Below are 144,179 nucleotides of genomic sequence, written 5' to 3'. Positions count from 1 at the left end.
AATTCAATAATTACTAATAATAACGGCAAGTATAGTGATTTGGCAAAATTTACCTTTAGAGAATATGGAGAATAAAACCCTAACAATGCGCAAGGATTTTTTTTGCTTTTGCATGGGTGAGTCATGAGTGGGTGACAAAGGTGATGAATATAAAGAGGGAAAAATTACCAATTTTTTTATTTATTAATGAATTAATTTGGTTTTAAAGACGGCATACTATATCTTTTAAGAACCGGATACATCCCCTTGTAAATACTTAACTAAAAATTAATTTTGATGACGGGAAATTTTTTTGGTCATTATAAATGTATAATTGTGGGATTTATCTTCCTTTGTTAACAAATGGTCTTTAAAAGACAAGTTTCGTGTAGTGATACTTATAATGTCAAAAACAAATAAGTTATACATAATATAAAGAGATGTTACCTATATGTGATATAACAATGATAAAATGGACAATCAATAGATTAAAGGGGGGGGGGGGGGGGGTTGATTATTCTTCAAAGCTGAGAAGGGAGTTCGATTTTTTAAAGCAAAGTTGGGGTGAAAATGAGTTTCACCCATTATTTTAATAATTAACTTTTGTTATAAAAATATTGTAGGTTAACTAGCACACAATCACAAACAAAGAAAATAAAGAAGAAGAATAACACCTAACCCTGATCTTGACCTCGACCCCTCACCCTGACCTCGACTCCGCCCAAAAATTTGATCCTCAACCCGATTATTCCATAACCCAAAACCCGACCACCGACACCAACCATGACCCAAGATCCGACTGTAACGCCCCAGAAATTTTTTCGAACTAAGACTCGAACCGTTCATCGTAGTGAGTGAGATTTTGCCAAGGAATTAAAATTTCTTAAGTGTTAAGGTCACTAGATGTATCACCTTGAGTTCGAAAAAGAACTAAATTGGAAATAGCAAAATCTGAAATTTTGCAAGTTAAGCTAAGTATGAGTTTTGGGTGGACTTCAAATGACCATAACTCCTAGCACAGGATGAGTTAGGTGTGCTACAAAATACCGTAGGAAAGACCTTTGAATTATCTTTCCAATGCCACCGAGTTTGCTAAGTTTCGATTTTGGATAAGTGAGATATGACCTTTTGAAGTTAGGCTGTCCAGTTAAGGAAACTAAACCGGAAATAGTAAGGGGTATTTTGGCCTTTTCCTTACCCAATCAGATTTAATTCGTTTTTAGTAATATTTTAGGGGTCTAATCTGATTAGGTTCAGTTTTATAATCCTAATTTATGCCTAGGGTTTTAGTTGAGAGAAAAGAAGAGAAAAGAAGAAGAGAAAAGAGGAGAAAAGACGAGAGGATCAAGCGTTCGTCGAGATTTTTGCATCTTGTTGCGGATTTTCGCCATGGGTTTAATCCCTAAGAGGCATGTAAGCTTCCATAGTATTGGGTTTGTTCACCCACACGCCAAACATGTTATTTTCAGCGAAATTTAATTCTTGAAGTTGAAAGATTTGAGTTCTTGATAGGTGTTCTTGAAGTTCATTCTAAATCTTCTTGTGTTGGGTTTTGGATGATTTCTTGAGATCAAAGTGAGTGTTTTAAGGGATGTATTGAGTATATTAGAGTGTACTTATGTTAAATAATCAATTTTAAGTGATTGGGGAAGAAACCATTCGATTCTAGGCGAAATAGGGTGAGAAAACGAGAAAAGAAACTTGCTGAATTTTCTAGGTTGGGGCCTAGCGCGATGCGCCTGCCAGAGCGCCCCAAACCCACCTCTGAAGTTTAGGGGCTGGCACCCCGCGCCACCCATAGCGCCAAGGTCGCCTGCCCCATCCAGTTTGTCGTCGATTTCCCCGTTTGAGTTCGTTTAAAGTGCACCTTCACTCCTTTTTTATTCTAACTACTCTAAGCTACTTCTAAACACCTAGAAATCATTCATAACATGATCATAACCTTGAATTCATAATTCAAATTCAAGGTAGAGTTAAGAGTTAAGTTTTGAAAATTCATTCGAACATTCTAAGAAAGTCCCTTCGAGCCCTTTTGAGGAGTCTTCTACAATTTCTAGTAACTTGTTTCAAGACTTGAGCAAGTGAGTATGAGAATGATGAGAATGTATTCACGAGTCTACTTTGTCATCACGAGATCCTTAATATCATGACACATAACTCTTGAATTCATAATTCACATTCAAGAGAGAGTTAAGAGTAGAGTTCAAGAAAGCCTTTGAGTTCAATTGTGAATCCTTTGAGATCAACTATCAAGTTGAACTAACTTTTGAGGAAGTAAGTCAAAGAATAAGAAGAGTCGTATACATGAGTTCCATATAGTTATGTAGACCATTGAGTCGAGTTGTTTCATGCCCATAATTTCGCATGAACTTCGTAAGTTGAGCATCTTTCAGAGAAGAGGTCTATTCAAGTTTTAAGCCTTTAAGAGTTGAGTTCTTAATCCCTTTTTAGAAGTATCTTTGAGTCCTTGAGTTGAATATTTCATGCCCATAATTCCGCATGAACCCTATCAGTCGAGCAGTCAGGAGATGAGAAGTATCCTTGAGTCCTTGAGTTGAGTAGTTCATGCTCATAAATTCAGCATGAACCCTCTGAGTTGAGCATTCTTGAAGTGAGTAGTATTGTTAAAGTTCTTGAGTTCCAAGTATTGAGTTCTATCTTTGGTTATTGAAAACCTTGTATTGAGTCCTTCACGTCCATAATTCGGCATGAACCAAATCTAAGAAGTCTTTTACAAATGTTTTAACTTTGTTTTAAGACTTAAGTTTTGAGTTAAGCAAAGAGTAAAGAGTAAAAAGTAAAGAGTTGTGTTCATTTCTTCAAAAGAGTATACTGGGACTATGTATTCCCAAAGAGTAAATGCTTTCACATTTAAACAAGAAAGGAAACTGAGATTTCCAAAGAGCTTTCGGGCTAGTTTTTAGAAAAGAGTAGTCGCTTTCTAAATGAAGCAAGAGAGGAAACTGAGATTTTCAAGATAGCCTTTGAGCTAAGTTTTTGAGCAATTATCTCAAATCAGCAGAAAGAAGTATGTTTTTAAAACATAAGAGCTAGTATATTTTTGGGAGTAGTATTGAGCACCGATATGGGGGAGAGTTCAGACAACTCACAGCCCCCATAAACCATGTAGCCACTATGGGTAGAAAAATGTCATACTTTTTAGATGAATCCTTTTCACAATAAACTAGAGGATCCACTTAGTAGTTCTGGTCCTATACCTTTGGCCGGATATAGGATGTGCTGGCAGCGTGAGGAAGATCGATGTATCATCACAATAGCTCTTATGTGATGGTTGTCGGTTAGAGAAACTCCCACAGAAGTTATTGTATATTATATACATCAATTTATTTTGTATTTTTACATACATCTCAGAGTTCATATTGTATCATTGCATACATACAGAGTTATCATTGTAGTTATAAATACACAGAGTTGAAAAACCATGTTTTAAATAGTTTGTTTCTTTATATTGTACGTCTTTAAACTACTTTATATTGAAATGATTCCAGTTATGTTGAGCATTTCGAGTTGAGTACCTTAAGTTGAGTATCTTGAGTTGCTGTGTGCTTCATTGAGTCGAATATGATATCTTTGAAGTTGAGTATCTAATCCTTGAGTTGAGTATCTTATTCTTAAGTTCAGTTGAGTTGAGTTGAGTTGAGTGAGTTTGAAAAGAGGTAAGTATGTTTCCTTTTTATCAAGTTTCAAGCTTATGTTTATGTTTTAGAATTCCCCTTACATGCTCGTACATTCCACGTACTGAGCCATTTGGCCTGCATCTTCTCATGATGCAAACACAGGTATTCAGGATCATCAACAGGAGATTCGTTGATACATTCGGGAGTTCGAGTTAGCTATGGTGAGCCTCCTTGTTTTCAGAGGATTTCATTTACTTTTCAGTTTAGTCAGGATGTCGTGGGTCTTGTCCCGACTTCCATCTTTATCAGTTAGAGGCTTCATAGATAGTCAGTATAGTTGAGAAGTCTGTATTATTCATTTATTTTATTAAATGTTTTAAAGACTTAAGTTGCCTATTTTATGGCGAGTTGAATATATTATTTTTATTCTAAGTTGTTCATTTGAGTTAAAGTTTTGTAAAGTTGAGTTTATTGAATTTTATTCAGTTTTAAGCTTTTACATGCTTGAGTTAGTCTTCCGCTTGTAGTCAGCCAGGATGAGGGTTCGCTTGGCGGCCAACAATGGTCTTCGAGTGCCGGCCACGTCCAGGGTGTAGACTCGGGTCGTGACACCGATGTTGACTCGAGACCTAATTCAGACCCTAATCGCAAGCTGAGATTAAAGATAAAGATCCAAACCATGATCTGACCTTGACACTGACATATGATTGAGTCGGGTCCAGTTTGGATCTCGCTTCAGGAGTCATATAGTAAGATCACATCAAGGGTCAAGAATTGAGAATCAAGAGTCGAGTCTGAGTCTCGAGTCTCAAACTCATGTTTAAGATCGGGGATTCAGGGTCCCTAGGCGAGATTCGCGTTTAGGGTTGGAAGTTAGGTCCCTGGTCAGGATCAGGTTCCAAAGTCATGTCTCATATTGGGGAAGGTTGCATTTATAATAGCATTCCATAGTTGACCAGAAATAGTGGGGATATTTTTTTTAAAAAATCAATAAATTTGTGTAGATGAATTATATGTCATGTATTAAGGAAAGAATAAAATTATGATAATAAAAAATGAAAAAACTAAGAGACTAATATACTAAGAGAAATTTTAGTACCTCAGTTGATTGATTACCTGAATTTTTGCCTTGTTGGTAAGAGTTTGATTCCTCACTTTATAATCTCCTCCATAGTTTCCCTTTTCAAAAATAATTTTAAAAAAATGACATCAAAATAAATCATATAAACATGGAAACAAATCAATTGGCATTTAGATAAGAAATAGACATTGTTACCCCATTTTACTAGTATTTAAACAGTTATGTCCATATATTGTGATATTTTTATCTCCTTTTTTGGGACCAATTTATGACGAAAAGTCCTCTCATATCTTTGTTCTTTTATCCAAATCTTACAGTAAATGAATAAAGGAAGAAAAAGGTGAAAAAAGGGTTCGAAAGTGAAAAAAGGGTTCGAAAGTGAAAAAATAAACTATACAGATTCACATAGGGAGCTGGGCATTTGGTTCGATTTCGTTTTTTTTTTTCCGATTCTAGCAATAGTGATACTTAACACAGAATGGAATTATTTCGGTTCGGTTTGATTCGGATTTTGTTAATTTGGTATGGTTTTTGTTGATTCGGTTCGATTTCTGTTTGTACAACAAATTAATTTCACAATTCACACAAAAATCAGGAAAAAAAAATGGAAGAATGAAACAGAAGCATGTTGGGACAAATACCATGGATCGCGGTTGAAATTGATGGTCACTGACTCGTTGGTTGTTGGTCGGCAGTCCTGCTCGCGGCGCTGGTTGTTGCCCTGGTCGCTGGTCGCGGCGATCGCTGGTTGGCTGGTTTTACTTGAAAAATGGAAAGATGGAACCTGAAAAGTGCGGCGCAAAGTGGAAAAAAAGAAAGAAAAGTTGAAGCTCTAATACTAGTTGGCACTTGGTAGTTGTTAATTTGCTAAGGGTAAAAAGAAATAAAACTTAATAGGTAAACTAATATAATAGAAATATTAATAATAACATAATATATATTATAATATACTATATTTTGGTTAAACCGAAATGCCGAAAAATACAAAAACACATACCGGAAACCAAAAATACAAAAACACATACTGAAAATCGAAATATCGAAATTGAAATACCAAAAAATATCGATATGATTCGGTATTCTGATATTTATGCCCAGCCCTAGATTCACATATGATATAATCAGGGCTTGTAGGACTTATTGTTTGTAGGATGAAAGTGAGACAAAGAGAAGAGTTGGAGGTGACCGAAGGAATAGAAATGAATTAGGGTTTAGAAAATTGTGAGTGTTAAATAAATAGTGAAAGAGAGAAGTGTGGATCATCCGATTAAATTGATTGAACGGCGGAGATTAAAATGATCAAATGGGTCGGGTTCTGGGTTGTTTTGTTGGGTCATGAATTGAATCAATTTAATTAGGGGTTGTAATTGGTTTTGAATTTTGGCAAAAATTGACATAATTTGGATTGTTTTTTGAAAAATTTTTATAATATTATTAGAATTATTATTTAAATGTAATACTACAACAATACTATAAAATAATATTAATAAAATTTTAAAATAATTTGTAATAATAAATGTCATATAAAATAATACTTTATTTAAATGAGTTAAATTCATGATAATAAATGCATTTTATAGTTTTGTCATAACTAAAAGACACTTAAGATTTTCAAAAATAAGTATAATAATAATAATAATATAATATAGAGAATATTATTTTTTTTAAACAATATAAGTGGTAAAATGACACGTAAAATTATGAGTAAACTAACTATATGAAAGTAGGGAATTTACTACATTTTATTTTTGTTGCAATATATATTCAATGTTATTGGCTAAGAGTACTTTTAGCAACAAGAAAAAAGTTGGTGTAAATATTGTTAAAAAAAGTTTATGTAACAATAAAAAATATTGTTCTAAAAGCAAACTTATGCAACAAAAAAAAAAAGTTATTGTCACAAATCAATTTTGTTGGTATAAGGTCACATGGTTATATAGCTTATGCGATTATTTAGCAATAAAAAAAATTATTGCAAGAAATTTATATTTATAAGGTGAGTTAAATTAGAGCTCTAATACAAATTAATTGAATGTCTTATTTTCAATTGAATTGAATGTCAACTTGCTTACATGGAATTGGCTTTCTTAACTTGTTTAAATGAAATTTGTTTGACGTACGATATTTGGAAGTTAAATTACATTTTCATTTAAAATTCACTAAAAACCTGTGATTAATTTGAAATTGTAAGTAAAATTGATTCCGACTAAGATTTTCATTATGTATAGTTACGTAAGCATTGTTTGATAGGTTTTTTTAGGGGATAAGCCACAAATATCCTTTAGACTATGATCGAGATCTCATAGATACACCTTAACTAAACTAAGGTCTTATTACTCCCGAATTCATTTTTTTTTGTAATTTTGTACACCTTTTTAGCTTACGTGGCATCCGAACATCTTCACGTGCCTCAACTACGTAGAGTCACGAAGTGTGCCACGTAAGCTAAAGTATTGTCTTATTTTGATTATTTGATAAATACTATTTGCCACCAAAGTATTGTCACCCCTAACTCACAAGTCACGACCAAGAAAGAGTAAAACCAAACACGCACACACACACTCAACACAATAAATAAGACTCGAGATGTCAAATGGCCAGGGGCGGATTTAGGCATAGGGAAGGTGTGTCACGGGACACGGTTTTGTCGAATTTTTTTACGGAATATACCTATATTTAAAAAAAATAAAAAAGGTGAAATAATCAAAAAGGCATAATACATATATTGGACCCTAAACTTGGCTTCAAATTTTAACTTTGACCTCCAACTTGTATAGTGCACAAACAAGCACTTTAACTATCCAACTTTTTAATAAATAAACACACGATTCCTAGTTGGCAAAACGCGTGATGTGCACTTATTTTGTGCGCATTAGGAGTAATTTTCGAGGCCCACAACAGTAAAAAAAAATATTGAAATGACAACTATACCCTTAATGAATCCCTTTTATATATATCTTTATATTTCCAAATCAAAATCTCAATTTTTTCCTCCTCTTTCAAACCAAGATTTGTTCCTCTCTTTAGAATGATTTCTGCTCATATTTAGTGCAAATGGCTTCTATTTTTTTTTTGTCATTGTGGAAAAAGAGCTATAATGAAGATTTCTTGGTTTGCAAACATTCTAGGTCGTTGGTTTCTTGGATGTGAAGATGGTTGAGTATGGTTCCATTTAAGACATCTTTTTTTAATTTAAATTTTAGTTCTCAAGATTCAATTTCGATAGTGAATTTGTTCTTCTTAAACAGGTTGGATGCAAGTTTTTTAGGTGGTGTGAACTTGATTATACTGAACACGCTAGAATTGCTATTTCGGGATTACAAAAGAGGATTAAAAAACATGATGAAGAAAAGGAAAAGATTAGGAGGAATTAATTTTGATTTTCTTTAGTTCTAAAATCGACATGTAAAATATTTAATTAGTTGGCAGCCATTGAGTGGCTCACTAATACATGTTGGAGCATTTGCATTTCACGCTCTTTGGCTGCAAAAATCGCGTGTTTATTTATTTAAAAGTTGGATAGTTAAAGTGTCTTTCTGTGCACTATGAAAGTTGGAGGTCAAAGTTGAAATTTGAAGCTAAGTTTAGGGTCCAATATATGTATTAGAATACTATTAGCTCAAGTGGCAGAGGCGCCACATTTGATGCCTTACGTCCCGGGTTCGATTCCCAACAGACTACTTTTTTTCTACATTTTTTATTTTTATTTTTACCCCTTTTTTTCTCTTAAATTTTTATTTTAAATTCAAAACAGTAGGTCCCATTCATTTAAAATCTTATAGACCCACTTTAATTCATTCAAATCTAACTTATTTTTTTTTCTTTTAAGAATTAAAGTAAAACTCACAATCTTATCCATTAGAATTATAGTACATAAAAATAGTATTGACTCCTTAAATCCTTATATTTGTATATTTGTGACTTGTGAGTTTCTTCAATTTTCTTTTTGTTCTTGTTCATCCATTATTGTTATTTGGCATCTCAAATCTCTACGCATCATGTAAGTATTTTTTGCTATTCTATTTTAAATTATTACGTGCTTGAATTTATATTTTTGTTTGTTCATAATACTAATTTTATTTTTTTTCTATTGGCTTGTTACAGTGAAACAATGTAGAATTCGTTAAATTTATTACAATTGTCCGCAATTGTCTATTAGTTGATTCTCAATTACTAATTGTGCAGATCACATCATATTAGTCTAAATTTAATGCAGAGGTATTATTCTAAAAAAAATCATAAACGTTCAAAGTCGATCTTAACAACTCAAGCTTCAATCAACTTGGTAGAACGAGCCAATTAGTCAAAAAAAAATATCAATGAAGTAAAGGAATTGATTTAAGCTCATTGCCGATTGATGTTAATTTATTAAAAGATGTTAACCGTATTTATTTGCAATTAAATCTGTTGAATAATGTTAGTATAAAATTTTATTTAATAATATGAAGATGTGAGTGTTTAATTTAAAATTTTGAAATATTATCTAATTTAAAGAGTAGGTAATTTTTTTAAATTTAATCAAAATTTTATAATTTTAAGAAAAATATATTTCATAAAGTTCACTATTATTGGGCCCTCAAATTTTTGGAGGCCTAATGTCAAGACCCGAGTCTACACCGTGGACGTGGCCAACACTCAAAGACCATTGCTGGTTCCCAAGCGAACCCTCATCCTGGCTGACTACAAGTGGAAGACTACTTAAGCATTCAAAAGCTTAAAAACTGAATAAATATTCATGAAACTTAAATATAAAGCTTTAGCTCAAAAGAAAACTCCGAATAAAATAAATTATTCAACTCGCCATAAAATAGGCAACTTAAGTCTTTAAAACATTTAATAAAATAAATGATACAAACTTCTCAACTATACTGACTATCTATGAAGCCTCTAACTGATAAAGATGGAAGTTGGGACAAGACCCACGACATCCTAACAACTGATATACCTGAAAGGTAAATGAAATCCTCCGGAAACAAGGAGGCTCACCATAGCTAACTCGAACTCCCAAATTTATTAACGAATCTCCTGTTGATGATCTTGAATACCTGTGTCTGCATCATGAAAAGATGCAAGCCAAATAGCTCAGTACGTGGAATGTACGAGCATGTAAGAGGAATTCTAAAGCATAACATAAGCTTGAAAATTGATAAAAATGAAACATACTTACCTCTTCTCAAACTTACTCAACTTAAGGAATACTCAAGGATACTCAAAACTACTCAACTTACCCAACTCAGAAGTACTCAAGGATAAGATACTCTACTTAGAGATAAGATACTCAACTCAAAGATATGATATTCGACTCTGGGTACTCAACTCTGGATACTCAATCATATGACTGAACTCATTTCAATATAAAGAAATTTAAAACAAGTGCAATATAAAGAAACAAATTGTTTAAAAACATGTTGTCAACTCTGCGTGTATGCAAGAATACAACATAACTTTAAAATGTATGTAAAAATACAAATAACTTTGTATATAAGAATACAATAACTTATGTGGGAGTTTCTCTAATCGACAACCATCACATAAGAGTTATTGAGATGATACATCGACCTTCCTCACACTGCCAACACATCCTATACCCGGCCAAAGGTATAGGACCTAAACTACTAAGTGGATCCACTAGTCTATTATGAAAATGATTCATCTAAATAGTATGACCCTTTTCTACCCATGGTGGCTACATGGTTTATGAGGGTTGTGAGTTGTCTGAACTCTCCCCCATATCGGTGCTCAATACTACTCCCAAAAATATACTTGCTCTTATGTTTTAAAAACATACTTCTTTCTGCTGATTTGAGATAATTTCTCAAAAACTTAGCTCAAAGGCTATCTTGGAAATCTCAGTTTCCTCTCTTGCTTCATTTAGAAAGAGATTACTCTTCTCTGAAAACTAGCCCGAAGGCTCTTTGGAAATCTCAATTTCCGTTCTTATTTAAATGTGAAAACATTTTAAATCTTTTGAAGAAATGAACTTCAACTTTACTCTTTATTGAACTCAAAATTTAAGTCTTAAAACAAAGTTAAAACGTTTGTAAAAGACTTCTAAAAATATGGTTCATGCCAAATTATGGACATGAACTACTCAATGCAAGGTTTTCAATAACCATAGATAAAACTCAAATACTTGGAACTCAATAACTTCAATAATACTACTCATTTCAAGAATGCTCAACTCAGAGTTCATGCAAAATTATGAGCATGAACTACTCAACTCAATGACTCAAAGATACTATTCAAAAGGGATTAGGAACTCAACACTTAAAAGGCTTAGAACTTGAAGACACCACTTATCTGAAGGATGCTCAACTTACGACGTGCATGCAGAGTTTATGGACATGAACGACTCGACTCAAGGGTCAAAATATCAATAAGGAACTCATGTACAACTATTCACATTCTCATACTTACTTTCTCAAAATTTAACTCAAATCGATTATGGATCTCAAAGGAATCACAATTGAACTCAAAACTTTCTAGAACTCTACTATTGACTCTCTCTTGAATGGGAATTATGAATTCAAGAGTTATGGTTCATGCTATGAAGGATCTCATGATGACAAAGTAGACTTACATTCTTCTCACTCTCATACTCACTTTCTTGAGTCTTGAAACAAGTTATTTAGATTTATAGAAGGTTCTTCAAAGAAAACTCAAAGGGACTATCTCAAATGTTCGGAAAAACTCTCAAGGCTTAACTTTTAACTCTACCTTGAATTTGGATTTATGGATTCAAGGTTATGATTCATGTTCATGGATGATTTCTAGGTGTTTAGAATCCATTTAGAGAAGTTAGAATGAATGGGAAATGTTAGGACACTTTAGAATAACTTAGATAGGCTAAACGACCAAAATCTGGTGAAAAATGCCGATCCGGGCGCGTCCCTGGCGCGCCACGCCAGACCCCAATTTACTGGGGCTAATTTCTGACGCACTGCTGGCGCGTCACCCCAGCCTTCCTAGCGCACGGGGGCGCGTCGCACCAGCATTGCCCCAGGCAAAACTGACGAACTTTTCCTCTCATTTTCTGAACTTAAATCGCTTTCAATCGATTTCTTTTCTCAAGTTTTCCTTGATCCAATTACCCAACCTAGGTACACACTAATCCACTCAAAACAATCACTTTCATCTCAAGAAATCATCAAAACCCCAACAAAACAAGATTTAGAATGAACTTCAAGAACATCTATCAAGAACTTAAATCCTTCAACTTTTTGAGAATGAAACTTCGCTGAAAATAATATGCTTGGCGTGTGGGTGAACAAACACAACACTATGGAAGCTTACATACCTCTTAGGGATCAAACCCATGGCGACAATCTGAAACAACTCTCAAGAATTTCGACGAACGCTTCGTTTCTTTCTCTTTTCTCCTCTTCTCTCTTCTTCTTTTCTCTTCTTGAACTCTCAACTAAAACCCTAGGTGTAAACTAGGATTATAAAACTGAACCTAATCAGATTAGAGCCCTAAAATATTACTAAAAATGAATTAAATCTGATTGGATAAGGAATAGACCAAAATACCCCTCTAAAATCTGGTTTTGACTTTCCTTATCTAGATAGCCCAACTTCGAATGGACATAACTCCCTCATACGATATCAAAACTGAGCAAACTCGGTGGCGTTAGAAAGATAATTCAAAGATATTTCCTATGGTATCTGATAGAACACCTAACTAATCCTGATCTAGAAGTTATGATCGTTTGAAGTCGACCCAAAACTCATACTTAGCTTAACTTGCAAAATTTCAGATTTTGCTATTTCCAATTTAATTCTTTTTGGAACTCAAGGTGCTACATATAGTGACCTGACCTTAGTACTTAATAAATTTTAAATTCCTTGGTAAAATCTCACTCACTACGAAGAATGGTTCGAGTCTTAGCTCAAAATTTTTCTGGGGTATTACGCCTAAAGCAAAAAACTTCATTGATTTTGTTTTGAGTCATTCTTATCCTTTAAATGGTAACACCGCTTAGAAAAAATCCTGTGTACGTCACTGCAAATGGTGTGACTTGATTTTGAGGAGAGGCACAATAAACAAAAGGTGGGTAAGTCTCTATTATATTTTTGACATTATAGATGTATGAGGCCCCATTTGTCTAATCATACTAGGAAAGCAATGAACTCTAGAGCGATCAGCGCAAAAATGTTTCTCAGTTTCATTTTACAAGAATTTTTCCTTTACGTATAAAAAACTTGAAAATAACACAAGATGTCTTTACAAGGTCATTTGTTTCTATCCATATGGTCGCTTAAGCTCATATTATAATTATGTTCTTCTAATAGTTGTTTGTTTGAAAGAATGGGCAGGAAGAGTAAATGATAATAAGGATAAAGTGAAGGAATATAATTAGCTTTCTTTTGTTTGATGTAAATGGGAAGTTGTAAGCTTATGCCGCTTACTCGTCTAAATAATTGGGCCAAAAGGTAAGTGGTTTTTCTCATCTTGTATCTGTTTTCCTCTTTTTTAGGCACATAAAACAGAGAAGTGAATTTGAAATAATGTCGTTTACACCCTTAGAATATAGGTTGTTAATCTTGGGAAAGGTTTAAACTTGAATTGATGTTGGAAGGAACCCATACTAGGTATAATGATCATGGGGATGGCTTGGGGTTAGTATTTGGTTATAATCTTGGTAGTGCTTATATTATTGTTTAGACTAAGAACTAGCTGAAATTCGTAACAAAGGGAAAACTTCAGTTCTTTAGAGTTTTCAAGGCTTGATTCAAGGTAGGTGATGATTGTTGTTTTCCTGTTTATGATATATGTGTTTGTTAGCTATGTTGTTAGTAATGCATGCACGATATATGACTAGGGCCCTAAACTCTGTATTTGAGGATGATCAATATGTATGCTATGGCTTACCAAGATGGAGCACTAATCTAAATCATCTTGCTTATGCAGATGACACCATTATCTTTGCATCAGCTAATACATATTCATTGAAGAAAATAGTGTCAATATTGTAGGATTATAAGAGTCAATTTGGTCAGAAAGTGAATAAGGAAAAAAGTTCAGTTTATCTTCATCAGAATACTACAACTGAAGTTAAACAATTAGTGGAAGATTGTACAGGTATAAAATTAGGTCTTTTCCCTTTTAAAAACCTAGGTTGTCCTATTACTTATTCAAGGAAAAGAAAGGAGCACTATGTAGAGCTCATTCAGAGAGTGAAGGCCAAATTGCAAACATGGAAAGAAAATATACTAACATATGGAGGTAAGAGGTATTGATTATCAGTGTTTTACAAAGTATTCCCATTCATGTTCTTTTTGCTATTGTTCATCCTAATTGTGTCTTAAAGGAGCTTCATAGATTTTTTGCTAAATGCTTTAAGAGTAACAAAGCGTCAGGAAGGAATAAGTATTGGGCTTCCTCGGAGAAGGTTTGCTTGTCTAAATAAGAAGGTGGCTTAGGATTTAGGTCCATGTTTGATGTCTCAAAATCCATGTATGCAAAACTATGGTGGAGATTCAGATCACAAAACACCCTATGGGGAAATTTCATGTGGAACAAAAACTAGAACCATATTCCTACACTTGTTCAATGGAGAGGGGGCTTTCATGTGTGGAAGAATATGCTGCAAAATAGAGAATGTATTGAACAATACTTATGGTGGGAACCTAAGGGGAGAACTTCTTCAGTGTGGTATGATAATTGGACCATGCTAGGTCATTTATATCATTAGCATCCAGAAGTGTACACATGTCACCCAATGATTGATGTTGATAAATTCTTGAAGGAAACTGGTTGGGATTATGATAATATGAAACAACATTTACCTAAGAATGTGGTTAATTATGTTAGATTGCATATGGGACACATTAAGATGACTGATTAGGGGGACAAGCCTTGGTGGATAAAAACAAGCACTGGAAAGTTCAATGTGAAGAGTGCTTGGGAGTTGTTAAGACAAAAATAGGAGGTAAATGTGAACTATAAGCAGATTTGGGTGAAAGGTCTTCCTTTTAAGGTTGCATTCTTTCGGGGGGGGGGGGGGGGGGGGGGGAGTATGGTCAAACAAAGTTCCTGTAGCTACTGTAATGGCTAATTGGAATCCCAATATCTCCTAAGCACTCTCAATCATGCACATGTTATAGTGATCCTAGTAGAGAAACTTTAGAGCACTTATTCATAAAAGGGGAGATTGCCCACAGAGTGTGGAAATACTTCACAAGTGCAGCTGATATCATTGACCCATTTATTTAGATCAAGCAAACAATGAAGTTATGGTGGGATGCTAATGGGAATGCTAGGCAGAAAATAGTTTCCAGAATCCCTGTGATAATTTTATGGTTCTTATGGAAGAGGAGGAACATTGTGGTTCATGGTGGTTCTTATTCAGTCAACAAGGTTATTTGGGAGTCTAATTGCATGGTGCAAAATTTCATGACCTATAGATTTGGTTACATGGAAGTTCCTAATACTTGGCCTCTTATGGTGGCACTGCTATATGGTTTCAAGCCTTGCTTTTAAACCAGATGGATAAGGTGGAATCCTCCCATTGAAGGTTGATGGAAGGTGAACACTAATGGAGCTTCAAAAGGAAATCCAGGTCCTAGTGCTGCAGCATTTTGTATTAGAGATAGCAATGGTAACCTAATTGGTGCAAGAGGATTGAGAGTACCAAACACTACTAATCTAGTTGATGAGGCTGCAGCTATTAGAGAGGCTTTGCAATACTATTGAGAGAAGGGATATATTAGCATTATTGTAGAGTCTGATTCTTTGACATTGCTACATATGCTAAATAGTGATTGGGAGATACCATGGAGTGTGGCTTTGGAAGTCAACTCTATTAATAGGTTGTAGGATATGCTTTCAGTAAGAGTACAACACTCTTTAAGGGAGGGAAATACTTTTGCTGATTTTTTTTTCTAACCTGGGTTTTTGTTTTGTAGGAGACTTTGTATATACAAATTTCCAGGAGGTTCCAATCGCAGGCAGAAAGATAATCAACATGAACAAGTAAAATGTTCTAAATATGAGAATCAGACAATTCAATGCTACAATCTACTAAAAGTGTGAGTTAATCCACAAAGAGCCAAGGTGAAGTTTAAAGCTAGTTAGAATAACATTGTATGGTAGTGCCTATAGAGTCCAAAGGAACTTCTTTTGGTCAATATACCACGCACCTGGTGAGAACTTTGAGGTGTATCATGTGGTATAAAACCAGGTCTAAGAAGGTAATGGCATTCAAGTGTCTATCTAAGTTTGTTTTAACTTACACCATCTTTTGTAAGAGCCTCATAGGCAGTGCAAGACAAATCTTCATTAATGGGGTTAGAGATACAATCGCAGTCCAATAAAGAGCATGACAGTGCTACTGAAGACATAACTATTTATGCAGCCTATTGAGATAATTGATCGACAAAATCTCTCACAATCCACACAATCAGTGAAATTTACTCAAATTTAAGAACAGGTGGTGGTATTAATCCCTTGTTTGGATTCAACCCACTTAGACTTAAATTTAGATAAGGATTAACTGATTGTAGGTTGTGAAGGTACAAGTTGACTCAAAAAAAGATGATTACATACATTGATTTGGTACTCAAGAAAAGAGCAAATCTAAGCATCACAAAGTCAAAACATCAGTGGTCAAGATAAGAAGCATACCTATTTCTGGAAGATGACTAGATGAACTACAATAGCAGTTGAGAGATGTAGAAGGTTGGAGAAGTAGCCGGAGTTTAAACAGCAATAGAGCTCGTTGAAGAAGACCTGAATCGTTTCCTTCTTCTTCTTTTTATTTTCTCTGTCCGTCTTTCCAAAGACTGTACAGAGTATGATGTGGGCTATTTTGATTAAAAGACTGTACAAATCTAAATTTTTTTGGAAAATCCGGAAAATGAGTAATTGACTAATAAAAAATACGAAAAATATGAAAAAAAAATATAAAATTAACGCCAAAAATTCACAAATAAATATAGTAACCTTAAATTCAACAATTTCAATAATTTTTTATATTTTTTATTTTTTTCGATAAATCCCGAAAATAAGTAATTGATTAATAAAAAAATGAAAAAAAATATAAAATTAACGCCAAAAATTCACAAATAAATATAGTAACCTTAAATTCAACAATTTTTTTTTTTTGGCAAATCCTGAAAATGAGTTATTTATTAATAAAAAATAGGAAAAATATAGTAACCTTAAATTCAAAAATATTTTTTTCCTTTTTTTATTAATAAATTACTCATTTTCGGGATTTGCCGGAAAAAAAAATTAAAAAAAATTGTTGAAATTGTTGAATTTAAGGTTACTATATTTATTTGTGAATTTTTTGCGTTAATTTTATATTTTTTATTAATCAATTACTCACTTTCGGGATTTACCGAAAAAAATAAAAAAATTATTGAATTTAAGGTTACTATATTTATTTGTGAATTTTTGGCGTTAATTTTATATTTTTTTCATAGTTTTCCTATTTTTTATTAATCAATTACTCATTTTCGGGATTTACCCAAAAAAATAAAAATTAAACAAAATTGTTGAAAACGGGTCAGATAATTTATTTTAAAGGGGGGTTGATATAAGGTCGGATTAAGTGTTTATGGATCCGAAATTTTTAGGGGCATAATTGATCCCTTTCCATTTTCATATAAATGTCATGTGGTAAGGTCAAAATGACATGGCAATTCCATGTGGCATTTAAAGAAATGGAAAATGAGCTGGATATGTCCAGCAAACCAACTAACACCCATAAGTGCATATCTATGCGAAAAGTTGGACGGCGAGGGCACGAGTGAGCCAAACTTTAAACGGGGTATATCTAGACCTTTATGAATAGTTTAGGGGCATATTTGACCCTTTCCCTTATTTAAATGTAATACTACAACAATACTATAAAATAATATTAATAAAATTTTAAAATAATTTGTAATAATGAATGTCATATAAAATACTTTATTTAAATGAGTTAAATTTATGATGATAAATGCATTTTATAGTTTTGTGATATCTAAAATGCAATTAAAATTTTTGAAAATAGGTATAATAATAATATAATATAGATAATATTATTTTTTAAATACAATATAAGTGGTAAAATGCCACGTAAAATTATGAGTAAACTAACTGTATGAAAGTAGGGAATTTGCTACAATTTATTTTTGTTGCAATAAATAATAATAATATGATGAAGTAGGAAACCGAAATTGTATTTTGTATAAATAGGATTTGTATAATAAAAATAATATTATACGTAAATTTTCATTTAAAGTTGGTTTTGCACTATTATAAATAAAGTTTCTACCGCTTATTTGGACAACAAAATAATCCGATGGATACAAACCCTAACCCTAGCAACCATGATTCCAACCAAAACGTTCCTCATGATATCATAATTGATATACTCATACAACTTCCCGTGAAATCACTTATAAGGTTCAAAAGTGTTTGCAGATCATGGTATTTGTTAATTAAAGACAACAAATTCATCAAGCAACACTATGAAACTCACAAAAAATGTCAAAAGTACTTTATGACTTGTAGAAGACGCAACATGAAGAACCAATTCAATTACTACCACTACACCATGGACGTCCCCCAACTTGATTCTACTAGTAGTACAACCTCTCTTGTCGAGTCTCCGGTTCCAATTGATCAATACCGAATAATATTCGGTAATAACTTACAATATTTCTCATGTAATGGGATACTTCTTTTGACATACCCTAACAACATAATCGTGTTGTGGAACCCAGCCACTAAAGAATCAAGAAGAATCCCTTGTCCAATTCGGAGTAAGAGTGGTGGTCTTTATAATTTTTGTTACTTTTCGAGAATTGACAGCTACAAAATATTTAGACTAGGACCTAAAGTTTTTAATGGTGACCGCTATGGCATGGATGTTGATATATTTTCAACTAAAGATAACTCATGGAAATCTGTTGGCATGTTTCCTTCAAATTATGATTTCTTAGATAGTACCGATGTTGTTATGTCAGATGGGATTGTTTATATGATGGCGAAGAGAATTGGAAATTTAGTCAATAGTACAATATTACGTTTTTGTTTGGAGAAAGAACAATTTGAAGAGGAATTGTTATTTGTGGACACGATACCCGGGAGAATACATGAGTTGTTTTCTGTAGGAGAAAAACTTTGTTTGATTAGTTCATTTGGAGATAATCATGAGGTTCGTGAGATTTGGTTGTATATGATGACAACAAATTCATGGAATAAGATATTGACAATTCCCTTAACTTTGAGACCTTTGAGTTTTATGGAGGATGGAGGCATGTTGTTTCAAAAGTTCAATAGATCTGGGTTAGTGTTCGAGGCTTACAATTCAACAACACACAAATGTGAACAAGTTAATGTGAATTGAAGGACTTAACTTATTCAATAGGGCTGTACCCTACATCGAAACTTTATCCTCTCCTAATTCGTAAAGGTAATTAGACAAAACCTGATACGTGGACATTCACGGGAGAAAGCTGTTTATATAGTCTGTTCATATATCCCTTGCTTTCAGATCCCCTTTTTTTTTCCATCGAAGTCATTTCTTCATCATGTTTCTTATTGAACTCATTTAATTCATTTATCTCTTGTTCTGGCTTATTTATGTGTAGTAGCCTCATAAGACAAACCAACAACAACAATGTATCGTAACAATAACATAACTCTAGATAAGAAGATATGGAAGTTGAAAATTAAGGTAGAATGTTAGTAAGTAGTTGAGTATTGTCTAGTACCCCTATTAGTTTTGTTATTATTACTTCTCACTCAATCGATCTGTTAACGACCAATTGCTAACGAACTCAAAGGTGCAAATAGTCTGGAAACTAGAATGCACAAATCATGATAATTGAAGAATTAGATGTGAAGTTTTTTTGTTTTCATTGGTTAACAGAATTATATTTAATTGAATGAATACATAGTAATTGCAGGACAGAACACGCTAGTAAGTAGTGTTCAGTCGGAGGGGGTATTAATACCGTAACTATTACAATTACCCGATGTAGTGGTCTAGTTAGCCGAATAAAAAGAGTTCCTACTTCCAATTTCCTTGCCACAAACAAAGGTGGAACTGTCCAATGCACAAAATAGTTAGCTTCCGACATCCTAGACCCCTGCTTTGCTAGCGTGTCTGCCACTTGATTTGCGAGTAATTCCTTGCAATCAGACAACATATTAGTATAACATTGTGGAGAAAATGGACGAGTTCTTCGCAGTCCACATTGAGTTGTAGAGGCATCAGCTTGTTCCTCAAGGCAATCTTTAATCGTGTAGTAAGGCGTACAATTCTGCCTTATAAATTATATTATACTTATGTATATGCTATTTTTACTTACCGTCCATGGAAATACCTTTGGGACCCTTTCTCCGCCTAATTGCTTGGTTGAGTTCGAGACATCATTCCGAGCGGCATGAAGAACTACACTGCTGATGGTCTTTTGCTCTTTAGGATAGATGTTTATTCTTTCTATGATTTGTAGATCCATTTATAGGATGAACTTATCTATATTTCTGTAATTTTGATATTATACTGTACATATCTATATTTTATTGTATATATACAAACTTTCATTTCTGGTGTTTGATTTTTGGTTGTATATTTTTTTTGGGTATATTAGCATGACTTACAATGCTTTGTATGAATCAATTGTATAATTTCAACGGTTATATACAGTTAGTTTGTATACAATACAAATAATTGTATATACTAATATGTTACTTGTATAAATCCAATTTGTGTAATTTATAAGAAAAACAACAAAATATACAAACGAAAATTAGCATAGCAAATGAAACTATAACTATGGAGCGTAATTAGATAAATTGTAGCTAAGGAGAGTTGTTAAGTTTCATCTCTTAGCTATTTATGAAATTTCCTCCATTAATAATCGAGCTTTAGCACGTATTGTCTTTAAAGTTATGGGTAACTTATAGAAATCTCATTAGTTTAGTACATAATTACATCCCTTCACTTTTCATTGATATGAAATTTACAAATTTAATTACCTAAGTTTGGACTTCAAATACATGAGTAAAAATTAAGTTTAATTTGCCCAAGATACATTATATTCAAGTTGATTCACATGTATCTGACTCTCTCCTATCTCGTTTGTCGCACTCCTCTCTCACTCACCTCTCTCCCTTTATCTGGTATCCCAGTTACATGTATCTAGTCTGATATACACGTATCTAGGATATAGACTATCTCACTTGCCTAGCTCCCTCCTATCTTGCTCACCTCTCTCCTTCTCTACCTCGCCTCTCTCCCTATTTTAATGTATCTGGTAGCAAAATACTCATATCTAGGTGTACATGACTTGAAATTTGGTATGAAATTATTAACTAGTGAGACACTCTATAATTCTTTCAAACTATACGGAGAATTAGTAAATATAGTAGGAATGTTTGTCTAAATAAGTAGTTTTTCCTAAAGTTAATTGGTGTTTAATTTTGTCTCTCTCCTATACAAAGTGTTTAATTTTTGTTTGGGCGATTTATTAATAAAATTTTGTGGATCAAAATATCCTTATCTATTCAGATTTGCCTGACATAAATTATGTAGCATAAACTGTGTAGTATTTTTTGAATTTATTGTAGTGTTTCGAAATTGAAGTTGATGTTTTTAGGGCATGTGTGAGTTTCTTTTTAAAATGGGAAAATTACAAGAATATACTATTTAAGACTTTAGTTAACAATATATACATATATTCTTTTTTATTTACAAAACTAAGTTTTTAATTACAAACATAACAAAATATTTAATTTTTTATTTGTTAAAAATATATTTGGTATCCGTATCTATTACCATTTTTAGGGGAAGTTATGTGCTAATTTTATGGGATTGATAATTATTGTTTACTTTTTTTGACTTTTTCAATCACAGTTTTACTCTTTTACGTTACTTTGTTTTTCTATATATTGATTTTCTCTCTCTTAATTTTTTATTCAATCAAATCATATTATTAATGGACGCCTTCTCTCACATTTTTACCATTGTTTTCATCTAGGTAAAAAACATGTAGGTTTCATCAAATATGCATAGTGTTTTCACAATTATAACTGCATCGTAGTTTCACCAAATATGCAACCATGTAATATATAAACATACATACCAATTATATAACCATCATTTTACCAATAATTATTACTATATTATACCTTTTAAACATATCAATTATATAACCATCATTTTACCAATAATTATTTTACTACTATATATAAATATACTATTTTATACCAATAATTATTACTATTTTATACCTTTTAAATATACTACTATATATCAATAGATATTGCATAAATATTTTGAAAATCTTCATTACTGTAATAGGCTGAACAATAGTTTTCACCATGTTTGTTATTGTATCCGATAGCAACAATTGCATGACTATAAGGAATTTCATCATGTTGAAATCTATATATCAATAGATATTGCATAAATATTTTTAAAATCTTTATTCCTATAATAGGTTGAACAATAGTTTTCACCATGTTTGTTATTGTATCCGATAGCAACAATTGCATGACTATAAGGAATTTCATCATGTTGAAATTTTTCACAACTACATATGTCATAAATGTGTTAGCACGATCTGTAAATATATGAAGATATTATTAATATAATTACCACAAAAATTCATATACAAAGTTCAATTTAACCATTACAAAGTCTTATTCACCAATATATACTCAAATATACATAAAATACTTTGGTGTATCTAAAGTTGATTTTTTGGTGTATTTTTCAAAACTATGAATTTTCAATGGTGGGAACGGATCAGTCACAACATATTTGAGTTCCAACTTAAAAACGATCGTGTCCACACCTAATTGAGAAGTAGTAGTATTAATCAAGTCTTGGTAATTGGTGTCCACATCATATCACTCCTTCAATCTTGAAATTCAGATACTTTCCTGCAACATTACAAATATTTGTTAGTCAAAACTCAAAAAAATTTGGTGGCAAATAACAAAAATACTCATTAACAACATATGTCTAATACACCAATATAAATTGGACCAAAAAATACACCAACATATACATCAGGCTATTAGCTTGGTGTCAGTTCATAGCAACAGATATACCATCATATGTACTAGATCACATACCAATCCAATTTTTCAAATTGACACATACATCAGGCTATTAGTTTGGTGTCGGTTCGTAGCAACAAATATACCATCATATGTACCAGATCACATACCAATCCAAAATTTTCAATTTTATATTTTATTAGGATACCACCAATCAACATATGAACCTTTTTTCTAATTATTAAATTATATACACCAACTTAATAACTATAATACGGACAATAATGTAACGTACTTTCGAACCAAATCATATGAAACCTAAACTTTAATATAAAAAAAATTGGCACTTCAGTTTACAACCAAATCATATGTAGTTATTGTAATTAAACCAAAATTTCGAGGATCCAGAACATAAATCAAATTAGATGAATTCAATTTCACCAAAATAGACAAACTAAACCAAACAAATAACTCTCACAAAGTACAAAATAGATATTTGTGATAAATCATATATAACAACGTAATAAAACACCATATGAACTATTTTATACAATTACCTGATAGTCCCATTGTCCATAGTGTTGAATTAGAATTGAAAATTATTGGTATTCATTTTTCGATAGTTGTTCTTATCAGAGAAGGGGAGTTTTGTTTTGGTAGGAAACCTCTATTGGATGATAATATATAACAAATTTGAATAAATAAGGAAGGTAAAATAATTGGAGAAATTTATGGGAATAGTGATAAGCGTGGCTGATTTGGAAATCTTTTTTTTATTTATTTAAATTCTACTTTTGAAAAAAAAAAAAGTATTGCTATTTTGGTGTAAATACGGTTCTTAATTTGTATACTAAAAAAATCGGCCCTTTTAAAATACATTATGTCTTTTCAGCATACGACATAACTTGTTATGCCTTACAACATAATTTGTGTTGAGTGTGTGTGCATGTTTGTTTTTACTTTTCCTTTGAGCGTCAATTGTGATGTATGAGTGGCAATACTTTGGTGACAAATAATATTTATCAAATAATTCAAAATACAGTGATGAGCGATGATGAGTTTTGTAATTTACTGCATGAAAATCAATCAACTAACCACAATAGATAGTATTTAATCTTTCTTGATACATAATACTCTAGATATGTCAAACTTCTTCTTATAAGCTTTTCCTTTCATATGAAAATTTCACCTTTTTCTACAAATAATACGCAATACTTTTTTAAAAGACTATGCTACTCTATTGGATCGTTTGTTTGATAACAAGTTATTTCGGGATATAATTATCCCACAATAAGTTATCCTGGAATAAGTTATTCCACCATGTATATGAGATAACTTATTCATCACTAAGGTATAATTGGTGGAATCAGTAATTCCAGGACTGCCTACTATACCTTCAACCAAACGCAAGATAAAATATCTTGCAGTATATCCCTGGAACTATATATTATGCTTTATACCTTATTGCTAAAAGAATTGGGGCCCTCAAATTTGGGGGACTAAGACCCTTGCCTTTTTCCTTAAACCATGTAAAGCCAACACTAATTCCCTAATAACTTATACATATATTATTTATACCAGGTTCTAAATTAATTACAAATCAAACAATGTATTAAGGGGTCATTTGGTAGAGTGTATTAGGAAAAATAACGCATGCATTAGCACTGTGTATTACTAGTACCTTGTTTGGTACTCTTTTCCAACCTATGTATAACTAATGCTTGCATTAGTTATACACTCTATTGTGTATTAAAGTGTGTATTGCTAATACCATGGATTTCTAGGTATTAGCAATGCAATGGTTTTAATGCATGCATTAGATTAACTAATGACAAAACTACCCTCTATTAATAATAATAATAATAATAATAATAATAATTAATTATTATAATAATTATTATTATTATAATTATTATTATAGTTATTATTATTATATTATAATTATTAATAATTATTATTATTATTATTATTATTATTATTATTATTATTATTATTATTATTATTTTTGTAAAATAATGTGGGGGTGTTTTTGTAAACAAATATTTTTTTAATAGTCTTTATACAAGGCTTGTTATTTCCAATACATCAAACCAAACAATGTATAAGAAATAATGCAAGCATAACTAATGCAAGCATTACTAATGCTTGCATTACTAATACATCATATTCAACATTATTCTTATACACTCTACCAAACGACCCCTAAGTGTGTTGAATTTTATACATAGCAAAAGAATGCTACTAAACATGGTATATTATTTACACAGAATTTAATGAATAAATAACTTAGCTCCTAACCAACTTTCAATGACCCCGAAAATACTTATATGTAATGAAAAATCTTAATCACAATCATATTTTACTTGCCATTTTTATCATTCATACTTTTTTTTAGATTTTAAATATAACTGCAATTTAACTTTCATAAATATGTTATATCAAACAATTTTCATCTAAACAAATTAACAATGCAAATTTCATATAACCAAGTTAACATTCAATGCAATTGAAAAGATCACATTCGATGAATGAATAGGATAATGCATAAGTATCCACTCAAATTATATCTGAAATCCTAGCTACACACCTAAGCTTAACTAGAATCATACTACCCTTCTCAACTATATTAAAATAAAATAAATATACCATAAATGTTGGCGTGACACAGAGACAAATGTCATTTTCTAATGGGACATTAGTTAATTAATTGCATCTAATTCCTTCATCTTCTAAACCTGTAACGGCCAAACCCGCTAGTGATATTGTCTGCTCTGGGATGAGGCTTGCATGACTTTAAACACGTCACTAGTTAGTAAGACTTGATTACATTTCCAACATCTCTCCTGTGTTTTGCCGATGTAAAACTTTTTGTCTTAAGTTGGGGCATCACATACACCCGCTCTATGGACTTAGCGTTCTTGCTGAAGTTCGTCCCACTGTATGAGATTTGCCTAGACTTGGCACTGAGGTTTTCCCTGTCTTACCATGATTTGCCTAACCTTAGTTGAACTCTAGCCCACCATATCGGCAAGGCTAACACATGAGTAACTCTAATACCATTTATAACGTCCCATCCCTCTAGTGATATTGTCTGCTCTGGGCCTAGGCATGCACGACTTTAAAACACGTCACTAGTTGGTAAAGCCTGCTTACTTATATACCCAACATTTCTCCTGTGTTTTTACCAATGTGGTACTTCTTCTCTTAAGCTGAGGCGGCACAAAACCATTCCACTAAACAATTGAAACACTTAAAAAAATTCAAATCGCTCTCGCCAACGTCTTCTTTGGGGTCTTCTTCGGCTGATCATTTAATACTTCAAAATTTTCAAATCACTCTCTAGGACATCTTCTCCAGCAGTCACGCATCAATCAGAGTAAAAATTTAGCATTTCAACACAGTCTCACAGTTTAATTTTTACTTACCTTTGATTTTTTCTGTTCTTAAATCGGAGCCATTAATTTGTGGGTTGTCCAATTTGAACATAGGGATTTCAAAGCACAGGGAATGAGAAAGATTTTGATTTATTTTTTTTTACAGAGGAAGAAACTAATAATCAGAGAGGGTCGAGGAAGACCAATTTTCACAAGGGAACGCCACACAATTCATCGAGTTTCGTCGTCCTCTTCACTTTGAATCAGAAAGACATAGTTTTGTCCAACCCAAAGTACACCCCAAACGTGACATGACATATAATACCCAGAGAGGTCCTACACAAGCCACTTGACATACATACACACAATGTAATAGACAAAAATAGAGTATTTCATAAACTTTCAAAGTGGAAGTCTAACATAGTCTTGACAAGCCATCTATTACATCATAAGGAGTGGTCGAGACGTAACCCATACACCACGTACAACATCCGAAAGTAAATGACATAAGAAAGTAGTGAAAGGCAAGACGGTCCTCGGAGTATGAGGACTCACAAAGTCTTCAATTTCTAAGGTGATCGACTAGCCACTAATAAAGGGAGTAGGCCCCACATTAGTGAAACAATGCAGGCACAAATATGCATTAGTATATGGAACGTACTAAGTATGAGGGATATGCATAAAATATAAAATATGATCATAAGAGGACATAATCGAAAACATGAGGTGCATGACCAAGCTAAACATAGTAAATTCTTTAAAGAAGAATCATAATCATGAACATGGTCAATGCATCTAAAAACATGAGGAAAGCTTCATAAAATCTTTAAAAGTTACTTAGTTCGTTTTGTGGGATATTTAAAATTAATCGAGATAGACCACATGAGCTATAACGCGGAATTCAGTGTCTTGCTCCCACACCAAAAAAAGATGTCCTTACATTGCCAAGGCAAGGACCATTGTTTCTAGCTTAGGTGGATCCACTAGCTATGTAACTTAAGACAACCTACGGGGGAACACAGTTAGTGTAACATCTTGCAACTAGAAAGAACTAGAAAGAAGTTAAAAATCTGGAAATAGTCATTTTTGGAAAGTATAAGGAAAACTGGAAAATTTTAAGCAAGTTAAAGTTAGTTTTTGGTCAACTTCAAATGACCATAACTCCTAGCTCAGGATGAGTTAGGTGTAGTTTCAGATATGGTTGGAACTCTCTTGGAATGATCTTTCCAACGCCGCTAAGTTTGCGCAATTCCAAGTTCGTATGAGTGAGTTATGTACTTTGGAAGTTGGGTTGTTCGAATAAGGAAATGCCCAATCCGGATTTTGAAGGGTAGTTTGATCTTTTCCTTACCCAATTAATTAATTCCGTTTTTAATAAAATAGTTGGGGTCAAAAACTAAGTTAGTTCAGTTTTCACTTTTGAGAAATGGAGTTAGGGCTTTTGGAGAAAGAACGCAAGAGAAAGGAGAAGAGGAAAAGCAAGATTCGCCAAGATCGTCGAAGTTTGGCTTGTGGAATTCGTCGGGGGTGATTCCTACAAGGTATGTGAGATCACATAGCATCGGGTTAGTTCACCCATGCGCCAAACATATTTAATTCAGTGATTTTCGTTCTAAAAGAGTTGGAATTTGATGTTCTTGAGTAGTGTTCTTGAATTGTTTTCATTCTTGAACTTACATGTGATTGATGGGTTTCCTTGAGACGTTTTAGCAATTGTTAAGAGTTGTTTCGAGTTAGATTCTAGTGTACATGCATTGGGTATCTAAATCTAAGAAAGTATTGAGAAAAATAATTAGACTAAAACGATTTAGGATCAGAAAACGAGTTGAAAAACTCGTCAGATGCACCTAGGGAGGGCCAGGCGTGTCGCGCCCCCATAGCGCCATGAGGCTGGGGCGGCGCGCCTGCAGTGCACCCAAAACAAGCCCCAGTAAGTTGGGGCCTAGCGCGGCGTGCCAGGGATGCTCCAGATCGGCATTTTTCACCAGTTTTTCATCGTTTAGCCTATTTAAGTTATTCTAAAGTGTGCTAACACTTTCCATTTATTCTAACTACTCTAAATGAATTCTAAACACCTAGAAAGCATCCATAAACATGAATCATAACCTTGAATCCATAAATTCAAATTCAAGGAAAGTCAAGAGCCAAGTCTAGGAAGTTTTCAGAGTCTTTTCAAGAAGTCTTTTGCAAATGCTTTTAACCTTGTTCTAAGACTTAAAGTTCAAGTTGAGTAAAAAGTAAAGAGTATAGATTGAAGTTCTTTTCTTCAAAAAGTATATGGGGACTAAGTATTCCCAAAGAGATTTAACATGTTTTTCACATTTAAATAAGAACGGAAACTGAGATTTCCAAGGAGCCTTCGGTCTAGTTTTCAGAAAAGAGTAATAGCTTAATAATATAGAAAGAAGGGAAACTGAGATTTCCAAGATAGCCTTTGAGCTAAGTTTTTGAGCACTAATCTCAAATCAGAGAAGAAGTTTGTTTCTTTAAAAACATAAGAGCTAATATATTTTGGTAGTAGTATTGAGCACCGAATTGGGGGCGAGCATGAGTTCAGATAACTCACGTCTCCATAAAACCATGTAGCCACCATGGGTAGAAAAGAGTCATACTTTTTAGATGAACCCTTTTCACAATAGACTAGTGGATCCACTTAGTAGTTCAGGTCTTATACCTTTGGCCGGGTATAGGATGCGCTGGCAGCGTGAGGTAGATCACTGTATCATCACTATAGCTCTTATGTAATAGTTGTCGGTTAGAGAAACTCCCACAAAAGTTATTGTATTTTTTATATACACAGAGTTGACATCATGTTTTTAAATAGCTTTTCTTTATATTGCACTTGTTTTAAACTGTTTTATACTGAAATGATTTCAGTTAAGTATTCATAAGTTGAGAAGAGCCAAGGTAAGTGTTTCTTTCAAATTACCTTTCAAGCCTATGTTTGTTAGCATTCCAACTTGCATACTCGTACATTCAATGTACTGATGCCAGTTGGCCTGCATCTTATTATGATGCAGACACAGGTAACTAGGATCGGCATCCGGTGCATCGTTGATCCAGTGAGCAGTTCAGAGTCTGTTGGTGAGCCTCTTTGCATTCCAGATGACTCTTTTTCATTGCTTTCAGTTTTAGTATTAGCTTATTAGGATGTTGTGGGCCTGTCCCGACATGTCATGCCCCGGGCCTACACCATGGACGTGGCCGGCACTTGAAGACCATTGTTGGCCCCAAGCGAACCCTTGGCCTGGCTTACTTAACTCGGCAAAAGACTTAAACTCAACTCTTACAATACCAGTAACATGCATCACATCGAACACCTTTTTCAGTTCCTCAATGAAGTTCTCTGGATCCTCTGCAGTGCTCAAACCAGTGAAACTTGGGGGATTCATCCTCAAGAACTCACGAATCCTTGAAGTGTCAGCCTCTTCTTGTCGAGCTCTTCTTTGCTGCCCAGTTTGTTGGTCACAACTTGACTGAGCATCCTTATAGCCTCTCTGAACTCAGCATTAGTAACTTCTCATTGTGGTTGCACTTCAAGTGCATTGGGTAACTCTTGTTCCTCAATATTCCTCCTAGCTGGATGACCTCTGACTGATCTTCGTGGAGGCATAATTATCTGAAACACGCGCAGGCACGAATTAGAGGGAAAATTTTTAGAGATCAAACTCTAACGCACGAGATGAGTGTGAAAGAAGTGAGAAATTTTCCTAAATGTTGAAGCCTCCTAATTATAGATGTGGCGCACTTCACACTGATAAATAGGACTCTACAGACATGACTTCATAGACTCTCTTGGACTCTTGAACTTTGTGCTCTGATACCAAGTTTGTCACGCCCCGAGCCTACAACCTGGACGTGACCGACACTCGAAGACCATTATTGGCCCCAAGCGAACCCTTGGACTGACTTACTTAACTCAGCGGAAGACTTAAACTCAACAAAGATAAGTTCATATAATAAACTGGAATGTTATAAATGAACATTCAACTGGCCATTAAGGAAAACTCAAGTCTCAACATGGAATAATGACAATGAAAAGACTAAAGAACTAACATCTGACTGTCTATGAAGCCTCTAATAACAACTGAGATGGATGTTGGGACAAACCCCATAATATCCTAACGAACTAAACTAGAAAACAATGAAATGGATCCTCTGAAATGCAAGGAGGCTCACCAACAGACTCTGAACTGCTCACTGAATCAACGATGCGCCGGAATGTCGATCCTAGTTACCTGCGTCTGCATCATAAAATGATGCAGGCCAACTGGCATCAGTACATTGAATGTACGGGTATGCGAGTTGGAATGCTAAACATAACATAGGCTTGAAAATGATCTAAAAGAAACACTTATCTGGGCTCTTCTCAACTCATGAATACTTAACTGAATTCATTTCATTATAAAGCAATTTAAAACAAGTGCAATATAAAGAAAAATAAAACTGTGTAAAACATGTTGTCAACTCATAATCTTAAAATCATAAAAGACATATCATGATCCCTCTTAAAGTCTACTTGTGCAATGCATGAATGAAGTCTCATACCCTCATCCATACTAAGCAGAATCCCTTAAGGAACCATGCAATTACTGTTGTGGGAGTTTATCTAATCGACAACCATCACTTAAGAACTATAGTGATGATACAACGTTATTAACCCCACGCTGCCCGGGCCATCCTATACCTTGCCGTGGTATAGGACCTGAACTACTAAGTTGATCCACTAGTCTATGCGAAAAAGATTCATCTAAAAAGTATGACCCTTTCTTCCCATGATGGCTACATGGTTTATGGGGGCTGTGGGTTCTCTGAACGCTCCCCCATCTCGATGCTCAATACTACTCCCAAAAATATAATATTAGCTTTTATGTTTAAAAACATTCGTCTTCTATGATTTGAGATTAGTGCTCAAAACTTACCTCAAAGACTATCTTGGAAATCTCAGTTTCCCTGCTTGCTTCATTTAGAAAGCTATTACTCTTTTTTGAAAACTAGCCCGAAGGCCCTTTGGAAATCTCAGTTTTCGTCCTTATTTAAATGTGAAAAACATTTCTAAATCTCTTTGGGAAATACTTAGTCCCCATATGTTTCTTTGAAGAAAAGAATTTCGACTTTACTGAACTCAAAACTTAAGTCTTAAAACAAAGTTAAAACATTTGTGAAAGACTTTTTGAAAACTTTAAGAACTTATCTTAACTTGACTTTTGACTTCTCTTGACTTTGATCTTAACAACTCTTGAATTGACTCTTAACTGATCTTGACTTGACTCTTAACTGGTCCTTGAATTGAATTATGGATTCAAGGATTAAGATTTGTGATTGGAAAGATCTCATGATGTTTAGGAATGATTTTAGATAGCTAAACATGAGAAAAGACCAAAAATCAAGATTTGAAGGTGGGTCCGCGACGCGGAGGCATAATCAAATTTTGGTTCCAAAAATGTCTTTTGAGGCAGAACACCTCGTGTCAGCTCCGCGACGCGGAGCTGAATTTTTCAATTCTGGGAATAGGTAGCGCGACGTGCTCCCATACTCAAATTTCGTCGGACGAAATTTCTTCTTCGTTTTCCAGCCCCAAATCACCCAACCTCGGTTCTTTTTCTCAAATTACCTTTAGATATAGATACCCAGCAAATGTACCTAAGAACCTAACTCAAACCGACTCTATAATGCGACGTAATGAACTTAGAAACTTCTCAATTCAAGAACAACATTCAAATTCAAGAATTCATGTCAAGAACATTAACTTTCAAACTCTTTTAGGACGAATTTCGCTGAACTAAGCATGTTTGGCGCGTGGGTGAATGAACCCAACGCTATGAGAGACTCACATACCTTGTAGGGATCACCCCTGACCAAATCCACAAGCTAAACTCGACGAACTTGACGAATCCTTGCTTTTTCTACTCTTTTCTCCTCTTCTTTTCTCTTCTGTAAAAAACCCTAACTCTTTTATGAAAGCGTAAACTGAACCAAATCAGTTTAGACCCTAATTAATTCACTAAAAACGAATTAAACCAATTGGGTATGGAAAAGACCAAATTACCCTTTTAAAATCCGGATTAGGCATTTCCTTATACCAATAGCCCAACTCCCAAAGGGCATAACTCACTCATACAAACTCGGCATAGCGCAAACTTAGCGGCGTTGGAAAGATTATTCCACGAGTTTTCCAACCATATCTGAAAGTACACTAACTCGTCCTGAGCTAGGAGTTATGGTCGTTTGAAGTTGACCAAAAACTCACTTTAACACCTTTACCAAATTTCCAGATTTTTAAATTCTTCCCAAAAATGACTATTTCCATATTTTAAACTCCCTTATAGTTCTTTCTAGTTATGAGATGTCACAGGACATCCATCTCAGTTGTTTAGAGGCTTCATAGACAGACATACAGTCAGTTAGTTAATTCAGTTGTCTTTACTTTTCATTTCATATGTTAAAGACTTGAGTTTGCCTTAAAGGCCAGTTGAATGTTCCTTTATAACATTCTAGTTACTTCATAAATGTGTATGTGATGAGTTAAGTCTTACGCTGAGTTAGTAAGTCAGGCCAAGGGTTCACTTGAGGCCAGCAATGGTCTTCGAGTGCCAGTCCCACCCAGGGTGTAGGCTCGGGGCGTGACAGTTAGAGACAATGTGATTGCTACTAGAGACCCAACCTCTACTAACAGGAGAGCCTCCATCTCAATATCCTCTGGGTACTAAGTAAAATTTCATGGGAACTAGTCATAATCATAAACATAGCTTCATCCGTGGAAAAACACAATTAAGTTACTAATCCAAGCTAAAAATATCATAGAATAGCTCCTTAAATTTTGAATCATGCATGCCTATCCTGTAAACATCATTCATAACTTCATAACTTCTTTATAAATTCATGTTAATGCATAAGTTCATATGGAATTGATTGGAAAACATGTAACTGAGTCTAGACAATCATAATAAGATCAAAATCAAACAATTAAATCCATACAAATATAATCCATGAGGAATTCAATGAAAACCTAATCAACTTAGGAAAATTGAATTGGAGAATTTTGAGAAAACTTTGGGATTCAATGGGTGAATGGAACCCATTGATGAACTCCCTACATACCTTGATCTTGAAGCCTTAATAGATGATGGAGAAAGGAGACTTGAACTTGAAGAACTCTATAATCCTTCTTCTTCTTCCTTGAGTTTGAGAGGAAAATTGGGGAGGATGAATTTGGTTAGAATTTGGAAATTAGGGGAATGAGTTTAGAGTAGGTAGTTTTAGGACCTAAAAACCTTATATATAGATTAGAATTAGGGTCAGAACGGCATAGCTTGGGCATTAAGCACATAGGAAAAGACTCAAATATCTTTCTAAAAATAACTACCGGCTGACGCTATAGTTGTGACCTACGAACTGTAGAAATTCCTACAGACCGTACTAGTCAATCATATGTCAAGTGTCTAAGGCCTAACATCTTTGGCAAATCCTTCGAATCATTTCTACGGACTGTCAAACTTCCTACGGTCCATAGACTCCATCCGTGGACTTCAACTTTCAACCCAAATTTTCACTAAGTCTGGAGCTTTTCTACGGGTCCTACGGTCTGTAGTCCATTTGACGGACAATCCTGGTTGATCGTAGCATGAGTTACCATGACTTAATTTCCAAAATATTTTCCCACTTCCTACAAGACTGGTCTACGATCCATAGAACCTTCTACGAACCGTAGACTGGTCTTATGGACTTGAACTAATAGTCATCTTTTGACCTTCTTTCCCTTTTCCGAATTCCGAGGTGTTATAGTTCTGGTTCTTCTTTGTTTTCTCCCTTTAGAACCACCATAGTTCGCCACTAAATTGTCATGCCATAATCGGAAAACACCACCTCCATCTCTTCCATTCAAATATCACCGCCAATCTCGCTAATGGAAGATACTTTGCTTGCCATTAATAAAATGAAAAGTTCTAAAAAAAAATAGAAAAGAGAAAAAAAGATTCAAAATTACGAAAGAGAAAAATGAATTTAATAATAATAAAAAGAGTTAATGCTTAAAAAAAAGTGAAGCGCGTGTAATGCAAACTGAACATACTCATTTGGCTATCTATTAATTCCATGCCAACATTTAGGGTGATATTTATTTCATCTTAAAATAGTTTAGGGGGATAAATAGGACCCCAGTTAAATTTGAGTGTGTCACTAAGATTTCAGGTATAGTTTGAGGGGCTACTTATGCATTTTCCCATGAACCAATTAATTTGTATTTGAGCTTTAATTTTCTAGTTCACCTTATAAATATTAATTTCTTTCAACAATATTTTTTGTTGCTAAATAATCGCATAAGCCACAACCGAGTGACTTTTTATCAATAAAATTTGATTTATGATAATAATTTTTTTTGGTTGCGTATGTTAGCTTTTTAAAACAATAAATTTTTCCTAACAATGTTTACTCCAACAAAACAACTATTGTATTCTTGTTGCCAAAAGTACTCTTAGCAACAACATTGAATATATTTGCAGCAAGAAAAACAAAATTGTTGCAATTTTTATACTTCTTTATAGTTAATTTATCATAATTTTACATAGCATTTTATCACTAGAATTACATTTCAAAAATATTCCTATATTAAATTATTATTATATCTACTTTTGAAAATTTTCATTGCATTTTTAGTTCTCAGAAAACTACATGTACATTAATTATCATGTATTTAACTCATTTAATAAAGTACTTCATATGACATTTTTTATTACAAATTACTTTTATGATTTTATCGATATCATTTTATATTATCGTTATAGTATTTCTTTTGGTTTTAAAATGATAACCCTATAGACAATTACCATTTTTTTTCAAAATTTTTTTTGAGCAACTTTCACATATAACAAATACAAAATTCATATTTGTATGCTATAGCAAAGTTTGCATAATTGCGCTCCATAGCAAACATATATATGTATAATTCGCTATACATATACAAAAAAACAGTTGTATAATTCGCTATACATATACAAAGAAGGCAGTTGTATAATTTGTTATACATATACAAAAGATTAATTGTATAATTTGTATATGTATAAAACGAGAAAGAGAGAAAGGCAAAAGAAAACTGGGCAGGGAAATATTTGTATTGTATAATTATAAGTGTATAGGATGAATATATATGTATTTGCATGTGTATATATAATTTTCTCTCACTTTATACAAACAGAAGCAGTTGTATACAAAAGATCAATTGTATAATCTGTGTATCTATAAAACGAGAAAGAGAGAAAGGCAAAAGAAAACTGGGCAGGGAAATTTTTGTATTATATAATTATAAGTGTATAAGACGAAAATATATGTATTTGCATGTGTATATACAATTTTCTCTCGCTATATACAAACAAAAGCACAATTTATACATTTCATTTTTTGTTTGTATAAGCGAGAGAGGCGAGGGTGGCGAGAGAGGTGAGGGTGGCGAGCGAGATTTGGGAGAGTGGCGAGCGAGATCTGGGAGAGGGGAACGAAAATATATGTATATATACAATTTCTTCTTGCTTTATACAAAACACAAACACATTTTATACATTTCTGTTTGTATAAAAGTGAGAGAGGGCGAGCGAGACTGCCACCAAACGAGAGTGGCGAGCGAGTTCCACCAGGGAGAGTGGCAAAAATAGCAATAGTTTGCTATAGGGTACAATTAAATCAAAGTATATTTATAGCATTTAATGTGAATTAATAGTTTGCTATTATATACAATTTTCCCAAATTTTTTAGCTAAATTTTGTCAATTTTAGCCCAAATTCAACCCCTAAATTGATCCAATTTGTGGCCAACAAAACAATCCAAAACCCAACCCATTAGATCCTTTTAATCTCCACCGTCCATTCAATCTAACCAAACGAACCACACATCTCCCCTTCACTATTTGCTTAACCCTCACGATCACTTTCTAAACCCTAATTCATTTTTGTTCTCTTGGGTCGCCCCAACTCTTATCTTTCTCTCCCATTCATCCTACAAACCATTTGACAACATGCCAAAGAAATCATTTGAGTATTTGAATCTGGATCTTTAAGTGAAAAGGAAACTCATGAACGTCATAGTTCCACCCAAAGTGTTTTTAAGTTTTATTGACCATGATCTCAAGCTATCACTGACAAAGATGTGAACTCTATAAAATCGAGAACAACCTGAGACTGATCGCCAAGATGAAGATGCAAGATTGGCAGAATAGACTTAATTGGCTGGTGAGGCAGCGACTACTAATGATCCTGAAGAAATCATAATCTAAGGAACATGGGACATAATCCATAAGCTTTAAAATTTGATGATCAGGAAGAGGAGGATGATATTGAATTTGATGGAGTTGGTGCCACAGGTGCTATAGTCCCTCATCCATAGGCAGAGCTTTTGGAGGTTATCCAAACCACCATTCGATCAACTTTTTGGGGATATGCAAAGCCTACATGCAAGTCAGACATAATGTTATAAGGCTAATGGTGTTCCATTTCTCGTTAACTGATGAAGCAACATTTTGGCTTCTTTAACTTTAATATGACTCCGTTACAATTTGGGGAGAGCTAAACATTGTTTTTCTTGAGAGATTTTTTCCACCGTCTAGGATGTTGCAGTTGTATAATGATATAAATAATTTCAATAAACAAGGGGAGAAGCATTGCATGAAGTCTAGCTGAGATTCAACAAGAAGCTGAAACAGTACTGCCTGAACCATAAGCTAGGATGAAAACTAGTTGGTAATTTTCTATAGGTTTTTGAAATCTGCAACTAAGACAGATGTTGATACTATTGTTAGAGGTTCCCTGATGTCACATCCCTTTTGTGGAATCACTTGAGCAGATGCTAGGATATGCTAAATTTATGAATGATATGGTTACCAAGAAGAGAGCTGTAAGTTTTGAGTCGACTAATAACTTGCACCAATGCAGTACATGCAATAACATCTTGTTCTCTTGCCTAGAAAAAGGAAGATCTTGGGTCTTTCACTTTTCCATGCACTATTTTGGCGTTCAGCTTTGCTACGACATTAGGTGATAAGGGAGCAAATACAAACTTAATGTCACTTGTTGTGTTAAGATAGGTTGGCTTAAGATCCCCCAAACTAACTACAACACGACTACTTATGGTGGATCACACTGTGATGCGTATAATGTTCTTTGTATCATGTGCTAGTGAAGGTTGAGACCTAAATATCAGGCTATTGTTTTCTATGTTTGGTTAGAAAGAAGAAAATATTGTCTCAAGAGCATTTAGGTAGAATCAGACAAATACTTTAACATTAGACTCGTACCCTACCTTTTAACCCAAACCTAGACCCTGATACCTAACCTTGACCCTACCTATAAATAGATCCTCAAGACGATCATGCCCTAACACAAGATCCGACACTAACTCAAGACCTAATTTCTATCTTAATCCCGACTGAGATTAAAGACCCAAATTCGAACCAGGATCTGACTCGTCACTTACTTAGGATCCGGTCAAGGAGGTTGGATCTCGTGTTAGGAGTCAACTGCTCAAATCCCAAGTCAGGGTCAGTGGTCAAGAGTTGGGAATAAAGAGTCGAGTCTGAGGTCTCGAGTCTCAGGCTCAGGGTTAGGCTTGGGGAATCGGGATCCATAGTCGAGTTTAATTAAGGTTGGGAGTTGGTACCATGTCAAGATCAATTCTGAAGATAGGTCTTAGGTTGGGGAAGGCTGCATTTATAAAATCATTCCACACTTAACTAGGAATAAGGTTGAATTAACTAAAAGAAAATTTCACTAAATTTATTAAACTAGATGGATTCTATATCATATATCAAGGAAAGAATTCAAATCAAGACAATCAAAAATGGAAAAATAAATTAGGGTTACAAGTGTTTTTTGGGTGGTGAGATGGGGATGGAAAAATAGAGATTGCAGAAATTTTAAATTATGATTTTTAGAATTGAGATAAATAATAGAGCTTGTTAAAAATAAACAAGGAAATGAGGGCACCTAATATGAAACAGACTAAAATATATGGTATCAAGAGAAATTTTAGTAGCTTAGTTGGTTGACCATCCCGATTTTTGCCTTGTTGTAAGAGTTTGATTCCCCACTTTGTCATAATAATAATAATAATAATAATAATAATAATAATAATAATAATAATAATAATAATAATATAATAATAATAATAATAATAATAATAATAATAATAATAATAATAATAATAATAATAATAATAATAATAATAATAATAATAATAATAATAATAATAATAATATAATAATAATAATAATAATAATAATAATAATAAATAATAATAATAATAATAATAATAATAATAATAATAATAAATAATAATAATAATAATAATAATAATAATAATAATAATAATAATAATAATAATAATAATAATAATAATAATAATAATAATAAATAATAATAATAATAATAATAATAATAATAATAATAATAATAATAATAATAATAATAATAATAATAATAAATAATAATAATAATAATAATAATAATAATAATAATAATAATAATAATAATAATAATAATAATAATAATAATAATAATAATAATAATAATAATAATAATAATAATAATAATAATAATAAATAATAATAAAATAATAATAAAAAAAAAAAAAAAAAATAATAATAATAATAATAAAATAATAATAAAAAATAATAAATAAATAAAAAAAAATCATACAAACAAAAAAACAAATCAATTGATTGTCAAAGAGGAAATAGATAGTGTTACCCATTTAAATAGTTTCATCCATATTTTGTGATATCCTCATCTCTTTTCTTTTATTGGACCAATTTATGAGAAAAAGTCCTCTCAGATTTTCATGTTTTTATCCAAACTTTAGAGTAAGTAGGTAAAGGAGAAAAAAAAAAGGAAGTGAAAAAGTGGTTCAAATAACCCTTCAAGGTGGCCTAGTACTAGTGATTTGAGCTTGGGACTTCCATGTTGAAGGTCTCAAGTTCGAAACCCCTTGCCAACGAAAGCAAGGGGTTTGCCTTCTGGGTTGAGCTTGTCGCACCGGGCTTGCCTAGTGAGGGTTACCTCTCCTATCTGATTTGCAAACTATTGCATAGGAGTGGAGGTTTTACCCTGTGCGCACCCAAAGGATAACGACTGCGGGTTTCCCTTGTCATAAAAAAAGTGGTTCAAATATGAAAAGGATATAGTGATTCACATATGAAATAATAGGGCCTGAAGAAGGCTGCTAAGGTTTGTAGGATGAAAGAGATACAAAGAGGAGAGTTGGGGGCGATTGAAGGAAATAGAAATGGATAGGGTTTAGAAAATAGTTATGAGAATAAAAAAATAATGAAGCAGAGAAGTGTGGGCCATCCAGTTAAATTGAATGAACAACAGAGACTAAAAGGATCAAATGGGTTGCGGCCAAACAAAACAATCCAAAACCCAACTCATTTGATCTTTTTAATCTCCGCAGTTCATTTAATTTAACCAGACCACCCACACATTTCCATTTCGCTATATATTTAACCCTTAACCTATTTTCTAAACGCAAGTTCATTTCTATTTCCTTTGGTCGCCCTCAACTCTCCTTTTTCTTTCCCATTTATCCTACAAACCCTAACAACCTTCTTCAAGCTCTCATTATTTTGTATGTGATCGATATATTCTTTTCATTTTCAAACCTCCTTTTCCCTTTTTTTTCTCCTCTGTCCATTTATTGTAAATATTAGATTACAAACATGAAGAATTGAGAAGACTTTTCATCATAAATTGGTCCAAAAAAGGAAAAGAGATGAAGATATTGAGAAACTTGTGTAAAATTATCTAAATACTAGTAAAATTGTGTAACACTATTTATTTCCTCTTTAAATGTTGATTGGTATGTTTTCATGTTTATATGATTTATTTTAATTTATTTATTTTTACTTATTATTGATAAGGAAAATGATGAAGGGGATTACAATGTGGAGAATTGGACTCTCACAAACAAAACAAAATATTTAGATAGTCAATCAACTAATCTACTAAAATTTCCCTTAATACCGTCTATTTTAGTCTCTTCCATATTATGTATCCTCATTTCCTTGTTTAACTTTAATAGACTCTATGTTAAATCTCAATTCTAAAAATATTAATTAAAATTTTCTACAATTTGTATTTTCTAATACCCCCCCACCCCCCCACCACCACCACCAAAAAAAAAAAAACCTTGTTATCCTAATTTAGATTTCCATTTTTGGTTGTTCTAATTCCAATAGTTTTCTTGATAAGTGACTTAAAATTCATCTTGTTACAGAAACTTGGTGAAATGTTCTTTTAATTTACTTAAGTTTGGAATGTTATTATAAATGCAACCTTCCCTAATCTGAGTCCCACGTAATATAAATCTCATAATTCTCAAACCTTCCTTTATTGCAGTATTAATTATTTTATTTAAAAAAAATACACTATTTGATTCATGAGCTTTATGTAGTATGATAAGATGGATGTCCATATAGATTACAAGAGAGTTGTTACTTGATATTTATCATTTATCAAGTTGTCTTGGTATGACAATTTTCTTAATCTTCTTTATATTTTTCATTCTATTTAAAAGTTTGGTATGTTATTATGGTCAATCTTATCATGTATAGTAATAGTATTTTTGCTGATTGTTTTGTTGCATGGATAGGTCGCAGCTAAGACATAAGTAAAATATAGCTCAGTCTAATGAATTGCTTTTGTATTAAGGAGCTAGAAAATATCCAGTTGGAATATGAGTTTGAGTGCAAGGGTCAAACCTATGGATTTCTGGTCTACGTCTGTCAAGATTCACCCCACGGAGCCAGAAGCTCATGTTCAGAGTTCTTTAGCAGTTGCTTGGCGTCCATGTATGCTAATTTTAACTGAGTAGTTAGACATGTCCTTACTTGCATAATACCTTGTGAATTGTTGGTAGTTTGGGCGGACGAATGTGTGGATTGCGGATATTTAGGGTGGTAAGGTACTTAACTTGATGATATTGATCTTGCGATTGTTGCTAGGTGTTATTCTAAGGGTGGTAAGCGGTAGGTCGTGGGTGTTAAGTGGGAAAAATGTTCGTAAAGAGTCGTCCAAGAGTAGGTGATGGTTGTTGTTTTCCAAGTTATGTAATGTGTGCATATTAACTGTATCTATTGTAAAACTTGTACAATGCATGTTGGGAAAAACATAAGGGTTTGGATGTGAAATGATCAATTCTTGACAATCTCATACAATTAAGGTGTTTTACTTACTTGTATTTACTAGTGTGATTGTATATTGTTGTGATTGTGATTGTGTGACTATTCGTTGACTCGGGTACCACCCCTGGTGCGGCATATCCCAAGCTATTCTCACGATTATTTCACCCAAACTAGGGTTTTTTCCACAATTAAATCAACCAAAACCTTCCTCTAAGGTAGTTCCCACAAATTCTATGGCCTAAGAATTGAATTATCAAGCTAAGGGAGTAATTAACTTTCCTTTAACTATGATTACGATGAAAATAAGAGAAAATTCACCCTAGTTCACACTTGCTCTTCCCCAAAATGAAATTGCCTAACAATGGGTGGTTTTGGGAATTTCCTGCATTAAATGCGACTAACCTCGCTATATTTTTGGTAAGACAATTTTCTTAATCTTCTTTATATTTTTCCTTCTATTTAAAAGTTTGGTATGTTATTATGGTCAATATTATCATGTATAGTAATAGTATTTTTGCTGATTATTTTGTTGCACGGACAGGTCGCAGCTAAGACGCAAGTAAAATATAACTCACTATAATAGATTGTCGATCTATGTCCGTCGGGATTTGTCCCATGGAGTCAGAAGCTTGTGTTCAAAATTCTTTAGCAGTTGCTTGATGTCCAGGTATGATAGTTTTAACTGGGTAGTTAGACTTGTCTTTACTTGCATAATACCTTGTGTATTGTTGGGAGTTTGCATGTATAGGCATTTGGGCGTCTAGTTTGGATGAACGAATGTGTTGATGGTGTTGATCTTGTGAATGTTTCAGGTGTTATTCTAGGGGTGGTAACCGGTAGATCATGGGTCATAAGTGGGAAAAACTATTCTAAAAGAGTCGTCCAGGAGTAGGTGATGGTTGTTGTTTTCCAAATTATGTAATGTGTGCATATTAAGTCTCTATTGTAAAACTTGTACAATGCATGTTGGGGAAAACATAAGGGCTGGATGTGAAATGATAAACTGTTGACAATCTCATGCAATAAACATGTTTTGCTTAATGTATTCACTAGTCTAATTGTATTTTATTGTGGTTGTTATTGTGTTTGTGTGACTATTCGTTGACTCAAGTACCACACTTGGTGCGAGATATCCCAAGCCATTCTCATGATTATCCCACCCAAATTGGGGGTTTTCGACAATTAAATCAACCAAAACCTTCCCTAAAGGTAGTTCCCATAGATTCTATGGCCTAAGAATCTAATTACCAAGCTAAGAGAGTAATTAACTTACCTTTAACGATGATTACGATGAAAATAAGAGAAAATTCACTCAAGGTCACACTTGCTCTTCCCCAAAATGAAATTGCCAAACAATGGGTGGTTTTGGGAATTTCCTACATTAAATGCGACTAACCTCACTATAACGGCCCAATCCCGCTATAGAGGCGTCACTGTAGTGGGACCTTCATCTATAGCGGGAATTATGTCCACCTCTATAGCGTTTGTCACCCGCTATAGCCGTGTGCACATGATAGAAACTCAGAGATCTCCCAAAAAGAGCCCATTTGGTAACATACTTCGAACCTAGACGTTCTAAATTAACACTTTCATGCCAAGTTTGATATCAAGGAGCTTTACTTACCTTAATTCACTTTCGCAAAGCCGTATGGACTCCCATATACATCTTAACAACAAGAAATAATAAACTCCACTTAGACATTTCACTCAATCCATTTTCCAGATTGCCCCAGACCTCATCACACTCAAATTCCGTCCAAGCCTAGCCTAAAATTTTTAATTCACTATTCCAAAAGTTCTCTCCCTCATTTTCAGGAGAGTTCATATCAGTGGACAAGCCCTTCGTAACTTTATCCAATATTTGCTGCAAATACTTGCATGTACCTCTATTCTTATCTATAGTTTCTGGTGAATTTTGTCTTCTTTTAATCCATCCATCTAGGGTAATTATCCCCCAAGATGACCCCTACGTTGTGTATTAATAACAACTAATAGATACATTTGGAGGGGGACACAAACCAAAACCTCTAAGAACTCACAAACATACATGGATTAGGGAAAACTGGAGGAGTAACACCAAAAAAAAAACATAAGCTCCCTGTCTTGAGAAAGAAGCTCAATGTATATAGACATAATAAGGCTCTACAACTATAGTTTCTATAATTGCGCTTCATACCTATAGTTCAGTTTGTATATTTCTGAACGTTTGTATATTTAGCTTGCGAATATACAAATAGGGTAAGTATATACAAATTCTGCATTTATACATTTAGGAATTTTTTCAGAATTTTGTTTGTATATTTCGCTTTCCAATATACAAACAAGGTAATTTATTATGAATTTTTCATAACTCGTATACAAAAAGAATTTTGTATATGCTTACCCTAGCTATTTGTATACGATTTACGAAAAAATCATAATAACTTACCCTGTTTGTATATTGACAAACGAAATATACAAACAAAGTTCTGAAAAATTCCTAAATGTATAAATACAAAATTTGTATATACTTACCCTATTTGTACATTCGCAAGCTATATATACAAACGTGCAGAAATATACAAACTAAACTATAGGTATGGAGAGCAATTATCGAAACTATAACTATAGAGCCTTATTATGTCTATATATAATAGTTCCACCCGAAGTGTTTTTTATGTTTTATCAACCATGAGCTTAAGCTATCACTGGCAAGGATGAGTGCTCTGCAAAATCGAGAACAAGTTGAGACTGACTGTCAAGATGAAGATGCAAGATTGGCAAAATAGACTCAAGTGGCTGACGAGGCAGCGACTGCTAATGCTCCTGAAGGAAATCATAATCCAAGGCACATGGGACTTAATCCATAAGCTTTAAAATTTGATGATCAGGAAGAGGAGGATGATATTGATTTTGATAAAGTTGGTGCCACATATGCCATAGTCCCTCCTCCACTAACAGAGCTTATGGAGATTATCAAAACCACAATTTGATGCACTTTCTGGGGATATGCAAAGCCTACAGTCTTGTGTAAGTCAGACAGAATGTTATAAGGCTAATGTTGTTCTATTTCTCGCTAATTGATGAAGAAACATTTTGGCTTATTTAACTTCAAGATGACTCTGTTACAATTTGGGGAGAGCTAAAAACTGTTTTTCTTGAGAGATTCTTTCCACTGTCTATGATATTGCAGTTGTGTGATGCGATAAATAATTTCAATAAGCAAGGGGAGAAGAATTGTCTGAAGTCTGGCTGAGATTCAAGAAGAAGCTGAAATAGTGCCCAAACGATAAGCTAGGATGAAAACTAGTTGGAAATTTTCTATAGGTCCTTGACTCTACTGCTAAGACAGTTGTTACAATTGATAGAGGTTCCATGATGTCACATCCCATTTGTGGAATCACTTGAGCAGATGCGAGGATATGCTAAATTTATGAAAGATATGGTTACCAAGAAGAGAGCTGTAAGTTTTGAGCTGACTGACAACTTGCACCAATGCAGTGCACGCAATAGCATATTGTTCTCTTGCCTTGAAGAAGTAAGATCTTGAAGCTTTCACTATTCCATGCATTATTTGGGCATTAAACTTTGCTACAACATTATGTGATAAGGGAGAAAATACAAACTTAATGTCGCTTGTTGTTTTCAAATAAGTTGGCTTAAGATCCCCCCAAACCAACTAAAATGCGGCTACTTATGGCGGATCACATTTTGAAGCGTATAATAGGTATTTTGTATCATGTTCTAGTGAAGGTTGAGACCTAAATATCAGGTTATTGTTTTTTATTGTTTAGTTAGTAAGAAGAAAATATTGTCTCAAGATCATTTAGGTAGAATCAGGCAAATACTTTAACATTAGACCCGTACCCCACCCTTTAACCCAAACACATATCCGATCCCTAAACTTGACCCTACCCACAACTAGATCCTCAAAACGATCATGTTGTAATCCAAGATCCAACACTGACTCAAGACCTAATTTCGATCGTAATCCCAAACTGAGATTAAAGACCCAAATTTGAACCAGGATTTGACCTTGACACTCACTTAGGATCAGGTCAAGGTTGAGGTCGGATCTTGAGATAGGAGTCAAGTACTCAGATCCCAAGTCAGGGTCATTGTTCAAGAGATAAGTATCAAGAGTCGAGTCTAGGTGTCTCGAGTATCAAACTTGGGGTTATGATCGGGGAATCGGGATCCACAGTCGAGTTTAATTAGGGTTGGCAGTTGGTACCCTTGTCAAGATATATTCTGAAGTTATGTCTTATGTTTGGGAATGTTGCATTTATAAAATCATTTCAAAATTAACCAGGAATAGAGTTGAATTATCTAAAAGAAAATTTCACTAGATTTCTAAAACTAGATGGATTCTATAGCACATATCAAGGAAATAATTGAAATCAAGCCAATAAGAAATGGAAAAGTAAATTAGGGTTGCAAGTGTTTTGGGGGTGGGGATAAAAAACAGAGATTGCAGAAACTTTAAATTATGATTTTTAGAATTGAGATTAAATATAGAGCTTGTTAAAAATAAACAAGGAAATGAGGTCACACAATATGGAAGAGACTAAAATATACGATATCAAGGAGAATTTTAGCAGCTCTGTTGGTAGACTATCCAATTTTTTGCGTTGTTGGTAAGAGTTTGATTCCCCACTTTGTCAGCATTCCATCATTTCCCTTTTCAATAATAATAATAATAATAATAATAATAATAATAATAATAATAAATGGTATTAAAATAAATCATACAAACAAGGAGACATATCAATCAATATTCAAATAGGAAATAGATAGTGTTACCCATTTTACTAGTATATAAATAGTTTCATCCATATTTTGCGATATCCTCGTCTCCTTTCCTTTATAGGACCAGTTTATAGAAAAAATTCCTCTCAGATCTTCATGTTTTTATCCAAACTTCACAGTAAATAGATAAATGAGAAAAAAAGAAAGTGAAAAAGTTGTTCGAATATGAAAAGAATATACTGATTCACATACGAAATAATAGGGCTTAAATAAGGTTGTTAAGGTTTGTAGGATGAAAGAGATACAAAGAGGAGATGGGGGCGATTGAAGAAAATAGAAATGGATTAGGTTTTAGAAAATAGTTGTGAGAATTAAAAAAATAATGAAGGGGAGAAGTGTGGGTCGCCAAGTTAAATTGAATGAACAACAGAGACAAATGATCAAATGGATTGCGGCCAGACAAAACAACCCAGAACCCAACCTATTTGATCTTTTTAATCTCCGCACTTCATTCAATTTAACCAGACCACCCACACATCTCCCTTTCACTATATATTTAGCCCTCATCATAACTATTTTCTAAACTCTAATTCATTTCTATTTCCTTTGGTCTCCCCCAACTCTCCTCTTTCTTCCCCATTCATCCTACGAACCCTAACAAACTTCTTCAAGCTCTCATTATTTTGTATGCGAATTGGTATATTCTTTCCATTTTCGAACCCCTTTTCACTTTTTTTCTACTTTATCCATTCACTATAAATATTAGATTAAAACATGTAGAATTGAGAGGACTATTCATCATAAATTGGTACAAAAAAGGAAAAGATATGAAGATATCGGAGAACTTATATGAAATTATCTAAATACTAGTATAATGGGGTAACACTATTTATTTCCTCTTTGAATGTTGATTGATATGTTTTCATGTTTACATGATTTAATTTAATATCATTTTTAATTATTATTGATAAGGGAAACGATGGATGGGATTACACTGTGAAGAATCAAACTCTCACAAACAAGGAAAAATAGTTAGATAGTCAATCAACTGATCTACTAAAATTCCCCCTTAATACCGTCTATTTTAGTCTCTTCCATATTATGTGTCCTCATTTCCTTGTTTAACTTTAACAGACTCTATGTTTAATCTCAGCTCTAAAAATACTAATTTTATACTTCTACAATCTTTATTTTCATTTCCGTTTGTTCTAATTTCAATTGTTTTCTTGATAGGTGATATAGAATTTGTCTAGTTTAAGAAATTTGGTGAAATGTTCTTTTAATTTACTTAAGTTTGGAATGTTATTATAAATGAAACATTTCCCAACCTGAGACCCAAATTTTTGAACCTGATCGTGACCTGATCCCTAACCCTTGTGTAACATCCGACAATTTGAAATAACTTTGAAAAAGCTTGAAATTGGAAATAGCCATTTTTGGAGAAAAAAAATGTGAAAAATTTCAAATCTGAAAAATTTGGCTATGGAAAATAATGAGTTTTTGGCCAACTTTGAACAGTTATAAATCCTATCTCAGCATGATCTAGGTGTTGTTCCAGTTATGTTTGCAAAGTCCGTGGAATTATCTTTCCAACGCCATAAAGTTTTCTCGTTTCCGAGTTCGTATGAGCGAGTTATGCCCTTTGAAAGTTGGGCAGTTGGCAGGAAATCTGTCCGGAAATTTGTAAGGGTATTTTGGTCTTTTCCCTAGCATTTTCTTTTGGATATATATTAGTGTGTTAGACTGATTTTGATCAGTTTTCCTCATTTTTAAAGAGTGAAAGTAAGGATTTGAGAGTGAAGAAGAAAAGAAGAGGAGAGAAAGGAGAAGAAGAAGCAAGTTTTCGTCGAAGATCGTCGTGGATATCGTCGGGGGTGATCCCTTTTAGGTATGTGAGTTCATAGTGTTGGGTTGGTTCTTTCCCCCACATGCCAAGCTCGTTTAATTTCGAGAAAAGATTTGATTATGTTTGATTGAAGTTGTTGGTTGGAATTGTTGAAGTTGTAGTTGTGTTGTGTTGTAGTTCTTGTTGGTTTGGTGTGTGTTCTAGTGGTGTTTATGAGTTGAATCTATGTTATGTTGAGAGGTTTATGGTTTTAAGTGTTTGGGGATGGAAACTTTGAGGTGTAGAAGGTTTAGAGTTGGAGAAAACTAAGGAGGAAAGTCGAATTTCGGGGAAAAAGGGTGGGGCGTCGCGCCTGTCAGCGCGCCCCAAGAGGGGATCTGAACTTTCCCCCTTGGGGCGGCGCGCCCATCAGAGCGCCAGCAGGCCATCTCTGAAGTTTTTGGTCTGGCGCTCCGCGCCTCTCAGAGCGCCAAGTTTTCCCATTCTTTTCCCACTTTCTCATACATGTTTCAAGGTATTGTACCTATGTTCCCAAGTTGTTTCCAACACTCCAAGGTATGTCTAAACATCAAGAACTCATCCATATCATGTGATCAAACACCTTGAATTCATAATTCCGATTCAAGGAAAGTTAGGTTCCAAGTCAAGTGAAGTTAAGGGTTGAGTCTATAAGTTCAAGAAGGGAGTCAAGCAAGTTTTAAAGTTAAGTCATGAGTCTTTATTGAATGTTTAACTTCATTTTTAAGGCTCAAGTTTCAAGTCAAGTTAAGTCAAGAGTTTCAAGTTAAGTTAAGAGTTTCAAGTCAAGCTAAGAGTTTCAAGTTGAGTAAAGAGTTTAAAGTTGAGTTCATTTCTCAAAAGTATTAGGGAACTATGTATTCCCAAAGAAGTTTCTAAATGTTTTTACATTTGAGTAAGAAAGGAACTATGTTTCCAAAAGAGCCTTTGGGCTAGTTTTCAAGAAAGAGGAACATCGATTCCAAGTGAGCCTTCGGGCAAAGTTTTGAGTAATTATCTCAAATAAAGAAAGATGTGTTTAAAACACTTATGAGCTAAATATTTTTTTTTGGGAGTAGTCTTGAGCACTGAATTGGAGACACGAGTTCCTATAAACTCAACTCTCCATAAGAACCATGCGCCAACATGGGAGTTAACGGGTCATACTTTTTAGATGAACCCGTAAGATTAAGCTAGTGGATCCACTTGGTAAAGTTAGCTTCCTATATCACGGCAAGGTATAGGATGGTCCTTGGGCAACTTGAGGTAAAACATTGTATCATTAGCTTCCTATATCACGGCAAGGTATAGGATGGTCCTCGGGCAACGTGAGGTAAAACGTTGTATCATTAGCTTCTTATATCACGGCAAGGTGTAGGATGGTCCTCGGGAAACATGAGGTAAAACGTTGTATCACCACAAGGGCTCATAGTGGTGATTGGCGGTGAAAGAGTCTCCCACTAAAGTTATATTACTTTTATATAAGTAAAGTTGAGTTGTTATTGTTTTATCTTTAACAAAGCTAAGTTGTTTACACTGTTTTACAAGCTTTATATATTTGCTTGTGTCTTATTGCTTTATATATTGAGTTCAGTTATTCATGAGTTGAACAGAGTCAAGGTAAGAGTTCCTTTGTACTTTTTTCAAGCTTGGGCTGTGGTTTAGTTTGCCAGCTCACATACTCGTACATTCAATGTACTTATGCCAGTTGGCCTGCATCTTATTATGATGCAGACACAGGTACCCAGGGCCAGCATCCGGTTCGCCGTTAATCCAGTTGAGTACTTCAGAGTCAGGGGTGAGCCTCTTTGCATTCCGGAGGACTCGGTTATTTTGTTCTCTCAAGTTTTGTTTTATTAGGATGTCTTGGGGTCTGTCCCAACATCCATCTCAGTATTTTAGAGGCTTCATAGACAGTCAGTCAGTTAATTTGGAGTCTCTCATCTATGTATATATGTAAATATTCTATTTTGAGACTCGAGTTACCTTTGTGGCCAGATTTTATTTCAGTCAGGTTGTTTTAAAACCTTGCATTGCATTGAGTTTTCCGCTGAGTTAAGAAAGCCAGGCCAAGGGTTCGCTTGGGGGCCAACAATGGTCTTCGAGTGCCAGTCACGTCCAGGGTGTAGGCTCGGGGCGTGACACATTGGCCCTAACATGAACCTTCCTACAACTAGATCCTCAAACCGATTATGCCCCAACCCAGGATCCGACACTGACCCGAGACTTAATTTCAACTCTAGTCCTGATTTGAGATTAATGACCCAAATTAAAACAAGGATCTAACGTTGACACTGACTTAAAATTGGGTCAGGGTCGAGGTCGGATACAGAGCTAGGAGTCAAGTACTCAGATCCCAAGTCAGGGTCGGTGGTCAAGAATTGGGAATCAAGAGTTGAATCTGGAGTCTTGAGTGTCAGGCTCAGGGTTAGGACCGGGGAATCAGGATCCATAGTCGAGTGTAGGGTTTGGAGTTGATACACTTGTCAAGATCAATTCTGAAGTCGGTCTCAGGTTGGGGAAGGTTGTTTTTATAAACTCATTCCACACTTAACCAGAATCAGGGTTGAATAAACTAAAAGAATATTCTACCAAATTTCTTAAACTACATAGATGCTATATCACATATCAAGGATATAATTGAAATCAAGACAAAAAAAAATAAGGAAAACTAAATTAGGGTTGCAAGTGTTTTAGGGTGGTAAGGGCTAGGATGGAAAAACAGAGATTGCATAAATTATAAATTATGATTTTTAGAATTAACATTAAACATAGAGATTGTTAAAAATAAACAAAGAAATGAGAGCACATAATATTAAATAGACTAAAATATACGGTATTAAGGGGAATTTTAGCAGCTCAGATGGTTGACTACCAAATATTTTGTCGTATTGGTAAGAGTTCGATTTCCCACTTTGTCATCTCCTCCATCATTTCCCTTTTCACTAATAATAAAAATAAAAATAATAATAATAATAAATTGTATTAAAATATGTCATACAAACATGAAAACAATCTATCAATAATCAATGGGGAAATGGTCGGTGTTACCCATTTTTCTAGTATTTAAATAGTTTCGTCCATATTTTGCAATATCCTCATCTCTTTCCTTATTGAATCAATTTATGATAAAACGTCATCTCAGATCTTCATATTTTTATTCAAAGTTTACAGTAAATGGATAAAGGGAAAAAAAGAGTCAACAAGTGGTTCAAAAATGAAAAGAACATACTGATTCACATACGAAATAATAAGACTTGAAGAAGGTTGTTAAGGTTAGTAGGATGGAAGAGAGACATAGAAGAGAGTTGGGGTGATTGAAGGAAATACAAAATGGATTAGGGTTTAGAAAATAGTTGTGAGGGTTAGATAAATAGTGATGGGGAGAAGTCTGGTCATCTAGTTAAATTGAATAACAACGGAGTTTAAAAGGATCAAATGGGTTGCTGCCAAACAAAACAACCTAGAACACAACCCATTTGATCTTTTTAATCTCCATTGTTCATTCAATTTAACCAGACGATCAACACAACTCCCTTTCAATATAAATTTAACCCTCACAAATCTTTTCTAAACCTTAATCCATTTCTATTTCCTTTGGTCGCCCCCAACTCTCCTCTTTCTCTCCCATTCATCCTACAAACCCTAAAAATCTTCTTCAAGCTCTCATTATTTTGTCTGTGATTCGGTATGTTCTTTCTATTTTTGAACTCCATTTTCACTTTTTTTTTATCCTTTATCCATCTACCGTAAAGTTTAGATAAAAAACACGAAGATCTGAGAGGTCTTTTCATCATAAATTGGTATAAAAAAAGGAAATCGATGAAGATATCGGGAAACTTGTATGAAACTATCTAAATACTAGTAAAATTGGGTTACACTATTTATTTCCTCTAAGAGTGTTGATTGATATGTTTTCATGTTTATATGATTTATATTTTAATATTATTTTTTAAATTATTATTGATAAGGGAAACGATGAGGGGATTACAACGTGGATAATCAAACTCTCACCAACATGACAACAAAATTTGATAGTAAATCAACTGAGCTACTAAAATTTCCATTAATACCGTCTATTTTAGTTTCTTCCTTATTATGTGACCTCATTTCCTTGTTTATTTTTAACAAGTTCTATGTTTAATCTCAAATCTAAAAATCATAATTTAAAATATCTGCAATTTCTATCTTCCCATCCCCACCCTCTTAAAAAACCCTCTTACCCTAATTTAGATTTCCATCTTTGGTTGTTCTAATTTCAATTATTTTCTTGATATGTGACATAGAATTCATCTAGTTTAAGAAACTTGGTGAAATGTTCTTTTAATCTGCTCAAGTGTGGAATGTTATTACTAATGCAACCTTCCCCAACCTGAGATCCAACTTTTTTTAAATATGATCCTGACCAGGGACCAAACACTTAACCGCGTACCCAAATTCCAACTAAGGATCCTGACTCCTAGATCTTTATCATGAGCTCGAGACTCGAGATCCCAGACTAGACTCTTGACTCCTAGATCTCGACCCCTAACCCCAACATGGGATCCAATTACCAAACCCTCATCTTGAGATTCGACCTAGATCCCAACTGGATCCTATGTCAGTGTCAAGATCAAATTCATATTGTATGTCAAAAATTAGAGCCTCACCAGTTCCTTGTACTACAAAGAAGAAATTGCTCCTTCCTTACAACAGATGAAGTAATCACATAGATAAAATCCAATATATACATAATCTTCTTTTGTTTTCCCTCAATTAAGTATTGGGAAGCCCGAGTAGAGTATGGGGTAGCGAGTCTCAGGCTCAGGGTTAGGATCAGGAAACTAGAATCCCTACTCGATCTTAGGGTTCAGAGTTGGTACCCTTGTCAAGATCAATTCTAAAGTCAGGTCTCAGGTTGGGGAAGATTGCATTTATAAATTCATTCCACACTTAACCAGAAACAGGATTGAATAAACTAAAAGAAAATTTCACCAATTTTTTTAAAACTAGATATAGATTGTATATCACATATCAAGGATAGAATCAAAATCAAGACAATAAAAAATGGAAAACTAAATTAGGGTTACAAGTATTTTGGGGTGGTGAGGGTGGGGATGGAACAACAAAGATTGCAGAAGTTTTAATTAAATTATGATTTTTAGAATTGAGATTAAACATAGAGATTGTTAAAATAAACAAATGAAATAATTGCACATAATATGGAAGAGACTAAAATATACGGTATTAAGGGAAATTTTAGTAGCAAAGTTTGTTGATTACCCGTATTTTTGCTCTATTGAGAAGAGTTCAATTCCCCACTTTGTCATCCCCTCCATCATTCCCTTTTCAATAATAATAATAGATGGTATAAAAATAAATCATACAAACATGGAAACAAATCACTCAATATTAAAAGAGAAAATAGACGGTGTATAAAACCCCCATTTTACTAGTATTTAAATAGTTTTATCCATATTTTGTGATATCCTCATCACCTTTATTTATTGGACCACTTTATGACAATAATCCTCTCAGATCTTCATATTTTTATCCAAACTATGTAGTAAATGGATAAAGGACAAAAATGAAAATGAAAAAAGTGGTTTGAAAATGAAAAGAATATACTGATTCACATACAAAATAATAGAGCTTGAAGAAGGTTGTTAAGGTTTGTAGGATGAAAGAGAGACAAAAAGGAGAGTTGTGGGCGATTGAAGGAAATAAAATGGATTAGGGTTTAGAAAATAGTTATGAGATTAAATAAATAGTGAAGGGGAGAAGTCTGGGTCGTCCAGTTAGATTGAGTGAAAACCGGAGATTAAAAGGATCAAATGGGCATTGGCCAAACAAAACTACCTAGAACCCAACCTATTTGATCTTTTTAATCTTCGTTGTTCAATCCATTTCTAATTCCTTTGGTCGCCCCCAACTCTGCCTTTAACATTGGACCCGTACCCCACACTTGAACCCAGACCCCTTAATCCTTGGCCCTAACCTCAACCTTGCTCACAACTAGATCCTCAAACTGATAATGCCCTAACCCAAAACCCGACCCTGACTCGAGACCTAATTTCGACCCTAATCCTGAATTGAGATTAAAGACCCAAATTTGAACCAGGATCTAACCTTGACAATGATATCGGGTTAGGGTCGAGGTCGGATCTCAATATAGGATTCAAGTACTCAAATCCCATGTTAGGGTCAACGGTCAAGATTTGGAAATCAAGAATGGAGTCTAGGTCTCAAGTCTCAAGCTTAAGGTTAGGATGGGGGAGTCAGGATCCCTAGTCGAGTCTAGCATTTGGAGTTGGTACCCTTGTTAGGATCTCAGGCTGGGGAAGGTTGCATTTATAAACTCATTCTACTTTTAATCAACCCAGAACCCAACCCGTTTGATCCTTTTAATCTACATTCTTCATTCAATTACACATCTCTTTTTCACTATTTATTTAACCCTCACAACTATTTTCTAATCCCTAATCCATATCTAATTCATTTGGCCGCCCCCAACTCTGCTTTTTCTCTCTCATTCATCCTACAAACCCTAACAACCTTCTTCAAGCTCTCATTATTTTGTGTGTGAATCGGTATATTATATACTTTCCATTTTTGAACTCCTCTTTTCACTTTTTTTTTCTCCTTTATCCATTCACTATAAAGTTTAGATTAAAAAAAAACACGAAGATCTTAAAGGATGCATATTTTGACGTCTAGTCCTATAAGGATGCATATTTTGACGAACTTCAATTTAAGTTGCATAACTTTTACTTCCTTTAGTTATCTCCATACGTGTTACCCTCATTAGTTCTAAGATCCCCCTCTATCTGTGTGTTGTTTGTAGCTCTGTTACCTTGTCGGCATGGTCTTGTGATGTTGTAGTTGTTGGAAAAGTGGGTTGTTCTGCTCACTCTCTAACCTCTCTTTCTTACACGAGATAGAAAGTGTAACTACCAAAGCTCTTTCAACTTGTCCTCACTTCAAATAAGTATTTCGGTTAAGTCAATTAACAAGATGCTACTAGAATTTTGTTGTTTGCCGACTGCAAAATTGGTCGGAAAATGGAGTTTTCCGATGACTTTCCGACTACTTTTGAGTAGTTGGCAAGCTGAGCGTCGGAAAATGGAGTTTTCCAATGACTTTCTGACTACTTTTGGGTAGTCGGCAAACTGAGCGTCGGAAAATACTTGCCGACTACAGCAGTCGGAATTTACCGACTTCCATAGTCACAATATATAAATTAAGACCCGACCATTAAAGTACCTAAACTGCCGATCACTGTAGTCGGAACACTAGTAAAATAATACTTTATTAATTTAAATACTACCGACTACTGTTGTCGGAATACTTGTTAAATAATAATTTATTAATTTAATAATGTCCACTGTTTGTCGTAATAGTTAAATAATTAATTATATATATTCCGATCACTGTGGTCGGCATTTATTAATCATTTAATTACTTTAACGACTACTATAGTCGTTATAAATAATTAATTTATTAACTATTTAGGTGATCTTCCGACTACTGTAGTCGGCATTTTTAGTTTTCTAAAAAAATCTACAAAAAGCTATATTCTTAATACATAAAATTGTTGTTTATTTTGGTACACCACCAGCTGCTAAATTATACTACTATCCATACATAATAATTCAACATAAAAGTAAAACCAAACATCGAATACATTCCTAAACATTCAAGTTCCACTTCATTCACAATGGATTCTAAAAGTTCAAGCATCATCAAAATTAAGTCTCTTAAGTATTCAATTGTTATTCAAAACAGAAGCAAATGGTTTAGAACAAGTCTAAATCTCATAGAAAATGTCTAAACAATCAGAACATAATCTACTCTTCATCAGAGTTAGTTTCTTCTTCGCTATCATCAGATTCAGCCATATGTTTCTCCATGTACTTCCTGCACTTTAGCATAGTTAGCTTCAGATGTTTGAAGTCGTTCCATCAGCTTTGAAATCTCTCTTCGCATTGCTTCCATTTCTTTTTTTGAAGTTTGAGAAGTAGAAGCACCAGACAACAATGGTGATGGATGACATGAGGAAGGTTGTGCTCCAAGCCCGAAAACTCTACCTTTCATCACACCTCCTGCCACATTTGTCCATATTGAAGTAATATACATGTTAGTTGGGTTGTGGAACCCGCCTCAGGTGTAGGTTGTCTTTGACTCCATCCGTCGAAGCCTCTTTGAAATCCAACCTGAAATAAACGTTAAATAACCAATAACCCCATTTTAAGATATAATACCCAGTTAAGCAAGACAAGACGACCATCACAAAGGAGGAAATTAAAAGAATAAGAAACTTATGTTTCCCTGCAATGAAGCAAAATATACAAAGCTTTTGTCCAAATTTGCTTTGAGTCCTGCAAGGAATAAAAAGGTGAATACTCCAACTAACTTTGTCTTCTTGACCTACTTTCATCATATGCTTGTTGTCACAATCTGACAACTGAACTTAAGACTTAGAAAGACCCAAGATGGTTGGTATGGGCTCACTCAAGTTCCTTATGGGATGTTGTACGCCATGTCATCGGTGAAGCTAACAGATTCTCTGGACTTGTTAAGTTTCACGTAAAGATTCTGATATGTTTATCTTCAAAGTATTTAAATTGTAGTCCGATTGTTGGAAATTACACATAACTTCTTGTAGATTGAGGCGTGTCAAGAACACTGTCCATAAGTTCCAACAATCTGACTTCCGGAGTCAAAAAATTGAAACGAGAACTATCAAGTTGTTATTGAATGCATCTTCAAGTAATTGATGGTTTCTTCATGAAAGGCTTGACCTCCAGAAGATGAGGACTTTTTCGGAAGGATAGAGTCATTGTATTCCCGATTACTACTTCTCTTTGACGAAGGTATTCTATTGAATGAAAGGTGGATCGTGGATGTACATAAATAACATACATATATGTTTTGACCCGTGTCCGTAATTTCCCCCTACCCTTGCTAATATAGCATGGTCTTAGAATTCCTTTGCGGCTACAATTTCTCCAATTCTTGCTTGTATGTCTAATTTATGTCTAAATAGGATTTGTGTAGTCAAACAATATTTGGACATAGACTTGCTACGGCTGGTAGAAAATAGTAATATCTGGATAGGACATATAAACATATAATAAACAAAATAATTCATATTCTTAGTATATTCATATATGAAGTAGGAATCTAAAATTATATTTTATGTATAAATAGGATTTGTATAATAAAAACAACATTGTACGTAAATTTTTATTTAAAGTTGGCTTTGCACTATTATAAATAAAATTTCTACCGCTTATTTGGACAACAAAATAAGCCGATGGATACAAACCCTAACCCTACAAACCATGATTACACCCAAAACGTTCCTCATGATGATATCATAATTGATATACTCACACAACTTCCTGTGAAATCACTTATAAGGTTTAAAGGTGTTTGCAGATCATGGTATTCGTTAATTAAAGACAACAAATTCATCAAACAACACTACGATACTCACAAAAATTGCCAAAAGTACTTTATGACTTGTAGAAGACATAATATGAAGAATCAATTCAATTACTACCACTACACCATGGACGTCCCTCAACTTGGTTCTACTAGTACAATCTCTCTTGTCGAATCTCCGGTTCCAATTGATCGATCGCGAATGGTATTGGGTAACACACAATATTTCTCATGTAATGGAATACTTCTTATAATTACATATGCTAATGATATCGTGTTGTGGAACCCAGCCACTAAAGAATCAAGAAGAATCCCTTGTCCAATTCGGAGTAAGAGTGGTGGTCTTTATAATTTTTGCTACTTTCCGAGTATTGACAGCTACAAAATATTTAGACTAGGACGTGGAGTTTTTAATGATGACAAGAATGACATGGATATTGATATATTTTCAACGAAAGGTAACTCGTGGAAATCTGTTGGCATGTTTCCTTCAAATTATGATTTCTTAGATAGTAGCATTGTTATGTCAGATGGGATTGTTTATATGATGGCGAAGAGAATTGGAAATTTAGTCAATAGTACAATATTACGTTTTTGTTTGGAGAAGGAACAATTTGAAGAGGAATTGCTATGTGTGGACACGATACCAGGGAGAATACGTGTTTTGCATTCTGTAGGAGAAAAACTTTGTTTGATTACTTTATCTGGAGATAATAATGAGGTTTGTGAGATTTGGTTGTATATGATGACAACAAATTCATGGAATAAGATATTGACAATTCCATTAACTTTGAGACCTTTGAGTTTTATGGAGGATGGAAGCATGATGTTTCAAAAGTTCAATAGATCTGGGTTCGTGTTCGAGGCTTACAATTCAACAACACACAAATTTGAACAAGTTAATGTAGCTGAAATTGAAGGACTTAACTTATTCAATAGGGTTGTACCCTACGTCGAAACTTTATCCTCTCCTAATTCCTAAAGGTAATTAGACAAGACGTGATATACTTGCAGGCGGACATTCACGGGAGAAAGCTGTTTATATAGTCTGTTCATATATCCCCTGCTTTCAGATTCCTTTTTTTTTTTTTTCCATCGAAGTCATTTCTTCATCATGTTTCTTATTGAACTCATTTAATTCATTTATCTCTTGTTCTAGCTTATTTATGTGTAGCCTCATAAGACAAACCAACAACAACAATGTATCGTAACAATAACATAACTCTAGATAAGAAGATATGGAAGTTGAAGATTAAGATAGAATGTTAATAAGTAGTTGAGTATTGTCTAGTACCCCTATTAGTATTGTTAACGACCAATTGCTAACGAACTCAAAGGTGCAAATAGTCTGGAAACTAGAATGCACAAATCATGATAATTGAAGAATTAAATGTGAAGTTTTTTTGTTTTTATTGGTTAACAGAATTATATTAATTGAATGAGTACATAGTAATTGCAGGACAGAACACGCTAGTAAGTAGTGTTCAGTCGGAGGGGGTATTAATACCGTAACTATTACAATTACCCGATGTAGTGGTCTAGTTAGCCGAATTAAAAGAGTTCCTACTTCCAATTTCCTTGCCACAAACAAAGGTGGAACTGTCCAATGCACAAAATAGTTAGCTTCCGACATACTAGACCTCTGCTTTGCTAGCGTGTCTGCCACTTGATTTGCGAGTAATTCCTTGCAATCAGACAACATATTAGTGTAACATTGTGGAGAAAATGGACGAGTTCTTCACAGTCCACATTGAGTTGTAGAGGCATCAGCTTGTTCCTCAAGGCAATCTTTAATCGTGTAGTAAGGCGTACAATTCTGCCTTGATAGATGTGGTCTCGAATATGTTCCCCATAAAACCTGTTTTCCAGTTACCATTCTTATCCCTAATTACTCCTCCTATTCCACCATTTCCGAGAGTTGTTATTGCGGAGTGATCACAGTTTAATTTGAAACCTGAAACTGGAGATTTACATTTAGCAAAGGCGACTTTCTTGTGATTTTTAATTATACTTGTGTCCAGTCAAAGACCGTAACCTACCTCAAGGCTGAAACCACACTCGAACAGGTTTCTGGTATATGCTATTTTTACTTATTTACATTTCGTCATTTTTGGTAACTTTTGTGCCACTAGTGTATATTTTGTACCATTATGTATATATCTATACTGCATCCCCACGCCTTGTCTATTTTGCTTCTACGTAGCCTTATTTTAAATTGTTTAGCTTATCCCTTATAGTTTTAGTGGGAGTAACAGACAACTCCTTGAGAAGATTATGCACCCAACAAAGTTCAGCAGTGGCAGAGGCAATGACCCTGTATTCTGCCTCCGTCGAAGAACGAGCCACAACTCGTTGTTTCTTAGAACTCCATGAGACTGCATGACAGCCAAGAAACACAACATAGGCTGTAGTAGACGAGCAATCATCTTGATCACCAGCTCAATCAGAGTCGGAAAAGGCATGAAGCAAGAAAGGAAATTATTTCCTTAGAAATAGACCACGGTCTGATGTCCCAGCTAGATAGCGCGAGACATATTTTGCCATGGTCCAATGAGTTGTCGTGGGACAGCTTGTAAACTGAGACAACTTGTTGACTATAAAAGCAACATCTGGACGAATAAACATCAAATACTGTAAGCTTCCAACTACATTCCCATATTGTGTTGGATCTTCAAGAGGAGGACCATCTTTAGAACCTTGGCATCAACCACAAGCGGTAGGTCTCATCACTAGTTTTGCATCTGCCATGTTTGTTCTTTCAAGTATCTCACATACATATTTTTGTTGGTTAAGAAATAGACTAAAAGGTGAACGAATGACTTCAACACCCAAAAATAATTCACATCACCAAGATCTTTTATGGAGAACCGAGTACCAAGACCCAAGTCGTTTGACAAATTCTTCAACACTGTGAGACGGATTGCCAGTAATTATGAGATTGTCAACATAAACAACTAGATAGATGTTAACTTCAAATTTTGCATAGATGAAAAGACAATGATCACACTAAAAATGATGAATATCAAGAGACAAATGATAGGCTTTCAGTTCATCATACCAGCGGCGTGGAGCCTGCTTCAAAGCCATAGATAGCCTTGTGTAATTGACAAATATGATTGGGAAATTTCTCATTGACAAATACAGGTGGCTGAGACATGTAAACTTCTTCTGATAAATGCCCATGTAGAAATGCATTATTGACATCCAATTTCCTAAGCGAATGTAATGACCCGGTCGGTCATTTTTGGAAAGTTTCTAGAATTTATCATTTTTTTCCTCCCGATATCGACCCCAAGTCTTTTATGATTGAGTTTGAAAAGTTGGTTTTGAACTTTGGGTTAAAAGATGAGATTTTGGTAAGTTTGTGAGTTTTTAAAGGCTAAGTTGTTAAGAAAGTAGTTTTTGGGGTCTTTTGGAGTTTCGAGTGTTGAAATGGAATTCTGTTGATTCCATCAGTTCAGAAATGTGGAATCTGATCTGTGTGAGTTTTCGGTTTCAAATTCTGAGTCTTTTAAGGATTTGAGGTCCTAAGTTGTGAAATTGTGGAAATTAAGCCTTTGGATTGACTTTGGTCAACATTCGGGGTTCGGATGCTCAGATCAGAATTTCGAGAGTTCCATTGGATTCGAGGGATGAAAACCCCGCATTTGCGGAGTCTTGACCATTCGCAAGAGACCTACCGCGTTCGCGTAGGTCCAGGTCATTAAAACTCGCATTCACGGAGGACCCCTGGCAATGTTAAACCTAAATTTTGGGGTTTCTTCCCCATTTTCATTTTTTGAGCTTTGAGAACTCGGTAGAGGCGATTCAAGTGGGTTTTTTCAAGATAAAATTGTTGGGTAACATTTCTTAACTCTAAATCAACGATTACCCATTATCTATACTACCTTAAAAGCATGAACTCTTTAACATTAATGTTAAATTATTATAATACCCCCAACTTAAAACACTCAATTTAGTATATATTCTATATTTATATTATATTAAAAGCTGACACCTTTTCACATTGATGGGTAGTGACTTTTCCGAAGGATTGTGACTTTTTTATAGAGTTGTGACGTTTTCGATGAGTTATGATATTTCTGAAAAGTTGTGATTTTCCTGAAGGGTTGTAACTTATCTGGTAAGGCACGATAAGCACATTTCCATACTACCCTTTGTTGCCTATAAATAGAGAGGTTTTCTCACACTTTTAAACTACAAATTTTGTATGTTTACTATTCTTCTTCTTAAAACAAGGAAGATTGTGAGAGTTGTTCAATTATGTAATTACAATATTTTTTGTGGGTAAACTAGACATATCAACAAAAATAGATGCAACAAGGAGAATGTAATAACTCAACTTCAAACGAGAAGAATATCTAGATATTTAATATGTACTCATGATTTTCATAGTCATAAATATATTTTTAAAGAAACTTCTACTTGACCAAAAGTTTAATGATTTTCTATTGCACAAACTACAACTAGGTGTTCAAACTTTGTATGTCTCAAGCTGTTGGAGAAAAAGCATTTGATCAAAAACTTGTTTTAAGAGTCCAAACTAGATTTAATAGGTACTCCTCTGTTCCAAATTTATTTGTTGTACTTTTATTTTTATTCAGTTTAATATATAATGTTCTTTGTTCTTGGGGGTGGGGGGCGCATCTTTAAGACCACAAAGTTAAAGACATTTTTATATATTCAACATATCCTTAAATTAAACATCTTCTTTATTTTTTGAAATATCATGTCAAAATAAAATCAGACAAATCTATATCTCTTTGTTGTCTATTAATAGAAAGGTTTTCTCACACTTTTAAACTACGAATTTGTAAGTTTTGTATTCTTCTTCTTCTTAAAACAAGGAAGATAGTGAGAGTTGTTCAATTATGCAATTCCAATATTTTTGTGGGTAAAATAGCTAGATCAACAAAAATTGATGCAACAAGGATAATGGAAAAACTCAACTTCAAACGAGAAGACTATCTAGATAATTAATATGTACTCATTTCATAGCCATAAATATACTTTTGCAGCAACTTCTACTTGACAAGAAGTTCAATGATTTTTTATTGCAAAACTACAACTTGGTGTTCAAGCTGTGTAAGTCTCCAATTGTTGGAGAAAAAAGATTTGATCAAAAATTTGTTTGAAGAGTCCAAACTAGATTTAATTGGAACTCCTCCGTTTCAAAATTATTTGTTGTACTTTTATTTTTATTTAGTTTAATACAAAATGTTCTTTTTTTTCTTGTGGGGGCATCTTTAAGACCCCAAAGTTAAAAGACATTTTTATATATTCTACATATCCTTAAATTAAAAGTCTTCTTTATTTTTTAAAATTTCATGTCAAATTAAAATTACACAAATCTATATCTATTTTTTTAGGAAAAATTACTTAACTACACACCCTTTATTATCATATTTTCTTATTTTCCCTACTATTTCAAAAAATATCAAAAATCCCTTCTTTTGCTCCCATCATCCCCTTTTCTGGATACATTAATTTGATATCTCATACCACAAATCTCTCTATAATTACATTATTAATCTATTTTTGAATTTCCAATTAATAATTTCAAGTTATTCAAGAGGTAGATTTATTTCCATCACTTCAGTTTTCAATCTCTTTTTTTTTAATTATTTTTTTTAGTTTTTCATCTTAAAAAAAAAAAAAATACATCCGCCCCCTACCCCCATTGAAATCTTATTGAACCTTTGCAATTTTAGTTAATCATATTGTCGTTAAAAATATTTATTTTCTTTCAATGTATCTATTGTTGAAAAACGCACAAAAAAGAAGAAAAAAGTTGGATCTACCATTGCATGACCATCATTGTCAAAGATACATATTTTTAATGTATCTCGTTTATTTTGATTCTTAAATTAGTTTTTGTTAATGTTATCATTGATATGATACATCACTGCTACAATAGCCTTTGTTTTATGCAATGTATCATGTTTATATTTAAGGTATTTAAACATAACTCTAATGTTGTTGAATCTTCAATTAGTGTTTATCATTTCAATAAGTGTACTTGATACATAAACTTTGTGTTATGTATCACACACACAAAAAAAGAAGCTATTTTGGAACAATTACATGTATAATGTATTTTTTTTTTAATTTTAAAATATAGTGTTTCTCAAACAAAATAAGATACATAAATAATAATGTATCATGCACTAATTTTTTTTAGTATGATACGTAAATTCGAACTTATACAAATGTATCGATCTGATGCATAACAATTACCAAACAACAATATATTGATCTCAAATCTAACATGTTATGGCCAACAATTACTTATTTAATGCATCTAGTAGAAATACAACACTTATCAATTTAAACAAGATACATAAATAGTAATGTATTGATAAATCTATCAATCTCGAAAACACAATTCAATAAACAATCACACAACATTATAAAAGGGATAGATGATCCATCAAAGCTATGTATCTCTTCAGCCCTTTTGTCTGTTGTATTAATGCATAGCGGATACATTGAAAATCCAGGATCTTGTTTCTTCACCTCAACGATGTATCAAACCTCCAATGTATCTCGAAATTTTATCAACAATTTTGATTCAAAAATTGAGAGTTTTTTGGAAGAATTGAAAGAAGAATGTTGTTGATAATTGAGAGTTTTTTTATTGTGGAAGAATAGGAAGAAGAATGTTGTGTTAATCTGTAATGTACTCAATTTTTTATTGGCAATTTTGATTAAAAAAATGAGAGTTTTTAGAAGAATGGGAAGAAAATTTTTGAATGTTGAATTGTGCAATCCTTGAATCCCACTGTCAATAACACTTCCCCGTGATTTTCTTCTACTATATATCGAATTTCCAAGTTTTTCTCATCTCATGATCTCCTGCAATTCTAGATTTGAGATTCACAAAAGAAATTGTTTGTTCAACAACTATTCATTATGTATCTTATCAAATTTTCAACAAATTTGAATCTAATTTGAATGGTTCTTTGATGAACATGGAGAAAGATGACTAGGGAGAAGAAATTTGATTTTTTTCGAATTGTTGGTTCTGTTAAGATTTGTGTATGACTGATTGACAATAAGAAGAAACATGTAAGCGTAATTTATGGGATTTTAATTGAATTTTCTGATTTTATTTTCCTTTTTCAGCGTAACAGCTTGATGCATAATGTATCAACATTAATGTATTCGGATGGGGAGTTATGTATCCAGATTATGTAAAAAATAAGGGATTATTGTAATTATAAAATAAAAAAAGTAGGGATATAATGTAATTTACTCCTTACACTATGTGATTTATGTAAGTTATACTTATTTTTATCAATATCTATACTGACTTAAAAGATGTAATACCTAACTTAAATGTTAAATTATTATAATACCCCAACATAAAACTCCAAATTTAATATATCTTCTATATTTTGTATTGTATTATATTTATTTGCTTATATTATATTATTTTATAAGGAAAGCAGAAACCTTTTCACATTGAAAGGTTGTGACATTTTCAAAGAGCTGTAAATTTTCTAATGAGTTGTGATTTTTTTTGAAGGGTTGTGACTTTTCTACAGGGTTGCGACTTTTTTGAAGAGTTGTGACTTTTCTAAGAGGTTGTGATATTTCTAAAGAGTTATGACTTTTTTCGATGAGTTGTGAACTTTTTTAAGGGTTGTGACTTTTTTTTTACAAGGCACAATAAACATTTTTTCATACACTACCCTTTATTGGCTATAAAAAGAGAGGTTTCCACAAATTTTTTAGCCACAATTTTTAAAGGGTCTATTAGGTTTATATAGTTAGTTTTAATTAGTATTAAACGACCCTACTTAATTAATTAATTAACCCTAAGCCCCTCCCTTAACTCTAGCTTAAAAACTAAGGACCATTTCAGTCCTCACTCACGAAACCCCACCCACGGACCGTGGGTGGGTCCACGAGCCGTGTTGTCCATTCATGGATGGTTACTGGAACAGGGGAGGTCCATCCTCGACCCACGACCCCCACCTACGGGGCATGGGTCCACCCACGGATCGTGGGTGCCCACCCGTAGGTCAAGCTGTTTTTTGACAGCTTTTTGGGCAGCCTCTTGGTCCTCCTCAAGGACCCTTGGTTGGTCCTTGGGGGTCGTACCTTGACATCTACACCCAAACACACTTATTTTAAGCACCGGAGGTTATTTTACGACTCTTAGCTTTACATTAAACCTCAATTAGACTACTAGTTTACACTTTAGGCTCTAGCTTAGTCTTCTAGTTTTAGGGGGTGTAACATAATATTAATATTATTTTTAAAAATAGTGTAGTACATGGTTTGATATTCACATGCAACGCACGTGCGTCAATACTAGTTATTATTAAATTTATGAATTTAAATCAAGATTTTGGGTTGATAAATTGGGGGTTCTTCGTGAACTTAAGTTTTGAAGTAAAAGTGAGTTTGCAAACTGAGTTTGAGCCCATTTTTTAAATTATTTTCCCTAATGAGTTCCTAGAGCTTTAGTAATGTTTTAATGTATTATTTTCCATATTCAAACGTCTATTTTGATATTGAGTTTTGAGTTGTTTGACCCATTACTCTATATAATTGATGTGAGAATTGTTGCTTCCGATGGATGATTGTGAATACTTGATTATTTTAGATTGTTTGGCTTTGGAATTGATTCAGAAGGGGAAGACTGAACTTTTGGAGTTATTGTTTTTTATTTAAGGGAAGTGGCTTCCTAAACCTTATATTCTAGTTGAACTCGTATACTTCCTCCATTGCTTGTGTGTTGGGAGTAATGGGGATGAGGTGAAGGGTTAAATTGTCCACTTGTTACATCTAAATGAATAAAAAAGGGTTGAAATGAAAAAGACTGTGTGTTGAACATGATGATGTGAGTTGTCTTAATGTAACCCTTGTTGATTGATTGATGAAATGCTTGAAAGCATGAATGTGGACTTAAATTGTGCAAATTGTTGTCTCTTTCGTGTGGTGTGATATTGATTGTGTACATTGATTATGAACACCGTGATGATACATGTGATGATTTATGATGTCTAGGTCTTTGCCGGCGAATGTTGTGATGCCGAGGTCTTTGCCGGTGAGTGCTATTATGCCGAGGTCTTTGCCAATAAGTGTTATTAGGTCGAGGTCATTTTTTACGAGTGTGATTAGGTCGAGGTCATTTCCGATGAGTGTTATTATGCTGAGGTCATTGTCGGCAAGTGATATTGTGCCAATGGGAAATAGTTCCGACGAGAGGTTGATTATTGTGACTTGATACCTTTGATGCTTATGTGTGACTTGCTTGATACTTGAGATTGATGTACTTGTTTCGTGTGACTGAACTACTTGACTTTGAGGTTGACTTATTTAATTCACTTAAATAGTTGAATTGTGGCTATTATACTGTGAATATTGGGCCGTGTGGGTTGCGTATCGTAGAATTGCTAAGTTTGGGCTGATTTATATGCATGTTGTAGTTTGAGGTGGTTCGGTTAGAGAATCAGGGGTATTCGTTTTCTAGCTAGTTGCTTTGTTTAGTAGGTTGCTTGTTGGATACCATGTTGATGGTACTCAACCCTTGCTTCTACAATTGGGTAGGTTCTGAGCCCGGACCCATGTGATCTTCTTTTCCTAACAGTCGAGGCTCGTGAAGGATTGTGAGAGGTAGGTGTTTGTCATCCTGGCGGGCCCTCTTTTTCATTTTCTTTAAGCTTTGTTCTACTTGATAAATAAATTCTGAGACTTGTATTTATCTTTCGAATTCTGTATTTTCATTAGTGGCTTGTACACGTGACAACCAATTTTTGGGGTATTCTTTGGAATGAATAAGTTTTCTGCCTTTGTCTTGTTTTGTTTTATTGTATTTCTACATTTCTTTCATTTTCATTCGGTTGAGATTGACTTGTCTTGGTGGGAATAGACAAGTGTCATCACATTCATTTTTGGATCGTGACAGCGGCCAATCTTTAGGGACGGCGAGAGAAAGAACAACTCTCACTATAGTATGTTTAGCAACCAGTGAGTAGGTCTCAAAATAATCCACACTAGGTCGTTGAAGATAACCTTTAGCAACCAATTGAGCTTTATAACGTCCAATGTTTCCATCAGAATTATATTTAACACGAAATACCCATTTGGAGCCCACCGGTTTGGCATAAGGGACATATGGCACAACAAACCAAGTGCCTTAACTTTGCAATAATGAAATCTATGCATTAATAGCAGCATGCCAATTTGGATCTCTTAAAGCTTGACGAACAACATGATGTTTTATTGGCTTAGGTAGGGATGAAAGATGTTTTGGCTTGGTGGAGATTTTGGTTGTTGGAGATAATTGGGATGGTTTGGTTAATAGTGAGACATGGGATACATTGAGATTGGAAGAATCATGAACATTAGCACTTAGACACAACTTCTCAATGGGTTTATGAATGTTATTCTTTGACCGAGTAGTCATGTGCTGAGAGGATTGAATGGTCGTATTTTGATCTGACTCATTTGTGTTATCATGTAAAGAGGGGTCAGAGGATGATGAAGGAGAAAGAGACATACCTGAGTGGTGACTGAATGAATTCACAGTTTCGTTTGAGGAAGAAGCACTGTCAAGTGCACTGGTGAAAGATTGTGGGACCAAGGGGCGGTGTAGTAAAGGGATGAAGGCTGGTCAAGTGTAAAAGGAATGACAAAGTGGTTGGCAATCCAAGATTCAACAGTGTCATTTTGGGGTCTACTTTTTGTTAGTTCAAGAGATATATAAGGAAAAGAGTGTTCCACAAAATCAACATGACGAGATAAATAAAGGCAAGAATTTACAGGATCATAACACTTAATAAGCACTCTGATTTTGTGAATAGCCTAGGAAAATACAAGGAATAGAGCGAAGTTGTAATTTATTCTGATTACAAGGACGTAACCATGGATAACATAAAAAACCAAAGACACAAACTTTGTTGTAGCTTTCTAGAGTACCATATAATCAAGAATAAGGTGAATCTCCATCTAAAGTTCAGGTGAGAAGCATATTGATTAAGTAGGCAGCAATAATGAAGGCATAAGTCTAGAACTTTAAAGGAAGATTGGCATTTTCTAATAATGTGATACTTGTCTCCATAACATGTCGATGACGACGATCGGCAATGACATTGTGTTCAGATGTGTAGGAAGGAGTGAGAAAATGGGATATCCCATTCTCTTCAAAGAATGAACGGAGCTCGCCATTGTCAGAGTACAAACATATACTGAGCTTTTGAAATAATATCTCTACAGTTCGTTTGAATTTCAAAAACACAATTGAAACATCATATTTTCTCTGTAGAGGAAATAGTTAGATATATTTCATGATCCAAAAATGTTGAATAATATTGAAAACCATCAAATAGAAACTTCTAGGGAAGAACTCCAAACATCTGAATAGATATATTCTAAAGGAGAATAACTTAGTATCGAAGAGTTATAAAAGGTTGTCTTATGCATTTTATTGCATTTACAAGAATTGCAAAGAAAATATCTTCTATAAAGATGAAGAAATATTCAAAAGCTTTAAATATGAATATTTTAACCCTCGCCTTAAGACTCGAGACCTAGTTCCGACTCTTGATTCTCAACTCTTGACCCTTGATGGGATCTGGCTATTTGGCTCTCGATCCGAGATCCAACCTTGACCCCGACTCAAGCCTATGCCAGTGTTTGACCCCGACTCAATCCTATGTCAATGTTAAGGTCAAATCCTAGTTTAGATCAATATCTTCAGGATTAGGGTCTGAATTATGTCTCCAGTCAGCATCAGGTCTTGGGTCATAGTTGGTATCGGAGGTCGGGTTATGGGTTATGGAATAATCAGGTTGAGGATCAAGTTTTGGGGTGGAGTTGAGGTCAGGGTGACGGGTCGCGGTCGAGATCAGGGTCGGGTGTTGTTCTTCTTTTTTATTTTCTTTGTTTGTGATTGTATGTTAGTTAACCCACGATGTTTTCACAACAAAAGTTAATAATTAAAATAATGGGTGAAAATCATTTTCACCCCTCAACTTTGCTTTAAAAATCAAACTCCCTCTTCAACTTTGAACAATAATTAAACTCCTTTCTTATTCTATGCATTGTCCATTTTAATCTTGTTATATCACATAAATGTAATACCTCTTTATATTACATATAATTTATTTTTTTAACCTATGCATTATATGACTTTTTCTTTAAGTTCATTAACATTATAAGTATACACTACAAGAAACTTGTCTTTTAACGACCACTTTTTAACGAAGAAAGATAAATCACATCGTTATAAGTACATTTTAACGACCAAAATAATTCTGGTCACTAAAATTAATTTTTAGTTATTAACGACGGGATATATCCGGTTCTTGAAAGATATATCACCCCTTCTTTAAAACCAAATTAATTCTTTAAAAAGCGGTAATTTTTCCCTCTTTATATTCATCACCTCTGTCACTCACTCACCCATGCAAAAGAAAAAATCCTTGTGTATTGTTGGGGTTTCATTCTCCATACCCTCTGAAGGTAAATTCTACCAAATCGATGAATCAATATACTTGCAATTATTATTAGTAATTATTGAATTGAATATTTTTTAAGTACTGTTTAAATAATTTTCCTAGTGATGTTATTTTTTTATTTCTTCATAGAAGTACAAGCTTCCAAATATATAGAGGCTTATTTAATTTTATTTGTGGCTTCTTGTTTTTATTTGGTTAAAAGATCTTCAAAAGAAAGAGGAATGGATTTGATTGCCCTCAGAAATGGTGAATGATTCTCCGAAAACTCCGAAGACATCGTCGAGATTGGCAACAATCCATCAGTGGGAATATGGGCAGCACAATGAAGCAAAATGCTTGAAATAGAGGATGATTTCAAAGCAGGAAGAATTTGAGGAAATCAGAAGTAGGTTTGTTGAAGAACCCTTTAACTGCGACAACAAACCCAATGGTTCTTGTGATGAACCTACCGATATTGCGTATGATTCTTCTCAAACTTGGTTGATTAACGATCCCAATTTGCCTAAAACCCCATCGGAATTTAAGAAAGAATTGTACCTGAGGAAAGATTACTCTGAAATGGATGCTTATTATTTCACTCCTTCATGGAAGAAACTCCGATCCTTTACAGAAGTGGATACTTTTCTTCAACAAAATCCTGAGTTCAGTGAAATTAAATTATCAATTTTTTATCTTCACTAGCTCCACAATTATGGAGGATACTATACCCTCTATAGCTCTTCTTGCCAACTCCAACATGAAGGTGCAAATAGTAACACTTTAAGGTCAAATCAAATCTTTCCTCACAAAAGGTGAATCTAGCAATTGAGATATCTTTTTGCACCTTCATGTTAGAGTTGGCAAGAAGAGCGGTAGTGGGTATAGTATCATCCATAATTGTGGGGCTGGTAAACTGAAATTTGAGACTTCGATGTCACTGAACTCAGAATCTTGTTAAAGAAAACTACCCACTTTTGTAAAGGATCGAAGTTTCTAAGGAGTGAAATAATAAGAATCCATTTTAGAGTAATATTTCCTTAGGTACAATCTTCTCTTAAACCCATATAGGGTTTTAGGCTAATTGAACTTGTCAATTACCCAAGTTTGAGAAGAATCATACTCAATATCGGATGTTCATCACAAGAACCATTAAGTTTGTTGTCTCAGTTAAAGTGTTCTTCAACAAACCTACTTCTGATTTCTTCAAACTCTTCAAGTATTGATATCGTCCTCCATTTAAAGCATTTCCCACATTGTGCTACCCATATGCTCACTGATGGATTTGTTGCCAACCTCGACGATATCTTTTGAATTTTTGGAGAATCGTTTGTCATTTCTGAGTGTAACCAAATTCATTCCTCTTTCTTTTGAAGCTTTTTTAACCATATAAAATTCAATAAGCCTTTATATATATATTTTTTCTTTTGCATGGGTGAGTCATGAGTGGGTGACAGAGGTGATGAATATAAAGAGGGAAAAGTTACCAATTTTTATTTTTATTAATGAATTAATTTGGCTTTAAAGACGGGGTAATAAATCTTTTAAGAACCGGATACATCCCCTTGTTAATACTTAACTAAAAATTAATTTTGATGACCGGAATTTTTTTTGGTCATTATAAATGTACTTATAACTACAGGATTTATCTTCCTTCGTTAACAAATGGTCTTTAAAAGTCAAGTTTCGTGTAGTGATACTTATAATGTTAAAAAAAATTATACATAATATAAAGAGGTATTACCTTTATGTGATATAACAAGGATAAAATGGATAATGCATAGATGAACGGAGGGGGAGGGGGTTGATTATTGTTCAAAGTTGAGGGGAGAGTTCGATTTTTAAAGCAAAGTTGGGGTGAAAATGAGTTTCAACCATTATTTTAATAATCAAGTTTTGTTATAAAAATATTATGGGTTAACTAGCACACAATCACAAACAAAGAAAATAAAGAAGAAGAAGAAGAATAACACCTACCCTGATCTTGACCTAATTCAGACCTTAATCCCAAACTGAGATTAAAGATACAGATCCAAACCAGGATCTGACCTTGATACTGACATATGATTGAGTTGGGTCAAGTTTGGATCTCACTTCGAAAGTCATATAGTAAGATCACATCAAGGGTCAAGAATTGAGAATCAAGAGTCGAGTCTGAGTCTCGAGTCTCAAACTCATGTTTAAGATCAGGGATTCAGGATCCCCAGTCGAGATTCACGTTTAGGGTTGTAAGTTAGGTCCTTGGTCAGGATCAGGTTCATAAGTTTGGGGAAGGTTGCATTTATAATAGCATTCCACACTTGACCAAAAATAGTGGGGAATTTTGAAAAAAAAACCAACAAATTTGTCTAGATGAATTATCTATCATGTATCAAGGAAAGGATAAATAATGACAATCAAAAAATAAAAAAACTAAGAGACTAATATACTAAGAGAAATTTTAGTAGCTTAGTTAGTTGATTACCTGAATTTTTGCCTTGTTGTTAAGAGTTTGATTCTCCACTTTCTAATCTCCTCCATAATTTCCCTTTTCAAAAATAATTTTAAAAAAATGACATCAAAATAAATCATATAAACATGGAAACAAATCAATCGGCATTTAGATAAGAAATAGACATTGCTACCCCATTTTACTAGTAGTTAAACAGTTATGTTCATATATTGTGATATCTTCATCTCCTTTTTTGGGGAACAATTTATGACAAAAAGTCCTCTCAGATGTTCATTCTTTTATCCAAATCTTACAGTAAATGAATAAAGAGAGAAACAAAAAGTGAAAAAAGGATTTGAAAATGAAAAAATCTATACAAATTCACATAGGAGGCTGGGCATTCGATAATTCAGTTCGGTTTCAAATTTTTTTCGATTCTTGTAATAGTGTTACTAAACATCTAACCAAGTTATTTCGGTTCAATTTTTGTTAATTTGATTTGATTTTTGTTTGTACAAAAAATTAATTTCACAATTCACACAAGAACTAAAAAAAAATGGAAAAAGAAAACAGAAGCATGTTGGACGAATACCATGGGTCGCGGTTGAAATTAATGGTCGCTGACTCGTTAATTGCTGGTCGGCAATCCTGGTCGCGGGGCAAGTTGCTCCCCTGGTCGCGGCGATCGCTGGTCGGCAGTCCTAGTCGCGGCGCGGGTTACTACCCTGATCGCGGCGGTCGCTGGTGGCGGTGATCGCTAGTCGGCTGGTTTTACTTGAAAAATGTAAAGTTGGAACCTAAAAAGTGCGGCGCAAAGTAGAAAAAAAGAAAGAAAAGTTGAAGCCCTAGTGCTAGTTGACACTTGACAGTTGTTAATTTGCTATGGGTAAAAAGAAATAAAACTTAAAAGGTAAACCAATATAATATAAATATTAATAATTACATAATATATATAAATATAAATATATATATATATATTTATATATATATATATATTTATATATTATGTAATTATTAATATTTATATATATATATATATAGTAAATTCCTGTTAAACTAAAATACCGAAAAATACAAAAATACATATCAAAAACCTAACCGAAATACCAAAAATTAAAAAAACACATCCCGAAAATCGAAATACCGAAAATCAACCTGAAAATCGAAATACCAAAATCAAAATACCAAAAAAAAGGTCCAATTTGGTATTTATGCCCAGCCCTAGATTTACATACGAAATAATCAGGGCTTGAAGGAGACTCTTATTGTTTGTAGGATGAAAGAGAGACAAAGAGAAGAGTTGGAGGTGATCGGAGGAATATAAATGAATTAAGATTTAGAAAATTGTGAGGGTTAAATAAATAGTGAAAGGGAGAAGTGTGGATCATCCGATTAAATTGATTGAACGGAGGAGATTAAAATGATCAAATAGGTCGGGTTCTGGGTTGTTTTGTTGGGTCATGAATTGAATCAATTTAATTAGGGGTTGTAATTGGTTTTGAATTTTGGCTAAAATTGACATAATTTGGATAGTTTTTTGAGAAAAAAAATTAAAATTGTATTTAGGATCGAATGACCTGGGAGGCCCCTGTACTTGGCTTCGTTTATCAGTTGAACCCTTCTACTCATCGTTTTGTCAAATGAACCCTTAAACTCAATGAAACTCTATTTTTTAAACCTCTCTGACCATTGACCGAGCTTATGTAGCACTGAAATGGCTTAATTGGACAAATACATGACTCCACGCGTTTTGAAGCAAGTAAATACAATATTTTTAATTTAAAATTATCAAAATTATAAGACAAAAACAATAATAATAATTTTAAAAAAAAATAATACTAAAAACCTCCTTCTTCTTCACTCCACCCCACCTCGCCCCACCCCCACCCCTTCTATCTTCTTCTTCAACCCCACCCCACCCTTTTCTCCTCTTCTTCTTCAACCTCAGCCCCACCCCCCATCCTCCCCCGCCCCTACTCATTTTCTCCTCTTCTTCTTGTTCAACCTCAGCCCACATCCAACACCCCCCCCACCCTCCCCAGTCCCTACTCATTTTCTCTTCTTCTTCTTAGACGTACACATTATCACAATAAAATCATCAAATAAAAAATTGAAAAAAGTTTTTTTGCAAAAAAATATACCATTCACCATTTTTATAAACTTAATTCTTTAAGATCTATTACTTTAATTTACATATAAATATATTTTTTCCAATTTGAAGTTTTCTTGATATCTTTTTTTATTAAATCAAAATAAATAGAACCATAAAGCATGTTCAAGAACTAATTATAATCTATCACATTTTGTGATTGAAGAAATTTTTGAGTATGAACTATGAAGAAAGACGAAAATGGTAGAAGGTGGGAACAAAGAAGATGAAGTGGGAAGGGAGAAAAATGGTACAGTTAGAGAGAGAGTGAGAAAAGTGCATTTTTTTTAAATATTATTTATTTTTTAATATTTAATTTATGATGTGTCATTAAAATAATAATAATAATGTGTCATTAAAAAATGACGTGGTATTTCATGTGTAAAATGAGTGTACTACACGCACACCCATCAGATAAGAAAGGGGTCTAAAATATTGTGTTTGAATGAGTTTAAGGGTTTAGTTGGCAAAGTCGTAAGTACAGGGATCCAACTTACAAATCGAGTCAAGTACAAGGTCTCTCAAGCCATTCCGCCTTATTTAAATGTAATACTACAACAATACTATAAAATAATATTAATAAAATTTTAAAATAACTTGTAATAATGAATGTCATATAAAATACTTTATTTAAATGAGTTAAATTCATGATGATAAATGCATTTTATAGTTTTGTTATAACTAAAAGGTAATTAAATTTTTCAAAAATAGGTATAATAATAATATAATATAGAGAATATTATTTTTTTTAAATAATATAAGTGGTAAAATGCCACGTAAAATTATGAGTAAACTAACTATATGAAAGTAGGGAATTTTCTACAATTTATTTTTGTTGCAATATATATTTAACGTTATTGGCTAAGGAGCCGTTTGGTAACTGTATAAGTTGCATTTTATTCATGTATAAATAGTTGCATTAGTTTTACTATGTTTGGTAGAAGTTCTGTATTAGGTGGAAAAGTCAATATAACGTATACCATGTTTGGTTGGTAGGATTTCAAATTTTGTATAAAAGTTATTCATGTATTAATTTTATGCGGTGTTTGGTTGTGTTTTTTGTAGTCCTACATAATTAATATCTACATAACTTATGAGGGAATCTATGTATAAGTTATGCAGGGTAGAAGGTGAAATAAATTATGCAGATATTAGTTATACATATATTAAAATAGTAAATTACACATTTACCTCTATTAATTTATTTTTTATTTTTTTATTGAAAACGTTACCTAACTATACTATTTTCCTAACTTTTTTTTTACTCTTCTTAATTCACAAATAACCTTTTTTTCCTGTTTTCATTTGAAATCCAAATGTAATATTTTATTAATATTACAAATTGAATTGTATATATTTTGCTGGCACATATGTTAATCATTTATTAAGGTTATATATTATTAAATATATTCCACTTATTTAATTAATATATGTATTTTTTTTTTGTTTAGGATGTGAATTTATACATAATTCATATATTCGGTATATTAAAAATGTATAAACAATATATACAACATATTAGAATATTTACACTATATAAAATAGGATATTATAATGAACTTGAAATATATTAATCGTATTTTATTTTTATAAGTTATAAACATAAAGAAAACAACAAAATAAAAAAATAACGGTCCCAATTTAGTATAGAGGGAAACATTTTTTTATTTACTTTTTATTCATAAAGTGGGAGAACTTATACTATTTGCTTACTTATTTATTTGTAATAATATATATATTAATTTACAATAAATTCAATATTTAATAGTTAATACTTTATGTATTGTGATCTCTACATAACTATATAGGAGTACATGCATAACTAAAGCATGCATAATTAAACCCTGCATAACTAATACCTGCATAACTCTACCCAGTAACCATACGGCCCGTAAGAGTACTTTTAGCAACAGAAAAAAGTTAGTGTAAATATTGTTAAAAAAAGTTTATGTAACAATAAAAAATATTGTTGCTAAAAGCTAAGATATGCAACAACAAAAAAGTTGTTGTCACAAATCAATTTTGTTGGTAAAAGGTCACATGGTTATAAAGCTTATGCGATTATTTAGCAATAAAAAATATTATTGCAAGAAATTTATATTTATAAGGTGAGTTAAATTATAGCTCTAATTCAAATTAATTGAATGTCCTATTTTCAATTGCATTGAATGCTAACTTGCTTATATGGAACTGACTTTGTTAAGTTGTTTAAATGAAATTTGTTTGACGTACTATATTTGAAAGTTCAATTACATTTATATTTAAAATTCACTAAAATTTGTGAATAATTGAAAATGCAAGCAAAATTGATTTTGACTAAGATTTTCATTATATGTAGTTATTTAGGAATCATTTGATAGGTTTTTTTCCGAGTTAAGTTATTTTTACATTAAATTTTGCATAAATAATACTATATTTGTATTCTTTTGCTATGTATGAAATTCAACACACCTAGTATAGTGTTTGGTATGAAATTTAAAATCTATATAACATACATGTATAAGATATTAGGAAAGTGCCTTAGCCCGCCGCTACCTCACAAGTCACGTCCAAATAAGAGTAAAAACAAACACACACATACACTCAACACAACAAATAAGACTCGAGGTGTCAAATGGTGTGACTTGATTTTGAGGAGAGGCACAATAAACAAAAGGTGGGTGAGTCTCCATACAAGGAAAGCAATGAACTCCAGGGTGATTCGCGCAAAAATTCTCAGTTTCTTTTTACGAGAGATCTTTATTTTACATATAAAAAAACTTTGAAAATAACACAAGATATCTTTACAAGGTCATTTGTTTCTATTCAAATAGTAAAAGAGTCTATGTTCACTCATTTCCTCTGTGCACTGAGTAGACAATTCAACATGTGAGAAAAAGAACCACAGAGAACATAGATTATAGAAACAGGAATCACCAATTTACAGGTTTCAACTGGAGAACTTCAAAACGCCAACTAGTTCAGGTTGGTCATGTACTTGATGTCGGTCATATGGGCAGCGCAACAGTTCATTGAAGAATCACTCCCGAGTTTTACCTCCAACGACTAGGAGACACGTGTTATTAGAAGAGCTTGCCTGGTTGTTTAGCTCCACTTCTCATCATTGTACAAAATTCCTCATAGTTGATTCTTCCATCCTGTAAATATGACAGAATCAATACGTGTTAAGAAAAGTTTGATCGTTTTGGAATATGATTTAAGAGTAACCAAACTCACATTATCAGCGTCTACTTCAGATATTATCTCCCTTATACTAGCTGGATCGCCTATTCCATGCTCTTCCATAGATGTTTCGAGTTCATCTCTTGTGATGAACCTGCATTATACAGAAGAAAACTCAACTGGTTTAACAATTCCACACATTTGATCATCAACTGCTGCATTTGCAAAAGGACTTACCCGCTACCATCTTTATCGAAATACTGAAATGCTTTGTATAGATTTTCATCTCTTTCAAGTCTATGTTTATGCATGGTAGCAGTGATGAACTCAATATAGTCGATCGAGCCATTTCCATCCACATCAGCCTGAAGTGGACAAGATATTAGTTATTTCATGGTACACCAATTGACAACAAAGTGAAAGGAAGAAACAGTTGATGTGTCTCGAGTAATTCAGCCTTACAGCTTCCATCAATTGCTTTACTTCCGCCTCTGTGAGCTTTGATCCAAGTCTGGCCAATCCGCTCTTCAATTCTTCATACGTGATCGTTCCACTATTATCGGTGTCAATGTTATGGAACATTGATTTGAGCCCCAGAATTTCATCTGCTGAGAGATTCTCAGCAATGACCTGATACCAAAACCATTTCAATTAGCAATGAGCTAGTTCAGGGTAAATGAATTCACAAGAATGAGTAAACGAATTAATTTCATAGAAGAAGGAATTCACAAGGAGGATAAAACAAATCATCCAATTGCACTAGGCTCAAGGCGGGACACTAAACATGCCCACAGACATCAAGTAGCATGTCAAGACAATCTGCATCCAATTTGATCCAGTAGTTGAACCTTCATTTGTTGATTGCAACAAATATTGTCAAGATACTATCAGTGCGTTGTCCATTAGTGTGAAAAGGAAACACTAAAAAGAGTAAAGTTCATTTCTGAAATATGCTCAGATTTATATTTAGAAGAACACCAGCACACTAAATTCACCAACTTCATTCAAAGGATATGATTCACAACAAATATGGTCTCTTAAGCTCATATTATAATTATGTTCTTCTAAAAGTTGTTTGTTTGAAAGAAAGGAATATAATTAGCGTTCTTTTGTTTGATGTAAACAGGAAGTTGTAAGCTTCTGCCGCTTACTCGTCTAAGAAATTGGGCCAAAAGGTAAGTGGTTTTCCTCATCTTGTATCTGTTTTCCTCTTCTTTAGGCAAATAAAACAGAGAAGTGAATTTGAAATAATGCCGTTTACACCCTTTTCCCCTAACATCAAATTAGACTGAATGAATAAAATAGGTTCAAATGGAATATTCATATAGCAAACCCCAAATAGCTAAAGATTGACATATAGTTGTATTGAGTTACAGCAAAGAAATCAGAGTCGACTAACTCCGATGTTACCTTTAAAGCAAGTCTCTTGAGTTTGTTCATAGCTCTGAATTGCTTCATTCTTGAGAGGACAGCATTATCTAATGGTTTATCTGATGCTACTCCACCTACCTTGAGCCAAGGATGCTCTATCACCAGGCAAATCAAAAGATCGTTAGATTGTATGCTCTAGGTATATCATTCATCTATGCATGGTCTAAGTTAATCTAAGTTCGAATAATTAACCAGAATAGCAAAAATATGTGTTCCTGTTGATACAGATGAGTGGAAGCATAAATAGGGATCAGACACTTTAAAGACTTAAATATGAAATAATGATTGATTCCAAGGTTTTAAACAAGGGGTAACACGTCCTAGTGTCTGTTGACGAAATAACATTTGAAAGTATGTAAATCACATCAATTTTTACCTTAAACTAAAAGGGAAAAGGATCAAAAATACCCCTCAACTTTGGTTTATTGTTTGACTTTACCCTTGCCGTTAAAATGAAGTTAATTTTACCCCTCCCGTTACTAATTTCACCATATTTACCCCTCATTTGACGGAAGGCCCAAAATTGACCCAAATTACCCGTTTTTTTTAAAAAAAATCATTCCCTATTTTTAACCCAATGCCCTGTTATCCATTCCCATTTACCCATTCTCTCTCTTTGAAAAGATAATCTCCTTTTCTCCATCAGAAGCTAAGTCCAAGAATGATGAGTTGTAGAAAAGATAACCCCTTTTCTCCATCAGAATTTGTACTTATGGTTGTTAAGATATCGAATTGAACAAATCTTCTTTGATTATTGTCTTTCTATAACATTTAGTTGTTGATTACGAGTTAGGATTTGTCTCCAAATGTCTGACTCATTTATTTGCCTTTTTACCGATATGTATTAACACATTCGGATTACAAATGCAGATTCTGCCTCTCTTCAGCAAGCATCAAGTAATACATTTCAACAGAACAGATACTAGGCTAGCAAACAATGGGATTCCTCTTGAGCTTCAAAAACGCAGATGTCGTGTGAATTTTCAGGCATTGAAATTCACTCCAGATATTGAGGCTTTGGGAGAAACATTGGTACGAATGCTTTAGGGGAGAGGGCCATTTGTAGCATTGCATCTAAGATATGAGATGGATATGTTGGCATTATCTGGTTGCACCCATGGCTGCATTGAGGAGGAAGCTGAGGGGTTATACGGGTTAACCGGGTTATCCTCTAGAGGGGTCGGGGCATTGGGTTAAAAATAGGGAATGGTTTTTTTTTTTTTTTAAATTCAGGTAATTTGGGTTAATTTTGGGCTTTCCGTCAAATGAGGGGTAAATATGGTGAAATTAGTAACGGGAGGGGTAAAATTAACTTCATTTTAACGGCAAGGGTAAAGTCAAACAATAAGCCAAAGTTGAGCGGTATTTTTGACCCTTTTCCCAAACTAAAATAAAGGTAAAGGAAAGTCAACTAATCCCACTATTTTGAGCTGCAAACAGTAAGTCTTCTCATGTTTGGTGTTACTATCTTTTAGGTTTCATATCTCCTAGGCTCCATGTGGAAACAAGTAATTTGAAATCTATCGCATTGAACACAAGAATGTCATTTTGAGAACATACATGAACATGAATTTAACTTTAAAATCAAATCATTTTATAACCCTTCCGAACGGATTTCGACAAGGCCATAAACATGACTCCAATCTGGTGTTTAATTTTTTATTTCAATAATCGACCATAACAACTTCAATAACTACACCTAGATTCCGAGCAAGTTGTGGTTATTTAATTAATCAGTCATAAAAATAAATATATTTACAGCTTTCATTTTCATGTTTTATTGATTTATTAACTGAACTAGGAAGTAGAAAGGAGAGAAGCACTTGAGCAGAGGACTCACATATTAGAAGAAGACAATGTTTAAAGAAGAGAAGTAAATTGTTTGAAAAGAAAAAAGAAGCAAAAGTAGTAGAAGAAAAGGTGTAAACCCCGAAGAAGAAGCACACAATGATGGCAAAGATCATACTGAAGCATATGCGAAGAGGAGTCCTAGTACTAAAATTGTTCAGTGACCAATTTCCACTATTTCTCAAGAAAAAATTGAGTTTAAGCACTTCTCGCAAGATTACTTTGAGCCATATAGTTGTATGCTCCATCGTTTTAAGTGATGAAGAGATCGCTTTCGATAACACTATTCACATGCCAAACCTATTTGGTTATCAAGAAAGAACTCATTATGAAGCAATACCATCAATAAACTGTAAGACAAATTTAAAATAGATCTATGCAATGTCACCAAATACATGACAAACTAAACTTCGCATCCTTTGAGGATTCATTTAGAAAGCAATAGCGGCAAACATTACTACTCAGTGTGAAACCATTACGACTATTAAAGTCAATGAGCTATTTTTTGAAGGATGCATACCAAGAACTTGAGCAGCAGAAATACGTTGCTTTGGGTCTTTATTGAGCATCTTTCGGACCAGGTCCTTTGCACTACTTGTGATAGAGGGCCAAGGTTGACTTTCAAAGTCAATGTCTTCTTTTAATATGGCATCAAATATACCTCTCTCAGTTTCTGCATTATAGATTACAAAAACCAATAAACACAACTAGTCCTAGATAAAACCACACTGTAAACTGATAATTATGCAGATGAGAGCACTTGACTTTACCTGCCCAAAAGGGAGGCACACCACTGAGTAGTATATACAACATAACACCTGCACTCCAAACATCTATTTCCTTGCCATAACTCTTCCGTAAGACTTCAGGGGCAACATAGTAAGCACTCCCAACTATATCCTTGTACACCTTACCTGCAAGGAATGCCATTATTTTATTACACCAAACAAAGTAAGAGGCTAAGAGCAGGGATAGAATCAGTAAAGAAGAGAGGAAAAGTCATGCAACCCTGGTTAGGTTGTGTAAGTTCAAAAGCTGGTAAGAAGAGAACAGGATTATCTTAATTCAGATAATGAGCTATCATCTTGTAGAATAGCCAATTTTGTATAATGGTAAGCTAGGTTCGTAGAAGTTTAATCAGGCCTAAAATAATTTGAACTTCCTAAGCAAAGGAGAGAAGAGTCTGAACAGGCTGCAGAAATATAAGTAACTTTACATGCCAATTTGAACAGACTCGAGACATTAATGACAAATTCTAGGAACCCTTTATGATGCTAAAAAGGCATGAATGCATTTTACTTATTGCCTGAATTGATGACAATGATTGTTGCAAAATCTTTCCAGTAAAAAGTGAGGTCTCTTTGGCACAGAAACATTGGATTAGCAGGCTAGCACGTTAATAATGATGTGAACATCTCCGGAGTCTAAACAGATAAAGTCATCTACTTCTAAACTTAGCAATCAGGATCTTAGCCTACATAGATACAATTACTTTTGATATGTAGATAGCAGACCTAAATCTAGAAAAGATGGGAGGTCTGTGGTTTGATGATTTCATTAGAATTGCCATCAAAAAGACTCATCCCAAAGCTGCTACATACAACAACATATCCATTATAGTTCCATAAGGAAGTCTAGGAAGCGTAGAGTGTACACGGACCCTCGGCTTAATAAAAGCAACAACACAACATTGACAAAGACATAAGCAGTAACGACAACAGGATAGTAAGAAAATTGAGCCATAAGCGACAACAAGTAGTAACAGAAAACTAATAATGAGAAATACGGAAATAGTAAAATAATATTAATGAAAGCATACAGCAGAGTTAACCTTCTTCAATGAACATGGACAGCCCAAAATCTGTTGCCTTCAAAGCAGCATTTTCACTCTTGTCTGACAAGAGAAAGTTCTCAGGCTTAAGATCACGATGCATAACACCCATAAAATGGCAAACATGTACAACATTAACAATAGCTCTACACATTGATGCAGCAGCTCTTTCAGTATAATGCCCCTTAGCTATGATCCTATCAAATAACTCTCCACCAGCACACAACTCCATAACAAGACACACTGAATTCTTATCCTCATAAGCACCTTTAAATGCAACAATATTTGGTTGTCCACTTAAATGCTGCATAATCTGAATCTCTCTTCTCATATCAGCTTTATCAGATTTAGTAACAAGTTTCTTCTTTGATATTGACTTACAAGCATATTGATGACCAGTAGCTATTTCAGTACAAAGAAATGTAACCCCAAATTGACCTCTACCCAATTCTTTACCTAGTGTATAGTGTGCCTTAACATCCTCAAATGCCTTACCCAAAATGGTTTCTTGCTTGAAAACTGGTTTAGGACTTGCTTGAGGTCTCAAGGGTAATTGAGTTTCTGGGCCTGGAGATTTAGTATACTGAATTTGAGCTTGATGGGTTCCATGATTATGCCCTTTACCCCCAACTCCACCCCCATCACTCCCACCTGATCTATAATGCCCATCAGACTTAGACTCTGCTGGTTTACTTTTGCTCAAACAAACACCCATTTATCTCAACAGATCCAGAAATCAAGAATCAAGAAAACAACAACCCCAGATGGAGATTCAAGAAAGATTAGAATCTAAGTTGAAGATACTAAAGACACCATGAAAGTGATACACAAAAAGATTGGATTTTTATTCAAGAAATACCAAAAAGAAAGATTTTTTAAGGAATTGTTCAAGATTCTAGATAGGAATTGTTAATTATATCAAAAATTGTAATGAGTTTGGATTGAATCTTATAGGGAAAGTTATGAACACTGAAACCTTGGTCAGCATAAATACTATAAACCCTTTAAACACTGACAAAGGTACTAAAAAAAGTGGAGAAAATAAGAGAATTTTTTGGAAAGGATAAATTTATTTAGGTGGGTTGTTACAACCAATAATTATAAAATTCGGTTATGGTTCGCGGACTAAATTGCTCATAATTATAATTATGGATTGAATGAAATAAAATGTTTCAAGCTTAAGTATAAGATAACTAATAAAAGTTATGGTAGAGCGGTAAGTACTCATTCATCCTTAATCAAGAAGTCTCGGATTTGAGTCCCCTTGGGTACAGACTACAGAGTCCCTTTTGTTAGGGAGCACTTTACGCCCAATGTGGGACTTTCCGGCGTGAATCAGATTTAGTCTGACTCCAATGTGGATACCGAACACCGAGTGGAAAACCAAAAAAAAAGATTAAATTTAAAATCGTGAATCTGAATTTAGTCGAACTCCAATTTGGATACCAGACACAGGCTAGGAAACCAAAAAAAAATAGTTTAAGATTAGATTTATACTGATTTGATTAATCTCAATCTATATGTCATTTGGTAGAATGTATTAGAGAATCCAATACACATATTACTTATACACGATATTAACATATTAAATATTATTTTTATACACTATACCGAAATGAACCTTAACCTAAGTCTTAATAATTAGCTTAATTAGTGGAGTTATTCTTTTTACAGAGTGACAAAATATTATTCTTATACACTATACCGAAATAAACCTTAACCTAAGTCTTAATAATTAGCTTAATTAGTGGAGTTATTCTTTTTAGAGAGTGACAAGTTTTGTGGTAGGTATGGCTGGAGCTGTCTTTGTGGGGCTAATTATGCACTAGGTCAATGTACATAGTTTATTCATTAATCATGTTTAATCCTTTCTTAAACACTTGTACATTTCTACAATAATATATGTTATATAATAATTGAACTAAACTTGACAATATTCTATTATTATTTTTTGGTACAACAATATTCCATTAAGAGTAATAATATTTATACACAGTAGAATATTAATAGAGTAAGTTATCTCAAGGAATAAGATGGTATTTGACTTTTAAGACCTATACATTTTATTAGTGGTAGAGTCAAAAAAGTTTATTAAGAAAAATCAAAAACATAAAAAATATGCAATGGAACTAAGAAAAAATATTCTTACTACAAATTCAAAGTTTTAATCAAAGTTATTGAGTCTGACTAAATTCATAATTAACACACTGGCTCGATCCCTGATTGTCAGTGTGATGTTGAGAAAAAGGTTAGGAAGCAACCAACAAAAGAAAAAAGAAGAGATTGTGATATATTAAGAGGGTCCCAACACAAAAAAGAGATATTGCATATTCTTATTACAAATTCAGAATTTTAATTAAAATTATCGAGTCCAACTAAATTCATAATCAACACACTAGCTCCGCCCCTAATTGTCAGGGTGATAGTGTTGGGGAAAAGGTTAAGAAGCAACCAACATAAGAGAAAGAAGAGATTATGACATATTAAGAGGGTTTCCACAAAAAAAAGATATTGAATATTCTTATTACAAATTCAAAATTTTAATCAAAGTTATTGAGTCCAATTGAATTAGTAATCAACATACCGACTTCGTCTCTAATTATCAGGGTGATGCTATTGAATAAAGGTTAGGAAGAAACCAACAAAAGAGAAAAAGAAGAGATTATGATATATTAAGAGGGTCCCAACACAAATAAATATTGAATATTCTTATTATAAATTCAGAGTTTAAATCAAAATTATTGATTTCCGTTGAATTTGTAATCAACACACTGACCTCATTTGTGATTATCAGGGTGATACTATTGAAAAAAGGTTAGGAAGCAACCAACAAAGAGAAAAAGAAGATATTCTGATATATTAAAAGGATCCCAACACACAAAAAAAAAATTGAATAATCTTATTACAAATTCAGAGTTTTAATTAAAATTATTGAATCCAATTAAATTCATAACCAACACACTAGCTCTATCTCCAATTATCAGAATGATGCTATTGGGAAAAAGGTTCGGAGGTAACCAACAAAAGAAAAAAAAAGATATTATGTTATATTAAGAGGGTCCCAAAACAAAAAGAGATATCGTATATTATTATTACAAATTCAAAGTTTTAATCAAAATTATTAACTATAATTAAATTCATAATCAACACACTAACTCCGTTCCTAATTATCAGGTGATGCCGTTGGGGAAAAGGTTAGGAAGCAAATGACAAAAGAAAAAAAAAGTGATTATGATATATATATATATATATTAGAGGGTCCCAACACAAAAAGGAGAAGCAATTGGAATTGAGTGTGATAGGACCCCAGAGAAGAACAGATTGTACACGTTAAGATTTGTCTATGTCATATGAGTACCAGAATAAGGTCACACATAGAACTAATTTTATTACTTTCCATTACAATTTATATGATATAATATTTTTGTAAGGAAGAGTATATTAATATTTCACTAAATTTATTCATATATTTTATTGGAATAATGTAAAAGTACTCCTAGATGATAATTGAAATTACAGTGATACATTTAATTTAACTAGGATTTTATTATTCCCTATACTTTTCTTTTTTTTTGTATTTGTGCATCTTCAACCAGGTAAGTTGATTGCGATTGTACAACACGCGCCTGCTACGAGTGTAATTTTTTTTTAAATTTTTTTAAAAAGATTTTAAATTATTTAAAATCTTCTTATTATCTTTATCTTGTTTTTAAATTAAGCCAATACACGTAAAAAAATATTAATTTTTTTTGTCTTATATTTTTTTTAAAAAAAATCATTTTATTTGACCTTCATTCATTATTTTTCCTCTTTATTATTCTATTGATTTTTATTTTTTTTTTAATTTCCTTTTTGTCCTTCCTTTGATTTAAATTTATATTTAATTCAAAAAATCTATATTTAAAATAATCTAATTTTAAAGAGATATCAAAATAAGTGAAGAAATAAAATTAAAAATTAAAAATTAAAAACATTAAAAATTAGAGGACACTTTTTAGTTTATTATTTTAAAAAAGTATACATAATTTTTAAAAAATAATTAAAAGTGAAAAGAAAAGAAAAGAAAAGAAATTAGTGAAAGAGAAAAAAAATAAAAAAGTTTAAAGTGAGGAAGAAATTAAAATAAATATTTTACAAAGTTTTAATGTAAATAATTATGTGTACCAACTAATTATAAATAGACTAATTAAAAAAAAACATGTGTCCAATTGTTAAGGTCTTCATTTGCCTTCAAGTGACACTGCACACTCTCCGCTATTTAGTTTTTGGGGTGCGTTTATTTTCATTTTAAAATAGTTTTGGGGGTAATAAGACCCTACTTAAGTTTAAGTGTGTTGCTGAGATTTCAATCATAGTTTATGGGGTACTTATATATCATTCCTATTTTATTTAAATGATTAAACTATATTTATTTCAATTGAATAGGTGAACACATATTAAAGTACTACGTAATATAATTTGTTCCAATTAAACACTTGAACATATATCAACTCAATTTATTTTAAAAAATTACGTATGTTCTCAAACGTCCATTAGATGAATAAACTAATCACTTAAAATATATGTTTATCGGAAAAAATGGTATAATTAAATATATATGAGATTAAGAACACACGTCTTAATTTAACTCATTAGATTTGATTATTAGCAGTTAAAGGTATTTGTTAAAGAAATAAATGAAAACAATAAAGTAAGTAAATAAAGTTGTATGAAGTGGCAATGCTCTGATGATGTGTGTTTGAACTGAACTCCTTAACGTTTAAGCGTTCTTGATATCATAGTCGGGGACGTTTGTATATATTAATATTTGAGAGCTAAGACTTGGTAAATAAGAAGTTCAGATCAATTTATTGCTTTAATATTGTTCAGAATTCAATCCCTTATAATTGTGTTGGAATTACTATTTATAGGTATAAAGGTAATACATCCTAATTAGAAAACCTTCATTCAAGCCTTAAAAGTACTATGTCCATGGTCGTATTCCACGTGGGAATACCATTAGTATTTGTATTTGAGCACACAAGACTCTTATATTTATATCTAAGCACACAAAATTTGTGTATATGTACTATCTGAGCACATAAAGCTTCTGTATATGTATCTAAGTATACAAGATTCATGTATTTGTATTTATATTTAAGTAGATAAGACTCTTGTATCTGTATCTATATTTGAGCACATAAAACTCATGTATTTGTATCTAAGCACACAAGGCTGCAGCTGTCTAAAGCAGTCACATCAATCTCAAACGCAACAACAGACAAGAAAGTAGACCGAAGGTAAGCGGGAAAGATGTAAGCGTCCTATATCGATAATTCTACGTCGTATTTAATATAAGATTATTATTTATAGAAGAAGAGTCCCTACGATGATGATATATAAGATCGTTCTTTTATAAGTCATAATTAGCATAAGATTGTTATTTATAACAAGAATATATTTTTAAACTTATGAATTCAAAGTCTACTATTTATCACAATTAATAATTTTTCTATATTAATTTATACTCCACACAAAAAATATTAAGTTCAAATGAATTTGATGCTAAAGCAACAACCACCTTTGTTTGTGGGCTGATATTGGAAAGTGAAACGTCAGTTTTAGGGCCCAAAGTTTCATCTTGAATACTTAGCACTAGGGGTGTACAAAATCGAACCGAAAATCGAATCAAATTGCAAATTGAGTCAAATCGAAAAAAAACCCGACTATATTTGTTTTGGTTTGGTTTTAACTAAAAAAAACTAACCCGAGACCAAACCAACCCGACATTATATATGTAATTTTAAAAATTTTATTTTATACATAAAAATATTTACTTTGATATAATTTTAAAATATTTCTTATACTATTTCATAGTTTTTATCTTTTAATATATTAATTCAAGTTTAAAATTTAAAATTCGGAATGATCCAATAAAGATTATAGTTCATAGATGTTGATAATTATAATAAAACTTATATCAAAATCAAATTAATACTAATGCAAAAAGAAAATCAATTCAACACTAAGAATGACAATAATATTGAATATTTGTTCTTTAGTTTTACATTGGTTTAGACAATTAAAATACATAATCTAATTTTAATTTTCCTTAAATATTTAGTAATGTAACTAATACTTATTAAACTTATTTTAGCATGATTTTGTACTTTTAAATTATGATCATTTTCATTATGACTTTGCAATATTTATTTTATATGATGATTTCATTATTATTTTTTATTGAATATTTTAGTGTCATCAGAACTCATCTCATATTTTGTGTTATTTTCTTAAAAAAACACCTTAGATAATTGTATTTTGGTTGGACTAAAGAAATATTTGGAGCACAAGTTAATTATATGTGTTTTATAAAAAAAATTTAAGACTGATTTTAGAGTCGCCACTTAATTTTTGAGAAAAATCAAGAAAACTATTGTTTTCAAAAGACTAAAACAGCAATCTAGTGAAAACTTAAAAAGGGTTCGAGGTCCTTATTAACATTCTAGGAAGGTTTTAAAAGCACCTAGAATGTCCATTAATGTGGTTATCCGACAATTAATTATTTGGCAAAATATTTTAAGAGGATAAACATACTTGATTAAATAGAGGGAATAAACAATTAAGACTTAAAATCATTTTTAGGGGGGTGGGAAATATTTAAAATATTATTAAGTAAAATTCGAAGTAGTTTGAGTAGAAAAATAAGCATGATTATATAGTCTTTAGAAAATCCCGAAGTGACTATCTTTTGGGGAATTGATTAGGAAACCTTAAAATTAAATAGCAAATAAACAATTGAACAAATACGAAATAGATAAAAGAGAGAGAGAGTCTTGGGCCCAAGACCGGGTTTCTGTTCGCCTGAACCAGTACTTGGGCCTAATTTTCATTTTGGGCCTTTGACCCATTTTGTACCTGTCCTAGGCTAACAAAATAATAGCCAAAACAAATGGACCTTCTAGCCCAATAATTACAAAATACAATTGCTGAAATTTTAAGTGGGCTTTTGCCCCTCTTTCTGCCGTATCACAATGTATACAACATGTATACATCCCTTGATCTCACTCCGAACACGTGCATTTCAGCTCCCGGGACCCCTTTTTTGATTCCATTGGCTGGCCGACGCGAAAAGGAAAGGGTTTAAGCCTTTATGGCTCTCTCGAAGTGCTAAGGGAAGGAGGAGTTCATAGTGAACTCGGACATATTTCACATACAAAACAAAATAAGGGAAATGAGTTAATACATAATTCAATCAACATAAATGCAGGAAGGATAAACTAATTCACAAGAAAATACACACTAACTCAAGAATGTATAACTTAACATGTAATTAGTCCATACAGTAAGACATAAAAAAAAAGAAAAATGACAACTTTAAATGAGCAATTAAAAGGCCCAGTAGTCACTACTCAAAATTAATTATCCTTAATTGTGGGCAATGACGAATGCTTACTCATTTAATATATATATATATATATATATATATATATATATATATATATATATATATATATATATATATATATATATATAAAGTTAATGAATTTAACAGAATTAGGCATGAAGAGATACTTCTTATAATGAAAAATCTAAACTAAAGGCAATGAGAAGAAACATTATCTTTTCACACATTATCCAAAGTAATAGCAAGATGACCAAATTGATTAAGAAGCGCTAACACTATGATTGATGCACACTCACAATACTGAACGAAATCAACTGCTCGGCAAGGTGAGGTTGAAATAACACGCTAACTTGAGACTTCTCGAAAATCCAAAGAAATCAACGAATTAACAGGGGATCTTACCATTGAAGCTTGAAAACGAAATTAACTTGGGCATAAAAAATAAAGGTCAAGCTCGGAAACTAAGTCAAAACAGCCATGTCTTTAGAATAGTAATTAGTCATAATAGATACTCATGTTCATTGACACACAAACAGTAACCTCGGAAAAAAGGATCATCAATACTTGAACAAAGAATAAACGGTTTGAAACATAAGCACATTTAGACATCTTAATTTATGAAACACGCTTAATATCGCAGGAAATTCGAATAGAGACCCAAATCACCCTAAAGAACTAAATGAGTACTAGAAAGACACCAACTAGCGTAGAAAGAAACATAGTAAAACTTTTAACGTACTAACCGAATTAGTCACAACAGATCAAACCAGACTTTTAGCTGACTTTATGAACCTAATCAGATAAATACAAGAAAGAAACCAACTTGACTAAACAATTTCCACATTTTAAGAAATCATACGGAAATTTACAGCAACCTAAAAAGGGAACAAAGCACTGAACAAATTCCAGCGAACAAACAACAAACAAGCATTTCTATCTATTCAAACACACAAGCGGAAAATAGAGAATGATTAGAGGTTAACAAGAGGCAGAGTTAAGCATAGAGTTTTACCTTTTTTCGGGTAGCGACGGGGACTCGAGCCACTGAAGACGATTCCACCACCAACCCCTTACTTCAATAAACCCGAAAGGATGACGAACGGGAGGAGAGAGTAAAAAGGAACTCGAAAATTAGTTCTCCTCTCTATTTCTTTGAGTGTATTTGTATATATTCTCTGTCTCTTTTCAAAATCTTATACGTTGTTCTCTCTATGTAGTTAAGTTTTCGCCAATTCTTTCCAATTTTTCTTCCCTAACTCTATTTTCTAGTTTTCTCTAGATTTCTCTGTGAAGCTAGCCTCCAAAACTCCCCCTAGCAGCAAAGACAACAAAATATATATATATAGAAGAAGAACTAGGGCAGATTTGGGGGGAAAAGGGACGAAAATTCGGGTTCAAGGCCCATTCCGAATTCAAAATTGAAAATCTTACACAATTCTGGAGAGGCAACCTTTTCTCTGAAAAATTCACCCCATTCCGAAAGAGGAAAGGGAGATGGACGGACTCGATTGACCTCTCGTCCTTAAGTGCCGACGTGGAGTAATCTCGTGGCTACAAGGACTAAGGCGCAGGTGCTTTTGCTGTGCGGAAGAAGACAATGAAAAATCACAGTACTGCTCTAGCGTTGACGCCGCTTGGTTTTGTTGTTGTCGTTTGCTGCATATTAACGTTAGAATGAGCTGTGAACTGCTCTTCGTTGTTAACGTTGAAGCACATGTTTCTGGGTTTCTTTGGGAACATTTGACCAAAATAAGCCATTGTTTAAATCAATTCACCAAAATAGTATGTTTTTAAAAAAATTTACAAAACTAGTATAAACGTAGTCCACAATAACGTTTTATGCTTTATTTTATTTTAAAAAATTTAATGAGAAAAAGACGGACTGCTAACGCCGTTAAATAATAACACGTAACTGGGAATCACATTTTAACTCTAATACGTTATTGGGAATAACGTTTTAAGCATATATCTTTTAATTCTATACTAGAATAAAAAAACCCCAATTTAGTTTGTACTAATTACAGAAGAAAAAAAGGGGAGATTCACAGAAGACCCAAAAAAACCATCTTCTTTCTCCTAACCCACCTTCAGGTTGCAATTATGGTGATAAACAAAAAACCCATCTTCTTTCTCTTACAAAATTGACGCTTAATCTTTACTCGTTTTGAAACCCTTTTGTTCTATACAAGAGATTTGAGAGTTTTGTTCGACTACTGAAGATTAGACACACTACAAGAGATTGGAGGTGAAACTTTCGAAAATTTGAAGGACGTCTGCAGATTTGCTTAAAAAAGGGTCAAAAACCTTTGAAAAAGAAGAATTTTTTTGTGATTGAGGTAATTTTGTCATACACTGATATAGTTTATCTTATAGTTGATGAATTTGTTGTTTACCTTTTTGTTAAAAAATGACATTTTAGTTTCTGTTTTTTCCCCTTCTTATGAGAATAAGAAATTATATGTACTTGAAACTATTTGAGTGATGATATTCAATTTCCTCAACAGTTGTGACTCTTATAGAAAAGCTTATATTTTAATTGATATGATTGAAAATGTTCGTGGTGAAGCATTTGAGGAAAGTTTCTAAGTTACGTTACACTTGAGTTTGATTTTCTTTGTTAGTTTGGTTCCTTATTTTAAAAATAATTACTTATGTATAGGTATTTCTTTTATGGCTGGTAATAATGCATACCAATTGGATCCCGGTCCACTTGATCCGTGTGTATTAACTGAACAACTCACTCATAGGTCACGAGATATATGGATAGGAATGATAATATGATTTTGAACACAAGGAAATGTGATGGGAAGTTTTGGGACCTAGTAAATGAACATCCTATCCATCCACGAGTTCTAGATGTGATTAAATTATCCGGATTATATGGTGTTTATAGATCTCATAGGCCCGTTATAGATCGGAGTTTAATCACTGCACTAGTTGAAAGATGGCGTCCTGAGACTCATACATTCCACTTTAGGACGGGTGAGGCCACGATCACCTTACAGGACGTGGAGATATTGTATGGCTTACCCGTGAAAGGTAATCCAGTAGTTGGGTACGAGCCACAGAGGTCCATAGTTGATTGGCAAAATATTTGTCAAAGATTATTAGGTTTTACTCCACACCCTCAAGACTTTAAACATAGTAGTCTTAAGGTCTCTGCGCTTAATGCACACTTGCGACTTCAGCCACGGTTGCCTGACTTGGCAACACATGATATGGTCAACGAGAAGGCTAGGTGTTATATGTTTTGGATGATTGCTGGTTTAATGTTGGCAGACACATCTGGCGGTCTTTTAAAGCTTATGTACTTGCCTATGCTGGAAGATATCACTGCAGTAGGGTCTTACAGTTGGGGTAGTGCAACCCTGGCATACTTGTATCGCTTTCTTTGTAAAGCCTCCCAAAGTACCCAAAATGAGATTGCTGGATTCCTACCACTACTTCAGGTATACCCAATAATTACACTTAGTATTTATTGAAATTTTATCTAGTTTATAATTATCTATTATGTTTAGATTTGGGCATGGGAGAGAGTTACCGTCCTTAGGCCTCAGATTGTAGCACAAAGAGACACGAGGAATATTTTCCCTGTTGGTTTACCTAGGGGTCCACATGCTGCTAGATGGTTTGCACATTTTAGTTGGACCGACACTACCAAACATGTGTTAAGAGTTTTCAGGGATGCGCTTGATTCCATGACAGAAGATCAAGTAAGATGTTGTATTAGTTTTCTCTTAACTTTCATATATATTGTAATTGTGAACACTTCTTTTTGTTATAGTTTATTTGGGAGCCATATTCTTCTGACATAATTGAGAGTCTTCCCGAATATTGCCGCTTTGGAAGAGATATATGGCGTGCTAGAGTTCCAATTTTTTGTTGGGATGTTGTGGAGGTTCATTTACCTGATCGAGTTATGAGGCAATTTGGATTGGTACAGGTGATACCATCTCCATTTCCATTTGATGCTACGCATTTTCACCATGATCGTCGAGGAAGACCAAACACAAATTGGGAGTTAGAGCATGCACAATGGTTGCATTTTTGGAACCATATTGACCAATATGTATGTAATGCACCAATCCTTCATGGATCACTTCAGTATGATGATCCCTACCTTATTTGGTTTAGACGTATTACTCGTTTTATCATTGGTAATCCTATTTCGAGTCCTCAACAACAACAAGGTTATGTGCCTAATGCGACGGCATACGAAACAATGGTAAGTTTGATAACTTAATTTTTCTTTACTTTAACTTGTCCAGTTAGCATATTAAATTGGTACAATCTGGTTCATTAACATTCTATCAAAGTTTGTACATCATATTTGTGGATTTGTGGATATGATTTGTCAAGTTAACATATATATCAAAGTTTTCCTCATATGTTTTACTTGTACTTCATATTTGTGATTTGTGGATATGATTTCATTCTCTCCATGGTGTCCTAATTTACTGGTCTGCCACATTTTTTATGAAAATTGACTCAACATGTTAAAAATCTGATTCCCTTATTAATTTTGCGTGGTTTACAAACTTGGTCAACTTGGCTAGCATGTTTTAATTAATTATTTTGGCCAGGCACGTCATATTCATTTGATGGTTAATAAAGCAATATCACTCGGTGATAACCCATCAATGGAGGAATTTTATGGGTTTCGTGCAATGGTGCGGGATGAAGGATCTAATTGTTTGGCATATGTGCAAGAGGCAGATAGGATTCATGTGCAAGCCAACTATAGAAGAGATGAGCAAATGTCTGACCATTTGCATCCCCCTATTCGTCGGCGAGGAAAATGTGGTGTTGCGGGTAGGAAGGTACGTGCTGTTGAGAGAGGTCGAGCGCCTATTGAAATGGGTGAAGATGATCAAGCCACACAAGATTTCCAAGCAGCCTCGGATTATGAACCAACAAACACTGAGATTGTGCCATACATGACACCACAGACTCCACAAATTTCAAGGGATCCAAGTCTTACATCACTTGAAAATGTATTTGGTAGTAATCAACCTCAACATTTTGACAACGCCCCAAACTTTTCCTCATCGCATGTAGAAGGTAATGAGTTGAATGATTCTAACAATGAAGTGGATGGTGATGAGTTGGAGGATGCAAATCAAGGTGCAAGCCAAGGTGGTGAACCATCGGTGAAGAATAAGCGTAAAATTTTTCCTAAGCTTTGTGGGACTGGTACTTTAAAATCTTCACATTATTCTTTGACATAAGTGTTCCTTTTTAGTTGAATAATTGAAAAATTGTTCTTACTTTTCAGGGAGTCATCATCTTAATCAGCACGGCCAAAAGAAAAAAACAAAAGATAACAAAGTTTCTGTGTTAACAAAGAAAAAAGGCAAAGGATGAATCATGTGGTTCCAAGTAAGCTTATAATTCTTAGTCTATCAATTGTTGCATCCGTATCGGATTCTTTATAAACTCGTTCTAAATGGATTGACCTTTGGAGATCATGTAAGTGAATGGACTTTAAATGGATTTCATGTTGAACAATTGACCTGCTATATGTTATGTTTATGTTTATGTTTATGTTTATATCTATTGGCCTTTTGTATCCAGCACGTTAGGATAATTTTCTCCATAAATGGGACTGAAACATATAGTTAATTCAATATTGAAGTTACACCAGTTAAAGCTCTAATAAAAGATTGTATATTTGTATTGAGATGATCTTTCTAAGAGTTGTTTTCAGTAAAACCAAACTTACTCACTTGAGTTCGTTTTCTCTGTTTCTGGTAATGAGATAGTACCATTTTTCTCCAATGTCTTACTTGAAGTAGCCATGGTAAGCAAACAAGAGATGTTATCATTTCTGTCATTTTGGTACTTATTGATGACATTAGGAAGTTGGGAGTTGGCTGCAACACGCTGGAAACTTGGTGGTAACAGTCCAGACGGTAAGTTGTTGCTAAGGTGAAGATCTAATAAAGGTACTCCAAATTGAGCATGCCTGGCTCCCTGTATGCCTGCAGTGATGTTGTCAGATAAACAACAGAAAGGACTGCTGGACCTGAGAGGGTTGCCTGAAAAAAATGGTAACTGAAATTGGCTGTCAAGAGGGAAATCTGGTGGTAGACGCAGCTTTTTTCTTGGCGGTGAGAAGGGCGAGGGGTGTATGACTGGCATATTTGAGTGGAGTTTAAACCATTTCCAATCGTGCCATAGCTATATTTACATTTGTTTGATGTGAAATCACTTGTTAAAGTTATAAACTTTACAATTTTAAGTGATCAAACATAGTTACTAATTGTGTCGATTGAAGGACTGTAGAATTAATACTTCAAATGATTTGTATCCTAAATACATAGTTTGTTCAATTCAAAGGTGTGTTAATATTTTGTACATTTTTATTTTTTGGACATCCACTAACTAGTGCTTTGCATTTAGTTTTGTTTAGTGTGGTTTATAGATTGCATCTAATATTTTATTTTATTATTTCAGTTTAGTGATGCGGATCAAAAATGCGTGCCCATGGATAGAGTTTCACCAAGCAAACACTTATATATTACCTTTTTCACATTTGTTTGATGTGAAATCACTTGTTAAAGTTGTAAACTTTACAATTTTAAGTGATCAAACATAGTTACTAATTGTGTCGATTTGTCATGAAATGACCTTTTTTTTGTAATGACTCTAGTTTTTGAAATTCCAGCAAAGAACTTCATTTTGGTGGTTAATCTTTTTTCACTTCATTTTAATGGTGTTAAGTATTGTAGCAATATAATAGAAAGATAGATATAAAAATTTAATTATTATTTGCAATATGTTACAGTAGCTAACTCAAAGAAAATTATCATAACTAGACATTGACCCACAATTGGAATTAACACAATTACACTAATAAAAAACTATCCACTTAAACTTAATTACGATTTGGACATCGACGCCTATCATGTCCGGTTTGTCTACATAATCCACAAGCTCGCTCATATACTGCAGCACCACGATCCATCTCATTAGGTATTCTAGTTGTCCTTTGACCGATTGAGACGACGATAGAATTCATTACTTTCCATTCTAAAATTAGGAGATGGCCAATACGCCTCATGACCAATTGGTGAGAAGGACCCAGAATATGTTGCAACATAATTCTCTACAGTGAAATGTTCACTAACAAAGTTTCTAGCTAGCCCTCCCATTCTATCAGTGACCTTCATGACATGTGAACATGGAAAATGCAAATTAACCCATTTTCCACAATCACATTTTCTTTCAGTACGTGAAACACAATGAGGATTACCACCATTACCATCAACCTGTATAGATCTAACCTCATATACCCATGTGGGTATATTCCAATAAAAAACAAAGTGCCTTTTTGAACTTTCATAGTTCTTTTCCCACTTCATTTTGAACCTTTCGGTCCACAATTCATCTTGTTCTAAAAGTTGTTGCGCTTTTTGAGACCTACGAGTGTATCGTTCAACAATTTGCTCTAATGAAAGTCTAACCATAGCAGTGACTGGCAAGCCTCGTGCTTTTTTCAACACTCCATTGAACGACTCTGAAAGATTTGTTGTCAACACTCCCCATCTTTTTCCACCATCATGACTAACAGTCCATTTGTCCAAGGGGATTTCCATGAGATATTCATATGCTTCTTCATTTTCTTCTCTAATTTGCCAAATCAAGGATTCATATTTTCTTACTTGATGGGCTGAAGCAGCCCTCCACATCAGCCTACTAAGATCCTTGTTTGGAAATCGAGATTGAAAGTTACTCTTAAGATGCCTTATACAATATCGATGGAAGACTCGAGGCTCCTGAAATCGGCGTAACTCCTGCAAACTAGTCAAAATTCCTTTTGCCCTATCAGATATAACACAAATATCTTCTCTATCTTTTATCACATGTGCACTCAAATTCCTAAAAAACCATTTCCATGCCTCTTTCGATTCTTTGTCTACAATAGCAAACGCTAGAGGAAGAATGTTATCATTTCCATCAATTCCAACAGCAATCAATAATTTGATCTCATATTTTCCATACATATGAGTTCCATCTACTGAAATAACAGGACGACATGTTCGAAATCCATCAATGCATGACTTGAAAGCCCAAAACACAAATTTAAAAGTTTTTACCTCTAATGAACTAATAGACTCTTCATGTTTCCATTCCACAACTGTTCCATGGTTAAAGTGTTGAAAAGCTGCAAAAAATTTGGGTAGGTCACTAAACTATTTCTTAAAGTCACCATACACCAATTCAAACGCGCGTTGACGTCCAAGCCACGCTTTTCTGTATGTTATTTGATGACCAAATTTTTCGTGAACCTTGGAAATGACATCTACCACCAAAACCTTAGGATTTTTTTGAATTTGATTTAGAATCAAAGATGCAATTAAATTGGTATTTAGGTTGGCATGACCACTAGAAAGCCCCTCAGTCTCACATCTATGATTTTCAATATATTTTCCTATTTTCCAAAGGTTATCTCCAACCTTTCGTCCTCGGAGAAACCACAAACAACCCAATAAAGTATGAAACTTGCATCTTACAACCCATAAACTCTTGTTTGATGTCACCACCTTGAACTCTTTATTTTTTTTCAAACTCCAAATTGTCACAGCTCGTTTTAATCTTTCTTTACTACTAAAAAACATGCCTTTTTTCAAATCTTTTGTGGCATCTTCAGACCAGACCGAACAATACTCCATCTCAGATTCACATGTAGACATGAAAACGTCTTCCTCATTATCCAATGTTCTAAAATAGGGTACATCATGATTTTGCACTTCAGACACATCTCGTTCAAATTGATTAGGAAGATTTATACCAATGTCATTTTGAGAAAAATCTCTAACATCATTGATATCTTTATCAGATTCACTTTCACCATCATCTTTTGAAGGTTCATCTTCCTCCGAACTTTCTTCACTAATTTCAGCATTTACATCACTATATGGATCAACGTTGGTCTCATTTTCTCTGTGGAAAAAGAAATTTAATTAAATTTTAGAAAAATTATGAACCAATAAACTTTTTTTAAAATCAGTAATTTATACTCTAAAAGGTTATTTCTTAAAAAAAAATAAAGGTAATTAATCACAAAAAATATCACTATCTATCTATCTATGTATATTTATAATGTGTAAAATTATGTTATCAACTAATTATATTAAAATTCAGTAAAAACATAAATTTGTTGTTTTACCTGTCCTCATATTCCCTCGGGCTATTGTCAACATGCCTTTGGCTACTTGAACCTTCACCAAATGATCGTTGGTCACGCATTAACAATTGTTGGAATGGTGGTTGAGCAATTGGTTCTGCATAATGAGGTTGACTAACCGCGGCAAATCCATGATTTTGAGCCAATAAATTCATGTTATAACCATGTTGACCACTAATTTGAAATATATCATTTTGATTTGTTGATTTGGTCTTTACATACATTTCCAAAACATTTATGTCAATCTTATCCGCAAAGTTTTGAGGTATAAAAAAAAATTGTAGCAAAGATTGATCATCCTCAATTTTAAACTCAATGAACCTTGTATGGTTACCTTGAATCGAACAAGGATATTTTCCCGAAATATCCATTTGAATATTTTCACTAGTTGTACCCATTTTCTCATGCAATAATTCAACCAATTCAACATACTTCATTGAAGTATACATGCTAATAATCATTCTAGCACATTCAGTATACCTGAATCCGTTCATTTCAGTAATTATTTTGCCACCCCAATACAAAGCAACCATCACATTATGTTCAAAATTCGCCATTTTTATTCCTACACATAAAAATAAGTCATCTTTTTAATTAATAAATCAGAAAAAAAATTTGAAAGCCATGGTAAAATAATAACATAATATGATATATTGACTTGACTTATTTAATTCATACCTTAGTGAATATTGTTTCAAAACTGGGCTACTCAAACAAAAGCTTGATTGAATATTGTTGGAATGTGTTCTGTTACAACAAGGTTTATTTTATAACCATATGTGTGGTCATTTAAAAAAAATGAAAAAGTTGACTTTAACATAGTGTCGTAATTGATAGTCACAATTTAATGTAAAAACGTGATCTACAGTAACGTTTTATGATCTGTAAGATTCCAACATAGTACGATTTGATTCTTAATTTGCAGAATTCGATGACCCGTGATTAAATCTACATAAAACGTTACTGACAGTCACGTTTTATATATAAAACGTGACTGCCAGTAACGTTTTATAATCTGTAAAATTTGCAAGATTTGATTCTTTAATTGCAGAGCCCGTGACTCTCACTTTAGTTGTAAAACGTGATCTACAGTAACAAAATATAAAACGTTACTCAAAGTAACGTTTTAGCTCTAAAACGTGATTCAAGATAACGAAGTATAAAACGTTATTCACAATAACGTTTTATTTCTGTTTGCTCCGTGAACTTTTGCCTTTTTCCCATTAAATTTTTTAAAATAAAATAAAGTATAAAACGTTACTGTGAACCACGTTTATACTAGTTTTGTAAAAAAAATTTAAAACATACTATTTTGGTGAATTGATTTAAACAATGGCTTATTTTGGTCAAAACTTCTTTCTTTGGAATAAGGAGTGGGGCCGGGTCGGGATTGTTGGAATGGGCTGTTAGACATTGGAATTAGAATGGATAATTGGTTTGGAACAATGTATGCCCGTATTTATTTGTTGTTGTATTGTTATGGGTTCTTTTGGAAATGAATTTGGGCTTTTCTGGTGGGTTGAAATCAAAGTGAGGAGATGACTACCAATTGGAATTACCAAGAATTAAAATTACAGCTCATTGAGTTTAAAAAGTTAGTCGAATTGAAATTAATCAGTGAATTCGGCTAGCACTCAAACAAGATAAATCAATATTGATTAATTAACGAGCTTCTTAATTTTAAAGAAATAAAATAATTAACTTAATTATAGATTAATAACTAAAAAATATAGGTATTAACTAACTAAATCAATTAACCAACTAATTAAGTAAAATTAAAATCTTTTGAGACGAGTTTCGAATATTCATAAAATATACTAATTATATACAAAGTTATATAAAAGAAATATTATTATTTAAAAATTATATTTTAAAAAAAACAAAACTATTTAAAATAACTTGAAAAATATATTGAATTTTATAAAGTCAATTATTTCAAATTGTTTGAAATTTAAGAAGCTCGATGATTAATTTATATTGTGGAGGCCCAAAATTGGGTGTCAACAATATGTTTGTATGCAATCTTTACCCAAAAAATCAGAGGTTTATTAGTTTGGTTTGATTTATAAATTTAAAAATTCGACACAATGGTTTGATTTGGTATTTGAAAAACCCGAACCAACCCGAGGTTGAAAAACCCGAAAAAATTCAAATTTTATTAGTTTGGTTTGGTTTATAAATTTAAAATTTTTACACAAATGATTTGGTTTGATATTTAAAAAACCCGAACCAACCCGGTCATGTACACCCCTACTTAGCACTAGAAAAACACAGTTGAACTCCCAACTTTTTTTCCACAAGACATGCTAGAAAATGTGAAGAAAAATACAATATAAGTTTGGATAAAAATCAATCTAGATCGAAAAATCAAATCAAATCAATTTTTATGAGAAAATTTGAGAAGTATACAACTAGCAAACTTGCACGGTAAAAATATAGTCCAACACTTGCATCATAATTTTTTTAGGCCAAAACACAATTTGGTATACAATATTATAAATTTATTATACAACAATATACAAAAGTTCAATATTTTATTTTTAAGAAAAATTTTAAAAACTTATATACTCTATTATACACCCAATATACAATATTATACAAAATTATAAAAAATATTATACACCCATTATATGATAATATACAATATTATACATTATTATATAAAACAATGGACTTGATCTTCTTCCTTGAATCCAAGCATAAGATTCATCCGAAATCACCTTAGAACTATACCAAATCACCTAACATTTCATATTTAGGCTCATCAATATGTAAGCAATCTTTTGCAATAATACTCATTTGAAACAAAGTTTATTTTAAGAAATCCAATTTTTAAATTTTGAAGCTTCAAGCTTCAAGCTTCAACAATAACTGCTTATGACTTTAACGAAATTGTACTCCATAGTAGCTCCAATAACGGAAATAAAACAATGTTAATATATAAATTTCTTCAAAAATAGGGGTCATTACAGGTTGTTCAAATGATTGTTACTTATTATGTTCATTATTTAAATAAAAAAATTGTTTTGACTGTTATATTTTATATTTATATTGTGTTCGTTATTATATTATAAAATATCATACTTTTATTCTCTTTGCCATTATACTCGTGAATAATATTGTTTTGAATTTTTGCCCTTTGGTAAATTTCTTGTTTTTATTAAGGAGATATTTCATGAAGCGCATTATAAAGTATCATACTTTTAAGTTTTACGTATAAATTGTTTTGGTCTCAATATTTTTTTCTTTTTATGAAACAATGTTGAATTATAACATATTTATGTATTTTCCTTTAAAAATTGTTCATTTTGGAGATATAATTTAAAATTTATTAATATGTTTTGAATATGGATTAGGTTTTGCTGAGTCATTTGTTCTTTTTTCTAGAGATATCATTTTGGTAATTCTTCATTGAACCATTTCCCTTAAGTAGTCCATGCATATATGGAACACCTTTCTTAACATTTTAATAATGAAGCATATAATAATATTTATTTCGACATTCTTTCAAATTACTAATATCAAAACCATTTTAGTTAGATTGTATTTCTTATCTTATAACATCTCATATTTACATTTTCTAGATTATCAAATTACCATTTTCCCTTTTCTCCTTATTTTTAAATTTTATATAGGATATTCTATTTAATTCAAAAGTATATATATATATATATATATATATATATATATATATATATATATAATATTAGGGGTATTCACGGTTTGGATAAAAACCGAACCAAACCGAAAAACTGAACTAAACCGATAAAATAAACCGATTTTATTTGGGTTTGGTTTGGTTTTATATATATATATAATATTAGGGGAATTCACGGTTTGGATAAAAACCGAACCAAACCGAAAAACTGAACTAAACCGATAAAATAAATCAATTTTATTTGGGTTTGGTTTGGTTTGGTTTTAGATTTTTAAAAAACCGATAGTACTTGGTTTGATTATGGTTTTGTTCGAAAAAATCGAAGAAATAACCGAACCGAACCGATAAATTATATTCATATATTTTATTATTATACATACTTAATATATTATTTTTATAAACAATTTTACTTATTGAAAGCAAAAATGTCCAAGGTGAAACATATATCTTATTGATTTCATGTATATGGGTGTCTATGACAATTCTTTGTGGGCCTCAAAATGTTATTGTCTCTTCCTTCTAGGCCAAAATAGTAAATTTTAAAGTTTTATTCATAGTAAATTTAGTGATAGAAAGTTCAGTATTGTCACTCATTTTAACTATTTTTCGTTTTGAATGGATTGTAGTTACTTTTTTCACGTTTTGAATGAATTATTTCTTTTATTTTTGTGTATGGTTAATAACCGAATAACCGAACCAAACCAAACCGAAACCGAAACCGATAACAACCAAACCGATAAATGTATATTTGGTTTGATTTGGTTTTGATAATTTTAAAACCGAGTAAGTTGGTTTGATTTTGGTTTTGGCCAATAACCGATCCAAACCAACCCGTGAACACACACACACACACACACACACACACACACACATATATATATATATATATATATATATATATATATATATTGATTTTGATAAAAAACAATTATATAGGTGGGGACTCCGGGGGTGGGATTGTCACGACCCGAGCCTACACCCTGGACGTGGCTGGCATTCGAGAATCATTGTTGGTCCCCAAGCGAACCCTTATCCTTGCTGAGTTCAAGCGGAAGACTAACTTAAGCATGCAAAAGCTTAAAACTGAAATAAAGTTCATGAACTCAACTTTACAAATCTTTAACTCAAAAGAAAACTCTGTATAATAAAATTATACAACTCGCCATAAAAGGCATCTTTAGTCTTCAAAACATTTAACAAAATAAATGAAAAGACTTCTGAAACTCTACTGTCTATCTATGAAGCCTATAACTGATAAATATGGAAATAGGGACAAGATCCACGACCTCCTAACAACTGATATAACTGAAAGGTAAATGAAATCCTCTGAAAGCAAGGAGGCTCGCCATAGCTAACTCGAACTCCCGGATATATCAACGAATCTCCTGTTGATGATCTTGAATACCTGTGTCTGCATCATGAGAAGATGCAGGCCAAATGGCTCAGTACGTGGAATGTACGAACATGTAAGAGGAATTCTAAAGCATATACATAAGCTTGAACTTTGATAAAAAAGAAACATACTTACCTCTTTTCAAACTCACTGAACCCAACTCAACTTAAGAATAAGATACTCAACTCAAGGATTAGATACTCAACTTCAAAGATATGATACTCGACTCAATGAAGCACAAATCAACTCAAGATACTCAACTTAAGGTACTCAACTTGAAATACTCAACATAACTGGACTCATTTCAATATAAAGCAATTTTTAAAGCAAATGCAATATAAAGAAAAACTGTTTAAAAACATGATGTCAACTCTATGTGTATGCAAGGATACAACATAACTCTGAAATGTATGTAGAAATACAAATAACTGTGTATATAAAAATACAATAACTTTTGTGGGAGTTTCTCTAACCGACAACCGTCACTTAAGAGCTATAGTAATGATACAACACTTTACCTCGCGCTGCCAAGGACCATCCTATACCTTGCCAGCGGTATAGGACCTTACTTAACTTAGTGGATCCACTAGCATAACTTATGTGATCATCTAAAAAGTATGACCCGTTAAATCCCATATTGGCCACATGGTTCTTATGGAGATTTGAGTTAATATGAACTCGCGTCCCCAATTCGGTGCTCAATACTATTCCCAAAAATATACTTTAGCTCATATGTGTTTTAAATACCTCTTTCTTTAGTTTGAGATAATTGCTCAAAGCTTAGTCCAAAGGCTCTTTTGGAATCGATGTTCCCTTTATTGAAAACTAGCCCAAAGGCTCTCTTGGAATCATGTTCCCTTTTCTTGCTCAAATGTGTAAAAACATTTATAAACTCTTAAGGAATACTTAGTTCCCTTATAACTTTTGAGAAATGAATTCAACTCTTTATTCTTTGCTTAACTTGAAACTTTCAGTCTTATAACGAAGTTAAAACATTTATAAAATACTTTACTCTTACTCTTTACTTAACTTCAAAGCTTAAGTCTTAAAACAAAGTTAAAATATTTGTAAAAGACTCCTTAAAATATGGTTCATGCCGAATTAGGGACATGAATGACTCAATGCAAGGTTTTCTATAACCATAGATAGAACTCAATACTTGGAACTTAAGAACTTCAATGATACTACTCATTTAAAGAATGTTCAACTCAAAGGATTCATGCGGAATTATAGGCATGAACTTCTTAACTCAAGAACTCAAAGATACTTCTCAAAAGGGATTAGGAACTCAGCACTTAAAGGCTTAAAACTTGAAGATACCACTTCTCTGAAAGATGCTCAACTTACGAAGTTCATGCGGAATTATGGGCATGAAACAACTCGACTCGATGATCTACATAACAACATGGACTCATGTATACGACTCTTCTCATTCTCTTACTTACTTTCTCATAACTTAGTTCAAATCTATAGTTAATCTCAAAGGATTCACAATTGAACTCAAAGACTTACTTGAACTTTACTCTTAACTCTCTCTTGAATGTGAATTATGAATTCAAGAGTTTTGGTTCATGATATGAAGGATCTCATGATGACAAAGTAGATTCATGAATACATTCTCTTCATCCTCATACTCACTTGCTCGAGTCTTGAAACAAGTTACTAGTAATTGTAGAAGACTCCTCAAAGACTCTAAGGGACCTTATCAAAAGGTTTGAAAGAACTCTCAAACTTGACTCTCAACTCTACCTTGAATTTGATTTATGAATTCAAGGTTATGATCATGTTAGGAATGATTTTAGGTATTTAGAAGTAGCTTAGAGTAGTTAGAATCGAAAAGGAGTGAATGTGAACTTTAAACGAACTCAAACGGGGCAATCGACAACAAACTAAATGGGGCAGGCCACCCTGGCGCGGGGCGCCAGCCCCTAAACTTCAGAGGTGGGTTTGGGGAGCTCTGGCAGGCGCTTCGCGCCAGGCCCCCAACCCAGAAAATTCAGCAAGTTTCTTTTCTCGTTTTCTCACCCTATTTCGCCTAGAATCGAATGGTTTCTTCCCCAATCACTCAGAATTGATTACTTAACATAAGTACACTCTAATCTACTCAATACAACCCTTAAAACACTCACTTTGATCTCAATAAATCATCCAAAACCCAACACAACAAGATTTAGAATAAACTTCAAGAACACCTATCAAGAACTCAAATCTTTCAACTTCAAGAATGAAATTTGCGCTAAAAATAACATGTATGGCGTGTGGGTGACAAACCCAACACTATGGAAGCTTACATACCTCTTAAGGATTAGACCCATGGCGAAAATCCGCAACAAAACGCAAGAATCTCGACGAACGCTTGATCATCTCCTCTTTTCTCCTCTTTTCTCTTCTTGAACTCTCAACTAAAACCCTGGGTTAATTTAGGATTATAAAACTGAACTTAATAGGATTAGACCCTTAAAAATATTACTAAATACGACTTAAATCTGTTTGGATAAGGAAAAGACTAAAATACCCCTTACTATTTCCGGCTAACTTTCCTTAACTGGACAGCCTAACTTCAAAAGGTCATATCTCACTCATCCGACCTCGAAACTTAGAAAATTCGGTGGCGTTGGAAAGATAATTCAAGGATCTTTCCTACGGTATCTGCTAGAACACCTAACTCATCCTGAGCTAGGAGTTATGATTGTTTGAAGTTGACCCAAAACTCATACTTAGCTTAACTTTGCAGAATTTCAGATTTTGCTATTTCCAATTTAATTCTTTTTGGAACTCAAGGTGCTACATCTAGTGACCTTAACACTTAAGAAATTTTAATTCCTCGGTAAAATCCTACTCACAACGAAGGATGATTCAAGTCTTAGTTCGAAAATTTTTCTAGGGTATTACAGGGATGGCCAAGGGTAGGGGCCAGGGCATTGAGTGGATAAAGATGATACAATAAACATAAAATGTCATTTATGAAAAAAAAAATTACTTTCATTAAGGAAGTTATTTTCCTCAATTTTAAGAAAAAACTTATTTTTATAAAATAGATATTTTTCAAAAAATTTATTCAACTAAATCTAAAAACATAAAAAAAAAAAATTCCTCCGTATCAAACACGCCCATAGAATCGAACATAGTATAATGGTGGGCATATGTTGGCCTCTACTAGCTTGATTGTAGCATAAAAGTAAATAAAAATTAATAAAAGGGAGAAAAAGAAAGGCTAAATTGCACAAAGCATTTAAGTTTGAGTGAGTATAATAAAGAGAAGAAAGAAGGTTGGGATATGGGATATATTTACCGGGGCGGATATACCAGGGCAGAGAATGTTCAGTCGAACCTTTCGACGAAAAATTTACATTATATATAGGGAGGTAATTATTAAATTTTTTTGAAAAAAAAAGTATTGAAAATATTCTTAAACTCGACGTGAATTACTAATTTCATTTCAGAACTATTTACAACTGTAAAAACAACCTTTAACTTAACTCACAGATTTAAATACATCCTTAATCTTGCAACCAGGGGTGGAGCCAGTCTTCTGTTAGGCCTTCGATGGAAAATATTACTATTTATACATGGTTAAAATTATTTTTTTATGTATATATAGTAGATGTTAAACCCCCATTAGTTAGTTCGTGTGTTTAGTTTTTCAGATTTTGAACCCCGCCCCTTATGAAAAATCCTAGCTCCACCACTACTTGCAACATGAATGAAATATATCCTTAAATTCTTGCTAAGTTTAGGATGTTTTCAATACTTCTCTCGACTTTTTATTAAGAATTCCATGTTCTTGCAAGAGTTTGAAACCGCTTACAATATCATGTAGCATATCAGAAGTGTATCTATGTTTAGTTAGTCAAGTAAATGTATATTTTTAAGGCTGTTTATAATTTGGGGATAAACTAATATAGAGATTTTGAATCTCCTAAACACAAGAATTCACTTTATCGTTCCAAGTTCAAATCTCCTAAATAAAAATCCTAAATTCACTATAACCAAATCTCAAAATTCTAATTATATCACGTAAATTAATATACCAAGAGTATCATTTCATCTAAGGTGTGGATATGGGGTGCATGTATGAACAAAGTTAGTACATTAATAAAAAAAAATATCTTAAAGAGGTATCATAAATGTAAATATATTGTAAGATGAGTCAGTGGACCACTCTTTTTATTAATTTTGATTGTGATGTGAAAGCCCATATCTAAAATGTCCCACTAAATATTAAGTAATTTTTTTTTTAAGTCAAGCTGCCCATAGAATACTGTTAGCTCCAAGTTATTTTCATCCACTCATCTATAAGAACCTGGTTTTCAAAGTTTCCCACACTGTTTTTATTAGTATGCCGTCTTATTTTACGTGATATTTTTTTATTTGTTTTTAAAATATATTATTTTATTATAATTAGAAGTAATTAAATTTGAAAATTAAAGTCTTTTTTGATAAAATGATTTACAATTAAATAAATATTTTAAGAATTATTTGAAATCAAATTAAAATGGAAGAGTATATTGGTAGTTTAAACGAGATGCCAAATATTAATTACATGTTACTAGGACCCGTTTGGCCAAGTAATATTTGGGGGAAAATTTGTCAAATAGTATTTGTTCATACAATTTGTCATTATTTGGCAAATACTTTTGACAAATATCCCAAATTCCCAAATACTAGAATTTTCTAGTATTTGGGCCAAATCTCATGTATTTGGGATCTTTTAAAAATTGAAATTTTTACACCAAACTTTTATCTCTTACAAAAACTCCCTCTACAGTAGTTGTTTGCATTGTATTACATAATTTTTTACGTGAACACCAAAGTAGTGATGAAATATTCAGTTAATATGAAAGTGATGATATGGCTGTTGATGAAATGATGAACAATCGACTCAGGGTAACAAAGTCATGTGCTTTGTCTCTTTCACGATGTACGGAATGATGCTTGTTGCACTCACTCCAAACCACCACATTGCTCCAGTGTCATGGACACTACTTGATATTTGTTGCAACGAAGACCCAATTAACTTGTAATACAAACTTATGGTTAGTTTTGATAGTTTTTAAAACTTACGGTTATAAATCATATTTTTCTAAAAAAGTGAAATATGTTTCCCAAATACTATGGTCAAACACATGATGTAATTTCATCCAAATTTTCACTCAAATAATATTTGCCAAGAATATTTGGAAATCTATGACCAAACGCTAGATTAATAAATGTCATTCCTATTAAATGTCAGAAAACCATAAGCAAATTAAAGTTGTTTATTTTAATCCAACGTAAAATGCAAGTTGAGTATGCATTCAAGATTTTAAAAAGGTAGACACATGACTATAAAAAATATACAGCTATATTTTACCTGGAAGATATTAAAATTGGTTGAATCCATTGACTTAATATTATAATATTTGGTTCTTTTAGTATATATATATATATATATATATATATATATTATTAGAAATTTCTAATGTGATGAACTTGGAAAATTTTAAAGATTAAAGCAGAGAAAGATATATTAATTAATACATTAAAAGTGTTATCAATAACCACTTAAAGAGGGGTTACTTAATATTAGAGAAAGAAAAAAAGAGATAAATATAAGATTTAACTTTCGAACCTCGCTTAAATAGGTGCACTCAATCATCATTGCATTATATAATACTTCGAGTGTGGATTCACATATTTATATTTAAATATATTTTTAAAAATATAACACTACTATATATATATATATATTCTCCGAAGGAAAATATGAATTCACGTAAAGTCCCCCTTAAATACATCCCTATGAGTATCAAGATATGTGAAGAAATTTTCTATTACCGTTAATTAATTACCACTAAAGATCATTTTTGATATATTGTTAATTCGATTAAAGTAAAAGATCAATACTCTTTACATCCCAAGTAATTATCACAATTTACTTTTTTAAAATCAACTTACATGATTATTATTTTAAGGTGATAAAAATATATGTTACATCAAGTAAGACTCGATTTATTTTTCCTCAATTTAAATTGCAATTGCTCCTCATGGTATCCAATAGATAAAAAAAAATACTACAATATTGATAGTAAACAAAAATAAAATTAGTAAAACTATAAATAATATTGTGCTATTACAAGTCTTTATTTTGAAGGCGATTTCAGTTTGATAGGAATTTTGAAATTTTCTCAAAACAATTGGCCAGAAAACCAGTGTCGTTGCCAATCACAAATCCAGTGGCTTAGAAGTACTTGAATAAATTCTTTATATTCAATTCCCTTGCAATTGATATGTGCTATAGTAGGTTTCATTTATTTCCATCATTTAAGTCTTAGGGTGTGTTTGATACAGAGGAAAATATTTTTTTGATAAAATAAATAATTATTTATTTATTTGAATTTAGTATGTCAATTTAAAAAAATATAATTCTAAAAGTATATATATATATATATATATATAAGAGAACCTTAGGCCTGCCTACGTGGCGCCATTACAAACTAGAATTTCCTTTTAATTTATTTATTTACAAAATTAGTCTTCCCTTTCATGAAAAGTTGTGACTTTTATGAAAAGTTACGACTTTAATGAAAAGTTGCGACTTTAATGAAAAATTGCGACTTTTATGAAAAGTTGCGATTTTAATGAAGACTTGCGACTTTTATGAAAAATTATGACTTTTATGAAAGTTGTGACTTTTCCGAAGGGTTGCAACTTTTCCAAATAGTTGTAACCTTTCTGATAAAGCACAACAAACATTTGTTCACACTACCCTTTGTTGTCTATAAATAGAGGGATTTACTCTCATTTTAACACAACGAATATTCTGAACATCTTCTTCTTCTTCTTCACAATTAAATATTTGTATACTTTGCTCATGTTGAGTGGCTCACTGACACTATTGCTTATGTTACAGATCCTGATATGTTTTTTTACAATCATTAATTTATAATTTATGCTTATGTTATTAAGGCTAAATGATGAGATGTAATAATTTTCATTTTTCTTTACATTATTAATGTTTGTTACTACGTAATCTTGTATGTAAGATAATATAATGTTTTAGTTTTAATGTCTGATAGGTTTTAAGTATTATTTTATAAATTCCGTGATATTAAATTCCTGCGTGAAGTGCGGATAATTTTACTAGTTTAAAATAAAATTGTGAGAATAAGGAGGGAGGGGGGTGGCGCAAGGCGGGTGTGGAGATGAGGTGTGTTGGGGCGGGAGTGGGGGTTGGGGTTGAAGTAGAGTGGGAGAATTGAGAAGACAATGCAACAAGTTTTTTTTCTAATTTCATTATCAGGGGATGCTTAACATAATTCGAGGTCTAAAGCGAAATTTTAATTGGAGGTTTAAAAGTTAAAGAAACTCTCACACGTATTTATCTATTTTTTTAAACATTTTAGATGCAAATTATTACTTAATATCTTTTTTTATAAATGATTTCTTCGAATACTTTTTTTAAAAATTATTAATTTTAGTTAAGTTTTATCAATTCAGCGTTGAAAAACAGTCTTATACTGAGGTAATTATTATACAAATTGTTAACATAATTCTATAAGTAATAAGTTGACAAACTTTAAATAAAAATAGTTAGAACCATAGAATCTAATTTAAAAAATTGATAACATGATATATCCTACTTTAATATATTTGTTGTAATAGTTGAAAATTTAAGAAGAAATAAAAAAGCATTTGTAATTCACTTTGTTCAACACTTTTCGACTATTTATTCATATTTTTGACAAAGTATTACTCTAACCAGTCAAAGATTTGAAGAAAAAGAGTGCAAAAAAAGTTAAAAAGGATAAATAATGTGAGTGTTAGCGAAGAGAACACATGAAGACAAAATAATAGTTTCCTGATTTCATCTATTTGAGTGGGTTAAGAGGAATAAAATAATTTAACTTTTCTTTAAAAAGTACTTTTTTATCATATGTAATTAAATTTTTCTATAAAATATTAACACATAATTTATTATTGATAAAATTTGAGGCCCTCGGAAATTGAGGGCCTAAGACATACGCCTTAAACTTTATATGCTAGAGCCGGCCTTGTTCATTACCTAAGTCATTTTACTTATTTCAGATAGCTTGTTTTTCTAAAGAAAATATTTTCTTATTTTTTTGACTAACTAAACATGAAAAAATAGGATAACATTTTTCAGGAAATGTTTTGATTCATACCAAACACACTCTTAATCTTAATTATTCAGATTTTAGTTATGAAATTTGTTTGTTTTATAAGTCTGAATCGTAATTATTACATGTGGTCGTTTTTATAATTTAAAATCATTGAATACACATGAAAAGATCTGAATGATTATATTTATGAAATATTTTTAATATCATTAAAATGTCTAATCAAAGATTTATATAAAATTGACAATAAGTTCAATACTATGTATTCATTTTCAATGTCAAATGTCGTTGCCTCCACCCACACCATTATCAACTACCTACAACCGACATCATCAGCCACAATCATCACTACCACAAATCATCAGAGTGTAATATCATCACCGTTAATCAATTAATATGTATAATCATCATCTTCAATCATCATTATAATTTCCAATCACTTACGATAATCACTTCAATATGTATCTACTATATATCGTCAACCACTGCTATTATTAGTTGCCACCATGAACTACCAGAATCAACAATCACAAGTAATCATCACTATTCAATCATCATCACAACTAAATAACTACTATCTAGAATTACCATCATCACTAAACATAATTCTCAATTGGCACCACAATAACCATCACTCATCAATGTCATCATATATCACCTTCAACTATCATATATATTCTAAAAATATTCAAATTCAGACATTTACATTTTAATATATAGATGCATTCAAACTCAGACATCTTGATATTAATATCCAACGTTGATATACAATCTTTGTTAACCGGATAATTATATATACAACACAACAAAGGAGAATCAAATTTCACTAATTTAACCAACAATTTTGTATCCTCAAATTGTAGCTAGCTACGTGGGGCTTCGACTACAACTTGTCATAAGATGATGAGGATACACAAAATGATGGGTAAAGATGGAGAGATATTCCAAAGTAGTAGTGGACCTAACATATACATGATTCAGATGTGAAAAGAACCTAGCCTATACATATAATATGTTTTTTTGCAACAAAGGGAGGGATGGATATGAATATCGAACATTGAATGTATATACATACAAAGATTATCCTAAAAGAGGAGATAGTCTGATTAAGAAGTGTGAAAAAATTCATGACCTATAGTACTCTTGTATACAAATTGTATGTCTTAACATAATTTAAATTACAAACACTTGTAACCTAAAGTACTACCTCTAATTCCTTGACCCTATAATCACTAGACTATAGCCAAATTCAGGATTACAAAACAATTGCAACTTAGGAACTAAATCTAATCTCTCTTATATGTTACAAATAAAAAAGAAAATTGCGACCCCTCCAAATAGGGGCGGACCTACATATGACATTGAAGGTACTTGAGCACCCATTCACCCCGACATAAAATATTATAGTTATAAAAAAATATTAAGAAAATTTGATATATAAAACTGGGGAGCCCCCATGACACATAAGTCAGTTTGGGCGCTTTGGTAAACAGATGGATGCTTGAAGGCACCTATTTCTTACTTCTTTTCTCACTTTTTATTTTGTAGTAATTTTACCTTTTTCTTTTGTCTTTATCTTATTTATGTTTTCGGCCTTTTTATTTTCTAGTAATTTTACCTTTTCTTTTCCCTTATCTAATTAATTTTTTGAAATGAAAAATTACTAATTTATCATAGCAAAAAAAGTAGCTTTCAAATGTTTCAATAAATTACTATTTCCGAAGATTTGAATTTTTTTTTTTTTAAAAAAAGAAGCACAATATACCCTTGAATAAACTTCCTCATCCATGAACTATATATATCACAAATGAATTTTAAAATAGTATTAACGTCAAATTTATAATCTTATTTAATTTTTTTTATGTAAAGTATAAACTATTCACAAGTACGTGTAAGCCCTCTTTTGCTTAACTTAAAAAAGAAGCTTTTTAAAAATAGTTTTTAAAAAGTCTAACTTTAGTAATTTTTAAGTAAAAAAAAGTATGGGTACCTACTTTTAACTTTTAACTCTCTTTCTTTTTCTCTCTACATCTCTCAATTATTTTCCATTGTTTGACATTGTTGCCTTTTAGCTTGATTTTATAACAGAAAGGAAATGCAAGAACTTAGTTGTAGCATAAGATTTTGTGACGCTCCAACTTATGATAAGATGTCTCATATTGATAAAATCTAAAAGAAATATTGTGTACATAAGTAAGAAGATCTTAGACATCAGTGACACATTTTAAAGTTACGTGGTTCTAGATCTAGAGTGGACAATATCACTAGTGAACTGGATCATTATAGATGGTATCAAAACAACTCTTATGTCAGTCTTATCAATGTGGCCAATGTTCAATTGAGTTAATTAGACAAATCTCGATAAGACGAGACAAACCTTAGTGCTAAGTCTAGATAAATTTCATGAGGTGAGTCAAACCTCAACGAGGCTGTTGAGTTCATAAAAATGGGTGTATGTGATACCCAACTTATGATAAAAACACACATTAATAGAATACAGAAGAATGTTGGGTATATAATAGGATTGAATGTAAAAAGGAATTTTGAGAGTGAAAAAAAAAAACTTGACACAAGTTTTAAGCATAAAATAAAAGGGTCCCTTTTTTAATTAGTGATAAGATAGTGACACATTTTAAAAATCCACAAGTTCTTCTATTTACAAAAACTCCCTCTACATAGTTTAGGTGCTTAAATATATAACGCTTGATTGTTTAAATATCCTTCGGTTGCTTAAACAATTTTGTTTATTTAAACAATATATGTTGGTTGCTTAAACAATTCTCGATTATTTGTTGATGAACTACAAAATTCATTCAATACTTAGAATTTTTTCCTTGTGTCAACCTTGTCGATCTGGGCCAAAATTCAATTGAGTTTACATAAATCTCTATAAAGCAGGGTAAACATCAGTATTGAGTCTAAGAAAATTCCATGTGATGGGACAAATTAAACCTCAGGATGATGCTAAGTTCATAAGAGGGGGTGTATGTAACACTCGAACTTATGATAAGAATTCTCACATATATAAACACATGAGAGATATTGAGTATATAAGTAAGCAGACCTTACACACTAGTAACATGTTTTAAAGTCCTGCAAATCTAGATATAGAACAAACAATATCACTAGCAGGCTGAGCTATTACTGATCCATCTGTGAGTTGAACAATGACTAATCACAACAAAAATTATTAAGGGAGCATTCTGTTTTCTAAGTTGAAAGAGTTGCTCAAAGCTTGACGAATAAAAGAAAAATAAATGAATGTATTCTATTTTCTTAGTTTAGCAAAAGTTCATCATGCAGATCTCAAACAAAATGAGAAGACAAAATCTTCATAAAATAGAGTTTTTTCTAAAAATAAAAAATGATAAGTTGTTCTAATCAACTATGTCTCATAAAAATATTAAATAAATTGGTTATTCGATTCAATTGAAAAAGAATTATGAGAAAAATCTTTACAAATAATAATTAACACTCAAAAGCTAAAAAAGAAGAACTTTATATATATATATATATATATATATATATATATAGTTTTAACAGGGTGTTCACGGGTCGGTTTGGATCGGTTATTGGTCAAAACCAAAATCAAACCAACTTAATTAGTTTTAAAATTATCAAAACCAAACCAAACCAAATATAGTATATATTAATCGGTTTGGTTCTTATCGGTTTCGGTTCGGTTTGATTCGGCTATTCAGTTATTAACCATAGACAAAAATTAAAAAAACAATTCATTTAAAACGTTAAAAAAATTACAACAATTTATTTAAAACGAAAATAGTTAGAATGCCTGACATTACATAACTTTCCATCATTGAATTTACTATGAATAAAGCTTCCAATTTCATTATTTTGGCCTAGAAGAAAGAGGCATTGATATTTTCAATCTTATAAAGAATTGTCATAGACACACTCACGTACATAAAACCAATAAGATAAATATTCTCACCTTGGGCATTTTTTCTTTCATAAGTAAATTATAAATAAATTTTGATGAAAACACATATAAGATCTTTAAAGTTGTTAATAAAAATAATATATTATGTATGTATAATAATAAAATATATGTATATAACTTGTCGGTTCGGTTCGATTATTTCTTCAGTTTTTTTGAACAAAACCATAACCAACCCATATACTATCGGTTTTTAAAAATCTAAAACCAAACTACACCTAACCCAAATAAAAATCGATTTATTTAATTGATTTGGTTCAATTTTTCGGTTTAAATCGGTTTTTACCAAACCGTGAACACCCCTAATTTTAGCTATCGATTTTATTGAATCGTATCTAAACTAAATAAATCATTAGGAGAGTGACTAAATAACCGACATAAATATAGAAAAAGAAGGTGAAATAGGCACATGAACATTTTGTTACTGTTCTCTATATTAGCTAACTCTGACAATAACAGTCAAACCATAGTCAATACTATGCACCTAATAATTATTATTTTACATAAAATAAGTAGGTAAAGAGAGGTAGAAGAATGGTGGGCACATTAAATTATATTGTCAATTGTGACAGTAATTATGTGCGTACGTTCTTTGTAAAGGAAATTAAGTTACACTAGTATATGGTTTTTCTAATTTTATTTATCATTTCAATTATTTCACTTCTTGAAACTTTAAAGCATCAACGTGGAAGTTGTTCGTATCATTGTATGAGTGCATGATGATAATTAGCTCATTGTCATTTTATTAAGTTTTAAAGGATGAGTACTTCAATTGAATGCACATTCTTTAATTTGCTTTGAACTAAGGGTGCGTTTGAACTACCTATTGTATTATGCTTTGAACTCATATTTTGAAAAAATACGTACCAATCAGAGTTATGGTACTGGAGTGATGAATACTTTTTCATCCTAATCTAGAGGTTTTGGGTTTAAGTCCCCCTGAGTATGAAATCGCCTTTGTTAAGGAACACTTTACCCTTAATGTGAGACATTTCAATGCGAATCTAAATTTAATCAGGCTCTAATATGAGTATTAAACACCGAATGAGAAGTAAAAAAAATACGTAACTTTTTGTAATGATCCTCATGGTGGTTTGAGTTTTCTACTTGTTTTCTCTATTTTGACTTTTCTTATAGCTTCATTATGCCTTTTATAACTTGTGGGGCATACGACACGATTTTCGAGATGAACAAATGAGTTTCATAAGAATTTTAAGTTTGAAGATTTGATTGAAAATCAATATTTTTTTGTTAGCGAGGTCAAATTTGAGTTTTGATAGCTTAGTTAGGTTTGAAGCATGATTTATAACTAGTTGAAAGATTTGCACAAATTTCGAGACACTTGAAAGTTATTCGGGTCATTCATTGGTTTTTAGTATTTTGAAAAATTTAAGTTTGATCACAATCAACTTTTGAACAAGACAATCTTCGATCGGTGTTTTGATGACTGCAACAAGTCCAAAACATGTTGTATAGACAATCTACATATTTAATTTATTTTTGAGAGGTTCCAAATAATTTTCGAGGGTTGGATCGAGACTTTGATTGGTTTTGGGTTGTTGTTGGTTTGTTGTTTCTAGCGCAAGTATATTTCTTCTTTGCGTATGTGAAGGTCTCATCATGAAGAGTAATAGGGTTATAGCGTCACAATCAAAGTGGATAGGTCGCGATCGTGTAGAGGAAATCGGTTGAGTTGGGGTCGGGTCTAGCTTGTGCATCACATTATATTCGTAAGAAGGGCATTGCAATCGCGGTGGATGAGTCACCACAATCTCAACAAGGCTTCACATTCGCGAAGAACAAGTTACACCTTAGCAGATTTAATAGTATTTTTCGAACGTAGACTTCGTAATTTGATTTTGGGAGATTGAAAGCCCAATTTTGGAAAGATTATAAAGGGGCTTTGCTCGATTTCACTTTGGGTAAGATTCTAACCTTCTATTTACAAATTCTTGGTTATTTCATCGTTTAATTCATGATTTTATATTGGTGCTTGGATTGGGGATTTGAGGGCTTTTGCCTAATCTTGATAATTATGAAATTCATGGATTTGAGTGTCGATTAACAATATTTTTTAGTTGATATTTGGCGCATAAGTTTATATCTGATGGGTAAATCAATTTTTAAATAAAATTCTAAATTTGACATAGATGGATCAGAATAGACTTTTGCCTTGATTTTTGAAATAAACTTTTACACAGTATGAGCGTCTACAAACTCATATACTCGTGTAGATTAGGTATGTGTTTGGTATGAAGGAAAATGACGTCTCTAATTAAAATAGAAAAAATAAGTTCCATAAACAACATTTTAAATTAATTGTCTCTTCCCTATCCCTATCCCATCCCCATCCCCACCTCCACCCCTATAGCCCCCATTTCGCACTACCCCCACTCATATCCTCTATCTCATCCCATAGTATTTGCCTAATTTATAAATATCAAACATCATAAAATAAGTACGAAATCTACTTATTTTTTAACGATTCGAAACACACCGTAAATCTTGAATGTGGGGCCATGATCCGATCATAGTGATTAGTTGATCATTTACACTTGAACAACACATGCATGAGTTAGCACGTGAGTGGTAGCTCTAAGATCTAAATGCATTTTCCTCTTAGTACCATGACATACACCCCCGCTATAAATGCACTTTGCCTTTACTTTCAACTACTCACTTGTTCTTTCTTCCTACACAAAAAATTTCACTCTATAATTCTACCTTCTTTATTATTTCTCTTACCATATCTTTATGACCTTGTAACAGTTTTCTGGCTCTGGACTGAATTCATTTTTTTTCAAATGACGAACAATTTGTTTACTTGCATTTATACTTTACTAGTAAAGAGTAAAGAGTGTATTTTCACTTGGGTTTTCTTCAGATTTGCTGGCTTTTCTTCCGGACTCCTGTTGATGGTCATAAAGAATACTATTTGGGCTCTTTTTATGTGCATTCTTGCTTTAGGTATGTATTTCTTTCTCGATTTCACAAAATTGGACGTTAAGATACTTTGAGCGAACGTTTGGTCATGAAAATTTTTCACTTTTTTTTTTTTTGGAGTTAAACTCTAGAAACACATTTGGCCGTAAAATTCTGGAATTCAATTTAAAGTTGAGTTTCAGAATTTGAAGATCATAAAAAAGTGTTTTATACTTTTATTTACTCCAAATTACTTACAAAAAGTAAAAAAAAATACTTCAATTTGTATTAATGGTCAAACACAACTTTAAGTTAATTTCAATTATCATTTTCCACTTTAAAAATAAAAACCATTTATTTTTCTTTAGATTTTATTATGAAACATTGCCAAACTTCCACTTACCATTGATTTCATTAATTGTAGTTTAAAAATCTTCGGCCATTTTTGGTACTTAAAAGAAAACGTGAAAGCGTGTTTATCTCTATAACAAAGGGTGCAAGCCAAACTCTGTCTTTAGATAAGATTGTCAGTATACTCACTTGTCTACTATACTAATTTGAAAATGTCTAATAATACTTCCAGTTTATAAAACCAATAAATAGTTTATTATGTTGTGTTTATTTTACCTTTGCTAATAAATACTATTCATTTTTCAATATTTAGATGACTTGTATTTAATATGAATAATTTGGTAAAATTACTTTTATCGTTTACTGTTTCTTGATCCCTATATCGAGTCAATAGTACTGGACAATTATTACTGAACAAATAGAGTACTATTTAACCTCGAGATTTGAAATCACGATATATATGGGTTCAAAATTTAATACTTTAGTACTAAGTTAGGTGTTTTAATTAATTAGTAATGATGAAATTAATTATTTGTATCAGGAGGAGCGACAATAGGGATAGTGACAGGAGCAATTAAAGGACAAACAACAGAAACAGGGCTACTCCGAGGAGCCGGTGTTGGTGCTGTTACCGGAGCTGTTACAACTGTCCAATTAGTCGAACTTATACTTAACGGAGAACCATTTTCTAAGGTAAAGAAACTGTTTCCAAAAGACTCTCGAGTATACTGTTTGTATAGAGAAATTGTTGATGTCCTAATTTTTTACATGCAGGTTGCACTTGTATGTAGTCTAGTAAATGGAAAGGTATTCATGGAATGGGTTAGTCCAGCTGTTCTCAAGGCTTATCAGTGGCAAGTAAGACATCATGACTAATATGTTGCTCCGACTCTTCAAAATGATACAAAATTTCACTACTAAAAAGTTATTAGTTTTGCACTAGAAAATGTCCAGTGGTTATTCGTATTGATATTTTGATTGAATCGATAAGAAAATAAAAGATAGTTATATTGTCATATGGACAAATCAGGAAGTTTCCCACTATTTTAATAAGAATTAGTGAAATTCGACGGGAAATGAGTGGAAATAAGTAAAACATCATGCCTACCACTTATATTTCGATCGAATCGCTGAGAAAGAAAATGGTTTCATTCCGTAAAATTAGGAAGTCTCCCACTATTTCAGTGAGAATCCGTTTCTCACCATGCATTTTCCCATTGAGTTAGTTAAGTGGGAAATGAGTGGAAAAATCATGTTTTATAGCAAAAACTTTTTATTAATTCACGCTGGAAAAAACCTTTATTTCTAGTAGTTATTTGTGTTGGATTGGACACAGAACCTCATACATTTTTGGGTTATTATAAGGTGCATGCCTAAACTAATTAATTTGTATACATTTTTAAAAAAAAAATCAGGTTAGTACTGTGGAGTCAAGTTTGAGGGAAATATCTGACATCTTTGATATCAATGCAACCAAAGGGTTATCACAAGAGGTCATAAAGAAGTTGCCAAAGTACAATTTCTGCTCAGTGAATACAGATAGAGAATCTCAAGAAGTCACTTGTGCAATTTGCCTGCAGGTGAGCCACTAAAGCCTATTTAATCATTTACCTTTACTACTTTATATACATCGTCAGTATAAAAACTATTTAATCTACACTGTTTTCTAGGTAACTAATTCCAATTAATTTACATTGTCAGTGTATAAAAGTTGAATTTTTATCGTTTTGTAGGATTTCAAAGACGGGGACTCGGCAAGGGTGCTACCAAGTTGCATACATTCGTTCCACACACAATGCATAGATGAGTGGCTAATCAGACATGGAAGTTGTCCAATTTGTAGAGAAGAAATCTGAGGATTGAGGAACAACTACTAAATCCTAAAAGGAGAAACAAATGCTGCAGTTGTTTCTGCAAGTAACTTGCTTACAAAATGTAAATTTTGTGCATCAATCAAAACTTGCAAAATGAATGGAACCAATGTTCTTCCATTTGAAACTCTTACTGTTGTTGAGCAAAACAGTTCTCAGTTATTAGCTCCACTTCCCACTATATGTACGTTGAGTCCTTTTCCGTTCAGTGATTCTTGGTTGTACGTAGTTCATGGTAGATGCCTGTCTGTGGAACTCGCGATAGAAATGCTTGAAACAACCTATCTATATATAATAGGAGAAGAAAAAATGTCACTAAAAAAAAGGTTTTTAATTAATTAAAATTAATTTAAATATTCTATTTCAAAATTAAAAAAAATTCACACGAAAAAAGAAAATGGAGTGGTTCCACCAATTAAGGGAATCTTTAACAGTTATTGAAAAAAAAATATTTATATCCAGCAAAAAAAATATTAGATACGTTAGAAATTAATGATGTTTAATTAAAATTAATTTAAATATTCTATTTCAAAATAAAAAAAATTCAAACACGAAAAAAGAAAATGGAGTTGTTCCACCAATTAAGGAAATCTTTAACAGTTGTTGAAAAATAAATTTGAAAATAAAATATTTATATTTGAAAAATAATATCAGATAAGTTAGAAATAGAAAAATGGGACGAAAAAATAGGACAGTTTTCTTGGGTGGTTATGAAGAACACAGCTTTGCGAAAATTTTAAAAATTCTCTTCAATATCTATATATATCTACATCTATGAGGATAAACTACAAACAAAATAAAATATTGACTCTTAAAAAAAATTTGTGTCCGATATATTTATCATGAAATCAGCGCTCCCGTTTCCCTTATATATCTCTTCTTTGAATTTGTTTGAAATACATAAAGAGCTCTTCGAAAGAAGGTTTTGTATTTTCTGATTATAAAAGTTTGTTTATATTTGTTGAATTATAAGAATGATATGAATATTTAAATTTTTTTGTTGTTGCATATTTTTCAGTTTCCAGTGTTACACATTAGATTGATGAAGCGTAGAGTTAGAAACTATTAAAAACTATCTCAAAAAATTGTGTTAAGTAGTATAATTTTAATTTTGGTTATTCTTTTTTCTTTTTGAATCAAATGAATAGCATTGTTTGATTATTTAGTAAGCATTTATTTTTGTTGCTGCAGTAATATGTTTGCAAGAGTTTAATAACTATTATTGTGATTAATGTAAATTATATTAATTGATTATTACTCTTACTGTACTAGCAAAAAAAAAGAGGCTAAGCATAGTAATTTAGTTTATTGGAATTTAAATGATCATCACTTTTTTCTTAAATTATTTCATTGTGTTGTTTCTGATCATATCTGCATTTGAAAAAAGTGAAAGAATTCAAGTAATAACTTTTTAAAAAGTACACTAAAAGGTCGCAACAAATTATCCTTTTTGTTTCAACTACGAATTTTTTAGGCTCCTATAATTCACCTTAAACTGATTTCTAACTAAACTCAGAGTCCTATAATTGCATTTCTTTTAGAGATAAGATGGTTATAACTATCCCTATTAATTTCAACACTAAATTGAAACTATACTTTTTAAAATAAATTATCAAAGCTAAATGAAGAACTTTTTCGTCTCTTAGAATTAGAGTAAAAAAATAGTTATGATCTATCCATCTGAATTGAGATATGAGTGAGGAATGATTTTAAATTCAACTTAACGCTAAAATATAAAATATTAAAAATTAAAGATTAAAACTTTAAATTCATCGTTGGAATCAAATTCAATCGTGAATTTTACATAATACAATATTAAGTAGTATTATAAATAACAATATACTCATGTAATCTCATAAAGATGATACAAACTTAAGTTATTTCTACTAGACTCTTAGATCAATAATATACTAAATTAAATAAGAACAACGACACATGTTAGTTATTAATTTAAATTTCCTACGTAGGGTAAAAAATAAGTCAGAAGCCTTCATGGATTTTAAATTTTATTAAAATATATACATAAATAGAGGATAAAATAAAAAGAAATGCACGATTTTAATATATATATATATATATATATGATAAAATTAAATTTCAAATAGTCCATATAAATAAATTGAAAACTATTTACAATTCAAAATCCCACAATAGTTTTAGTTTCAAAGAAGTTACACACGTTCTTGAAAATTTCATATCCTATATTTGAAACCATATTTCCATAAAATATGACTAAAAAATAAAATCACTTTTTTTAAATTTATTTATTTACCTTACTTAGATGTTAAATTATTATATAAAAAAAACTTCAAAAAAAAAAAACGTAGTTGATTATAGATATTAGAATAGTATAATAATAAGTAAAATTGTGTACTAAAACATTAAGTTAATATGATCATATAAATAGTAATAAAGTAGTATTATAACTATTTTTTTTTTAAAAAAGTGAATGATAAAATTTTGAAATTATTTTAATTTAAAAATTATGAGATTTAAAAATATCGCGCGGGTACAAATACTAGTTATATACTAAAATAACTTATCAGCACGTACCTTTCATCTTAGGATTCTGTCTTGAAAAAAATAACAGGACAATCTAATTCATCAAGAGTACTATTATCTTCTCCATGACAACGTTAAATATGACTGCCCCACCCCACAAAAAATAGACTTCACATGGCCAAGAAATGGTAGAGGAGTCCCCCATTCCACCCCACAGAAAAATAGACACGACATGGCCACAAAATGGTTAACGTAGGTAGAGGAGTTTTGAATTTACGCATAAATGGACTAACATGCTGTTCAGCAGAACACTTTTAACGCGCTATTTGAAAGGCAGCAATAAATCTGCAAGTACTATTTCTTTCCGCATGGTAAAATTTTCTATGAATGGCCAGATAAGCTATTAAGGAATACCAAATAATACAGCTTTGAAATTACACTTAACTCCTTATATAGTTACGACGACATAGTTATTTATCGATACATAGACATGATTCTCCATGAAGTTAAAGTGAGCAGACTATTATCAAAGATATTGTTGAATTCTGTTTTGGTTTTTTACTGATACACCTGCTGACAGGAGGCTTCAAAGCTCATGTAATAAGAACTCTTACCTCAGATCTTCTGCTTCAAGACCTGGCGCAACTGGACCTTCTGGCTCTCTGTTCTTGCCTGCAATAACTTTGCTTTTAAGCTTTTCTTCTGAGAGTTATGCGGCCATTCAATGCACCCTTTCATCCCGCGTGCTATTTGTGAGTTGCCAGACTCAGGTGAGCTCCATTCCTGGCCAAGGTCCGAGGGGCTAAAGCCACCTTTACTAGAACCATGATCCGGAGAAAGAATGGCCCCATTAGATAGTCTTCCATTTGACAGCTTCCCTTTAGTTCCTTCTAGTGATTTTATTTTGAAATTGTCTCCATTACACGGGCGTGATTTCCAAAGTTTCGATGCAGATGACAACTCTGTAAGTTGCCGAGCTGGTCCAGAACATACTTCACTAATCTCTGAAACCGATGTGACATCATCACCAATTCCCTCTGAGTCTGCTCTACTTCTTGATACATTGCTGTGCCGGCAATTCTTGTTGACGGATGAAATGCTTCCTTCAAGAGAATAGTTGGAACCTTGCTCCTCAACATTGGTCACCGTTTCCCACTCACTTCCCTCTTCCTCTAAATTAGCACTCTGATTGACATATGCTTGTGAATATCTGCGGAAGTCGTAAACAACACCATCAGGACTGAGAGAGCGAGGACTAAATGTACATGGCTGGATATCCTTTTCATCAGGTTCAACAAAATGAACATCCTCAAAAATGGAAAGAATATCATCTTGATTTGGTGGTTCATAAGTGAGTTCTCTAATATCACGAATGCTAACAGAGGCAGCGGCCTGTTGGAGTTGCTCAGCTCTTTTCATCTCCTCCACATCAAAACTCATACCTCTAGAATTCAGAAATGATTCTAGTTCTCCAATAAGCTTGTTCATTTGGGAATACTTTTCTTCAAGCATCACCTTGGCATCAACTAGTTTCATCTGGACCCGTTCCTCACGCCAAACCTCAGCAATCTGCAACATCTTTCTTTCTTCATCTACTTCTTCTGTGAACTTCAGAGATTCCCTCTTCATTTCCTCAACCTCAGCCTTGTCTTCTCCAAGTTCTTTGGCCAATTCATCGCACACTTCTTCTATCAACCCTCTAGCCTGTCTTTCTTTTTCAAAATTTTGCAAATAGCGTTTTACTGATAACTTGGCATCAGCCAATTCATTAACTAATTTGGAATTGACTATTTCCAGCCTCTTTCGGTTTTTCCTCTCCCGGGAGAAGTCAGCTCTCATGTCATCCATAATTGCACGAATTTTCTCATGCTCTTTGCTCCGCCATGCTGCTTTTTCTTCACTAAGTTTCCTCAAAAACTGCTCGAGTTTCTTTTTTGATGAATGCCGCTCTGTCTCAAGTTGATGAGCTCGGGCACGTGCACACTCTAGTTCTGCCTCAAGAGAAGAGATCATTGAAGCAGTATTCACTTGTTGATCAAGAAGCTTCTGAGAGCCGTATATCTTCTTTGTTTCCACCGCTGTTGTCCAGCCAACTGGATCCCACTTTGTTGCCCCCTCCATAGCAGAATGGGAAAACTGAAGTGAGGTTTCTAGCTGCATTTTGTAGAGAATTGCAACAAGATTAGATAATAAACAGAAACAATTGAAATAGAAGACTATAGTGTTTAAACTTTAAATACAAAGATCACGAGACTTAAATATAATAAAAATTGATCTACCCAAAAAAATTTGCGGAATGATGACAGCCAAGAAACCCGACCCTTAAAAAGTCAATCTTCCTGCATCTATTCCATCGCATAAGAATATAAACCCCATAAGTGGAGTTTTGTTTCCTGCACTTACTATATTGTAAAAGACCGTATCTCAGGCAACTCCAACTTACCCATATAAAGGGAAAGACAATGTTCAGTCATTCCGTGTGAACTGCATCCCTTCAACATAAGAGGAAATCTCATTTCCTGCACCTACTATGCATAGGTCCATGTTCTAGACACTCTATGACCTTCATACGCAAGGTTATGACGGCAAAAACAGCATTTATAATATTTTGAGAGAATTATAAGGGGCGATTTCATTTCCTTGCACCTACTACATTGTATAGGACTATGTCTCTGGGCCCTGAAAACTCTAGAACTTTCCCACATAATGAGCTTAAATAGTTAAAAGACTCGGAACATCTTAAGAAAAAAGTCACATACCTTGTGAAAAAGGCCATTAGTTGGACCAAAGACAGACCGAGGACTCTGCACTGGATCATTAATGAGAGAGTCATGCACTTTACTGTGATGATGAAAATGAAAGGGCATCTCAACCCGACCAGCCTGCATGGAAGAAAGAATATTATTAACTCCAAAATGGTGCACAATCCTTGTCAACTTGGAATCTAAAACAACAAAACACCCTTCAAGTTACTCGTTACTCTAACTCTAAGGTAATAATATGGGCATAAAAGGGCCATGGGTTTGGTCCCAATAGCTGGCTTTAACAGCAGTATAGAATGGAACATAGACAAATACAAGAATTGGAAAACTTAAAGAAAACGGCATGAAAGTACTCCTCGGTTGCACGAAAGTGACCAGAAGAGAGAATTCTCAAACTTAATAGAGAGGGCCAAGACAAACTTCTTCTATATCAAATTCACGAAAATAGAGAACTAAAATGTTAAATTTTTCTCCTTCGTTTCCTAATTACTCATCCGTAATTGCTTTAACCAAATTCAACAAAATGCAAAATCAGTAAGCACTAATCCATCTAATGTAAAAACAAGCAAATAGGTAAGAATCGATTAGTTTCAAATAACCAAAATATTATATTTTGCTGTGTATTAATTGACAATCAGTTATGCCAGAGAGTCTAAATGGACAAATCTCAATTGAAAAAACTAGTACGGAAATGATTCCATTTTTCTCTATTACTCCTAATTATCCCAAGCATAATTTTTTTTGCTACATTCATCAATATTCCAAGTCAATGTACCTTATAATATAAATGCTAGATCCACAATTAATATCAATACAGCAACAACCAAATTACAAAAGCCCTAAATTAGCAAAAACTAAAAATCAATTTGAAGAAAAATACCTGAAACCCTAACTTCTGACCCTTTTTGACTTCCGGCAGCTGCTGCTGCCTAAACAGTCCCGCACCTAACTTCCTAACAGAAACCACAGTCCTACTATTATTCCGACTACATTTCCGATCAACCTCCACCGTCGAAGTTTCCTCCTTTACAGAACCATTGTCATGAATATCCTCGTTGAACTTCCACCGTAGAAGAGGAGTTTCCGGCCTACTCCTCCTTCCTTTAGGAGTATTTCCTCCAATGTCTCTCCGCAACTTCACTCCAGCGCCGAAGTTGTTCGTTTTCCTTCGAGGCGGTTTACGAGTATTCGTCGGTTTTTGTAAGAGATCTAGTCCGGGAAACGTAACCGCCGGTAGCTCAGCCTTGTCGCCGGTGATCTTCATTATCGATTCACAGATTCAGCCATTACTCATCTCTTTCACTCTCTCAAGTTCCGATGACTGCGCCGGCAGGAGAGGAGCGAAGATTGTGCGATCTCTTTGTGGTTTGTAAAGAAGCAGAGTGTAAATCAAACCTATAACTTAGATTATTACTGGTTTTATTAGGGGTTTGTAGGTAAAGGACATATTACTTTAATAGGTCCTTACTCCTTTCTCTGTCTTAAATTTTCTCTTTTTAGTACATTCAAAACAACTTTTTTGGATGATATATTTTAATTTTATCATTCCATATATTTAAGATTATTAGTTTTGTCAACAAGTATTTGATTACTCCTAAACTGGGCGTGTGAACTATTAGATTCATTTTTGAACAACTAACGATTTTAAAAACACTTAAAAATTCATAAGAGTTTGTGACCACTTGTTATATCTTGTTGCAAATTAGGGGTGTATTTATGTTTAGTTATGTAAGTAGATGAATGTTTTTAAGACTGTCAGTAGTTTGGGTACAAAACTAATAATAATTTGCGTCAAGTTTAGGGATATTTTTAATACTTTTCTCGATCAAGATGATTAATTAGATACATACGATTTTTTGAAGCAACTATTAAAATAGAATTTTGGGGCATCGAAGAATCATATTTATATGAGGTGAAAAACTTAAATATGCTATCAATGTTTAACAAAAGGCTCATCTATGTTATCATTAGACATAATACTTGAATGCGCTCTTTAACTTGCATCAATTGATAATTATGTTCTCCAATTTGGAGTGTGCACAAATAGACACTTAAACTATTCAATAGTTTTATAACTAGACGCACGTGTCCTATGTGGAAATTCATGTTCTACATGTTTTGTGCCACATATGAAGTGTGTGTCTATTTTTACACAACCAAAATTAGAGGGAATAGATGTCAGCTCAAGTCAAGCTAAAAACACATTTATGTAATAAGTCTATCAGTTAATAGTTGAGTTCACATATGCCACTGCAATGACACAAAATGGTACAATTGAATTTCGGCATGATAGATAAACAAGGCATTTAACTTGACATCAACTAACATCTATGTCCTTCAACTTTGATTTTGCACAAGTAAACACTTACATTTGTACAATGAATAAATATCTATATGGTGTCTTACGTGACAATTCACATCTTACGTGACATCCTATGTTTATTATGCCACGTAGAATGTGTATGTCACTTGATACACATTTAAATATCTACTCATATATATTCAAAATTAAAAAAAGACATTAATATAAATTAAAATTAAATTAAAGGACACATTTATATATTATGCGTTAAATTTTGTAATGAGGTCAATAGTACTCTACTGACAATGAGATGGAAGCAGTGTACTTTTTCTTAACAATCATCCACCATTCGTGAACAAAATCTTGGGTTATAATTACTTTAGTTTACCTTCTTGATTAACCAATAAATCGATTGATAACTACTAAATTTATACCAAACCAACAAATATCGTATTTGTTAATTTGGTGGATTAATTATTTAAAAGTCGATAATCGATAAATTGAATTGTTAAACGTAAACATCTAATTAATCACCTGATAAGCATTCTGTACTGAATCAGAAAATAAAAATAAGACACCGCTAATAAATACTTCCCCGTTCAATTATTTGGCAATTTTGATTAGTCAATTTTACTTTCTTTTTTTTTTTTTTTGTAAAAAGAAGATTACAATAATTATTTTTGGTAAATTAATATATTTTAGTGTAAATAGTATTTATGTGTAAACTGTTTCCGTCTGATCACTTTCCCTTTTTCTTAATACATATTTAGTATAAATAAAGTCATATTTAGTGAGAAATATTTTTTTGGTATTTGCTTGACAAGTAGAAAAATATTTTCAAGAAAACTATATATCAAAGACTAATAATAATATTAACAAATTAAAGAATATCTTCATGGATGTTTGAGTGATGAAGAATAATAGTAATGTTTAAGTAAATAATGTAAAGTTATAAGTTAAGATAGTAGTAAGATTTTTTCTTTTGGATAAAAAAAGTATTTTCAAAATATTTTTGATAATCAAATATTAGAGAACTATAACTTCCTCATAAAAAAGACCTTTCTAACAAAGGAAATAATCATTATAAAAGGAAATTACACGTTGTTTTAAATACACTTAATAAATTTTTTGACTTCGCCCTATTATGACCCGCCTATTTGGTCAAACATAGAGTGAGATCAATGAACCAAAGTACAAACATTTTTGTAAGTAATAAGAAACTATAGATGTGGATCTAAGGACAAATTTGCATTTTGCTTCATTTGTTTTTGTACGAATCCAATGTCTTGGGATACCCTGTATTTGTTTTGTCAAATTAAGGCAATTTGAGTGTACATGTCATTTAACTTTACTCTGACCTACACCATGTGCTCATTTATAGAGTTTATATTAGAGGTGTAATTAAGACAAGTTTATAAATGGGTGAGTTATTGACCATTCAAAAGCTATTTGAGTTGAAATAGTTTGACTAAAATGAGATAGAATGTGGATGATAACTCACCCCGCTCAATTCTCACTAAGATTTAATTCCTTTATTTTGTTCTTTGATATTTTTAGTTCTTAACAAAATCATTACTTTTCTCTATTATGACTATTAATATTTTTTTTTTAACCCTCTCTAGGAGCTCCCACCCCTTTCGTTCCATTGGTGACTCGAACTCGCAACCTTCGGGTTGAAAGTGAGGGGTGCTTACCATCCGAGCAACTCCCTCTCGTCTCTATTATGACTATATATAACATATGAAATAAATAAATGTTATTTTAAAACATATTTTGATAAGATCACTCACGAGTTAATTTGGGCTACATACCAACTCAATTCTTTATGGGCCTAAATGAGTAGGTGAAATAGATTGAGCTAATAAATGGACAAATTTTGACCTATCCAAACTTGAATGAATTCGGTGGATTGAGCTTTTATTTTGACACCCCTAGTTTATATTTTCTTTTGGGAAAAAGATCTGGAATATATCCAACTTTTATCAAAATTGTTGTAACAATTCTAAACTTTGGGTAGGACTTGCACTAATTAATAATGTATTTTAAAGTATATAAGTGCCTAGCTAGAGAATTTACTATTTATAATGATGCAATATTTATGATGTCCACGTGAGTATCTATATATCTTTAAAATATACTATTAAATAGTGCATGAGGTCATAGGTCCTGCCCAAAGTTTGGGATTGTTACATCGATTTTGATCAAAGTTCAGATATATTTCGAGCCCTTTTCCCTTTTCTTTTTTTATCAATAACATACATTTTTGTGCGCTATACTATTGAGGTTTTTTTGCTTGTGTTTGCCTATCTTATTTATAAGTATCTAGACTATGATTCTCCTCATTTCTTCTGTCTTTATTGTTGTTGCAGTTGGACTCGAAAATGTAATGTTTGGTAACTATTTACTTGATGCAACATTTTATTTGTAATTTGTAATGTTTGTTACTATATTATTTTTTATGGAATTTGATTCATATTACTATTTCTTTAATCATATAATTGAATTTTAATTATATCGTAGCAAAATTAAATTCGCATTACATAAAATATGCCCTTTAACTTGGCCTCAACTTACATTTATTCCCTTCAACTTTGAATGTGCATAAGTAGACACTTAGGGTGTGTTTGGTATGAAGGAAAATATTTTCCGAAAAATGTTTTCCAGTTTTCTCATGTTTGGTTGGGCTAAATATTTTGGAAAACGTTTTTCCAAATCAACTCATTTTCCTCAAATTTAAGGAAAATGACTTCCCTTCTAAACTTAAGGAAAACATTTTCCAAAACTCTCTTCCAACTTCAAATTACAATTATTTTTTTGTTAAAAAAATCAATTTATTTTGTCCCTACCCTCAAACCATCCCCCAAAAAAAAATAAAATTTTAAAGCTTGTTTTTAAATTCAATTTTTTTACCCCACCCTCACCCCTACCCCCACCCCCTCCCAAAAAAATATTAAAAATTATTTTTAAAAGATATTTCTAATTTCAATTTTTTATTTTTTTACCCCCACCCACTACCCTCGCCCCCCCCCCCCCATCAAACCCCCTATCAGCCTCCAACCCCCTTCAAAAAGAAAAAAATTTAAATTTGTTTTTAAAAAATATTTTCAACTTCAAATTTTTATTTTTTCATCCCGATCCTTGATCACCCAACCCCCTCTCCAGTCACCCCCCCCCCCCCCCCCAAAAAAAAATAAAATTGCGTTTGTTTTTAAAATATATTTACAAATTCAAAATTTCATTTTTTCACCCTACCCTCGACCCCCCACCCACTTCCTACCCAGCTCCCCACCCACCCACCCCTACCCCCCCCTCCCCCCCCAAAAAAATAAAATAATTTAAGTTTGTTTTTAAAAAATATCCTCAACTTCAAAATTTCAATTTTTCATCCTACCCTTGACCCCCCACCCACCTCCTACCCAGCCCCCCACCCCCCCCCCCCCCCCCCCCCCCCCAACAAAAATTTTAAGTTTGTTTTTAAAAAATATTTTCAATTTCAAAATTTCATTTATTCACCCCTAGAACCCCCACCCACCCACCCCCTACCAGCCCCCCACCCCACCTCCCCAAAAAAATAAAAATTCAAGTTTGTTTTTAAAAAATATTTTCAATTTCAAAATTTCATTTTTTCACCCCTACCCTCGATCCCCACCCACCCCACCCCCTACCAACCCCTCCCCCCCCCCCCCCCCCCCCCCCCCCCCAAAAAAAAAATAATTTTAAGTTTGTTTTTCAAAAATATTTTCAATTTCAAAATTTCATTTTTTTCACCCCTATCCAGTCCCCCCCACCCCACCCAACCCCTACCAGCAACCCCCCCTACCCACGCCCAAAAAAAAATTTAATTTTGTGTTTAAAATATATTTTCAACTTCAAAATTTTATTTTTTCACCCCAACCCTCGACCCCTCACCCACCCCTACCAGCCCCCCCACGCACCCCCCTACGACCCCCACCCCCCAAAAAAAAAATTTAAGTTTGTTTTTAAAAAATAATTTCAATTTTTCACCCCTACCCTCGACCCCCCTCCCCTTCACCCACCCCCTACCACCCCCCCCACTCCCCAAAAAAAATTTAAGTTTGTTTTTAAAAACTATTTTCAATTTCAAAAATTATTTTCTACTCTAGTAAAAAAAAAAAAAATTTCTCAAAAATATTTTTCATTCATAAATCAAACACTAAAAATCTTTTCCGGAAAATATTTTCTACTCACCAACCAAACATAAGAAAATAAGTCAAAAATCAACTTGTTTTCCAGGAAAACATTTTCTAGGAAAACATTTTCCATGGAAAACATTTTCCTTCATACCAAACACACCCTTAATCTAGTATAAAGTGAAAAACACACACGTCCTACACGGCAATTTGTGTCCTACGTGTATTATGCCACGTAGAACTTATGTGTCTACTTCTTCAACTTTATACAACTTTAAGTCTCTACTTATGCACACCATAAATGTGAAATGCGACCATATTAAAACGACACAATTATGTATCATGCCTTATTTTTATGTATATGATATACTGTAGGTTTAATTCCCTAATTCGTGTGCTCACTATTTTTTTAATATACTTTTAGCTCTCTATATATAGCGAAAATCTTGATTCCTTTACTACTCAATTTGTTATTTTTATGAATTCGAGTGTTAGATTATTGTTCCAATATACTAATAACAGTAACAGAGATGAAATTATGCCTTCACAAAGTTTAATCAAGTTTAAAACTCATGTATGAAATTTAATTAAGGCATAATGTATAAGGGGAAAAAGGCATAAATTTTGTCAAACCTCTATATAACATTCACATTTTAACAAAATTTCAATATGACACTTAAATTTTCTTTGGGGATCAATTTTTATTGTATGTTCATCAATTTACAATAAGTTTTTGCAAATAAAAACAACATTATTATAAAAAAAAGTTCTATATATTATCGAGAGAAAATATAAATTATGCTCCAATTTATTTACATGTCCCAAATCAAGCACAAGATAAAATCAATATAGTGATTATTTTCTATGGTTAGCCCTCCATATTAAAGTCTTTGGTATACAATACATAATCTTTACCAAATTTCTTTGCTTTGTATATGCCGTTCGTTTTTTTGTACAAACAATTAGTTTTAATATAGGGATAAGGGTCTGAAAAATACCCCAACTTTGGTCGAATTTGCTGTTGCGATACTAAACTTTCATAAGGACCTATTACCTCCCTAGACTATTTAATACCGTAGTTTTTACCCCCTGAACTATTTAATAGTGTATTTTAAAGGTATATATGTGCCCACGTGGATACATTACTATTTATAATTTTACATTATTTTTTATGTCCACGTGGACAAATATATGTTTAAAATACGGTATTAAATAGTCTAGGGAGGTAATAGGTCCTCATGAAAGTTTAGTATTGCAACAACAAATCCGACCAAAGTTGAGGTATTTTTCAGACCCTTATCCCTTTAATATACATCATTTTTTGACAATATTTAGGGCATTTTGGTTATTTTATCAAACACATCAATTTTTTATTATCGATTTCATCATCTAAATCCAAACTTGTAACAATTTATTTATAAAATTAATTTTTGCACTTAAATTTACATATTGTCAATTTATAATTAGCTCATCCAAACATGCTCTTTGTATGATTTTGAAGCTGAATGATCACACACTAGATGATCATGTCTAGTCGATCTTTCACTAGCCAGGATTAAGAGAAAATTTATAAATAGATAATAATATTAGTAAGTTCTTTTAAATATAATAAAATAGTGTAACACTCTGAATGCGTTAGGTGACATGGGAAAACTATTTATTATCTTGGCTACTATAAAAATTCTTATAGTTGACATTGTTGACAAATTTTACGTGTACCATTTTTCTTATTAAAAATAAGATCAATTTTTTTAAAGTAACTTAAGTCGGAAATTTATAATTAAAAACATGTAAGGTAGATAAGAATTTTGGATACAAATTATTTGTGTTGGTTTAGAACCACACATGAAGCATCATTATGAACTTCCAAACCCAAGAAATATGTAAGAGTATCAAGATCTTTCATATGAAAATAATCTTTAAGCTGTCGTTGCATGCTAGTAATTAATGAAGAATCGGTTCTTGTGATAATAATGCCATCTACATACATCAAAAGAAAAACACAATCCGCAGATGTTTTCCGAAGAAACAAAGATGAGTCATATTTGCTCTATTAAAAAGAAAACTGTAGTTAAGTTGATCGAAACTTATCAACCCAACCTCTAGGAGCTTGTTTTAATCCATACAAAGACCGCTTCAACTTGCATAGATCTGATGTAGGTGATGAGAAAAAACCAGATGGAGGTTTCATATAAATATCTTCTTTAAGATTACTATGGAGAAAAAACATTTTTGACATCCATTTGATAAGGAGACCAATTTTGTGAAGCAGCACTGACAATAATAGTTCACACCGTTGTCATTTTTGCTATAGGTGCAAAAGTCTCCTCATAGTCTGTCATGCCCTGAGCCTACACCTTAGGTGTGACCGGCACTCGAGAACTATTGTTGGCCCCAAACGAACCCTTGACCTGGCTCAACTCTCAGCGGAAGACTTACTCAACCATAACTAAACCTCAAATGTAAAGATTTAACTCAATATCTCAAAATAGATAAACTCAAAATATTTTAAAGAAAACATTCAACTGGCCAAAAGAGGCAACTCAAGTCTAAAACATTAACAATGGAAAATGAAACAGACTTCTCAAAACTCTATTGTCTATTTATGAAGCCTCTAATGACTATGATGGAAGTTGAGACAAGACCCACGACATCCTAAAAAAACTGAAAGATATAAATGAAATCCTCCGGAAGCAAGGAGGCTCACCAAAGCTAGCTCGAACTGTAAGTGGTATCAACAAAGCGCCTGTTGATGACCTTGGTTACCTGTATCTACATCATGAAAGATGTAGGAAAAATGACATCAGTACATGGAATGTACGAGCATGTAAAGGGAACTTTAAAGCACAGACATATGCTTGAACTGTTAAAAAGGAAGAACATACGCACCTCATTTCAACTCAACTCAACTCAACTCAAGGATACTCAAACTCAGAAGTACTCAACTCAGTTCAATATAAAAGCAACAATAAAGATGCATTATAAAAAAAGCTTTTAAAACAGTAGATAATAACTCAATGTATTTAAAATACAATAGTAACTCTTTACTCTTATATGGGAGATTCTCTAACCGACAACCATCACTATGATCTATGTGATGATACAATGTCTCGCCCACGCTTCCAAAATTGTCCTATACCTTGCGGGAGTATAGGACATCCTCAACTAAGTGGATCCACTAAGCTATGCTTAAAAAGCAATAAGGAATCATCTAAAAGGTATGACCCTTTATCCACGTTGACATACATGGTTTATGAGGACATTGAATTGTCTGAACTCGTCCCCATATCGATGCTCAATACTACTCCTAATAATTTAACTCATGCTCATATGTTTAAAAACATTTCCTCATCCTCAAACTTTGAGATTATTACTCAAAAGGTTCTATTAAAAGAGATAGTGCTAAAAAAAACTCCTCATAAACTCATTTGGAAATCAAAGTTTCCTCTCATTTTAAATGTAAAGACATTTACTCTTGGGATTACTTAGTTACCATACTTCATTTTGAAAAATGAAACTCAACTCTCCTCATCCTCATATTCAAGTACTAAAGTCTTAAAACAAGTTTTAAAAGTTTGTAAAAGACTTCTCAAAAAGACTCGAAAGGCTCTCTCAAACTTGACTCTTAATCTTTTCTTGAATTTGAATTATGAATTCAAGAGTTACGATTCATGATATGAAGAATCTCGTGATGATAAAATGTATTTTAGATAGCTAGGATTAAGAAAGGAATGAAATCTAGACTCAAAGGAACAAGTACGAAACGAAAACGATAAAGCAAATGGCCTAACGCTTGGTGGCGCAGGGGTGGCGCGCCGCACCAGGCCTCCCCTTACTGGGGCTAGTTTCTGGTGCACTGCTGGCGCCCCATCTTATTTCCAGAACATCCCAACAAATTTTTCTTCTCAATTTTTGGCCCTAATTCACCTATAATCGAATGGTTTCTTCCAAACTCTCATATATTCGAATACCCAACATAAATACACGAAAATTCTACTCAAAACAACCCTCAAACTCATAACATTCAACTCAATAACTCATCAAAAACTCATCATTTATGATTTAAGAACTAAACTTCAAGAAACTCATCAAGAACTTCAATACATGGATTGTCATGGATGAAATTAACTCAAGAAACTCATGATTGGCGTGAGGGTGAACAAACTCATCACTATGAAAACTTACATACCTCGTTAGGATCGAATCCTTGGTGAAATCCCTCGACGATTGTAAGAAAATCTTGAATGCTTGAATCTTTTCCTTTCTTTCTCCTCTTGAACTTCTCTTTAAAACTCTAAGCGTATTTTAGAATTGTGAAACTGATCTAAGTCAGTTTAGACCCCTAAAATATTACTAAAAATGAGTTAGGCTAGTGGGGTAAGGAAAAGACCAAAATACCCCTCCTTAATTTGGATGAATTTCCTTAATCGGACAAGCTGAACTCAAACGGGCATATCTTCCACATCCAAACACAAAATTTAGCAAACTCGCTGGCGTTGGAAAGAGGGCTCAGAGATCTTTCATTTTTTACTTTATAGGCCACCTAACTCATCCTGTGCTAAAAATTATGGTAGTTTGAATTTGATTCAAAACTCACAATTTAAGACTAACTTGCAAAATTCTCAATTTGGCTCTTTAAAGTTTATTTCTTTCTAAAATAGGTCTTTTTAAGACCGAGGTGTTACATAGTCCACCCCATATTGTTACCAAGAAGAACTAATCGAGCTTTTGTACCGTTCAAGAGTTCCATCAGAATGAAGTTTAATTGAATAAACACAAATACCTCCAATTGGGCGGACATTTAAAGGACATGAAACAATTTCCCATGCGTCATTTTCTATAAGAGCCTGTAACATCTAGCAAATTGAAATAACTAGGAAGAAGCTAAAATGGAATTAGTCATTTTTGGAAATAATGAAAATCTGGAAATTTGTCTAAAGTTGGGAAAAGTCGAGTTTTGGCCAACTTCAAACGGTCATAACTTCTAGATCAGGATGAGTTAGAGGTACTTCTAGATATTATAGGAATATCTTGGAATGATCTTTCCAATGCTGTTGAGTTTGCGCGAGATTCCGAGTTCGTATGAGTGAGTTATGCCCTTTGGAAGTTGGGCTGTTGGAATTAGGAAAGTCCAAATCCGGATTTTTGAAGGGTAGTTTGGCCTTTTCCTTACCCAACTTAATTAATTCGTTTTTAGGAGTTTAATTGGGGTAAAGTCAGATTTCAGTCAGTTTTAGAAAGGTGAATTTCACGCTAGGGCTTGGAGAAAAGAGAGAAGAGGAGAAAGGAGAAGAACGTTCAAGATTCGTCGAGATTAGCTTGTGGATTTCGTCGGGGGTGATCCCTACAAGGTATGTGAGATCACATAGCATTTGGTTAGTTCACCCACGCGCCAAACTTGATTCAATTTCAGAAAAGTATATTGATTTGAAAGTAAATCCTTGAGTTCTTGATTAATTTTCGTTTGAATTTTTGTGGGTTGTGTTGATTGAAGTTTCTTGAGATTGATTCACGTTTTTAGGTTTGATTTTGAGTAGAATCTGATGTACTTTGAACATTTAATCGATTCTAAGTGTTTGGGGAAAGAACCCATGGAGTTTAGAGGGTTTAGAGCTGGAAAACGAAGAAGAAATTTCGTCGGTCGAAATCTGGACATGCCTCCGCGTCGCGGACCCACTCCCCAGAACTGAGAAAAATCATTTTGCGTTGTGGAGCTGTCACAGAGTGTTCTGCCTCAAAAGTCATTTTCAAAACTAAAAATTAAATATGTCTCCACGTCGCGAACCCACCCTCAAATATTGATTGTTGTGTTTTCTCATGTTTAGCCATCTAAAATCATTCCTAAACATCATGAGATCTTTCCAATCACAAATCACAATCCTTGAATCCATAATTCAATTCAAGGACCAGTTAAGAGTCAAGTCAAGAGCAGTTAAAATCAAAGTCAAGAGAAGTTCTTAGAGTATTCCAAAAGTCTTTTCCAAATATTTTAACTTTGTTTTAAGACTTGAAGTTCAAGTTGAGTAAAGAGTACAGTTTGAAGTCCATTTCTTCAAAAGTATATGGGGACTATGTATTCCCAAAGGGTTTAAAATGTTTTCACATTTAAACAAGAAAGGAAACCTCGATTTCCAAAGAGCCTTCGAGTAAGTTTTCAGAAAAGAGTAATCGCTTTCTAAATGAAGCAAGAGGGGAAACTTTGATTTCCAAGATAACCTTTGAGCTAAGTTTTTGAGCACTAATCTCAAATCACTGAAGAAGTATGTTTTCAAACATAAAGAGCTAGTATCATATTTTGAGTGTAGTATTGAGCATCGATATGGGGGAGCTTTCAGAGAACCCATAACCCCCATAAACCATGTAGCCATCATGGGTAGAAAAATGTCATACTTTTTAGATGAACCCTTAGTGCTTTTTAGCATAGACTAGTGGATACACTTAGTAGTTCAGGTTCTATACCCCCGGAAAGGTATAGGACGACCCTGGCAACGTGAGGCAAAAATGTTGTATCATCACGATAGCTCTTACGTGATGGTTGTTGGTTAGAGAAACTCCTACAACAATATTTTGTATTTTTATATACATCAGATTATTTTGTATTTTTTACATACATCTTAGAGTTATATGTATCTTTGCATACATACATAGTTATTATTGTATTTCTAAATACACAGAGTTGAAAACCATGTTTTAAAGCTTTTCTTTATACTGTATTTATTTACACTGCTTTATATTGAAATCAGTTGAGTTGAGCCAGGTAAGTGTTTCTTTCAGATTCTTTTCAAGCTTAAGTTATGTTTAGCATTCCAACTCGCATACTCGTACATTCAATGTACTGATGCCAGTTGGCCTGCATCGTATTATGATGCAAACGCAGGTAACCAGGATCAACATCCAGTGCATCGTTGATCCAGTTGAGCTTCAGAGTTGTTGGTGAGCCTCCTTGCTTCCGGAGGATTCCCTTTTTTCATTACTTTATCATTTTAGTTCATTAGGATGTCATGGGCCTGTCCCGACATCCATCTCAGTTGTTTTAGAGGCTTCATAGATAGTTAGTCAGATGTTAGTTCATTCATGATCATTTTGTTATTGGTTTATGTTTAGATTTGAGTTGCCATTTCGGCTAAGTTAAATGTTTATTTTTAAAACATTATGAGTTCAGTTTGAGATATTTGATTTATTTAGCATACGAATCCTTTTCCTGATGGTTAAAGTCTTCCGCTGAGTAAGTAAGCCAGACCAAGGGTTCGCTTGGGGCCAACAATGGATCCCGAGTGCCAGTCGTACCCAGGGCATAGGCTCGGGGTGTGACAGAACCAAAAGTTCTTTGTAACACATTGGGTTTCGAAAAGAAAGGTTCGTGCAAGTCAACGTTCAGTTTTTCATTTTTTTCAGCTTCAATCGATTATTTATTTTAGCATAAATGGAATTAGGTGGTCCATGACCTATCAAATTAAAGGTCTTTGAGTCTGCTTTCCAATGCCACCAAATTTGCTTAATTTCGAGCTTGGAGTAAAAACTTATGGCCGTTTGAGTGAAGCCTCTCTATTTAAGGCATTTCATTCGCTTTTAGAAGGGTAGTTTGGTTTTTTCTTTTTTCCTACTTAGCCTAGCTATGTTTTCTTCACCCCAAATAAGGGTCTAATTTGTATTAGACCACTTTTTCATATTCCCAAACACTTAGAGAATTAAAGCGAGGTTTCAAGAGGAGAAAATGCTAGGTTTCAAGCGTTCTTTCAAGAATTGTGGATTTCACCAAGAACATTGTTCTTTCCAAGTATGTAAGTCTTCTCACAGTGTTGGACTTGTTCGTCCTCATGCTATAAATCTGAATTTATCCACAAAATCATTGTATTCAAAGAGTTCTTGAGTAGTTCTTGATTTTAGTTCAATTCTTGAACAATGGAGGCTATGAAATCTTTCATGTTGTTGATCTTTGGTAAAATTTATATTCCAAAGAGGTTTGTATGGAGTTTGTCATGTTTTCGTGTTGGGTTTGAGAATCAAGAAGAGTTTAGGGGAAATTCCCACATTCCAAACTAATTGGGACCCTAATTTGAGCTTGAAAATTCGTCAATTTTTCTGGGTAGAAGGTGGGGGGTGCGCCACCAAGGCGCCAGGAATTCTGTTAAGTAGTTTGGGGCATGGCGCCCTGCGCTAGGAGCAGTGATCCCCAAACTTTTGTCAGAAGTTTAGTGTCTGGCGCCAGTAGGGCGCTAGGGGTCGCCTGGATCTTTTCTTATGTGTGTCATTCTGGTCATATTATTTTAAGTCGTGACTACATTTCCTTCTTTGTATCAGCTCCTAAAGGCTCCATTCATTCTGGAGAGTTCCTATATGTTCTAATCATATATCTTAATTTACAATCAAAACTAAAATGAGTTTAAGAGGAAAACCCAAGAAATTCTTTTGTTTTGAGAATCTTTTGTAACCAACTATGGTTTTGAACTAAGTTTTTAGAAAGTAAATATGAGAAATGAGAAAATTCGTATTCATAATTGAGAATTAATATAATGGAACTAAGTATTCTCAAAAGTAACACTTTTACTTTGAAAGAGAGAAACTTTGATTTCTAAATAAGATTATGAGTTCAAAGATATTTTAGAGCATTACCTCTTTTAAGAGGATCTTTTGAGTATTTACCCCAAATTGATAAATAGAATGTTTAAACATTGAGCATGAGTCATGAGTATATATTTATTGGGAGTAATATTGAGCACCGATATGTGGATGAGTTCAGACAACTCACATTCCTCATAAACTATGTAGCCAACATGGGTAATGTAACTCCTCAGAATTATAAGTCTAGAAAAGGGAGTCAAGTGGGAGGTCAGTAGCCCATAACTGAGCCATGACACCCTTCATGGAGCCTTTCATGGGCCGTGAAGGGCACCACGACTCGTGGTGGTTCTCGTGAAGCCTTCTAGTGCTTTGCCAAGAAGGGCTTCCCTCCCACGATCCCTTAGACAGCTTGTGATGAACCTCACGGCCCGTGGAGGTGGCTATGAAGGGAAGGCAGAATCCATCTTAAGGCCAACCTCCTTCCACGAGCCGTCTACGAACCCCTAGACGGCTCGTCAGGGGCAAGGCCACAAGGAACCTCTCCCCAGACCACTGGTCAAGGACCACAACGTCTACTACGACCTGTGAGGTCATTGACGGCTTGTGAGGGCCACTATTTGGTGATTGTGTCAGCTGTAAGTCAGGGGCAGTTGGGTCTTTTCCTAATTATTTTATCTTAATACTATGTCGTTTTGCCCTTACCGTGAACCCCTATATAAGTGATTTTAACCCCAAAATCATCCCATTCAATTCATTCTCTCAAATTTACAAAAGAAGAACAAGTCTTCCTCTCAAATATTTCTCTCTCTAGAAATCTTGAAGAAGAAGGGTTCAACCTAAGGTTCCAAGACAAGTCTCGAATTCCTCTATTGAAGTTAAGCAATTGGCATTGAGGTATGATAGTTATTATCCATGGAGCCCTTTCATCCATGTAGTTCCTAAATTCTCCAATTTATAAAAATAAAATTCCCCAATTGAGTTAGAGTTTACTTTCATGACATGGGTTCTTCTAATTATTGGTGTATTTGATTGTTTTATGATATTTCAAGAATGAATTGCTATGATTACATGATTTTATGATGAATTCCCATGAATCCATTTCTAACCCATGTTTTCTAGATGTTGATATTGAAAGTGGATTTTGAACCTTGAAAAGTGAATTATGGAATTATGCATGTTCTTATGGAATTTATGTAAATGTTTTAAGGATGCTTTGAGAGTGAAGTATCAATTATGTTGTTATGGTTGTGTTGTTGAAAGGATTTCTCATATACACATGAAAGCATGATTTTTAAAGGGTTTCTCACATAATAAAGGTAATTAGGGTTTAAAGGCTTTCGCACCTAAAATGAACCAATGTTAAGGAGTTATTCAAATGTTGAGGCAAGAGATGATTACCCATGCTCTCTAATTGAAAGACAAGAGGCGATTACCCACGTTCCTTCAAGAGCTAAGATAAATATGAATAAGAACTATTCTGTGGAAGTTAAGCTTAGTACCAAGTGGACAAATGGTGATTACCCATGTCCCATAAACTATGTGCCAACATAAGATTGTCTAGATAGAGATTAGCTAGTGGATCCACATAAGCTAGAAGTTCAGGTCCTTACCGTGGCAAGTAGGACAACTTTTTCAGTGTGGGAGACATTAGATTCCATGATGATAGCCCTCATGGTCTTATATGTCGGTTAAGGCTACTTCCCACAAGCAAGCTATGATGAACTAGAGTTACTTTAAGGAAGTATCTCATACATTTTTAAGATGATGACTATGTGCATTGGCCATGTTTTATGACTCATGCTTTCTAACTCTTTATCTCATGTTTAGCTTGGTCATTACATCTCATATAGGTATCTCTCTCTTTAAGCATATTTTAAAATGTTTTATGCATGACTATCATACTTAGTACATATTTTGTACTAACGCATACTCTTGCCTACATTTCTCCAAATGTAGGGATCGACAGTCAGGGTTTCTAGTTTCGTGGCTAGAGTTTATCCAGGAGATTTCAAGCTTTGGTGAGTCCTCATGTTTCGAGGACCAGTCATTTATTATTTTCAGTATTTCCTTACTTTCAGTCTTTGAACATGATGTGCGGGCTTCGCCCAGATTCATTCTTATGTACTAGATGGTTTTGAGATGACGTTTAGATTTTCGCTATGCTTTATGCAATTTTGATATATTGAAAATGTCTTTTAAATCCTTTTATTATAATTCTTGTATGATGAAAGTTAAGAGGCTTGTATGGGGTTTCGGGGTCTTATACGCCATGTTACACCTAGGGGCTACCTTGGGTCATGACTGGTAAATGATCATACTTTTAGACGATTTCTTGTTGCTTTTAAGCATAGCTTGGTGGATATACTTAGTTGAGTTGTTTTGTACCCCGACAAGGTATATGTCAATTCTAGCAGCGTGGGCGAGACGATGCATCATCACATAGCTCATAATGATGGTTGTTGGTTCGAGAATATCCCAAATAGAGTAAGGAATAACTTATTGTATTTTAT

The 144,179-nt window shown here is 33.0% G+C and overlaps 6 protein-coding genes and 2 pseudogenes across 7 annotated transcripts; 5 read left to right on the top strand and 3 right to left on the bottom strand.

Annotated features, from left to right (window-relative positions):
* Positions 1–57,366: 57,366 nt before the first annotated feature.
* Positions 57,367–58,221, top strand: LOC125814390 (F-box protein At3g08750-like). Its single transcript, XM_049493839.1, has one exon. It carries the CDS (start codon positions 57,367–57,369, stop codon positions 58,219–58,221), a length of 855 nt encoding a protein of 284 aa, XP_049349796.1.
* An 11,734-nt stretch (positions 58,222–69,955) lies between these two features.
* Positions 69,956–70,475, top strand: LOC125814389 (methyl-CpG-binding domain-containing protein 4-like; annotated as a pseudogene).
* A 7-nt stretch (positions 70,476–70,482) lies between these two features.
* LOC125814388 (methyl-CpG-binding domain-containing protein 4-like) lies at positions 70,483–71,025 on the bottom strand (annotated as a pseudogene).
* Positions 71,026–76,968: 5,943 nt separating this feature from the next.
* LOC125814626 (calcium-dependent protein kinase 2-like) lies at positions 76,969–83,448 on the bottom strand. 2 transcript variants are annotated; one of them, XM_049494094.1, is made up of 8 exons: positions 82,541–83,448; positions 81,480–81,623; positions 81,230–81,382; positions 78,841–78,956; positions 77,893–78,060; positions 77,668–77,795; positions 77,485–77,584; positions 76,969–77,405 (listed from the first exon to the last, which is right to left on the bottom strand). In XM_049494094.1, the coding sequence occupies exons 1-8, from the start codon at positions 83,253–83,255 to the stop codon at positions 77,331–77,333; spliced, it is 1,599 nt and encodes a 532-aa protein (XP_049350051.1). In that variant the 5' UTR covers positions 83,256–83,448; the 3' UTR covers positions 76,969–77,330. The 2 variants fall into 2 exon arrangements, with proteins under 2 accessions (XP_049350051.1, XP_049350052.1); XM_049494095.1 differs by having other exon boundaries at positions 78,841–78,935.
* Positions 83,449–92,686: 9,238 nt separating this feature from the next.
* On the top strand, positions 92,687–94,207 carry LOC125814386 (serine/threonine-protein phosphatase 7 long form homolog). The gene is made up of 4 exons (XM_049493838.1): positions 92,687–93,376; positions 93,446–93,640; positions 93,712–94,152; positions 94,196–94,207. Exons 1-4 carry the CDS (start codon positions 92,687–92,689, stop codon positions 94,205–94,207), a joined length of 1,338 nt encoding a protein of 445 aa, XP_049349795.1.
* Positions 94,208–94,516: 309 nt separating this feature from the next.
* Positions 94,517–95,295, top strand: LOC125814632 (uncharacterized). Its single transcript, XM_049494103.1, has 2 exons — positions 94,517–95,120; positions 95,203–95,295. The coding sequence occupies exons 1-2, from the start codon at positions 94,529–94,531 to the stop codon at positions 95,289–95,291; spliced, it is 681 nt and encodes a 226-aa protein (XP_049350060.1). The 5' UTR covers positions 94,517–94,528; the 3' UTR covers positions 95,292–95,295.
* A 23,656-nt stretch (positions 95,296–118,951) lies between these two features.
* Positions 118,952–121,517, top strand: LOC125814422 (NEP1-interacting protein-like 1). Its single transcript, XM_049493870.1, has 5 exons — positions 118,952–119,213; positions 120,061–120,212; positions 120,294–120,377; positions 120,935–121,099; positions 121,253–121,517. The coding sequence occupies exons 1-5, from the start codon at positions 119,051–119,053 to the stop codon at positions 121,373–121,375; spliced, it is 687 nt and encodes a 228-aa protein (XP_049349827.1). The 5' UTR covers positions 118,952–119,050; the 3' UTR covers positions 121,376–121,517.
* A 2,776-nt stretch (positions 121,518–124,293) lies between these two features.
* LOC125814394 (uncharacterized) lies at positions 124,294–128,025 on the bottom strand. The gene is made up of 3 exons (XM_049493843.1): positions 127,535–128,025; positions 126,652–126,774; positions 124,294–126,046 (listed from the first exon to the last, which is right to left on the bottom strand). The coding sequence occupies exons 1-3, from the start codon at positions 127,916–127,918 to the stop codon at positions 124,508–124,510; spliced, it is 2,046 nt and encodes a 681-aa protein (XP_049349800.1). The 5' UTR covers positions 127,919–128,025; the 3' UTR covers positions 124,294–124,507.
* Positions 128,026–144,179: the final 16,154 nt, after the last annotated feature.

The sequence above is a fragment of the Solanum verrucosum genome, unplaced genomic scaffold (assembly GCF_900185275.1).
Source record: "Solanum verrucosum unplaced genomic scaffold, falcon-dt-bn FXZP01000268.1, whole genome shotgun sequence".
NCBI classification, from domain to species: domain Eukaryota; kingdom Viridiplantae; phylum Streptophyta; class Magnoliopsida; order Solanales; family Solanaceae; genus Solanum; species Solanum verrucosum.
This window is presented reverse-complemented; position numbering and strand designations above follow the sequence as displayed.

Bases quoted from the DNA above. Each gene is read 5' to 3' on its own strand.
- LOC125814422 (XM_049493870.1), top strand. From the start codon at position 119,051: ATGACGAACAATTTGTTTACTTGCATTTATACTTTACTAGTAAAGAGT. The intron at 119,214-120,060 runs GTATGTATTTCT...TATTTGTATCAG, and splicing joins TATGTGCATTCTTGCTTTAG to GAGGAGCGACAATAGGGATA. The intron at 121,100-121,252 runs GTGAGCCACTAA...ATCGTTTTGTAG, and splicing joins CTTGTGCAATTTGCCTGCAG to GATTTCAAAGACGGGGACTC.
- LOC125814390 (XM_049493839.1), top strand. From the start codon at position 57,367: ATGGACGTCCCTCAACTTGGTTCTACTAGTACAATCTCTCTTGTCGAA.
- LOC125814394 (XM_049493843.1), bottom strand. From the start codon at position 127,918: ATGAAGATCACCGGCGACAAGGCTGAGCTACCGGCGGTTACGTTTCCC. The intron at 126,775-127,534 runs GTATTTTTCTTC...TCTTCCATGCAG, and splicing joins GTCAGAAGTTAGGGTTTCAG to GCTGGTCGGGTTGAGATGCC. The intron at 126,047-126,651 runs GTATGTGACTTT...TACAAAATGCAG, and splicing joins CTAATGGCCTTTTTCACAAG to CTAGAAACCTCACTTCAGTT.
- LOC125814626 (XM_049494094.1), bottom strand. From the start codon at position 83,255: ATGGGTGTTTGTTTGAGCAAAAGTAAACCAGCAGAGTCTAAGTCTGAT. The intron at 78,957-81,229 runs GTATGCATCCTT...GCCTGGTGATAG, and splicing joins TTCTGCTGCTCAAGTTCTTG to AGCATCCTTGGCTCAAGGTA. The intron at 77,406-77,484 runs GTGAGTTTGGTT...TCATATTTACAG, and splicing joins CTGAAGTAGACGCTGATAAT to GATGGAAGAATCAACTATGA.
- LOC125814386 (XM_049493838.1), top strand. From the start codon at position 92,687: ATGGATAGGAATGATAATATGATTTTGAACACAAGGAAATGTGATGGG. The intron at 93,377-93,445 runs GTATACCCAATA...TATTATGTTTAG, and splicing joins GATTCCTACCACTACTTCAG to ATTTGGGCATGGGAGAGAGT. The intron at 93,641-93,711 runs GTAAGATGTTGT...TTTTTGTTATAG, and splicing joins ATTCCATGACAGAAGATCAA to TTTATTTGGGAGCCATATTC.
- LOC125814632 (XM_049494103.1), top strand. From the start codon at position 94,529: ATGGTTAATAAAGCAATATCACTCGGTGATAACCCATCAATGGAGGAA. The intron at 95,121-95,202 runs GTACTTTAAAAT...CTTACTTTTCAG, and splicing joins TCCTAAGCTTTGTGGGACTG to GGAGTCATCATCTTAATCAG.